The 142,944-nt window shown below is 34.9% G+C and overlaps 15 protein-coding genes and 3 pseudogenes across 31 annotated transcripts; 11 read left to right on the plus strand and 7 right to left on the minus strand.

Annotated features, from left to right (window-relative positions):
- Nucleotides 1-3,943: 3,943 nt before the first annotated feature.
- Nucleotides 3,944-15,958, minus strand: AUG7 (nuclear matrix protein). Its single transcript, XM_086423087.1, has 9 exons — nucleotides 15,667-15,958; nucleotides 15,498-15,583; nucleotides 15,353-15,414; nucleotides 9,049-9,140; nucleotides 8,722-8,847; nucleotides 7,077-7,167; nucleotides 5,590-5,697; nucleotides 4,815-4,913; nucleotides 3,944-4,595 (listed from the first exon to the last, which is right to left on the minus strand). Exons 1-9 carry the CDS (start codon nucleotides 15,798-15,800, stop codon nucleotides 4,398-4,400), a joined length of 996 nt encoding a protein of 331 aa, XP_086279213.1. The 5' UTR covers nucleotides 15,801-15,958; the 3' UTR covers nucleotides 3,944-4,397.
- On the plus strand, nucleotides 10,410-12,104 carry LOC147385282 (uncharacterized). The gene is made up of 2 exons (XM_086422197.1): nucleotides 10,410-11,568; nucleotides 11,925-12,104. Exons 1-2 carry the CDS (start codon nucleotides 10,410-10,412, stop codon nucleotides 11,957-11,959), a joined length of 1,194 nt encoding a protein of 397 aa, XP_086278323.1. The 3' UTR covers nucleotides 11,960-12,104.
- Nucleotides 15,959-30,685: 14,727 nt separating the features above from the next.
- Nucleotides 30,686-35,008, plus strand: LOC147385283 (putative auxin efflux carrier component 1b). Its single transcript, XM_086423696.1, has 6 exons — nucleotides 30,686-32,463; nucleotides 32,737-33,013; nucleotides 33,103-33,188; nucleotides 33,538-33,695; nucleotides 33,833-33,909; nucleotides 34,705-35,008. The coding sequence occupies exons 1-6, from the start codon at nucleotides 31,290-31,292 to the stop codon at nucleotides 34,769-34,771; spliced, it is 1,839 nt and encodes a 612-aa protein (XP_086279822.1). The 5' UTR covers nucleotides 30,686-31,289; the 3' UTR covers nucleotides 34,772-35,008.
- A 2,612-nt stretch (nucleotides 35,009-37,620) lies between these two features.
- On the plus strand, nucleotides 37,621-42,436 carry LOC147385284 (rac-like GTP-binding protein ARAC7; annotated as a pseudogene). The gene is made up of 8 exons (XR_015172062.1): nucleotides 37,621-37,931; nucleotides 38,411-38,498; nucleotides 38,598-38,707; nucleotides 38,970-39,033; nucleotides 39,197-39,261; nucleotides 39,346-39,411; nucleotides 39,502-39,607; nucleotides 42,193-42,436. The product of XR_015172062.1 is annotated as a rac-like GTP-binding protein ARAC7 (transcript).
- Nucleotides 42,437-47,194: 4,758 nt separating this feature from the next.
- Nucleotides 47,195-59,458, plus strand: LOC147385285 (CDPK-related kinase 1-like). The gene is made up of 11 exons (XM_086423661.1): nucleotides 47,195-48,189; nucleotides 52,486-52,616; nucleotides 53,045-53,086; nucleotides 53,169-53,277; nucleotides 53,980-54,058; nucleotides 54,143-54,439; nucleotides 54,530-54,642; nucleotides 57,958-58,065; nucleotides 58,151-58,213; nucleotides 58,324-58,491; nucleotides 58,977-59,458. Exons 1-11 carry the CDS (start codon nucleotides 47,701-47,703, stop codon nucleotides 59,112-59,114), a joined length of 1,737 nt encoding a protein of 578 aa, XP_086279787.1. The 5' UTR covers nucleotides 47,195-47,700; the 3' UTR covers nucleotides 59,115-59,458.
- A 3,531-nt stretch (nucleotides 59,459-62,989) lies between these two features.
- LOC147385286 (uncharacterized) lies at nucleotides 62,990-68,435 on the plus strand. The gene is made up of 6 exons (XM_086423747.1): nucleotides 62,990-63,437; nucleotides 64,056-64,148; nucleotides 64,264-64,497; nucleotides 64,872-64,974; nucleotides 67,065-67,294; nucleotides 67,829-68,435. Exons 1-6 carry the CDS (start codon nucleotides 63,136-63,138, stop codon nucleotides 68,049-68,051), a joined length of 1,185 nt encoding a protein of 394 aa, XP_086279873.1. The 5' UTR covers nucleotides 62,990-63,135; the 3' UTR covers nucleotides 68,052-68,435.
- Nucleotides 68,436-73,435: 5,000 nt separating this feature from the next.
- LOC147385287 (protein TUB21) lies at nucleotides 73,436-74,361 on the plus strand. The gene has a single exon (XM_086422958.1). The coding sequence runs from the start codon at nucleotides 73,786-73,788 to the stop codon at nucleotides 74,101-74,103; it is 318 nt and encodes a 105-aa protein (XP_086279084.1). The 5' UTR covers nucleotides 73,436-73,785; the 3' UTR covers nucleotides 74,104-74,361.
- A 445-nt stretch (nucleotides 74,362-74,806) lies between these two features.
- LOC147385288 (tubulin beta chain pseudogene) lies at nucleotides 74,807-76,621 on the minus strand (annotated as a pseudogene).
- Nucleotides 76,622-82,758: 6,137 nt separating this feature from the next.
- LOC147385289 (aspartic proteinase CDR1-like) lies at nucleotides 82,759-84,104 on the minus strand. Its single transcript, XM_086423135.1, has 2 exons — nucleotides 83,475-84,104; nucleotides 82,759-83,433 (listed from the first exon to the last, which is right to left on the minus strand). Exons 1-2 carry the CDS (start codon nucleotides 84,102-84,104, stop codon nucleotides 82,759-82,761), a joined length of 1,305 nt encoding a protein of 434 aa, XP_086279261.1.
- Nucleotides 84,105-89,392: 5,288 nt separating this feature from the next.
- LOC147385290 (aspartic proteinase CDR1 pseudogene) lies at nucleotides 89,393-91,069 on the minus strand (annotated as a pseudogene).
- Nucleotides 91,070-100,846: 9,777 nt separating this feature from the next.
- On the minus strand, nucleotides 100,847-102,217 carry LOC147385291 (aspartic proteinase CDR1-like). Its single transcript, XM_086423945.1, has one exon. The coding sequence runs from the start codon at nucleotides 102,214-102,216 to the stop codon at nucleotides 100,858-100,860; it is 1,359 nt and encodes a 452-aa protein (XP_086280071.1). The 5' UTR covers nucleotide 102,217; the 3' UTR covers nucleotides 100,847-100,857.
- Nucleotides 102,218-103,082: 865 nt separating this feature from the next.
- Nucleotides 103,083-104,559, plus strand: LOC147385292 (aspartic proteinase CDR1-like). The gene has a single exon (XM_086423136.1). The coding sequence runs from the start codon at nucleotides 103,083-103,085 to the stop codon at nucleotides 104,442-104,444; it is 1,362 nt and encodes a 453-aa protein (XP_086279262.1). The 3' UTR covers nucleotides 104,445-104,559.
- A 3,348-nt stretch (nucleotides 104,560-107,907) lies between these two features.
- LOC147385293 (kinesin-like protein KIN-14F) lies at nucleotides 107,908-115,075 on the plus strand. 14 transcript variants are annotated; one of them, XM_086424116.1, is made up of 13 exons: nucleotides 107,922-108,290; nucleotides 109,719-109,819; nucleotides 110,062-110,187; nucleotides 111,101-111,166; nucleotides 112,690-112,781; nucleotides 112,999-113,066; nucleotides 113,136-113,237; nucleotides 113,335-113,437; nucleotides 113,993-114,124; nucleotides 114,213-114,293; nucleotides 114,388-114,483; nucleotides 114,585-114,764; nucleotides 114,858-115,075. In XM_086424116.1, exons 10-13 carry the CDS (start codon nucleotides 114,248-114,250, stop codon nucleotides 115,067-115,069), a joined length of 534 nt encoding a protein of 177 aa, XP_086280242.1. In that variant the 5' UTR covers nucleotides 107,922-108,290; nucleotides 109,719-109,819; nucleotides 110,062-110,187; nucleotides 111,101-111,166; nucleotides 112,690-112,781; nucleotides 112,999-113,066; nucleotides 113,136-113,237; nucleotides 113,335-113,437; nucleotides 113,993-114,124; nucleotides 114,213-114,247; the 3' UTR covers nucleotides 115,070-115,075. The 14 variants fall into 14 exon arrangements, with proteins under 14 accessions (XP_086280244.1, XP_086280242.1, XP_086280241.1 ...); XM_086424115.1 differs by having other exon boundaries at nucleotides 112,999-113,058; XM_086424114.1 differs by having other exon boundaries at nucleotides 112,690-113,066.
- Nucleotides 115,076-116,712: 1,637 nt separating this feature from the next.
- On the plus strand, nucleotides 116,713-117,231 carry LOC147385294 (aspartic proteinase CDR1-like). The gene has a single exon (XM_086423141.1). The coding sequence runs from the start codon at nucleotides 116,713-116,715 to the stop codon at nucleotides 117,229-117,231; it is 519 nt and encodes a 172-aa protein (XP_086279267.1).
- Nucleotides 117,232-120,028: 2,797 nt separating this feature from the next.
- LOC147385295 (aspartic proteinase CDR1-like) lies at nucleotides 120,029-121,522 on the plus strand. Its single transcript, XM_086423573.1, has one exon. The coding sequence runs from the start codon at nucleotides 120,057-120,059 to the stop codon at nucleotides 121,416-121,418; it is 1,362 nt and encodes a 453-aa protein (XP_086279699.1). The 5' UTR covers nucleotides 120,029-120,056; the 3' UTR covers nucleotides 121,419-121,522.
- Nucleotides 121,523-125,634: 4,112 nt separating this feature from the next.
- On the plus strand, nucleotides 125,635-127,108 carry LOC147385296 (aspartic proteinase CDR1-like). Its single transcript, XM_086423748.1, has one exon. It carries the CDS (start codon nucleotides 125,663-125,665, stop codon nucleotides 127,025-127,027), a length of 1,365 nt encoding a protein of 454 aa, XP_086279874.1. The 5' UTR covers nucleotides 125,635-125,662; the 3' UTR covers nucleotides 127,028-127,108.
- Nucleotides 127,109-129,492: 2,384 nt separating this feature from the next.
- On the minus strand, nucleotides 129,493-137,405 carry LOC147385297 (uncharacterized). Of its 3 annotated transcripts, none has more exons than XM_086423800.1 (10): nucleotides 137,190-137,405; nucleotides 136,510-136,608; nucleotides 136,242-136,385; nucleotides 134,191-135,141; nucleotides 132,618-133,704; nucleotides 132,159-132,463; nucleotides 131,293-131,399; nucleotides 130,461-130,614; nucleotides 130,211-130,363; nucleotides 129,493-129,653 (listed from the first exon to the last, which is right to left on the minus strand). In XM_086423800.1, exons 1-10 carry the CDS (start codon nucleotides 137,226-137,228, stop codon nucleotides 129,519-129,521), a joined length of 3,174 nt encoding a protein of 1,057 aa, XP_086279926.1. In that variant the 5' UTR covers nucleotides 137,229-137,405; the 3' UTR covers nucleotides 129,493-129,518. The 3 variants fall into 3 exon arrangements, with proteins under 3 accessions (XP_086279926.1, XP_086279928.1, XP_086279927.1); XM_086423802.1 differs by having other exon boundaries at nucleotides 136,497-136,608; XM_086423801.1 differs by having other exon boundaries at nucleotides 130,461-130,611; nucleotides 137,190-137,403.
- A 1,229-nt stretch (nucleotides 137,406-138,634) lies between these two features.
- Nucleotides 138,635-142,418, minus strand: LOC147385298 (transferring glycosyl group transferase). The gene is made up of 3 exons (XM_086424090.1): nucleotides 141,592-142,418; nucleotides 139,972-140,135; nucleotides 138,635-139,851 (listed from the first exon to the last, which is right to left on the minus strand). The coding sequence occupies exons 1-3, from the start codon at nucleotides 142,244-142,246 to the stop codon at nucleotides 138,760-138,762; spliced, it is 1,911 nt and encodes a 636-aa protein (XP_086280216.1). The 5' UTR covers nucleotides 142,247-142,418; the 3' UTR covers nucleotides 138,635-138,759.
- Nucleotides 142,419-142,944: the final 526 nt, after the last annotated feature.

Here is a 142,944-nt window from a genome sequence, read left to right on the forward strand (position 1 = left end):
GGAAAATCATTAATCTTTCTAGATAAATGTTAAACTTAATTTACCTTTATGCCCTCTTCACATTTCATATAAATAAACTATTTTATTTCAAGTTGAAATAAGATCACAATCCTAAATATAGTTATGACATTTTCATAATTTTGTGAAAAATTATGGGCTTGTTATTTGAGGGTTCACAAGAAAGTTTAAAATAGCAAATGGGGCTGCCCAATGGTATATGACTTATGAAAAATATTTTAAAGCGTGACTTGGGCCATGATTTTGGCCTTGATTACCCTTTTAACCCAGAGTAAATATTTCTCTTTTTTTCTCTTCTTTTTTTGAGTTTATAAACCTTTCCCCATACTCAAAAGTGGCTCTAAAAATCAGGATCTAATTACATCTGTCTCCGCACCAAATTTAATTTGAAACAATGCAGCAAACCCAATGCAATTTGACTCTCACCCTCATTGACCAAAACCCATTTGATTCGCACTTGAAATATCCAACAAATAATGCAACTACCTCACACACGTACACAAAGAAACCAAAACATAATAATCCCTTTTTTTTTTTTCTCGCTAAGGATTCCCAGCTTCAACTACACGTTTCACTTTGAGACTTTTATCAGACACCCTTTTAAGGAAGATCAGAACAGAAAGGTGTTACTTCTTTCTTTCTTATTATCTGAGTTTTTAAGCTAAGAAGATCACATGCCATGATTTAGGGTATCAGTAGGAGACAAATGGGTATAACCAAGAGGATTATCAGCCTGTTTCTTCTTCTTCTTCTTCTTCTTCTGTTGATGTTGTTGCATATGGAGACTACATATTTTGAAGATGGGTTTGGAAGATTTGGAAGTTTTAGAGATGGGTCTGGTTCTGATCTAACTCCTGTTGAGTCTAAAGGTGGTTTTGGAGGAAATGGAGATGAAGATGTTGATGATGTCTTTGATGTTGAGAAGAGAAAAATCCATACAGGTCCCAATCCTCTACACAATAGATAGATAGATAGGTAGAGTGATCAAGCTTGATTTGTTTCCTCTCTCTCTCTCTCTCTAGCTATCTTTTTTTTTTCTTGTTAGATTTGATGCTTGAGACGTTGCTGGATTGATGTCAGAGTTTCACAGATGTTTCAAATTTCAGTCAACCAATTCTGGAAATGTATATGAAAGTTAGTTTAAGATCTGATGAGGAGTTACTTGGTTAAATATAGCAAGAGAATTTTCATATCATGTGTTAGCAAGAGTGGTGTTGATGGGCTTACTTTCTTCTTTTGTGTTACTTGATGGTTTCTAAATTTAGAAGGCTTAGATAACGATTAAAAGAAAGATAAAGTATTAGGTTGATTTCTATAGGTGAAATTTGTTCAGTAAAGCCAAATTTACAACCAAGATAGAAGAACCATTAATTTAATTTAAAACAAGGGAACACCTAAGTGCCTTATTTTGTTTTAATTAATACTATTTTCTATAAAAATAAAAAACTATTCAACATTTTAATAGACAAAATTAATTATATTACTTTACCATGCATCAAATTTAAATGGGATTAGGACAAGGATCTTAATTTTATATGTAAAACTAAAACTGGACAAATAAAGCAATATAAAATGTGCTCATGCACCATCCATGAGTTGGCCAACCTATTAAATCACCTCAACTAGTTATGATGGAAAAGCAACCTTGTGATGATGATCATTTTTAAAGCCCACCAAACGCTCTTATGAGATCTATACAATGATGTACATTTATTTTAATTGATAGTTTCTAAATAATAAAAGATTGGACATTGTCCTTAGATTTTTTGTTTCATCACTAATATGAGTCGTGCTGGAGTGACCTCGAGATTGTACCTCATATCGCACATCATGAAGTGAAAGTGTGTAGGAACCATAGATGGTTCTTGACTTGTATTTCGATAAAAAGCACCTATTGTTCTTACACACTTTCACGTCAGGATGTGTGATGTGAGATATAATCTTGAGGTCATTTCAGCATTATTCAACAAATATTACTCTATCTACCCATTTACTTCGTTTTAGCAATTCTAATATGTTCGTCCGAAGACATTTTCTTTATTTATAACACTTTAATAATTTAAAAAAAAAAAATTAGAAAAATTAATACTATAGTTTAGACATCATGTGCATGGCACTGCATTCTCCTAGTATCCAATGTTTAAAATCTTTTGTGAGTGCATTGTTTTCGTTGAAGGAAAAATCGAAACAAATTGGTGCATTACAAGACAATTTAAAGAAGTCCTAAAATATTAAATATTTTGGAATCATTATTTTTTTTTGGTCTCTCTCGAACCCAGAATGCATCATTGAAATATTTCGAACTGGCACAAAACTATGAACCGTGCTAACGTACATAAAAGCGATAAAACTTCATTCAAATGTTTTCTTACAGTAAACACCCCACGAACCCTTGAAAAATTAATAGTATTTCAAAGACGAGTCCAACTTCGAAGCAGCCAAGCCACTTCAAAATTTTGGAGGAACCCCTCTCAAAGCATGACATTCCCTTACTTTCTCACTAATATTTGATATACCTCCTTGGAGCCACCATGTGGAATATAAGAGAGAGGCTTCTACCAAAATTGTGAAACACTACCGACTATTCAAAGTTTTTTCCTTCAAAGACAAGGGGACCAATCTATCACGCATTAATAAACCACAAACCCTAATCATAAGCTCAGCACAAAATACACCACTTACACAACTCATAGTCACAAAGTCAGAGTACGAGTTTAAACCGCAAGAGAAAACTTTAGAACAAACATGAAAAACGGAAAGAAAAAAAACGATGAAAATAAAAGATAAAACAAATATAATAAAAGTTATGAAAAATGTATATATCTAATAATACAAAAGAAAATTATTCTAATTTATTCTATGTTTTTAATATAACATGTTCTCGAACATATTTATTATAGTATGATGACAAAAACGAAAAAAGTTAACTCATCAACATATCTTTTGTTTAAATTAATACACTACTGAAAAAAAAAAATTGAAAATACATAAAATCAAGATATTATATCATCTAATCCCATATTTTTACATTTATGAATCACCAAATTCTATTATGTATGAAAACCTCCATTAAAAAAAGTGTTTGATTTTTATTTTTTTTAGAAAAAAAAAATATATTTTTTAATTATATTTTAAAAAATCAAGTTTTTTATCATTTTAATCGTCAGAGGTACAAGACCTGTTTTGACGTTTTTCGTTACTATGGCACAACTTAACAAGGCCAAGATGAACCTCATGCAAGGTGAGAATTCCCAAACCTTAGTGATCCCCACAACCCCCACAAGGCCAGTCCTCAAAACTTCAAAATTAAGACCAAAAATATTGTACACAGGACTCATTTAGACATACAAAACCCAAGAAAACCACATAAAAAACGTCATAGACTGTGTCACATGAATACTCCCTCACTAACCATCCCTCAAAACCATAAAAGCCGACATTGCCCTTAATGCAATTAAAAGCAGGCCTTAAATGCACCACTTTTTAAAGTCCTCTCTCTGTCTTTGTGCAGCTGCATTACCACCCTTCTCCCTCCGACCAACAACCAACCTAAAAGCATCTTTTCTTTCTTTTATTTAGATCTCAGAAATCTGACTATTATTAGTTTAACTGAATAAAATGCCATGTCACCCACTTTTTTAGGCCCATTGGCCTACCTCCTCCTTATGGACTTACACATCAATTTATTAGTTTCATCTGTGATTAAATTTGACTATATTTCATAAGTGATTTTTATTTTATTTTATTTTTTCTGGTCGTGTGTGTGAGTTCACCAATCAATCTAATCAAGAGGTGGACCAAAAGTACATGGATCAGTGTGGCCCAAAAGTGGGAGATATAGCATTTTAGGAGGATGGCAACGGTTTTTGAATGGGTTACCATTTAAGTCTCAAACTCCAAAGACAAAAAAGAAAAAAAAGAAGACTTGGGAAATCATCAATACATGTCCAAATATATGATCTATACGGTGAAATATTAGAGGTCTTTGTTCATCAACTAAGCACTATCTTGCAAAGAAATACCCATAAGATACATCAGTATGAAAGATAGTTGAAACATCAACACAATCCATTGACCTTTTTTCGGGTGATTGAATGGCCACAATCATTCAATAAATGGTAAGTTTTGCTCTAGAAGATCTGGGTAGGACCCATTGTGTAGGAATACAGATCAATTTCTTAGTACAATACATTTTGTAGATTTCAAGCCAATTCAAAGGCAGCAACCCATTCTTTCATACCAAGGTGCCTTGGAACCAAAATCACTTCAACATCTAAAACAACATGCAGTACTAACATTTGCTTTCTTTCACTGGCAAATAAATCAGAGGGTAATCATCTTGGACATGTATAGTCTCTCTGCAACCCTTGGAAGAATGTTTATCGTGATGGGACCTCACCGCGTTCCCGTGCAACAGAAGCTGAAAGGATCCCTAGATCACGATTCAAATATGTTAATGCAGACTCACATTCGGAAATTATTCTTGTTATGGAAGAGGGCTCGTCAGCTTGTGATTCAGATGATCCAGCAGCTACTGCTGCATGCGAGTCTCGAAGATTCCTCAAGTTCCACAGAAACTGTAATTAATGAAGAAAAGTTTTATTCCAGAGAATTTACACTAACATCTCAAAATCACTTGAAGAGAAACCCAGGTGAAAATTTCATATAATTAAATACATTCTTGCACTTGTAAAAAACTTGATAGATCTGAGCCATTTGGTAATTCCAGAAAACAAACCAGTGTCCTTTTAGATGTTAAAAAAACAAAAACAAAAGGTTGAGCACCACCAAGGTACCTTTAAAAGCATATTATAAGCTTCCAACAGCCGATTTGCAGCTGGCCCAAACCCATGCAACTGAGGTACCTCCATCATGTGTGTCCAGGGCCGAATTTCCTATATAAGCACAAAATTAAATGAAGATGAATTATAAGACAGCATTAGATGGAATTTCAATGTAAAATAACAAATCCTTATAGGAAATGTTTGGCAGGCAGAGTTGGGGTAGCTGGGGAGTTGCTTAATCAGACTGCTATTCCTGACAAGGAATAGAATAATGTCTGACCTTCCCCCCAAGGGAGCAAGAGAAGCGATGGGGGGTAAAACTACCACAGCTCAACTCCACTTCCTCCCTTGGATCGAGAACTCAGAGTCTTCCAACTCCTGAGGACAACTGAAAATTGGATTTCATTTCAGGAGTTACCGACAACTCTCAACACTCCAACCCTCACAACTCTGCCATTGAAACAGGTCCTTTTTTCTTTTTTCATTTTTCTTTTTTTGGTTTTTTTGTTAGTATGGATTATCAAATCTAAGAAACTACCCCACCCCTCCTCCTCAAGTCAAACTTTTACAAAATAAATAAAGGTTACACACCATTGTTCTATAAACCCATCCCAACTTGGTTCCCTGTCAAATAAAATGTTATAAATCCATTTGACTTGATGATGTGTCTGTTTGGGTTTTTAAATCAATCGTGGAAAACTTGAACCTGAACCATATAAAAGCAACAGTTATATCCGACAATGAAAAGTATAGCAGTCGCTTAATAAATATGTGAGCATGCTACCACCTTGTTGTAAATCAAATTGAACGATCTTGCAGTTTCTAGAAAAGATTCCAGATGAGCTCGAAGCTGTGATTCCACATCCACATACTCCTCGTCCGGGTTGTAAGCATACTGTAGACAAAGGCACGAACAAGTGACCATGAAACAAAAAAGAAACACAGCTACCCCAGAGGATAGAAATACCAAAAATAAAAGAAAACCAGTCTTTCCAGGATTTACAAAGAAATTGATGCACTAGACCACTTGCAATCATCCCATGGCATATCTCCATGCAATATGTCAGAATCAATTTGGGTTGTAAAATCAAGGAGTAGACTCGAATTGCGATTCAAACATCCGATTGTAAGATTGATCTTTTTTTTCTTTGTAGGTGACTCATGATGATCTTTGAGTTAAAAGTATAACATAATATAATAAATATTAAAATGTATATAATATGACTAAGTATTCCATACCTCATCATAAAATAATAGGTTTTATTTAGTAAAAATAAAAATAAAAATAAAAATAATAATAATAATAATAATAAGTTTTGTACAAAACAGTTGCAAAAGATTACATGACAATATGCATTGCAAATTGCGATCCCAGTGCAATATGGAGACATTGTCCTAAATTAATAGTTGCATAAACAGAAGATCCTTTTTCAATGAAAAAAAAGGTGTCAAAATCATGTAATATCTCACTAAAGCAATCTAAGAAGAAAAACAAATAATTGAGACCAATTGGTGATATAGGCTGCATTGCTTTATAATCCAAAAAAAAATCTCCCATCAACATCTCAATTCTCTTTGAAATTGCAGGATGGGCATGCATTTCTTGCATTCATGTTAAGTGAGGTTACATAATTAGTCAAAACACCTCTAATTTTTTCCTTTGCGGTGTTTAAGGTTTACAAATAACACAAAATATAAACATGGCAGTTTTTTTCACTTGAAATTTCCGTGTTTTTGTTCAAATTGCAAAAGATGGCAGAATAGTAAGATTCAAAATGTGAATTCTGCTCTAACCATAAGATTTATGAAATAATGGTAGTGTTTAACTGGAAAATGAACGCTTGACTGAATTGGTCCTATTTAAAGAAACCCTGGGTATATCTAAAGGGCTTTAGAAATAAAAAATTTAGGGCTGTGATATTATCACACCCGTGTAATACGAATTTACACCATAAGTGAAAAGATGCTACAGGGAAAAAATCTCATTTTATATGGTGTGATTTTTTATGATAAAATAACTTATGATGCGAGTTCATATTATAATGGTGTGGTAAGATCATAGACCTAAAATTTAAAACGTTTGGGTAACGATTTGATCAAATCATTAGGGTCCAAATTGTAAATCATAGGATTTTAAATTCCATTGATGATTAGACTTAGGACCACCAAATTTTCATAACTACAAACTAAAACCATCCAAAAAAAGAATAAGGGGAAAAATAGGTCAATCCATCTGTTCGTAAAAGACAAGAAGGCTATGAGCTTGGAGCAAACCTTGGATGCCAAATCATCAACCATCTGTTGTAGGCTTGACAGCTTCTTCGTATGGTCAGAAAGCTTTAATTCCAGTTCAGAAACATCTGGTCTGCAAATAAACTTTGATTAAGGAAAGAAGGAGTTACCACCTCAATTGTGAATAATCAAGGTTGTTAAAAGCACTAGATGGGGCCTAGACAGTGGACAACTTTAGGGCCTGGGGGGGGGGGGGGCTTAAGGGGAAAAAATAATTATTGTTCTAATTTTTTACATGTAGTAAGTTCATGTAAACAAAGAGCAAACAAATAACATAAATATGCCATTACCAAGATAATACAAACTACCAAACAAGTTGATATGTCAACACAACTATAGTGAACAGGATAGGTGGGAATGGACGAGGGCAAAGGATTCAAGATTCTCTGTTAAGTCCTTTTTTGAGTGCCTCAACCCCGTTGTTGAACGATCCCTCTCAGCATCCACCATTTGGTCCAAGCATGTTCCCTCTAAAATCTCCTTTTTGTTTGGTTGGCCTCTCTCGGTAAGATTCTCACGATGGATAATTTGATAATCTGGGATTGGATCACTTACAATTGTTGTCCTCTTTGTTTGAGGGATGAGGAATCTGTGGATCATCTCTTAATTCACTGCCCATTTTCTCATCTTATTTGGTCAACTTTCCTTGGTCTATTCCGTATCAGTTGAATCTTTCCTCGTAAGTTTTCCTCACTATTAGCAAAGTGGGTTAGTAATACTTTCCATTCCAGAAAAAGACTCATGTGGGCTATGCTACCCTCGGCTATTGCTTGGGGGGTCTGGAACGAGAGAAATAATAGGGTGTTCAGTAATAAGGATAGAAGCTCTCATGCAGGTCTCTTGGAGATTTTGGGCTCTCTGTACCTTTGGTCAAAACAATACAGAGAATTTGCGGGGTTTACTTTTGATAACTTTGTTTTTAGATGAAACCTTTTATGTATTCATTGATGTTTTAGTTTTCTTTTATTTTGTTTTGTATTACTGCCCTTTGTGAGGCTCCCTCGGCCTCCTTGTAATTTGTTGCCGCCTTTTTTTCAATATATTATACTTATAAAAATAAAAACCATGTAACCATCAATATTCAAGCAGTTTAATGCTTCCCATCAAATGCCTTTTAATTTTAGACATGCTCTCCAAGTCTGGATGAAGATTTTGAAAAACTTTGTATGTTCTAGAATTGATTAAATAACCCTTAGACCACAATTTCTACAAAAATATGACTACTTGTAGTATAAGGATCAAACTAAGAAGGCTCCATCATGTCTCTTTCTCCACTCTCCTCACAATGTTTAATGGGTCTCAATCTATAGATATTTACGTTCAGATATTCACAACTTTTTCATCACATCTAGATTTAGATTAGGGGCCCGAAAGAAAGGAGGAAAAAATCTAGAGAGTTTAAGCTTCATTGCAATAAAAGAAATTGCTGCTGACACAACTCAACAAACTAAATATGACATACCAATATAGTAACAACAATAGTCAAAGAACAGGTAAGTGACCAAAAACTTAGGCACTTGCAAGTTGGGGAAATCAGGATTCAATCTTCCAAGTTTTGATGTTATACATCCATAATGTAACATGCATCTTATATTCATGACGTATATAAATCTGAAGAAGTACTTACAATGGAAATATGGATTGAATCTGCACATCTGCAGGGAACAACTTGCACTCCTCGGAGAAAATTTGAGCTTGTTTCTCAGCAATGGCATCCACCAGTTGTATGTCCTTTGCTACTTGCTCATCGATACTAAAGGGAAAATAAAAATTAAAAAGAATATCAGGTAAATGGTACTTCTTTTCTTTGAAACAAGAAAGTTAATCCATGGAGAACTCCAATACAACAAGTAGTGAAATCATCTTTTGCTCAATCTATTAGGATGAATTATTAGTTATCAAGCAAGAATAATAATCGACCAAACCAAATGTGAACTAATTAAATTATCTCAACCTCCACTCTGGATTATCAGCATAGCAACTGGCCTCCACAAGATCTACAATTAGGCGAAGCATTTCAGCACGATCTTCATAGCTGCCCCTTCCCTGTAATTAGGAGGCATAAGAATTTCAAATCTTGATGGAATTAATTGCAACATTGCCTTTCTACAACTCAGGTAGGACAACCAGATTCATGAGCTTAATTACATACAGGATGTGTGATGCAAATAGATAGAGAAAGAAACCATGTTAATTTGCATATCCATATGAAATAAGAGTAAAAGAATTTTTTTCTTAAGTATAGTTTACACAAGCAACACCCCCCTATATATATATATATATTTGAAGGAGTTCAAGATCTAGTAAATAACATTCAATTATTCAATTGCATTAAAAAAGTTCCAATCATTTTACATATATTCCCCAACAGTACCAGAAAATCGTATTTTTCAACTAAAAACTATGTAACAACGACACGAACACATATGTTAGTGACCGACATGGGTACGAGATTGGCACCTTTGATAAGCACAAAACAAATATTATGATATAATATTTAACTGAAAAGATTTTTAAAATAAAAAAGAAAACATTGTTATTCACCATAACATAATAAAAATAGAATTGCAATAGCAAACAATAATTGCGACAAACAACTTAACAAATTAGTATGCGGAGGACGGACAACAACAATTCTCGACTTTGCCTCAAGTCAATATTTTAAACGTTGCTCATAATCTTATTTAATAATATGTAGGACGTATATACATGCATTTTTCACAAATTTGTGCACGTCTATATGTTTAGCATCTTTAATGATTTTTCTAGTGTTTTTCCAGAATTGTTTAGGGAGCTTTAGAATTGTTTTTAATCATTTCACCTAGGGAAGCCAATTCCAAGAAGTTAAATCAAGCCTACAACAGACTTATCGGTAGCTCTGTTGCGGCCCATATAAACCATAGTTTCATCCCTTCTAAACACAGTTTCAATCACTAATCACAACCCCAAACCAGTAGTTTATTTAGTCTCTGTCTAAACCAGCTCTAAAAACTGATTAACCTTATAAAAGCCTAGTATGAACTTTTAGATTGAACAAGTAATTTCCAAGAGTTCTTAGATAGAGTTGGTTAAGTTAGTTTGATCAGTTTTGATTAGTTGTCAAAGTGGTTAGAAAGTTAGTTTTAACTGATTCAGTTTATACAGTTGGTTAAGTTGGTTTGATTAGTTGTCACAGTTGTAAGAAAGTTAGTTTTAACTAATTTAGTTTATACAGCTGGTTAGATGTTTATATATAGATCAATGTAAACCTTTTGTAAGATACACACAATTTTCATAATACAATTTTTAATTCATCTTCTTCCTTTTACTTCTGTTATGGTATCAGAGCACATTTTTAAAGCAAATTCTCAGTTTTCTTCAAGAATGGGTGAAATTCCTCATCCTTCCTTTCCGCATTCATTTTCTTCTGAAACTCCATATCTTAATGGAGATCAATCCAGTCCTTACTATCTTCATAATGGTGATAGTCCTGGTTCCATCCTTGTTTCTCAACTGCTGGATGGTGAAAATTACCACACATGGAGTAAATCTATGATGATGGCTCTGACTGCGAAGAACAAACTTCATTTTGTTGATGGAACATTAAGCATGCCAGTCAATGATGTAGCATCAAAAATGGCGTGGAATCGATGCAACACAATGGTATCTTCTTGGATCCTCAACTCTGTTACAAAGGATATAGCAGCCAGCATTATTTGTATCACATCTGCAGCAGATGTTTGGATGGATCTCAAAGAACGTTTCTCTCAGAGTAATGGCCCTAGGATTTTTCAAATCCAGAAGTCAATCTCTTCTCTTACTCAAGAGAACCTCTCTGTAAGTGTATATTACACTAAACTCAAAGCTCTTTGGGATGAGCTTCATACATACAAGCCTGTTCAATCTGTTCCTAGTTGTTCTTGTAATCTAACAAGGCAACAAGAATATGTCATGCAATTTTTGATGGGCTTGAATGATACTTTTTCACACATAAGAGGCCAGATATTATTGTATGATCCTATGCCTCCTATAAACAAAGTATTCTCCCTTGTTCTTCAAGAAGAACGTCAACGTGAAGTTTCTTCTTCAGTTGGATATTTCAATCACAATACCACTGCATTGCTGAGCCAAGCATCTCTAGCATCTTCAGCACCTCAACGATTCAGCAAATCCTTTAACAAGAAGGAGAATCGTTCTCTTTGCAGTCACTGTGGCATTCTTGGCCATAATGTTGAAAAGTGCTATAAGCTTCATGGCTATCCACCAGGGTATAAATTTACCAAGAATAGGTCTGCTCCTCCAGTTGCAAATCACATTGAATCTGCAAATCAGACTTTCAATGTTCCTCAATTGTCTCTAACTCCTGAGCAGCTTCAACAAATCATGGCAATAATCCACCTTCAACCATCTGCAAATTCACATGCTCCTCATGCATCTGTGCATCAAGTAGGCAATTTACACACTCCTGAAGATCATCTTATTTCCAAGATGTCAGGTATATCTTCCTTGAATATTAAACATTCTGTTTTTTATTCTTCCAATTGCTTCAATGCTGCAATCTCACTCAATCATAATCTCTCATGGATTATTGATACCGGGGCTACAGACCATATGGTTTGTTCTGTTTCTTTATTTACAACCATAACTGCTGCCATTTCTACTCATGTTAAACTTCCCAATGGTCAGCTTGCATTAGTCACACATATTGGTACTATTCGTATATCAGATTCTCTCATTCTCACTGATGTATTGTGTGTACCCTCTTTTTCATTCAACCTCATTTCTGCCAGCAAACTCATTAAGTCTCTTCATTGTTGTTTCATATTCCTTGATACTTTTTGTTTTTTGCAGACTCTAATTCCTTGGAGAACGATTGGAGTGGGTAAAGAAAGGAATGGGCTATACTATCTACTGCAACAACCATCTCAATTTTCTTCTTTATCTCTTCCTGTTTCTAGTCCTAAGATTTCTGTACATTCTGTTAAAAATGTTTTGGATGATCTATGGCATTATAGGTTAGGTCATATATCATCTTCCAGATTACACTTGTTGTCTTCTTTCATTCCTGAAATTTCTGTTAAACAAAATAATGTTTGTACAATATGCCCTCTTGCTAAACAACGTAGGCTTCCATATCCTGTTAGTGTTTCTAAATCAAATAAAATCTTTGATATGGTGCATTGTGATATTTGGGGACCATTTGCAGTTAAATCCCTTACTGGTTGTCAATATTTCTTAACAATTGTTGATGATTACTCAAGATTCACTTGGGTACATCTTATGCATACCAAAGCTCAAGCTCGACCACTTGTCCAATCTTTCTTTCAAATGGTTAAAACTCAATTTGATTCTAATATCAAAGTTTTTCGTACTGATAATGGTCTAGAGTTTTGTATGGATGATTTTTTTAGTTCCAAAGGCACCATCCATCAATTAAGTTGTGTTGAATGCCCTCAACAAAATGCTGTAGTTGAGAGGAAACATCAGCATTTATTGAATGTGTCTAGATCATTAAGATTCCAAGCTCATTTACCTTTACATTTTTGGGCTGATTGTCTCCTTACAGCAACTCATATCATCAACAGACTTCCCACACCTCTCTTATCTAACCAATCTCCTTTTCAGCTTCTATTTTCAAGAGTACCAAATTACTCTCATCTTAGAGTCTTTGGTAGTCTTTACTATGCTTCTACTCTTGACAGGTCTAGAAGTAAATTTACTACTCGTGCAATTCCATGCATCTTCATTGGTTATCCTTCAGGAACCAAGGGTTATAAATTGTTTAATCTCTCAACTAAGTCAACCATCATTTCCAGAAATGTGGTTTTCTATGAGCACATTTTTCCTTATGCTTCTAATCTGTTAACATCTAATTCAGATGGTTGCTTTGTTTTTCCCACTGCTGTTCCTGATTTAGAAACAGAAAATTTTGAACATTATGCTATACCTCATTCATCAGTACCTCCTGTTGTTTCATCACCATCTAATGTTCCCACTCGACAGTCTTCTAGAATTAGAAAAATTCCAGGTTACTTGCAGAACTTTCATCATAATGTATCTATTCCATCTACATCACTCTCATCTGTTCTTCAAGACAAATCAGATTCTACATCAGGTATTAAGTTTCCTCTTTCTCAAGTTCTTAATTACTCAAAACTTTCATCCAAACAACAATTTTTTAGCATGTCAATTTCTGCCAATGTTGAACCACAATCCTTTAAACAAGCTGTTCAGTATGCAGAATGGCGTGAGGCAATGAAAAATGAGATTGATGCACTTGAGAAAAATAAAACCTGGATTCTTATGGATCTTCCTCCTGGAAAAATTCCCATTGGATGTAAATGGGTTTATAAGATTAAACATAATTCAGATGGTTCCATTGAAAGATATAAGGCTCGTTTAGTTGCTAAAGGTTACAATCAATGTGATGGAATTGACTACATTGAAACCTTTTCTCCTGTGGCTAAACTCACTACTGTGAGAACTATGTTGGCCCTAGTTGCTTCTAAGAAATGGCACATTCGACAGCTAGATGTGAATAATGCTTTCTTACATGGAGATTTACCTGAGGAAGTATACATGGAACTACCTCCAGGTTTTGATTCCAAAGATAAAGGTCGTGTATGCAAGCTCACAAAATCATTATATGATTTAAAGCAGGCATCAAGGCAATGGTTTTCTAAATTTTCAAATGTCCTTTTAGAGCATGGATTTCAACAGTCCATGGCTGATTCCTCTCTGTTTACTCGATTACAAGGAAATTCTTATATTGCGCTTCTTGTGTATGTTGATGACATTCTGATAGCTGGTAATAGTTTAAATGCTATCAATGTTCTTACTACATTTCTAAATTCCAAATTCAAGCTTAAGGATTTAGGACATGTCAAATACTTCCTTGGTTTGGAAGTTGCTCGCAATTCACAGGGGATTTCTCTTTGTCAAAGAAACTATACTCTTGAAATTCTTCAAGACTGTGGTTTATTAGCAGCCAAGCCTGCCTCTTCTCCAATGGACTCCAATTTGAAACTCTCTCGTGAAGATGGTGATCTTATTTCTGATCCCACTGTATATCGAAGATTAATTGGCAGGTTGATTTACTTGACAATCACAAGGCCTGACATTTCATTTGCAGTCCAAATTTTAAGTCAATATATGGACAGTCCAAGACAACCACATCTTGATGCAGCTCACAGGGTCCTTCGATATCTAAAAACAGCTCCAGGACAAGGAATTTTTTTCCCTGCTACTTCTAGTTTTCAGCTGAAGGCCTTTTGTGACAGTGATTGGGCCGGCTGTATTGATTCTCGAAGATCAACTTCTGGTTTTTGCTTGTTTCTTGGAGATTCTTTAATTTCTTGGAAATCTAAAAAGCAAGCTACTGTCTCCAGGTCCTCTGCTGAGGCAGAATATCGCTCCATGGCATCAACAACATGTGAAATTACTTGGATTTTCTCCCTTCTTAAGGATTTTCGAATTCATCATCCTCAACCAGCCTTACTGTTTTGTGACAGCAAAGCAGCTCTTTCAATTGCTGCAAATCCAGTTTTTCACGAACGCACAAAACATATAGAAATAGATTGTCACATTGTTCGTGACAAGATACTACAAGGTTCCATTCGCACAATGCATGTATCATCTAACAACCAACTGGCAGATTTGTTCACCAAAGCCCTTGGAGTTGCTCCATTTCTCTTCTTACTTTCCAAGATGAATGTCTTAAATGTTTTCTCTCGACCTTCATCTTGAGAGGGGCTCTTAGATAGAGTTGGTTAAGTTAGTTTGATCAGTTTTGATTAGTTGTCAAAGTGGTTAGAAAGTTAGTTTTAACTGATTCAGTTTATACAGTTGGTTAAGTTGGTTTGATTAGTTATCACAGTTGTAAGAAAGTTAGTTTTAACTAATTTAGTTTATACAGCTGGTTAGATGTTTATATATAGATCAATGTAAACCTTTTGTAAGATACACACAATTTTCATAATACAATTTTTAATTCATCTTCTTCCTTTTACTTCTGTTAAGAGTAGTTGAACTCAAATATGGTTATCCAACATCACAAGACAATGAGCCCCTATGTTTTTGTCATCCGAAAATAGTTGATTACCGAGGATCAATCAATTCGCAGATTTTGGTCTTTGAAATTTTCAATTTTTCGTTGATTGAATTAGAACTTGAAGAACGTATTTAAATATAAATATTATGCAAGCCTACAGAATTTTACAATTGAGTTGCAAATTCAGTTAACTACAGACACAAATACTATTAGGATTGAAACAACTCACTTGGATGGCTTCTGTATCTATGGTAGTTGTAATACCTAGAAACTTTGCAATCTCCGCCAAATCTACAGGACAATTATCAAATTAACATAAATAATTGGAATTTAAGATATGTGTAAATTAATTGAAATTGGGAGAATATTCTTACGTTGGATCCGAGCTGTCTCTTCATCTCGATCCATCCCATCGCCAACCGAATTTTGCTGAGAGAAAGGCGATTTATCGCCCAAAAGCCTGCATTATAAAACACCATAAAAATTAGAACAACATATTTCAAAGCCCTAATGTGTGTGAATGTGTGAAAGAAAGAAAGAAACCTGAAGAAAAGCCATTCAAGTAGGGCGTATCGCTCCATGCCAGCAAAGAGGAGAGACTGAGCAGGAGCATTTGCTCTTGGATAATTCAACAACCCTAATTTCCTTTGAATCTCTTCCATTTGCTTTGCCGCCATTTTTTTTTTTTTTCTCCTGAAAAAATCAGAAAGAATAAACGAAGCTATCCCTTGTTCTTGATTGGTGTGTAATGGTGTACTGGTTTAGGTGCTGTTTGGGGGAAAAAATCATATTTTTGGGGCATAAGTCCACTTCTCCTTTTCTCATAGTCTGATCTAGAAATGTTTTAAAATCTAAACCGATAGGTAAACAGAAATTTTGCTGAAATGGTCGGACCGGGGTCGACCAGGGTTCAAATCGGTTCGGTTTGACCGATTTGTATATATTAAAAAAAAAATTTAATATATAAAAATAAGAAATCAAATAAAAGAAAATAACTTAAAATTTTATGGATTCTTCCTGCAATGGAAATAAAATAAAAAAAATTGATATCATTGGATTTTCTTCAGAGTTTTTCAACTTCTTTTCTTTAAAAGTCCTAATAAAAATGAATTTTAGTTATAATAATTTTTTTTAATTTTAAACAACCTATATATAAGATCTGACGGTTTGTATGGTTGATCTGTTGGTTTTTACAGAACTGACCGTTCTTTATAAAGTACAATGTTCAGAGTCAATTGGACCGACATTTTTTATAAGAATAATGATTTTCTGACGCCCCCATCATAAAATCTCAAATCATTTGGCTCAGGATACGTAGAACCATAAATCTTTTTCTTGTGTATCCCAAGGTGAATGATCTACGGTTCTGTGATGGAGGTGTGTATCACAGGGGGAGGTAGATTATCAGGACTCTTTTTATAAAACTGGTTGGACGATCTGTCCGATGTGGTTTTAGGACGATCGGGGCCAAAGCTTGATCTTATTTATTGGCATGGATTGGCAGGGGGAGGGGGGATCAGACCATGGTTTTTAAACTCGGTATTGCGCCTCGTCTCATTCAACTTCGATACCGAGTCATCTCAAACGAGTTTTCTGATACGTTTGAGACGTCTCGTGAGATAACTCAAAAAATATAACGCGAGACATAAAATTCGGTCAAAAAAATCACTTTGTAGGTTGGTCTCGTTCAGCTCTGATACCAAGTTAACTTGGGCGATACGTCTCAGTCTCAAACGAGTTTAAAAACCATGGGTCAGACTCGTTTTATAAAAGTGGTCGAACGAACGTCCGATGTGGTTTTAGGACGGGTTGTTGGGCCCAAAGCTTGATCGTATTTATTGGCACGGATGGGTTCAAAGCTTAGGACAAGTTTAGCCTAATCTAGAAACAAATGGACTGTCCCATTAAAGCTATTATTAGATTGGGCTTTGTTTCATGGCCATTTTGATTTCGATAAAGCTCAAACCTTCCTCGTAACGCTTCATTAACAACCTTAGCCTGCAACTTGTACCATAGGGTTTCTTCATAGATTTACCATCATTGATCTTAATTGCTGTTTAACCCAAATGGTCTCATTAATGTACTTTTTTTTTTTTCCTCTCATTTTTCTCTAGTCATAAAAATGAACCCATTAGACTTAAAATAGATCACAATAACTCCGTTGTAATTGCATCTATTAGTGTACAATCTACATCTCTGAATTTGGATAGAATATCATTTTCACAGTTTAAGTACAATAGAAATTGAACACATTTTCAAATCTGATGCTTCTGCATTGTTGTTTTTGGTATTACTCATTTGTTAAACAAAGCGTGCTGATATGGTTCTCACAAGTAGCGCTCGTGGTTTGTTTCTCTTGGTTATTGTCATCGTTGTGTCCATCTTTACTCGTCAACGACTCTAGGCCTTCTTCCTCAGAGTTGCCAAATATATAAGATGGAGTAATTAGAGAGTGATGAGTTAGATAAGATTTTCGTCACATACTTTGATTAGTTGAAATAGGGTAGATCAGATTTCTACCTACGCTACGCCCATGGTCATTGGTTCTCATGTGTTACCACTAGGAAGACTTGAAAGGAGGTTTAGTTTGAGGGATGAAAGCAAAACGAGTCCGACTTTGAAGCAGATAGGCTGCTTCAAAATTTTAAAGGAACCCTCCTAGTTACAAGACACGTGACATTTTGAATTTATTTTACACCCTTACCTTCCCACCAAAATTTGGAAATACCACTTGTAATCTAATGGAAAGGTTCGTTCAAAATTTTGAAGTGGCCTGCCCGCTTCAAAAAAAAATCCAAGCAAAACCCACTTTCACCTACAAATCACTAACCACTAACCTACTTGCATGTCGAAAATAGAAGAAAAGAAGGTTAGTATCAAAAATAGCACTGAATATTGTTGGGTTTAATTCCCTTGATATCATCTTCTATTATCATTTTTCATCAAATTAATGAGTTTATTATTAATTGGATAGATCTATGTGACCTGGTTCATTAGTTCACTTGATATGAATTTTGGATTCATGGTTTGCCCCTCTAAAAAACTCGATTCATGGTAGTAGGCAGAGCTGAGGTTGAATGTTCTAATAATTTGCATCAAGTAGATGATGGTGATGATGAAGTGAATATGGAAAATGAATGATTGGGATGATCCTAGAAAATGGACTTTTGACCTAAAGCGATACCCCCAAATACATCAAAGCTTACAAGGCCATCACAATTGTTTGTACGGGATCTTCTCAATCCTCTATTGCCTTTATTTTTGTGTGTGTGTGTGTGTGTGTTATAAGTAAGAGTTTGTGTGTTAATAGAAATTATCTTTATTTAAGATGGTATAAATACGTAATAAGTAAATTCCGAGATACGAGTAAATGCATCTAGATGTCCCCGTGTGTCCCCCCGCTAAGGTCACTCCAGCACAACTCGTAAGTAAATTCAAGGTGGAGGGGGACCAGAAGCAAAGTAATTATGTTTGATAACATCAAGTGTGGGCCCGGGGTTGTTGTGGTGATCGCAAATACGGAATTTCAGTAAAATGAGTGTTTTACACGCTGATCATTAATGATTAGAAGTAGCATTATACAAACATGAGCCCTTGTTCCATGGGATCTTGCTGACTTGCTGTGATTCTCTTCCTTAATTCCTCTTTTTGGAGAGGCAAACCAGGGTCCCACTCTTCCCCAAAATTCCACTTTTATGCTCTTTTAATCGATTTTGGAGAATCAGGATTGGGTGGTTGGGATCAAATTACATATATTTACAAAGCGAGATCATTTACTAAAATCAGAGTGGGGATATTTGTTGATTGGGATGTCTGCATCAAAGATGCCACGTCAAACTTTTGTGGTCCATCAACTACATGGATGTTTGGTTGGCCTTGATGGATTTGTACACTATGAGCAACTCCAAATGGATTTTCCATAGTCACTAGGCATAATCATTAGTCATTTTGAAAATTCAAGGGAATATGCTCTTGAATCGCACTATCCAAAATGGTTATCTATAGACATACACCCAATTATCATCTTCTTTTGTCTATCCAAAAAGTTTATCTTCATCAAAATATTGAGAGATGGATGACCAAATGCAAAGTGTGTTAGAGTCCTTTCAAAACCCTCTGATTCTTCAAAACGACAATTGGGAGGGGATGTCAAGCCCAAATTCAAATACGAAAAATAAATAAATAAATAAATAAATAAAAATGCTCAAGGAATTTGGGATTCACCAATTACATGGGTCCATGTGTATTGAATGGCATAACCAGGCGCACACATGTGAGAACTCAAGGTATGCCCGTAGATGGCCTTTATGTGGCCATGAATGTGACAATAAATTTTGTGAACAAAAAATCACTCCACTAAAATTCAATTCTATATTTTCATCTAAAGGCTTTGAATATTTTCATTGGCAAGTCAGCGACGCTAGGGATAAAAATCACCAATCATATTTTTTTAGCAGTTGGTCAACTAGATGATAGATTAAATATTTGTCGATCACATGAGTGCATCAATAACATAAAATATAGAAAACACCATCTATTAAACGAATATTGACTTAAATGGCACTATTAAAACCCACTCCATGATGGATTAGATTGGAAATTTTGATCCATTGATTGTTCCGGGACCAATGTTTTAAATTCAGATTGATGGTTGACCCATACGACTAACTGAGTCAATCCTAATTGGTATAACAGATGGGTCAAACCGAATAGACCCAAAAATGAAATATTAAGTATTTTTCTTTTCTTTTTCCAAATCAGATTATTTCAACTTCAAAAACATGCTCTGATGCCAATAGATTTAAAAGATAAAATTTCACCATTAGATTTGAATTTGAAATTTAAAAGATAATTGTTCATCATTGACTTTGAATTTAAAATTTAAGAGTTTAATGCTCGGTCATTTTTAAAACATAAATAAATAAATAAATAAAAATTAAATTTGAGATAATAATTTGAGCCAAACTTTTGCAATGTTAAATAGTGTATTTTAATCTTGAATTGGGGTGTGATAAATAATTTAAGAAATTGAGGTGTAATAATTAAACATGTTAATTTTTTTATAGTAATTTGAAATATTTTTTTCTCATTCAGTCATTAAGAATCGGAATTAATGGGTACCGGTGTTCTTTGGTTGTTCGAATTCTAGTTCTATATATTGTGAAATCGAACCCGGAACTAAAACAAGTATATAATGGTTATGGTTATAAGTTCCTTAGGAATTGAATCAAAATCGAACCATTGATGGGACCAAACAGGGGTGGAGCTAGGATTTTCTTGTAATGAGGGCAGACTATGGTTAGTTGTATAGTTGAAGAACTTGAAGATGAGTGATTTTAGGGAGAAATTCAAAGATTTTTAGTTAGAATTTGAAGAAAATGATATTTAATTCATTTCCAGTTAGTATATAAGAAGGCCCAATCAAGAGACAATGTCATCAACAAAAAATTGAAGGCGCGAGGGTGGGCGAGGGGCAAAAATTGGAATGAGGTGAGAGTGTGAAGGCAAATAGGGAGAGAGGTGAGAGAGTGGGGACAAATGAGACATGTAATTAGTTGAAAATATAGGAGTGTCTCAAAGTTCTATGGGGACAATTGCCTTCGCCCACTCCGCCCCTGGGACCAGAGATTTGTAAGTTGTAGAGATTGACTTCTTGAAACAAAATCTAACACCTCAAACTTGTATGGATGTAGATCAAATTAATAAAATAATAATAATAATGACAAAAAAAAGACATTATTTTAGAGTTTGAATAAGATTTTAAAAATGACTATCGATAACTTTTGATATTTTAAGGATTTTGCTAGTGTATGCCCTTAGGGCATTCGTTATAGTGCAATAAAGACACCTTACAAATAAAATTTTGTATCGAAATACCCTTAAAATTATTTTTTACTAAGAAACTAATCTAATATACCAATTTTTAAAGTGTATTTATTGTACTTTAACGTGTGCCCTCAGGACACATGCTAGCAAGGCTCATATTTTAAAGGGGATATTGTGGAAATGTGTCAAATTTGGCTATAAGAAACGGCTACAACACGTTCTGGAAAGTAATCCCTCCCCTAATTTGATAGTCCTGCTATTTAGCAACTTACGGTGCTGGTTATGTGGCATTTTTTTGTTCGACAATAAAAAATCGGATTGCGTGCAATATAGAAAACGACTTGATTATAAGTCTGATGCATTTTAAACTTCAACCGAAACGTGACAAGAAGACACCGTTACTATTGTATGTGAGCGGAACACCATTCTGGATCTCGATACCAGTTAGGTGGCGCCACGTTTTAAGCACGCGGTGGGTCCCACTAAAAGTGAATAAATGCAAGAGGAGTACATATTGGTGGCGTGCCAAATTCCTGCAAAATCCTCCTTTTCAAGCATTAAATGAAAGCGACGTTGAATATAAAGTGAGTCGGCTGTTGGTCGGCTCAGCTTTAAATTGGTTTTTAGTTGTTCGAAAAATATATTATAAAAATGTCAGAAATCCACTGTCTCAGACTCAGACAGCATTCAGTTCCTATGGCGCCGGACAATATTCTCAGACGTCACCTTCAATGCTGTGGGAATATAAGAAGTTGTCTAACATTTATATACCCCTTATTTTTATACTTATTTGTAATCATACCCCCCCCTTCTTTTTTTTTCTATGATATAATTGTTCAAAAAGTTCAACAACATAGATTTACGTGATTCAAGAACAATACTTACATTCACAAGTAGATCCAATCTTTTCCACTAAAAAATCAAATAAAATTATAATAATAAATAATCACTCAAAATTTTAATTTCAAACCCTATCCTTGAAACTCTTAATACATCTTTTTCCGAACTCTTTCAAAATTTAGAAGAAGAAAACCCTAATCCCAATCATTGAATTAAAACTTAATCTAATATAAAAGACAGATAAATATAATATATTACATTCTCCGTATTTTTTTTATTTTTTATTTTTAAGTTGAAACTTAGGGTTATTTCCTTCTTCATCAACATCGAAAAAAATAATAATCCATTTAATCGCTTTGTTTTTATATATTTTTTATTCTTTGTATTCTTACAGTAATTGCATTCCATGGTACTTAAGCATCGATGAGATACTAAAAGAGAAGCTTGTGATTGAGATATTCACAACCTATAAAGTTAAATAAAGAAACTTCAAATACAAAAAATGTATTTTTTCTTGGTCGGACTATAATTGATTACTTGATTTGTAAATAGTTTAAGAAGAAATTGAAAATTTCACTAAAAATAGATACACCAAATGCTTTGAAACTCATGGAGTCAAGTTCCGACTTGATCGAGTAAGACTTGACTTTACTAAATTTTTAGGGAATTAGGTCTTTTGATTTGATCAAGTCAATTAAATGCATGAAATCAAGTAGGGAAACGTGGACAAGTTCTAGTTAACTAGATGTATTTACTGTTTTATTTTTTAAAAATTAAAACATTTTTTTTAATTTAAAATATTAAAAATATAATTTTAATAATTAATAAATATAGAGCATAACGACATATAGAATATTGGGTTATCAAGAGACCATGTATTATGGGAAGTCTTTGCACAATAGGCATTATGAGAAATGAGCATGCACGCCACATTAGACATTGCATCGATTTATTTTTATGATAATGTAAATAACTTAAATGCCATCACTTCTAAACTCTTCAACCTCTATGTATGTATATTTTTTTTAATTTATCGAACCTTATCTTAAATCCACCATTTTCAATCTAACCGTAGTCCTCTGTAGAAAATCTTGGATTTTTCTTTTTAGAACTTCATAATTTTTTACTTTTTTCTAAGAATCACGTTTAATTTTTCTTTCAAAAAATCAATCATCTTTCAAACTATTCAAACTCCATGGTATATAATTTTTAAGAATGGTGATAATCTGACTACCCCACTTGGCACACTCAATCAACTATCCTGATGTGAAAAGTTTCGAGAATCGTAGATCCATGTTCCTTAGGATACACAGTTACACTTTCCCATATTAAAAAAATAATGTATCCCGAAGGAATTGTTTAGACCAAGGAGCACAGATCTACGATTCCTGAACTTGTTACGTCAGGTAGTCGATTGAGTGTGCCACGCGGGCTAGTTAGATTATCATGACTTTATTTTTAATCTATTCAATTTTGTCTTTTGTCTATAGTTTAAATTTGTCTACATTTTGTAGAAAACCTTTGATTGCTACTCAAATTTCATCCAACATAAATTTGAAGTAGTTGGTCTGCTTCCCCTATGGTATAGTGGCAACACTTCGGGGTCAAGCCGTCTGCTCTTCCTGACTCCCACTGATTGCTAATATTAGTGACCACGGACCGCAGGGTCAAAAGCCTTGTTTAGCAAGTATTATTCGGGGAGGAGGGAATATTTGGTGCATGCAAGCTCGATCATATACCCTTCTTTACAAAAATAAAATAAATAAATAAATTTGAAGCATATAAAACCTTAATGTTGAAGATTAGTGACTTTAAAGATAAAAAATCAATATTTAATATCAATATTGTTTTTGTCGATAAAACTTTTATTACCACACCATTTTTAGCTAAAGTGCATTAATTACTCCAGGGAAATTGAATTCTGTAATGAAAATGCCTCCAAAAAATAATTTCTTTTATCAAAATACCCCCACATGCTTATTCCCAAAGTGTATTTATTTCACTTTAATGTGTGTTCTAAGGCTACATGTAACAAAACCCAAAAATACACTCAATGCTTATTTCCAAGGTGTGTTTAATGGATCTTAATATGTGTCCTTATGGCACTTGTTCAACAAGGAGTCCAAGAAACGTGGCATTTTGTATTAATTTTATGAAAAATGTTGGAATGACACAAACGGATACACAAAGGTGACACAAATGATGTGGTGGCACGTACATAACCTTAGATTCTTTTTACTCATATCTCGTGGAAAAATATCTACGCTAATGTGCACGACACCACGTCATTGTGTCACCTTTGTATCTCCTTTATGTCACCCCAACATGACTATAATTTTACTCCTCTACATTTTGTTAATATTTATAATACCTCATTTGAAATACCACGTGTAATTCAAAGGAGAGGGTTCCCTCAAAATTTTGAAACAGATACCAACTTCAAAGCTTTTTCTATTAACAAGAGTACAAGACCTTTTAAATTGTATCTCGAAGAAATGAATCTATGATTATTTATATAATCCGACGCCAGGAAAGTGTTGAACGCAGTGTCCAACAAAGGAAGTGTAGCACGATCCAACTCCACTCTGTTCCAATTAGTGTTATTTTAGTAATAGATTAGCGAGGGCAACCATGATAAAGCAACGTAGTTTAAAGTGTCTTTTAAACACATATATTGATTGTTTATATTAGTTGTCATGTAAAAGGTTTTGTTTTGGTTTTGGTCATCTTTTTTAATGGTAAAAAAGAAATTATTCTTTTTTCTTTTTGCAGCTACAAATGATGCGTTTCTGATTTGCTTTTTGAAAAAAAAAAGAAGTGAATTGAGTTTAAAGGCGTTTTCTGTTCAGAAATTCTGTAGTGGGTTCGGCTACTATTGAAAACAATTTATAAATAAAATAAAATATATTTGTGAGAAAAACTAGGGCATGCGTGAGCCATAGATTCTTCGACAGTTGCCTCAATTTTGGGTCAAAATATTTCCTTATTTTAGGGTTCAATGCATCTTCAAGTTCCAAACACATGGACCCAATTTCTTATTTTTCATTCGATCGCACACGTGTGAGAGGTGCATTGCTATTTTTTATTTCTAATAATTAATTAATTAATTAAATATTGTCTGTCTAGTTTTTCAATTTTTATAGATTATGAATCTACTATTAAACTGATTTGATTGTAGTTTATTCTGCCAACTTTCTTTCTATAAAGGTTCTACTTATGTTCTTGATCAGATTATTCTACTCTGTGATATTCTAGGGAATTATGCATCAATTATGTTCTTCTTTCACATGGCGTGAAAATTTAAATTTTACTATTCTTTCTTGATCAAGGGAAGATGCTACAATCCAACATAAGAAGCAAATTGATGAATCGGAATGGATTATAAGTTTATTACTTCGGGCCCTCGTTATCCAACTCTCAAGGTCTTTGGTGTATGTGGTTCTCGCTATCTTTCTTATTAAATTAAATGTGTTAATCTTGATAAGGCATGGGATGGTCAGTGATGAGAGCGCATTTTCTACTCTAAATATGTAATTCTTTAAGAGTAATAAAAATTGAGTTGAACGGTGGATGAATAGATACTAGAAAATACTTGACTGCCTGCATTAGACACAGTGCATAGAGAACTGCTGATTTTTCTAACTTGTATCTCGATAAAATAACTCCATGATTATCTATGCATTACCAAATCAACTAAGTGTTGAACCTAGTGATGCAATCACTGTAGCACGACTCATATAATACAAGTAAAATGTTGAAGTTACATTGTTTCACGCATTGCTTACGTAGATGTGTGTACAGAACTATAAATGTTTTTCATTGAGATAAGAGGGGAAAGCATCAATTGTTTTGTAGGCATCTCCACGTTAGTAATATGTGAAATGATGTAAATTTGAAGGATAATGTTGAAGTAACATTGTAGGGGGACATTTCTGATGTGGAAGTGTGTAAGAATCGTAGATGCTTTTCATCTATATCTCACTTGTATCTCAGTGAAAAGCATCTATAGTTTTTACACACTTCCACATTAGAAATATCCCTCACAATGTTACACCAACACGACTCATAATACAAAGGTAGTTTAGTGTTCAATTCCTTTAATTTGACTTTAAAAAAATAACACTTTACGCCCATAACTAAAAATTTTAGTAAAAATATGTTACTTCCCCACGATTACTCCTCATTATTGACCAAAATTGATTCTTTGATTTTATTAATGTCCTCAAAGGGAAGGGAAGGGAAGGTCTTGGACGGTTGAATATTGCTTTTCAAATATTAAAATTTACTTTGTTAAGTTAAAATGGAATATATCTTGTGTTCGTAGAGAAAAAAATAATTTTATGATGATTTAATACTTTATTTATAGCATTTTTTTTTTCTATAAATACATTATTTATAGAATATTTTAATTGATATATTCTAAATATCAATAAATATTCTATAATATTTTGTTCACAATCTTCCATTTATGACGAGATATTCTAACAATGATATAGTGTATCTCATGCACCTTAATACGATGCATCTTATTCTTTAGCACAAAAAAATACATTTACGCCATCTCAAAAAGTCATTGATTTCTTACGTATTCTTATGTTTAGATATCACAATACTTATCGTAGAAAAAAAAATATTAAATTTAATACAAATTCATTTACATATATACATCATTACACACGGTTTGAATTCAATACAAATTCCTTCTTATTTGAGATTCACAAGGGTATAAAAGTAACATAACCAAAAAAGAAAAAAAGTGTTGCAATGGGTACCTTTTCCGTAAGATCAAGATCAATGCTGGTACAATTCAGAATGATGGGTCCAATTGTATGAAATGTCGTAATGGGGGACACCATGAACATTATAACCACTGCGAAGTGGGCCATTTCCAGAGATCTCCAAAGATGTATGTAGTTACCCACGTTCCTATACTATTTTGATGGGCATGAGTAGCACGGGATCGTTATGTAGTTGACATGATGATCATCGTTCTTTGTCCAATAATTACGCGTGCCTTATATATATCACATCAATGATGAATCATTTGACCATATAATATTTTTTAAACATTTTCAATTAGTATTGTTTTGTTGACCATTCAAATCGAAAGTAGGCAGGCAGGCAGGCAATAGAATCAGATCCTTGTCGACTGGGGAACCAAAGAGATGCCTGATCAAACAGAGGAACGACAAAGATGTACACTACATGATGGGACCCACTTGTTACACCAAGACTTTGACTGCTTGCGTTGCACAGTAACAAAGAGAACCGTCTCAAACTCTCCCATTGGTCTCTTTTCACGAATATCCCCAGGTAGTAGGAGCTAGTTCGACCGTCGAAACTCGAAAGAATGTAAGGCTTAAGAAATTGATCTTGAGCCTAAAAAGATACAAATTTTTTTTAAAATTTAATTGATATGGAATTTTGAATTTTTCTTTTTAAATTATTATGAAAATAAATTAATTTAATATTTTAATAAAATTCAAAAATGACTTTATGAAAAGATCGAGTTTTATGTCTAATTGATTTCTGTCAAATGAAAAGTTTAAAATTATTATAAAGTGTTGCATAAATGTCTTATATTCTGTTGCGTTACACAAGATTGCGAGAGTGTAGGGGGTAGCACCACCATCTCCGATTTTTTTAAAAGATGTGGAAAGGTCAATCTTGTAATATTTTCTTAAAAATTTTATATTTTTTTGATAATTTTACATGTTTTGATAATTCTTAATTTTATAAATAGAGATCTCTAGTGTGTAAAATTTATGAGAAAATATTAATTGTTCTTATTACGTTCTGTTTATGTAAGTACACTGATAAATCACGTAAATCCTCGTGATTTGTGGAATTGTATTATTTTTATTATTTCATTTTTCTTTTCACATAAAGTACAATTGATCGTTTTAGGACTCACTCATCCAAACTGGATCTAAACCCGTCCATTGACAACCCTTAATTTGATCTGATCAGATCCAAATAATCAATGTTTTTTTGGATTAGTCCCAAAACAATTCGATTTGATTTTATGCCTTATCAAAACCTAATATACATCAAATATATCTAAATGAAATATATAATACATAATATAAATATAATCCATTATATAGTTTCAAATGCAAAAGATTTGGGTGTCTGTTGAATCGGGATAAGGTTGATCCAAAACAAATCTAGAAAAACTATTAAATTGGATCCATTAACAACATTACTCTAAATGCAGCATTGCAACTTAAGGGCATTTTGGTAAAAAGGCAATAAACTGCCACAAAACTGAAAAATAAAAAAGTCGAGTGAAACAAGGAACTCAAATGCTGGAATGATTGCGGCATCCGCGGACTCCGAAATGCTTTAGCCTCATGCGTGTCACTGTTACGTGTCACGCACCAATGTAATCATTTCGAGACAGAGGAAACAAAGCCTGTCAAATCCACTGTTACAACATTATAATACACTTTAAAATAACACACATAATACCATAAAACGTTATCGAAAAAATACCGCTGGTTCTCCCCGGTTCATGAATTTCGACAGATATGATACGATATTTGTTTTTTATCCTTCAGATGTAACGTTACACTTGTAATAGGATTAGAGTGATTCTATTCCCTCACCAACTTTTACCATCAACCCAACAATATATGCAAATGGCTAAATTATCTTTTCGTTCGCTTAATATGTCAAAAAGAGTTGAGTTCATTTTAATTCTCAAACACATGCCCGTACTTGTAGACAAATTCATGAGTTCTATACTGCATGCATGTTTTTTGAATTAAAATGAATAGTGTACCAAAACTTGAATTTGGACAAAAGTTGCGACGTATTGAGAAAAAATCCTATGCAAATCATAAAAAAAACTAACATATATTTTGAGGTGATGATAACAAAAGTTGGTGTGACAATAGAAACTCTCTTCAATTAAGATGGATGGGGAGATAGAGGTAGCCCAAAGATCATCTTGAACAAATTTATAAAGAAGAAGAGTCCTAATAAATCGATGTGGCAAAACATACGCGACACATAACTATAGATATTTTTCTTTAGAACACAAGGAAAAGGTTCAATGGTTTTGTGCCTTTGACATGTCAGCCACATATATTTTGCAGCGTCAATTTATCATTGGTCAAAGATGAGAGATTACGTAGTAGAATAAACCTTTTGTTGTCAAATTCGAGTACCCTAAACTTGATATTGGAGGTGAAAGAAAATATAATTGAACAATTGGTCTTAATCATGATGTGTGACATTCGTAATTCTCCCTCAAGATAATTTTGGCACATAAGTTTACTTCTTTCAAGGTGATGCATGATTTCAAAACTTTTATGACATCTCGTCTCATCCATGAATGAGACTGAGTTGTCTTAGACGAGTTTTGCGATTCGTTTGAGTCATCTTGTTCAACAATGAGAAAAATAAATCATTATTTTAAATCTTGCCCGGTACGTTTGACTTGTCTATTCGTTTCGTTGGTGGACGATACTGAGAAGTATTAGGCGAGTTGTCTCGGTCTCGAACAAGATTTATAAATCATGATGTGATGAAGGATCCAATGTATCACATTAATCATAGTTAGCGACGTTGACACTATGGGAAGAAAACAACATATTTTTATAACAAGAAGCTGCCCAAGTTTGCAAGGGAGCTCAACCATAGCTCTATTAATTGGTGTATAGGTTCATAATAGTTACAAGAAATTGATTTATTACTTATTTCCTAGAAAAAAAATAAATAATAATTATCCCTCCAAGTTCATGTACATCTATATTCAAAATATGATTTTCAAAGTGATGACATACCCCTTGACCGAGGTCTTTTGTGAGAGACTAATAAAAAATAGAGGTAATCTCGTCCTTGATCTATTGTCCACGCCTTGATACATCCCTTTGCACCCCTACCTCTCGATCCCCCCAAAGAAACTTTGATTATTCATTGAAGAATCCATCATCTTCTACTTCTAGGTCGAAGAAGGGGTGGCTCCTTTAATTTTCCTTCATTGTTGAGATAAAAAGGATTATATATCAAGGACTACTAAATAAATTAACGAGAAAAATTAATAAATTATCCTATAATAATGGGTGGGAGTGGATGTATGAGGAAAAACAATCAAGAGTTATTAAATAAATCAAAGATCTTAGCTTAGAAATTAAAGACAATGAGTTTTCGGGGAAAATTTGATGGTTTTAGCATCCAATTGAATACGAGGGTATTTTGAATATTTTTCTTGATACTACGTTGAGGGACATGCCATCAGCTAGAACATCAACGGGTTAAATAAAAAATTACCCCTCCTCTTATCCCATAATTTCAAAAATCATCGAGAGGAGACTCATGCCATGGCCTAAATGGCTAAATCTTCACACTTATTCATGTTTTGATTCTTTATTTTCTTTGGTGATTTTTATGATTTTTCTTTCCTATAGCTTAGCTAGGGAAAAAATTAATGTCTCATTCAGGATAATCGAGATAACTTATCAAATCATCTTAGTATTATTCTTGCATGAAATGATACGGAAAAAAAAATTGAGATTGAAAACCATGCCCCCATCCCCAAAAATGATCAAAAGAAAAATACAGGACAAGTGCAGTTATTTCTTCCATTACTGTTATTTCAGAATATTAATGCACCATTGATCCAGAGAACGTTATAAATCGAATGCATATGGGCAGATTCATGATTTCTTGGAATGTCAATTTTTGCTAACACCACCCCAATTCATATGTAAGTCACCAAAGAATTAGCATACATCTTCGGTACTGTTAGCTAAAGTTGGTGTGGTAATAGAGACTCTGAAAAAAAAATCCGGGATTGGAGAAAATGTTATTTAAAAATCATAATTAAAATATAGTCTGCTGAGAATCTTGAAAAGTTCTGTTGTAATTGAAAGCACTCGGTTCTTTCTTTTCTTTTGATACTGTTGAAGGTTGGGTCTTTTTCTGAGAGATTGCTTTTCATTCCTCTCTGTCTCTCTCTCTCTGTAATCTCTTTAAAGCTTTTCAAAAGAACGCTCTGCTGTTATTTCTTGACATTGAAATTACACTTCCCCTTCATCTCTCTCTTTCGCTCTCACCCACACACGCTAGTTGAACTTTTGATAATGGGTTAATGCGTGTTTCCTTCACTGGTTCTTTGGTTCACCCTCACTTGGGGTGTAACTTCTCCAGAGGAAACTCTGTTCTTTCTATACTGGTTTGTAAGAACCGAGAACTAACAACTACGAACAGAGTTTTATTTCTCTGGGATGATAAGCTGTTCTCTGCTCAAGAATACCACCATTTACACCATCTTTGAAACAAATACCATCTGGGTTCTTCTTCCTCATTTCGTTTCCATTACTGGGTCATATCTAGTTTCGATACAAAACAGCGATTTTTCTATATTTTACAGCTAAATCTCCACCAATAAACATAAAAAATCGGGTAACAACTTTGGGTTCTTCGATTCAGCTTATTTCATACTCTGGGTCTTCCACCAAAACTACTAAATCTAATCCAAAAACACAGAAAAAATGATAACTGGATCCGACTTCTACCACGTTCTTTCTTCTGTTGTCCCTCTCTATGTTGCCATGATCCTCGCTTACGGTTCTGTAAAATGGTGGAAGATCTTCAGCCCAGATCAATGTTCTGGTATCAATCGATTTGTCGCTCTCTTCGCTGTTCCCTTACTTTCTTTCCATTTTATCTCAACCAACGACCCGTACACCATGAACATCAGATTCATCGCTGCTGATTCTCTTCAAAAGATTATCATCTTAGCTATCCTTGCAATCTGGTCTAGAATCAGCTCACGAGGTTCTCTTGAGTGGTCTATCACACTCTTCTCTCTCTCAACTCTCCCCAACACTCTTGTTATGGGAATCCCACTTTTAAAGGGTATGTACGGGGATTCCTCAGGAAGTTTAATGGTTCAAATTGTTGTTCTCCAATGCATCATTTGGTACACTTTGATGCTCTTCTTGTTTGAATACAGAGGAGCTAAGCTTCTCATTGGAGAACAGTTTCCAGATACAGCTGGTTCGATTATTTCCTTCAGAGTAGACTCTGATATTATCTCTTTAGATGGAAAAGAGCCTCTCCAGACCGAAGCCGAGGTCGGGGAAGATGGGAAGCTTCATGTAACTGTAAGGAAATCAACGAGCTCTCGATCGGAAATCTTCTCTCGAAGATCACATGGGCATAATTCAACAGTTTCATTGACTCCACGACCATCGAATTTGACAAATGCAGAAATTTACTCCCTTCAATCGTCGAGGAATCCAACTCCAAGGGGTTCAAGTTTTAATCATACAGATTTTTATTCAATGGTGAATGGGAAGAATATGAGCAATGTGAGTCCAAGGCAATCGAATTTCGGGAACTTGGGTTTTGATGAAGAGAGTGGAATTGGAGGGTTTTCGAATCCGTCCAGGACTACGAATGGGATTTATTCACAGAGTAATGTGGTTCAAGGAAACGGGTATCCGGCGCCGCCAAGTGCTGGGATGTTTTCTCCTGCAGCGGGTCCGGGGGTGAAGAAGACGGCCAATGGGGCTGATGGGGGTAAGGATTTACATATGTTTGTTTGGAGCTCGAGCGCTTCACCAGTCTCTCAAGGAGGAATTCCTGTTTATAGAGGAGAGCTTGGGAATGATCACTATGGGGTTGCAGCAGGAGCTCATCCTACTGATAATCATCCAAAAGGTTTGAATATTTTGTGTCTGACTTGATTTTCTATTTGTTAGATTAGATTGTTTTTTAAATAGTATCTTTGATGTTTGTGAATATTTGGGATTTTATGCGTGTTTGATTAGATTGTTTTTGTTATTGATTTGTGAGATTTATGAGGTTTTGATTTGTTGCTTGTTCTAGTTCTTAACTGATTTATTTGCAAGTTTTGTTTGATTAGTTGAGATTTATTGTTATTCTATGGAAATTTTGTTGATCTTGTGTGTTTTATTTCTCTATAATCTTTAGAATACGAAGAGTTTGGTCGAGATGAATTCAGCTTCGGAAACAGGGCAGCTCCTAATGGGGTAGACCGAGATGGCCCGAGCCTATCAAAGCTTGGTTCGAGCTCTACGACGGAGCTCCATCCCAAGAATATTACTCATGGTGACTCCAAGCCCACTTCGATGCCTCCAGCTAGTGTGATGACCAGGCTCATTCTGATCATGGTCTGGAGAAAGCTCATCAGGAATCCAAACACGTACTCGAGTCTCATTGGTCTCGTCTGGTCTCTAGTGTCTTTCAGGTCTGTGGACTAATTGACTGACCTCTTGAGAGTATCTAATTTTTGTGATAAAAGAAATTATATCCTTTTTTATTTGCTTGTTTTTACAGGTGGGACGTCAAGATGCCTATCATCGTAGCACGATCGATAGCAATTCTATCAGATGCTGGTCTTGGGATGGCCATGTTCAGTCTTGGTATGGTTCTGATCTTAAACTTGAGAGTATCGTTTGGTTCTACTTCGTATCTGCTTGTATTTATTTTTTCAAGATCAACGGTTAAACTTAAAACACTAGAACAAATCGAAGGGAATAAGAATAAAATTGAAAACTTACATGTACCATTACAAGATTTATGTGGCTCGTCGGTGCTTACTGCCACAGATGAGATGATGGTGATCCCTAAAATGAATTGCACTTTAAATATAAACCAGAAATACAAAAAGTACATGTGACCCCCAATTTGGGTACAAGTGTACAACTCAAAGTCGAGTGGTGATCTTTCTTGACTTGCACTAGCTAATAAGCATGTTGTCGTGTTCTGCAGGTTTGTTTATGGCACTGCAACCTCGAATTATTGCGTGTGGAAACTCAGTTGCTGCCTTTTCGATGGCTGTCAGATTCCTCACAGGTCCTGCTGTCATGGCTGCAGCCTCTATTGTAGTTGGATTGCGCGGTGTACTTCTACACATTGCAATTGTACAGGTAACAAACTGCGAAAATTGTGGATTAACTTTCTTTCTTTGTCTCTTTGTTTTAATTTGGTCTCTTTTGAGTGACATGTTATCTCTATTATCTATTATCTAATCTGTGTGAGATATTTCTTGACTTCCAATATACAGGCAGCTCTTCCACAAGGGATTGTCCCCTTCGTCTTTGCCAAAGAATACAATGTTCATCCTGATATACTGAGCACTGGGTATGTATTTTTCATCCCATGTTTTTTGTTTTTGTGTTTTTTTTTTGATAAGTTTAATTTTATTTAGTAAAAGAGAGGATACCAAGAAAGCAAAGGCGGTCGAGTTGACCAGCCACAAAGCAAACAAGCACCACCCTTTACACCAAAAGAACATGAGACCTAAGATGTTTGGAACGAGCTGCTGAGTTGGTTTACTTCCCATATAACTGCATCTACACACGAGTTTTAGTCAAATCTATAACTTATTTTTTTTAAAATAATTTTTCCAAACTTCTAGTGATGGAGCCCATTTACAGTCATGGTGGCCATCCAACTGTAGAATGAGTTGACCACCCTCACCAAGAAATCAAGCCAATCCCACATAACCCACGAGTTTCAAAATCGCTCAATTTTTGGTGATGGACTGATGGTCAACATGGGGGACAACTCCTATGTGGAGTGATGGATGGATTGCTTTGCCTGATTGGGATGTATTTTATACTTGTATCATGTATGTAGTTGCAAGTTTCTCTGTTATTAGATTCTCATGTCCTGTTTGTTACGTATATTCAACGTGGGTCTTTATATTATAAGACCCGTCTTATTTACCTGGTCATCGTCTTCATAAACACATTGCATAACAAGTTTTAGGCATGATGTTTATGTGATACACAACCCTACCAAAGTCAGGTATTTATGTATGCATGACATCTTGACATGTTTACGTAAACGTCACGTGTACCCTCTAATCATAAGACGGTCGAGTGATGTTTCTCTTATAGAAGTTTGGGTTTGAAAAATTGTTTTGTTTTGCAGGGTTATCTTTGGGATGTTAATAGCTCTTCCAATCACACTAGTGTACTACATTGTTCTTGGACTTTGAAGCTGCTTAAGGAGAAGGAACTTTTCTGAGCAAGTTTATATTATTATACTGTAACTGGGTTAGATCAGATTTTCTTGAGCTACTTTGAAGAGAAAGAGAGGAATGGTGAGAAAAATGGGAAAGATATTACTGTTGGGGTTGCTTTTACTTTTACTTTTTTTTGAATCTGATCTATCCTTTTTTGGCAAATTTTTTTTTGAAGAAGTGAAGGTTGTTTTTGTAGCCTTAAAAAAGGTATCTGGAAACAAGGAAAACTAGTTATTTTCAATGGGTTGCCATGTGCAATGGAAAAATGCATTTTGGTAATTGGGACATTTAATTTGGAATTTTTTCGCATAGGAAAATCAATCTGAGATTTTATAGAATTCAAATTGATTAGTCATATGGGTTGCTCTCAATACGCACAGTATCTTGTGATTAGTCAATCAGGATTTTATAAAATCTCAGATTGAATTTTTATTTGACTAATCAAACAGATGTATGGGTTTCAATTGGAATGTGCTTGATTCCCTGGAAAACTTTGGGTAAAATAAATTCTTGGGAAAAAGTATGGCAAACGCTTGGATTTTCAGTTCAAAATCTTAATCTAATTATAAGAGCAGTAACAAGTACAATTCTACCATTTTTTTCTCTCCAAACTTAATCCCAAACAAGATGGGAAGAAACTGGATGATGTCTTCTCTCTTTCTTTCCTTTCTTTTACTGAGTTTCTATTGTCTCATTCCAAACAAAGCGTAAATGATCAGACGATGGGATGGGGGTGTCAACTACAAATAGTATTCTACTTTTCAAAGCATGTATATACTTTACAATTTAAAGTTAAATAATGGAAAATAATAAATTAGGCATGATAACCTTCATTTCAATAATAATAATAATAATAATAATAATAATAATTAGGACTGCAACCTAGGCGGGCTGCGATAGTTTGGTGAGCCTGGTCAAGTTATGTAGAAAATGAGTTGAGCCTAAATTAGAATATTTCAATTCAATTTTAATTGGGTTGGGCTCAGGTTAAGGAAATGAGCAACCTGACTCAACCCAAACCGCATGTTATCTATTGATATATAAACATTTTTATTTACCTTTTTTATTTCAACTTATTATTATGACTTGTGGACAATTAGTTATATTAATGTGAACTTTGGTTTGATATGGTTTGTCTAAATATTCTCTCAATGATAGATTTGAAGGTTGTATCTAATTTTATTTTCTCGTAGTTTTGTTTTTTATTTTGTTTATCTTTTTTAAAAATGTTAAATTTATTTGTTAATCAAAGTGAAATTATGATTTTTCAACGAACCCAATCTAATCACTCAAAATTATCTAAACTTAGTTTAATGGAACCCAACCCAATTTTATAATCTCAAGCACGGGTTGAATTTGGGCTAGTGAGCTTAGGCCTGATGGTTGGATTGAATTGAACTTGGGTTGAAGGTTCCACTACTTGAGTTGAGTCTGGATTTATCTTCCAACCCGTCCAGATTACAATCATAATAATAATGATGATGATGTTGTTGTTGTTGTTGTTGTTGATGGGCCATTTTAAATAATAAAATCCCATGGGGTGAGTGATTTTTTGCTCACAAAATTTCTTGTCAATGTGTCCTTAGACTCTCTAACGTGTGCCATGTCAAGCCTAATAAGGCTAATTTTGTAAATTGGGGATTCCATTCAATACACACGCTCTCATGTGATTGGTGAATCTCACTCACGGTGCTATTTTCTAAAACCTGGGCAACCCCTAACGATCTACGAATTAGATTTTCCATTTTAAGAACCTGGTAAATCTTTTATATACTCTTCAGATTTTTTAGAAAGAATGGCCGAATTGGTACATCAATCTGATTCAATCATCTTAATTTTATATGTCATAAATTTCAGATCCATCAAAGATTGGAATAGGGTATTTCACTTTCTTCAGTTTGAATTCCTCATTGTCCATCTAAAATCAAATTGTAAGGTTCCAATTGAGTGAAACAGACCATATTTTGAATATATTTTATCTTCTAGACAAGCAAGATTGGTGGTCAATAATGAGGTTACCAAGTAGGAATACATGTTTAAAATGGCAACGGAAAATTTTCGAAAAAAATGGAAAAAAAATGATAATAATGAAAAAAACAATAAATATAAAAATAAAAAATCAAAATCAAAATTATGAAAAAATTATAATGTATTGGACATTTTTTCTAAGTTTTCAATATATTTTTAATACTATTGAATATCTACGTATGATAGTATTTTTTCACGTATAATTATACATTTTATGAAGTTAAAAAGTTTAATCTTCACCTTATCTTTTGAGAAGAATAAAACACTTGAAAAAATTTAAAAATCATAACATCAAAATATTATCCTCAAATCTCACATTAAAAATAACTACAAGACAATAAAAATTAATCATATATAAACATATATGTTTTTATTTTATTAAAAAACGTGTTTAAATTGAAAAAAAAAATGTGTTTTAAATGTAAAAATACAATTTTTTTTGAAGATGAAGTTTTTTCTTGTTTCAATTGTTAGAGTTACGGAACACGTTCCAAACAATACATTTTCGCAAAAAAAAAGATTTTTATTTCCAACATGAATATGATCCATCAAACCATGATGATCAGATATATATCTTGTGATGAATCAATGAGTGATCAAGGCAAGGGTGCCATGTGGCACGTTGTGGAGAATGGGACTAAGCTTGCAATCCTTCTCCGGGTAATACAATACAAGATCTAAAGCATGGAATCCAGTGAGAGATACAGCAATTTAAGGATTCGGGTCCCACTCCCACAGGCCACAAGCTCAGATGTGTCACGAAATTTATTGAGAGGTACAAAAATTGCAGTGTGACCGTTTGGCCTTGACTACCTAACACCATAACTCTTCTACTCTATTTTATTTGTTTTTATAATCTTTTTCTTGAAACAAACAACAAATAACCTCTCTATATTGTCAAGTACTGATCTTTGCATTTTTGGATGGTTTTCTCTTCTTCTTCTTCTCTCTGATTCTACTGTTTCTAGAGAGCTATTAGTGTAGAAATCCTTCTACAGTAGAGAGTATGAATGCTTCAAAGTTCATTAAATGTGTGACAGTTGGAGATGGTGCAGTTGGGAAGACATGTATGCTCATTTGTTACACCAGTAACAAGTTTCCCACTGTAAGTTTTTCTTTATATTTTCTTCCTCCTAATGGGTTTTCTAGGAAAACAGTTATTGGGGTTAGTTTTACTCTTATTTCCATTTTTATTAGCCTTTTATGCTCAAACATTCAGAATTTTGTTTTATAAATTTTATTGAGATTATTCTTAGCTTGTGGCTTCAGTTATGTGCATTTCTTTGTTAAATGGCATACTATTTTCATCAAATTTTTTTCCATTATTATTATTATTTTTTTCAATTTTATCTGCAAGAGACCAAGAATTTTCACACATTTTTTAGTCAGTTCTACATGTTTTAAACTGGATAATGTAGTAGTCATAACACATTTGTTCCTCATATTTTACCCTTTTTTTTTCATGAAAAGAAACAAGTTCTTGGTTTTCCTTTTTCATTTGTTTTTTAGATTAATAAATCATTAGTGAGTTGCCAGTATGTCTAAAGAATTTCTCTCTCTCTCTCTCTCATATATTTTTGGCAGGATTATATTCCCACTGTCTTTGATAACTTCAGTGCTAATGTGGCTGTGGATGGGAGCATTATCAACTTGGGACTATGGGATACTGCAGGTATTTTCCTATTCCTAGGTTGCAGTTTTCTGCTTTATGTTTGGGATTTTTTGTCTTTTTAAAATAACTAATATTTGGTCTCTTTTTTTGAATTTTCAGGGCAAGAAGATTATAGCAGGTTGAGGCCACTGAGTTATAGAGGTGCTGATGTATTTGTTTTAGCTTTCTCTCTACTCAGCAGGGCAAGCTATGAAAATGTCCTTAAAAAGGTAGTAATTTACTGTTAATGCCTAGAAAATTTTTCTCCCTCTTTGCTTTATTTTATTTCTTTGTTTGAATGAAGTTTATAAAAAATGGGTAATCATTTCCTCTTCCAGCACCCCACCCCTTTTCTCTCTCTCTCTCTCTCTCTCTCTCTCTCATTCACTTTTTTGTTGTGATTTTATAAGCTCGATTGAGTAACTTCCAATAACCTCAAGTCCTTGATTTCTTTTGTTTTAATAATATTTGATTCTCTATTTTTTTAAACAGTGGATGCCAGAACTCCGTCGATTTGCGCCCAATGTTCCAATTGTTCTTGTTGGAACAAAGTTGGGTAAGTGACAAGCTAATATATTTCCAATTCACATTCCATGTCTATTTCCTTGTATAGATATGCATTTGCAGTTATATGGGCATTATGATTTCATTTCTATAATTACAGTCTTTCTGTTATTGTGTTCACTTCATTTCTTTTAACTTTATTTTTATATATTCAGATCTTCGTGATGGCAAAGGTCATCTTACTGATCATATGGGCTCTGGTTCTATAACAACTGCCCAAGTATGTAAAGGTTATATATTCATTGTATATGTTATTTTAAAGGATTAAAGAAAAGCTGAATTCGTTCGGTACTTTGATATTTAGGGAGAGGAGCTGAGGAAACAAATTGGTGCGGCTGCTTATATTGAGTGCAGCTCTAAAACTCAGCAGGTATCTATCTTGGAATTACTTGAGAATGGTTTGGATTGTTATTCGTATTTTTTTTTTGGCTTTTAAGGTTTTATTCCTTTTGATTTGTAGAATGTCAAAGCTGTTTTTGATACTGCAATCAAGGTTGTCTTCAACCTCCTAGGAGGAAAGAGATGGCAAAGAACAAAAGGCGGAGAAGGTCTGGTTACTCAATTATGTAAGTGCTTAACTAAATCTATGTTATGTAGCTCTGTTGAAATTAGAATAGTAATTTTGATTGAATTTTTTGGAACACACTTCACTTATTATGCAAATACTTCTAAATCTTTTCATGAATCGGTGATTGGTAGTTACTTTTGATAAATTTGGGCGTCCAACTCAAAAACAATTTCAAAATCCTATGATTTACGATTTGATTCCTATTATTTGAATCCAATCTGCAATATTAGCCCAAACAATTTGAATATTATGTATGGATCCCATTAGATGAAGATTCTATGATTACTTTGTGAATGTTTTGATTTAAGTGTCATTCATCAACATTCCATCTAATATTTTGATTTGAATAGAAAGCATAAGAAACACTTTTTAGGTGAGAACATTGACTTCTATATTTGTGTTCTTTTAGGAGAAACTAGTGTGCATTTAATATTTACCTAACCTCACCCTAATACAGATACCAAGAAATACATGTCCATTCACACTGTTTAAAAAATTGAGAATTAATACTCTTGGTGGGATATGGATGTTTGTTTAATTTGACTAATGCAGCTTTGGATGATGAAATTTGGTTTTCTTCTTATGTCGTATATTGCATAGTGATGGTCTAGCAGTCTATCTACTTCTGGTGTGATATTTTATCAAAAATCTAAATATAGTATGTAAATTATAGCGCCTTTTAATGTTCGATTGAAAGTGGTGCTAATTATGTCACTCCATGAAACAGTAATAAAACTATCACTTTAAACCATAGTTACCAAAGTCGCTGACTTTTTTCAAAAAATCATGTTTAAATTGCGATTTTAAAGACTGGCGATTAATCACGACTTTTTGAAAAAGTTGCGATTTAAACAAAAAAAAATGTTTTTTTTTTTTCCTACTGAGCAAGCTATTTTAAAAGGGTTTTTTCAAAGACCATTTATTCTTAAGTTTAAAATAAGATTTGATGATATAAATGATTATCTCGATTTTTTCCCAATTTTTTTGTTTTTTTCGACTTTTTACCTTGCCGACTTATTCCCAAACCCCAACTTGGTGACTATGCTTTAAACTAGGTGAACGAGTAAGGACTATGAAGAGCATGGTTGTCTGTTTTTTCCTTAGGAAGCTTACCATGCATTGTTACACCACCTAAGAATGTAATTAGTCCAATTCTATCGTCTTCTGTGACCACCATTACTGACACTTCCAAATGTGGTTACTAATGTTGACCATTCATTGTTACTAACACCATGTCTATTACCAAGTGAAATTCTCTAAGGACGAGCATTAATTTCAATCACGTCAGGATCCTACAGTTTCCTAGAATTTGAGTCCGAACAGACTCATATTCAAAAGGGAGCTTAGATATTAAGAATGTCTAAGAAGTATCTCCAATGCTCTAATATCTTGTAGCTTGGATTTTATACAAAAGGAAGAGATGTATTAAAGAAGCGAAAAACCAGTTGAGGAAGATAAGAAATGGGAGAACAAATAAGTAGCGGAGGAGGATGCATGTGTCACACTTGTTGCCACGGCCCCTCGCACAGGTTAATTTAAGTCAGTGGAGAGTTATTTTATGAAATAGGGTAAGCGATAAGCCAAAATTAACATGCCATATGTGTTTTTAAAATACTTAGTTTATAGGATATGTTTTCTACTTGGTAATAGATTTTTTTTTACCAAATAGGATGCCTGCAGTACTCACATTTACTTAAATTTGCTTTTAATCATTTTTCAAATAAATGCCCATAAATCATATGTACGAAAACTCTCTCATACAACCCATAACTCTTGCCTATCCTGATGGAATTGTTGAATCTCCTTTGAAGTTAGCTGATTGTCTTTCTTTCCATGTTTGTTTTCTATTCCAACAAGAAGACCCTAGGTTGAAGTTGTATATTTATACTTTGACCTGATTACATAAATACCCTAGGTCTAACAAGAACCCAATGCGCAATCTGAATACAAGACATCTATTCAACAACCACATCTTCCGTCATTGAAAGATCAGGATTCATGTTAGGTGGCAGATCTTGTATACCAGCTGCCAACTTAATGCACGTCCCACCTTTGAATCAAACGGAGTTAGCAACTCAAACTCCATGAAATTCTCAAAACATAACATAAGCTGCGACCAACCTCTCAAGATAGATGTTGGCTGTAAATCAAATTGTAGCAAATCTATCAAGATATAAAGTGAGCTACTACAACATCTCAAGATAGTAAAAATTCAAAATTGTCAGATGTGGTAAATCTTTCAACATAGGAACTGATTTGTAATTGAAAGATCCTACAATCGTACACCAAAACTATTATATAGTGAAACAATCTTTGCCTTTACACAACTCAATGATCTTAATGCCGATTTGATTTGAATCTTATTCTTTACAATTACAATTTTATGGTCCCATTAAATTCTTACTCTCAGAAGAACCAAATTAATTTATAATCTGTTTGGATCAATTTTTTTTTTACCATAATAACGACCCGTTAAGTTAGTAATTTATTACTAAAATACATTTATTTCTCCTAGTTCATAATTTAGCTTACAATTGTATTTTTCCACTGTCCTATAATTTGAATGAACATTTCCTTCTGCAGGAGCATCATGTGTGGTGGCTGTGTTAATTAGGACACATATGCTGGTGTGACTTGTTGTAGACACCTACTCTTGGCATGCGATTTTGAGTTTCTGATTAGCCAATATGTTCCTGTCAGAGATGTTTCACTTATCTATGTATGTTTGTATGTGTGTACGCAACTATGTGTGATAGCAGCGGCAACATTGACTTAATGTTGGTTTGTAGTTTACAGAGAAGGGCTGAGGAAAATTTTAATTCTCTCATGCTGTTGTACTGTGGTAACATCTTTAGATTTGTTATTACTGTTTTTCTGTAAAATTATGACTTATCATTACCTATTGTATTTAAATCTAATCAGGTCCTCATTAAAAAACTTTCCATTTTCCAGTTTAGCACTTGCTTGCTAGTGGAAATTTCTTTTCAGTGTTACATTCGCAGTTTGGAGAAGTCCTCCATTTTTCACATTAACAATAACTAATGGCTGTTTCGTCGGTGGTGTCTGCTATCGGGGGTTGATTTTTGTGATGTTACTTAACAGTGTTTCTTGGGCATTTCATGGCTTATTCTTTTAGGGGATTGAGAATTAGTATTGTTGTTGAGCATTTCTTGTTTGTCATCGTTTTGTTTCTGTTTCATTTTTGTTGTGAGATGTCTAGTATTCTTATTGGATTTTTTCTTTTTTCAACTTCTATAAGTCTCGAGTTCTTTTAGAGTTAATTTAGTGGGTGTTGGAGAAGAAAATGAGTCATAAATGAATTATTAGATATTATTAGAAAGTTTTAATTGGTGTGATAGCACATGAAAAGAGGACAATCGAGTTCTAGATACAATTGGTTTACATCAAGGAATGGTTTTGAGTTCATATTTATTGGTCCTAGTTAAACATGAGGTAATTGCTCATTTTTAATGACATTAGACATGAGTATATATATGTTTGTTCTTAGATAAAATAATTGTTAATTATTGAGATCATTTTTAATAACATAATGTTGTGGAGCTTGATGGTACTGGTCAACGAGGTATTGTAAATCAAGTTATATTTTCATGTTGGTTGAGCTTGTTAGGGGGTTCGGGGCAAAGCCCTAGAAAGAAAAAAATTTCAAGGGTATTTTCATAACTTCATTATTATTATGTAAAATCTTAGTTAGATTTTTTAAGTATTTATATTTCTCGTTTTTGGTGAAAGGGTATAATTTGTAACTGCGAGTTTTCTCTTTATAATGGAATCTGTGTGATCTGTGGATGTACCTCAATCTTGAGAGAATTACGTAAAATTTGTTTTTTTGTGATTGATTTGAGTTTTGTTTTGATTCGTTTTTTGATTTGATTGATTCTGTTTTTTTCTCAACACATAAGATATGAGTTCATATTTGTTTGTTCTAGTACTTATAGATAAAGTGATTACCTATTCTCGAAGATAATTTTAATAAAATGAGACATGGTTTTGGACGGTATCATGGCTTTAAATCTCGTTTGAGATTGAGACGACTCGTCCAAGTTGTCTCGGTATTGTCCACCAACGAGACGAGTGGACAAATCATCTCAAAGATATGGTTTGTTCTAATTCTAAGGCCTTTTTTTTATAAAATCTCCTCCAAGACAACTCAATCTTGTTCATGGACGAGATGAGACGTCGAAATGAATTTTAAGACCATGAACAATATTGAATGGAAGAAGAAGATTCGATTACCCAATCTTAAGCCAAAAGTGTTGGTCTCATTGAAAGGGATAAAAGTATACAAACATTTGCCTTTTTTTTTTGGCTTTCTTTCAAAGGGATAAAAGCATCCACATTTCTGGCCTACCATATCCCAACCCAATAGTTTATTAGTAGGCCCCTAATCAAAACGTAGAACAATCACAACTAATAACAATGTGGAAACTTCAAGGACAAGTTTTGTTTAATTTAAGAGAAATTTTGTTTTATTTATAATTGAACTAATCTTAATCTTAGATTATATATACATCTATATTGAGCTTCTCTTCGTATATCTTACACAGATGATCCGATCTTTAAATATTATAATTGGGAAATTGTTTGATTATCTTTAACATGATCGAATTGAACTCAGGACAACTAATCTAAATCTCAGTGAAACATTGAATTTGTAATCACTATTTTGCTTTTTGTGAGAAAAAAAAAACCCAATTGAAATGGAGTTTCTCTTCAAACAAGAACCCAAGTCAACTATTCAATCAAATGATATTTAACGTGTTTCTCATATCTTCTCGAGAAACAAATGTGGTGTTTCTTTGCAAAAATCATGTTCAGGTGGCAAATATGCGACCGCAATCTAAAATTAATTCTAATCTAACTTTGACTTGTGTTAACAGTCTATATCACTAGTCCATTTTTTTTTTTCTTTCAAATTAATGTTAATTTTTAATGTACAACGTCTAGAGAGCATTAATGGTTTCTTGCACTAAACGTGGGAACAACTCTAGCCCCATGTTCTTGCATGTTCAAATACAATAATTTAATACAACCCACCCTTATTTACTTCTTTTTAATCCACCCACTCTATGTGAAGAACATATTCAAAGTTGGTACCCTCCTCTTATGCTCTCAACCTTTTTTATCCCCTTTATTCCATTAAAATTTAAAAAAGAGAGGAAAAGATAGATGGAGTGGGGGACGACAGAATAAAAGAATTTTGTCTTACATCATGAACCAATCTTCCAAAAAGAGGAATAATTTTATCCCATTTGATTTACTTTCCCTAAGTTGGGACCATGTAAGGCTTATTTATGATTTGGAAACTTTCATTTGGATCAATTTGAAATGTTTTGGAGGGCCAGTAAATAGTGTTTTATATGTGTTTGTCTCTTAGTAAATTGACCAATTTTGTTATAGTGGGTATCAGAGCAAGGGAGACTTTCAAACACTAGCTGTAAATTTGGTCCAAAATATTTGCACACCAATCACAATCTCTCAACATAATCAGCCTCCCACATAATTGATGCATTATCACATTTTTTATTTAAAAATCAAACTTATACTAAATAAACATTATTATTCTTTTAATATCATCCCGAGCCAATAAAAAAGTGTTTAATAATCATTCAAGGAACGCCCTATGAACTAAATGAAATGCATATCATACTTCACATTACAACGTGATCAATCATCATCATCATCATTATTATTAATTAATTAATTTATTTTATTTTATTATTTTTTTTGGGGGGTAGGTGGGGGGGATGGACTGTGATTGGGGCTTGAGACCAATCAAATGAGACTAGGCCCTAAAATCATGGCACCAGTATATACTGGTGTCATATCCGCTCCTATAAATTTGTTTAACTAAGATAAGATTAGTAAGAGTCGTGCTGGGTGACACAGGGGTGACACAATGACGTCGTGCACATTACCGTTGATGCTTTTCTGCGAGATACGAGTAAAAAACATCTACTATTATGTGTGCGCCACCACATCATTTGTGTCACCCTTGTGGTTCTGTTTGTGTCATTCCAGTATTTTTCGATTCGTAATTAAGAGAATAGTTGGTGATGTTGCTGGTCATTATCATCTTATATTGTTGAATGAATCTCGTTCCAATCTCTAGATCATTGGATGATCGTAATAAATAGGTCTGATCGATATCAAATCAAGTTTGAGTTGATACGTCATTGTTTATTACAAGTGTGAACATAATATTGGCTCTCTTGTCTATTAATTTAGACATAAATTACTGAAAATGATCTATCATTTATTATATAGGGAAAATGTTACAAGCTTGCGGAGAACTGAGAAAGCTACATTAGAAAGGCCCAAAACAAATCAAGCTTTATAAACATAGTCAACAAATATCATCATCATAGTGGTCCACGCATCATCCCAACCATTTTGGGGTCGGTTAAATGAATTATGTTTCTCGATCGAAATTTGTCAAATACAAGTGAATTAAAATTTAACAAAGCCTAATGAAGTCTGATCATAGTTTTCAAATCAATTTAATAGTCTTGAGCTATTTTGTCAAAGTGATTTGGTACTCCCCTAACTCAGCCTAACTTGATTCCTTCTAAAAATTATGTAATAATTTTCTAACACCCCCGTCTGACACACACACCCATCACAAAATCATAGATCATTTGTCTCGGGATATGCATTATCATAAAAAAAATTCTTATGTATCCTGAGGCAAATGATCTACAGTTCTGTGATAGGGGTGTCATATTATCATGACTCTTGAAATTTAGATCAGTTATTTTTTTTTTTTTTAAACTCAATGAAGTCACTAATTTGATTCGATCTAAATGTTTTTGTTTGTTTAATCATAATGTTTCAGTGATTTGAAATATTTATTGATATAAAATAAGATTTTATGCCAATCATTTTGTAATATAAATATTATGGTTTTAAAAACCATACTGATGGTCTGAATAGGTTCGACCCAATTGGTTCGGCTCTCAGTATTTTAAAATTAGATCTATAACTTGAACATGTTCGGTCAAATCTTTTAATAAAATTGGTTCAGCCAATGAACCCCCGGTTTAGTGAGTATTATTCTTTTATGACCTTAAATGAAAGGTATTTTGTAGGATATGGATGCATTAATAAACAATTCAACTGAATTGAACCGGGTTTCAATTGTGGTTTTATATATAATAGGTTATTTTGTAGGAAGAATATTTTTTAATGATTTTAAAGTATTTTTTTTCATTCAATTATTAAGAATCAGAATCGAGGGATACTCGTGATTTTTTACGATTTCAATTACATTTATTTTAAAATCGAATCTGAAATCATAAGAATCGTAACCAAAAAAATATAATTATTATGATTCTAACTTTGTTAGGAGCCGAACCTGATCTGACTCATTGAGCTATATGTTCAATTTTACAAATATTTCGGTTGCTTTGGTCGGTTCAAAGGTCAACCCGAAATCAGCGGTTTTTACCCATCCATTTCCCAAACCCGGTTCGATTCTTAGATCTCTGTTTGGGATAAAGGAGCAAGCCAGGCTGTCAGAATTCACCCTCAAATGCCCGAAAGAGCTTTAAAAAGCAGAAAAAAAAAAAAAAAAAAAAAAAAAAGCAAAAGGGGTAGTTCGGTTCTTTCTTTTTCATTTCTTGCAGACTCTGTCAAGCATCTTTTCTCATCTTTGAGGCTTCTTTTTCTTTCTTTGATCTTGTATTTTTTTAATGGTTGTCTTGAATTAGGGTTCCAAACTTCCAATCCATCCTATTTAGACTTCTCTTTCTCTTGAATCTGTTTCTTATATCTGTAATTTTTATGGGCTTTTGATCTTTGGCCTTTTCGTTTGAAGAGTAAAGTTGATATTTTTTTTCCCTTTCTGCTAGTTTAATTTTATTTTTCGGCGTCAAGTTCTTCTTTTTTACTGTAAAATTGGAATTAAAGTAGATTTTTAATTTCTTGGTATTTTCTCCTCTTCATCTTCTGTTCTCAGTTTGAAAGATTGGGAAGTTGTTCTGTTCTTAGATTTGTTTAGATTTCAGAACTTCAGCTTATTGATTTGTTTTTCTAATAAAAATTCTGAGTTTTCTTGATTGGGTTTTTGATTCCATGGGTATCTGTCATGGAAAGCAAATCGAGAACCCTAAAACTCAATCAGAAAACCCTATAATTCCGGGTGATGTTGAACCCACGGAGAATTCGGAAACCACTAAAGCTTCAAAATTCCCCTTTTACAGCCCCAGCCCCAGTCCACTTCCAAGCGGTTTCAAGAACTCTCCCGCGAACTCGAGTGTGAGTTCGACCCCTCTTCGCATCTTCAAACGAGTGTTCCCGCCTCCTTCGCCTGCGAAGCACATCAAGGCATTTCTTGCTCGCAGGCATGGCCTGGTGAAGCCAAATGAAGCTTCAATTCCTGAAGGAAATGAGTATGAAGGGGGGTTAGATAAGAATTTCGGGTATTCGAAGCAGTTGGAAGTCAAGTATGAGCTTGGCGAAGAGGTGGGGAGGGGGCATTTTGGGTATACTTGTTCGGCAAAAGTGAAGAAAGGGGACTTGAAGGGGCAGGAGGTGGCGGTCAAGGTTATTCCGAAATCAAAGGTTCAATTTTTCTTTCTCTATATTATTGGTCGTTTGGTCTTCCATTTGTTATCCTAACTAATGTAGTGTTTCAGGAAGTAATTTGTTTAAATTCTCATTAAAATCACTTTGATTGGTATTTTTTTTAATTGTTTTTTGTTCTAGATGTTTTTTTTTATCCATGTATTTGATTAAATTCTGATTAGGAAGTTATGTTCTAAATTTTTAGTGGAGCTGCTTTTATGTGTATTATTTACTTCAATTAAGTGCATTCTATTAAAAGTTAAAACTGCTGTTTCTTTGCAACTATTGTTTCTTGTTCTCGTCACTTTGATCTGGAATTTTGTTCTTTATATTTTGTATAAGAAATATTTGCATGTGACGCTTTTGCACTTATGTGTGTGCATAATTCAGGAAATATTGCCTTCCATAAGATTGGCGAGGCTCTCTTTGTTAATATTTTTTGTTTGCAGGGCCAGAGAGATGGGTCTCAAGACCTTAAAAGGGTGTGGAGTCTCACACTATGTGAGACTGGGAAAGTGGATTATTGGATTAGGCATTGAATATTTTAAACAATTAATATGTGTATTCTATATTTGGGTTGATGAAGAGATCGTATTGCTGACCTAATGATAAGTGCATTCTGCATATAATTGTAAGCGTACACAAATAGTTATTGAATATTTGTTTCCCAAAACATTCTTTTCTGCCATGGTGAATCAGTAATTTTATATTAGGATTTCCATGCACAAACTGATAGATGGATTGAAGAAATGGTTTTGTTCTTTCTACTTAATTCAATATTTTATTTTTTTGGTGATTTTATAAAAATCCACGGGCATTTATTTAAATTTGAAAAGAAAACGTAAATTTAAAAAGGTGCAAGTACAACAAGTACCGACCGATAAAAAAAGTACAACAAGTATCCATCAATTGAAAAAAGGTACAACCTCTTGGTGAAGACTTCATTTAGTATACAGGGTGTATCCCTCATTTGAATTCAAGTATTGTTGATAGAGGAGAGACATTTGTAAAGGAAAGCTGATTGATCCTAAAATTTTCCTTTTATTGAACCTATTGAGTCAAAAACACTTGACAACTTTAACGATCATTTTGCTGGGTCTTATTTAAAATTACAGGAATGTAGTTGTGACTGTTATGAATGTTAACCAACTCTTTCAAGTACTTCTTTTATATTTAGTATAATCTAACAAATTTTGAGTGTCGATCCTCTACTCGAGGAGTTAGGTTACCCCTACTCTACGTCTCCTTTTCTGCAAGTTGAATCACTCCTTTAGGCTCACTGGTTCGTTAATGTTTGGCCTACCCTTTGGTGGACCTATCCACAAAACCAGCTTGATTTGATACCATTGGTTCTGATAATATCTTTATGCATGAGCTTTATGAACAGATCAGTGGTTGGGCACAAGCTTGTGATGCAAAATTCTTGAATCTAATGGGTAGAATTTACCAATCAAGCTGATTTTTGTTATTTAGGTGCACAAAAGGAAGCTAGATGTTCATGGGCTAGTAGGCATGAGAGAGTGTTCCACATGGAAAAAAGATTTGGAGTTGGCTAATGTCACTCAACTCCTGATTGTAGTGGATCCATACTCCAAAATTTAGTAATTCATATTTTAAATATTTTTGCTTGGTGGTCTGTTCATTGTAATTTCTGGGTAGAGCTTATTATGGGGACATTAGAGCTCATGGGCTTAACCTATTTGGGCCATATTTTAGTTTTTGAGTTTTATTTTATTTTAGTTATTGGGCCTTAATCATGGGCCTATTTGATTTTTTGAGCTTTATTTGTTTTAGAAGTTTATTATTAAGAATTTTTAATTAGTAGGAAAGTTTTTTTTTTTTTGAATTAGGAATTTTTCTACTTTGTGTAGTTTTTCTTTCGAGAAAATAACTATTTCGGGAAAGTTTCTATTTTAGAATGTTTCTATATAGAAAACTTAATTATTTTGGGTTGGTACGAACTGAACCATATGGTGGAATAAAGAGTCCTAGTTTGGTTAGGAAGTTTCTTTTTAGTTGGTTTCTATTTTAAGAGTTTGAGTTTTATAGAAACTAGGTTTTCTTTATATAGAGATTGTATTAAATGTGCTGTGGCTTAACTTGACTAAACCGCACTTCTTGTGGAAAAAATGTAAGTGTGGGCTAAGGCTACCTTTATAGTAAGTACTCTTGACTAAGCTCCTCTTGTTGCTACCACTGGCTTTGCACGTTTTCCTTTCATAGAGTCTGGTGAATAAAGAATTAATTTCTTGCAATGACGTTTCTTGGTGTGATTTGTCCATTATTCTTGGTATGATTCCAAGGTTCTAACCTTTTGTCCCTTCTTTTTCTCTTCTAATCTTATTTCTCTTTTCTTGATTTTCTTTTATTTTCTCTTCCTCGGTTCTTGAAACCCCTTTCTCTCAATCCTTACCCATTTTCTTAATCCTTAATCCTTAACCTACAAACCTCAACCTTTAACCCTTTCTTATACCCTATAAACTTAGATCGCTAACCATAATTGCAAAAATTTGTATTTAATCATTCAACATATAGCCAATTGGGATTTTGGGAACCATTTAAAAAAAAATCAATAAATTTTCTCTGACCTTTATCACTATCTAATTCACCTTTCCATCATCTTTTCCAAAGTGGAACAAACTTAGAATTGAACAAATCTAGGTTGTGTTGCATCAGCTTAGAGGATGCTAATATATTGAATTTCGATTTTGGCTAGCCGGGAAATGGAAACATTTGTGGAAATTAATACAATTTTCATGGAAATGCTGAAAATATTGAGAATTTTTTTTTGAATCTTTAGGAAAAATAGACAAACATTAAAAAGCATTTATGAGTGATAAAAATACAATAGACAAGCATATTAAGTGTGACAATGAAGATCAACAACATTGCATTACACATACATGAAAGTGTTAGAGAGCCAAGAGTTAACAATAACATATTCTACATGAAAATCATTATGTCATATTAGCTACATACACCTTAATATGTAAAACACTCGCTTAATGAATACACTATTAAATACCGGATTTACACATTATTATATTTTTATTCTTTTTACATGTAAAGGGTTGGGATCTGTAAACTCATGAAAAATGACTCAAATAAAAAAAAAAAAAAAATGCAATTTCGGCCATTAGAACAGAAAATTCAACAATCGAGACATTCCAGGTACTAATGGGATATTCCATGTAGAATTTATCTGCTTGTTGGATTTTGAGTTTGAATGGTCGGGATTGTGTGATTTTATATGAATCATTTTTTCATGAGTCCACGTATCTTTACCCTAGATAAGTTACTGGCATATCGAACTAATTAGAGCATGGATGATTGTATTTGAGTGGTTATATGAATGTATTAATATGCTTATAATACACCAAAATAACATGCTATTGATATCTTCTTCCTCTCGCGGTTTGTTGGATCATTTGGAAGGAAAGGAAGAGTCGCGTATTTGATGACAAGGAGAGAGGTTCAAGATATTGTGCTGCAGATCTTAGTGTTGCTGTTTTTTTGGTGTAAATAGGAATTTAGAGGAGGTGAACTCTTAGGTTTAATAGGTTGTCTTGGTTTCCTTTGTATTTTTGGTTGGTCATCTCGACCTCCGTTTTTCAATGAAATTATCTTTACATATCAAAAAAATTAATTCTGGTTTTAGCTGGTAATATTTCAATTATTAGCATTAATGCATGTAATTTACAAGAAATTTGTAAGTTAGTTATTGTTATAAATTTTATCAATATCTTTAGAATATTTTGGTTGTAGTTTACTGTTGTTCGAAATATTTCTCCTGAAATCTTGTGGTCTTATACCTAAAATTTGATTATTTCAGTTGGAATTCGCCATTCGCCAATATGTTTCATGAAATGAATTGTGATTTCTACCAAAATATATACAAAAAGAAATTATCTATTTAATTTCATGTCGGATCTAGTGAAAATGGAAATACTTAGGTATATTTAGTGGAAAATTTTCAAAACTTAACACTATGGTGGATACTGTTAATTTCCTTGGACACTCCTAACATGTCACAATTGTTCAAGTTCCTTCTTTTGTAAGTTAGAGTATGGTGATCCCGTTTTTAAGTTCTTAGGCTGGAAAATTAAAACATCTAGAGTGCAGGGAGTTCCATTTGCTGAAAATCAGTTTCTCATACCTCATAACTAGCAACCTTAAATATGTAATAGCAAGAATGGTTAACATACTTGCAAATGTATTAATTGTTTTTCGGGGGAGTAACCCATGCCAAACAGTCTTTGATTTGTTCTCATAAAATAGATAATATTTTGACAGATGACCACAACCATAGCTATCGAGGATGTAAGAAGAGAAGTGAACATATTGCGTGCTCTACCTGGGCATAAGAACCTAGTGCAGTTCTACGATGCCTACGAAGATGATGAAAATGTGTATATAGTTATGGAGTAAGTTTAGATTGCTCCAACTCTTTTTCTTTTGATGCTAATTATGTTTCATTTGATGATGGGATTGACACAAATTGATGCCAACTTGGCACTGATTTGGCAAAGTCAAAGCAAATACTTTATGAAATTGTGTTGGAACACTGGGGAAGTGGATGCTAAGATAATTCAACTGATTTACAACCAACTTTCCCAAATTTTCCCCAAAGACGTATACCCCTTTCGTTGGATCCCACCCAGGGAACCTTTTATGGCTCAATTGGCTCATTTAGATGGTCATAATCATTTTATATATATTTTGAATTCCCGTAGTACATTTCTTGTCTTCCAAAGAATTGTGAGGGTTCCAATAATATATAGCCATGAAGTCAGGAGCTTTTTAAAAAAACTTGGTTTCGGAGCTTACTGGTTATAATTCTTGTTCTCTTCAGGTTATGCAAAGGAGGTGAACTTTTAGATAGGATACTCTCAAGGTACTTTGCTTTAGTACATGTTTGACAAGCTGGCGATTTCTATACCCATATGGACAGGTGATAACATATTTTCATGATTTAGGGGAGGAAAATATTCAGAAGAAGATGCCAAGGCCGTCATGGTCCAAATTCTGAGGGTTGTCGCCATCTGTCATCTCCAAGGTGTGGTTCACCGTGATCTCAAGCCAGAGGTGCCTAACTAAAACTTAATTCCCCAAACCAAAATTCGGTGTTCTTTAGGTGGATGCTTAAAAACAAATAATCTTCCTTTTTGGTGAGAACCCGCACATTCTTTGAATTCATTAATGGTATGGATTGTTAATGGTACCTTAGAAGATTTCCTTTCCTCCTGTAGGTTTCTAGTGAACTTTGTTGAGTCTAAACTATTCTCATCATCGTTGCACAAATTATGATATATTTGGTAACTGACAAATTATGATATATTGTTTCAATAGTATTGTTTGTACGGCATGCCACTGCCACTAGTGGAGCCCCCCATCTTACTTATCAACTGTGTACATTAGGTTTATGTTGCTCTTATTTATGGAGAAACTAGAGTTCTAACAGGCCTAAAAGAGTATTAGAAACTTCTGAACATGAGATCCCTATTGTTAATCTTTCTTGAACATGACAGAACTCCGAAATAGCACCTGCTTAAAGTTATGACTAAGCTTTCTTCTTATGTATGTTTTTTCATCTTTTGGATCCCTTTCTTCCATTTGTCTGATTGTGAAACATTTTTACGTGGCTTGATAAAAAATGGACTATTTGATCTCTCTTTAGTGGGTTGACATACTTGGATGATGATGCCCCTACTCTACCAAACTGTACCTCATTTTTAACTTTGATTTTTGTCATTGTTTTTTGTTTTGATGGATTGTTTTCTGCTTCAGAATTTCCTTTTTAGTTCTAAGGATGAGGAGTCTCCGTTGAAAGCCATTGATTTTGGATTGTCTGATTTTGTAAAGCCAGGTTAGATCTAACACTTGACTACTTGAGCTTTATTCTTTTTTACAAACTTGTGAGTTAACATCTTGTCTCTTGGGAGACTTGCAGATGCTCGGTTAAATGATATTGTAGGAAGTGCATATTATGTTGCTCCAGAAGTTCTGCATAGGTCGTATGGCACCGAGGCTGATATGTGGAGTATAGGTGTGATTGCATATATTCTTCTGTGTGGAAGCCGCCCCTTTTGGGCACGGACAGAATCGGGCATTTTCCGAGCTGTCTTGAAGGCGGACCCCAATTTCGAAGAAGACCCTTGGCCTTCTTTGTCATCTGATGCAAGACATTTCGTCAAGGGTTTATTGAACAAGGATTACCGTAAGAGACTGACCGCTGCTCAGGCTCTCAGTAAGTTATTTTAACTCTGTATATGGCCTGCTAAGTACCCATCTCGAGATTCAAAAGTCCTAATGTTTATAGCCTGATTTCTGTGTTCAGCTCATCCTTGGCTGTCCAATCATAAAGATACAAAGATTCCTTTGGATATTGCGGTATACAAGTTTGTAAAAGCTTATATATGCTCATCTTCTTTACGGAAGTCAGCTTTGCAGGTATGTCAATATGCCTTCAAAACAAATTCTTTATGTTTACTCTTTGGTTACTAGAGGTATTCTAGAGTAATGAAAACTTTATACAATATGCAAAATATGGTGCACTGATTAAATTAAGAGGCCTGAGAGTAAAATATTTTGAAAAAGGATAGAATAAGTTTTTCGCTTTGGCAACACGTATTGTCACAAAAATGCATCTCACATCAAGACACATCCTTACACACATGGGAATGACATCCTATAATTTAATTATTTAAAAATAATAATTTCTATGTTAAAAGCTGTTGTGTTTATTAAAGTTTTAAACACCATGATAGTTATTTGATAGTCTCTCATATTAAAATTTACATATATTTATCATGTTATTCTATAGTCCTGTCCTGTGGTGGGTTCACATGTGTTCTTTTACTTTTCATATATTTCTTTCTCATTTTATTTAAAAAAAAAATGATTTAGATGACTCATTACTTTTGACTTATACCAACTATTTGGAGTTGGCATCAAGTCGAATTCATTGATCAACTTTATTTGGAGGTGTACTTTCTATTGAAACATGTACATTTGCTATCACTAAAATAGTGTAGATTAAATAGCCCAAGTGTAGGGTTATAGCGAAGTAATAAAATCTCGGGAGTCCGAGGTCAATCCACAAGGATTGTGTATAAAATTAAAACAAAACATGTGTGAGTTGAAAGAAGATGCATTTAAACTATGAAAACATATGATTTTATCACCCTTTTGTATAGAACAAAAATTAAAAGATCTAAAAATAGAAATTAAATAGCGCTAAGGCATTGGGGATCCATTTGAAAATTAAAATTTTATTTTTTAATTAACTTTTTTTTTTCTCTCAGTTAGTTTCAAAAAATGATTCTCCCTATTCGGAATATAAATCAATTAAACTAAGAAATTTATTTGCTAAATTATTTTGAAAAATCCAAGATTGCCATGTGTAGCACATTCATATGCTACAAGGATTCTGTAAGCAATCAATGTAACATTTATCCATAATGAATCAAGGAAAATTTTCAAGTATTCAATGTGATGGTAATAAAAAAAAATCAAAAGAATTTATAGATATGGAATCAAACCAAAATTTTTAACTCAGCTTAGATCAATCTGAAAATATGAAATTAATCCACCATTATTGATTTAAAATAAAATTACAATTTTCAAGTTTCACCTTTAGCCCTAGTTAGAATTTTAGCCAACAATTTCCATAGACGAATTCATTAAAATTATTGAATAAAAAACCTAGAAAAATAAATTAAAAGAAATTTAGTGAGAAAACTAGAGGAAGATTGGAGAGAAAGAAGAAGAACAATGAGATGTCTAGAGAAAATAAATAATGGTGGGAGAACAGACAAAATAAAAACTAATGATAAACTAGAATGAAGGGGGTGTAGGGAAGGTGAGAGAATTTAACATGTAAAGGAAAGTGAGAGAAATAGAAATTAATAAAGATATGGGAAAGATGTACGTGATCTTTTAAAATAAGAAAAAATAGAAAGGGAGACGCTTTGTGTGGTACGAAAGATCATGTGTGGAGATTTTCACTTTTTGGAATTTAAAAAAAAAAATTTCTTTAGCCTTTCCTTTAACTTGTCCATAATTGCTCCTCCACCCCTTTGCATGTTTTTTTTTACCAAAAATCCACCTGTAGCCCTTTTCTCCCATTTTCAACCTCCAACACCTACAAAATTAAAAATTCAATTAATTAGGTCATATTAACCAAATTAACATTAATTAATCACCATAAATTGAGGGTAATTAATAGTAATTTATGCATTTATCAGCTTTCATATAATTTTTTACATCTCAATATACTTTATTTTTAGCCTTCTCTTACCCTTTTAAAGCCCTCAAAACTTGGACCGAGGTACTCTTTGTAGTTGTTGTCATTTGTCTTTGTCGTGCATGCTTAAATAAACCCAACTCAATTGACTTTACTTCATTTTATCTCCCTGGATGTATTACCTAGTCTTTCCACTTAAACACCTCAATGTCCTCATCTTTGCTGCACTCATTCTATGAACATGTGTTGGAGTGTCCGTGTTTCAGCTTACTATGAAGAAGGTTGTGATAAGAAACACTCAATTTTACTTGCTATGGTTATATGATTCTCTTTGTATAATTCGCCCAACCCAAGAATATCTATAATGCCCTGAAGTTCTTTGTTACGTTGTGAAGATTGCTTAGACCTTTTTGAAGCAGGATCTGTTACAAACATGTTTACTTCCATTGTGGGTAATGTATTTGGTTTCAGAGTAAAATGACTTTTTTCTCAAGTCATGGATTGTTTAACAGATTAATTACTAGTGTCCTTCGAATTGTTGAATTTAAATTGGATAAATCTTCTGAAACCTTCTGATTTATTTTGTTAGATTAAATGTAACACAATGAAACTAGACAGAGATATGAATTGAGTTGAAACCCTATTTGTTTGATTCTTTTCATATCAATAGCAGTATGTTACATGAGTGAAAATACTGGTGGAACATACTGCATATTTGACCATACATTCCGTACCTCGCTAAAAAAGTGATCCTTGTTTATCTACAACACATTGTTGAACCAAAAAGGCACTATCTCATACACCTATATCTGTTTCAGACATTCATATCGGGCATCGTAACATAAGTTTATTTCCACTTCTTTTTTTTTTGTAGATTCCCTAACTTCAACAATATCTCAGATTTTCCCCAAATTTTCTAGGTGCACTATTGAATAAAATTAATTGCGCACTATCAATTAAAAACTGCTGCTTTTTAAAAAAATAAAAAAATAAATATTTTTTGCTGTTATACTTCTATAATCCTTAAATATTTGTCATCTAAACAGGATTCTTAGGCTTTCTCTAGATACTGGTCATCTGTATTCTTGATTTAAGGATCCATTCGATGACCTGCGAGACATGTTTGGCCATGTGGAACTTAGTTTAGGCAACTTGTTCTTTTTTTTTCTTCCTCTCCTCTTACATGACTTAAGACAGATCCACCTAAATAGAAAGGAGAAAAATCATAGGGGACAAGAGTTGCGAATTTTACTATAAATAATCCAAGAATTCAAGTGGTGTATTTTTCTTTAATTATAATCAGTTTAGTTTTATATATATTTTCACTGAAAATGCCTCATGATTCCTCCAACATGCACCATTGAACATTTCTACTGACTTGTTCAAGTTCTTTTAACATCGTCAACAATTCTGCATCATATCATCATGCACATAGAATCCCTGATTTCTTTAAATAAATAGCAATCTTCAAATTTTCCTGAAATCAATAAAAATGTGGAGAAGTTCATTTGCTATGACAGGCTCTTGCAAAGACGTTGACAGTGGCTCAGCTAGCTTATTTCCATGAGCAATTTACATTATTAGGGCCAAACAAAAGTGGATTTATTTCTATGCAGAATTTTAAGACGGTAAGTCCCCACCACCCCGTCCTTTTTTTTTTTTTTTTTTTACTCTTTATGTTTTTCAAATTCTAAATGATACTGAAATTGGCAGGCACTGGTGAAGAATTCTACAGATGCGATGAAGGATTCATTGGTTCTTGATTACGTTACCATGGTACTGGACTACTGATCCCAGTAACCTCTTCTTTGTTTAATTTGTTTTTCTTTTGGGCTTGAAAATTGTAATAAAGAAAGAAGAAGCTTAATGTTACATATAATTTGCAGGTGAGTTCTCTTCAATATAGAAAATTAAATTTTGAAGAATTTTGTGCTGCTGCCATATGCGTGTATCAGCTGGAAGGATTGGAGAGTTGGGAGCAGCACGCACGCCATGCATATGAGCTCTTTGACAAGGATGGGAATAGGCCAATCATGATAGAGGAACTTGCGTCGGTATGTGCCATGTTCCCTTCATTTTATGAACGTATAGCAATTTCAATAAAATCATCAAGAGTCCCAAATATTTGGGTCTTATATTTTTCTTGTTTTCTTAGGGTCTGCATAATCACTCTTGAAAATCAGCAGGGAAATGCGATTTTGCAGGTGTATATTGCCCTTTTTGGTGGGTAAATCATTTTCTTTGAGAAAGTGGTTTCCCATTTTTGTGGGAAAATATTCTAGGACCCAACTGCTTGAAAATGATTTTCTCATCAGGGCAGGAAAACCCAAATGTTTTTATCTCGCAGTTACCCAGGCTCCCCACAACTAAGATCCAACTCCTTTTTAGGTGCAATCGAACACCAACATTTTTTTTTGGAAATCCATTTGTTTGGAATCATTTTACCTGGAAATTGATTTTCCAAAAACATTTTATTAGCAATCATATACACTTCATATCTTTCTTAATGCTGATGTTTGTTATAATTTGGTTTTATCAGGAACTTGGGCTTAGCCCATCAGTACCTGTTCATGTAGTTCTCCAAGACTGGATACGGCACTCAGATGGCAAGCTTAGTTTCTTGGGATTTGTCAGACTTCTACATGGAGTGTCTTCGCGCTCACTGCAGAAGGCTTGAGATAAAACTGTAGGTCAATACAGTGATTCTTCATTCTGTCCTCATCACTTCATCCGACTGAAGTCTGAAGGAAACACCACCATGTATGCTCAATTCAGGGGAGGCTAACCAGAACCAAGATGGTCCAATATAAGGCTTGGCAAGTGAAAGAAGCAAGTCAAGACTAGAATTGATGCAAGTAAGCCAGACCATAATCCATGTGCGGCATGTCGCCTGGGGTATGCATTTCTATTTTTTTTTTGTATCCCATGTTTTGTGCACTGAAGTTGGTTAGAGGATTGTACAGATGAGACTATAGATTTTTAAGTTATAAAGATAATAAATCACAACTTCCCCCCCTCAAATTATGTGTTTCTATAATTGTATTTATGTTCTTATTATGTTTTGCTAGTTTACCATGAGTCCATGTACTTTCAAGTTTCAGAATGAATCGGTAGTTGGTGAACATGTTGACACATTGAAGCACAGTTATTAAGCACAAATGGAGAAGATTGATTTTGGGTTAGTCGAGTGAAATATCATCAAGTACCCGAAGGAGACACCTCTACATCACTTGGCAGGAGTGCTGCAAGAACTAGATGGTCTTGTCTCACTAGTTTTAAGAAAATTAATCAACTACAACAAGCCCGAATCTTGAAGATTTGAGATTGGCTAAATGAATCATGATCACCTTAAGTACTATTTGGAACCGTAATCAATGCCCAGTGGGCATGACCAAATCATCTTCGTCGACTTTCTCTTTCGTTTATTACCTATTGGAGATACTCCTACATGTTTAGAATGCCTTGGAAATGATTTGGATGATGACACCTTTATTTAGTTCGGTTATGATTAGAGTGTCCTCCACAATGCTCTCAAAATTATTAAATGAATGATCAAAATATCTCACATAATTATTAAGAATAATACTGACGTCAACTCAAGACTGGACCTCACATCGCACACCTTGAAGTGAAATTGTATGGGAGGTCACTCCAGCAACATTCAATTATTAATTTGTTCAAACAAGTTGTTTCTCATATCGCACACCCTGAAGTGAAGGTGTGTATGGACCATAAATGTTTTTTGTTTTGAGTTGTATCTCGATGAAAAGATAATGGTTCCTACACAATTTCACATCACATCAGGATGTGCAATGTGAGGTACAATCTTGAGGTCACTTTTAAGCATTCTTCTTATTTAAAACACCTCTTATGAAACGACCATTTTTCAACACTTGTATAATTTTTAGAAGCAAAAGCCCAAATGTACCCTATGTATATTCTCCAGTTTTTTTTTTTTTTTTTAAGTGAGATAAGAATGACTGCTGCATGATGAGACTCATGCATGAGCATTATATTCCCCGACAAAAAGGACATAAGTGTCAATGAAGGAAAGAAAAAGATATCATGGATATCTTAGGTAAGAAGTTAGTTAGAATTCAATAATAATTAAAATGTGTTTCACTTAATAACTATAATTAACATCCATAATAATATTTAGAGAGAAGAAGAAGAAGAAAGAAATGGGGCCTACTAAAATCATTATTCAAATAAATGAAAACACCACCTATTCTCTATCCATCATATCAGATTATCAGAAGTTGGCAAAATTCCCATTCCAACATCATGATTTTTTGAAAAAAAGAAACAACTTTTAGAGTACAAATGTCTCCACAATTGGAAAGTTACGACATAACCCTTGGTGAGGAGGAGAAAAATAAAGATAAAATGGTGAACTTTTGAAAAAAAGAAAAAAAAAATGGTGGAACGGATCCTCTGTAGCTCCATATTCCTATCGTGCCCTGTAACTCTTCTTCTACAATCCACAAACCATCACTTTTTAAGGAAATAATAATTTGTATCTCACATACTGATAAAAGTCTTTTTTATATAGTATTAACATGATCCATGCCTTTTGCGAATGGATGGTCATTGACCCTCCAATTTTCACACTTTTCAACTGTGTAATGTAAGTTTGTGGTTGACATGGGACTCTCTTAATCGTCTAAGAGCGCTACAGGGCACGACAAGAAAATGAAGCTCGAACAGATCCGCTCCCTAAATGAAACCACAAAGCCAAACGGTTAATGGCCAATTTAGCCCCTACTTTTTCTCATCAATCATAGTCGACCCCTACCTTCCCCACACCCACTTTTGTGTTTGTTTGCGCATGTGCATCCATAAGCCTTGGTCAGTGAGGAAATATTAGATGAGAAGTACTGCGATGCTCACTTTTGAGACCAAAAGAAAGTATACGAATATTAAATAATTATTGTGGGATAAAATTGATGAGGAATAAGTAGTAAGGTAAGTATAAGTATACGAGTTGATAACACGACATAGAACCCCAACCTTCTAGAGGAATCTATGTAGTTGGTGTCATTTCAAATGTGATTTTCTTTTCACACTATCGAAATGCGAGTTTCAAAGAGCCCACATTTCGATTAGAAAGAGCCCTTGGTCTTATTATCGAAAAGGAAAGTGATTTGAAAATGTCCCTTTTGAATAAACCAAAGGTATAAGACTAGTACTTATAGTATAGTAATAAGTAAGAAATTCCTTGTCTGTCGGTCGAAGAAGGCCACAAGTGGAAGCAACCGATGCTTTGGTCATTCAGTGGACTCCTTAGCTGCCAGTCCGTGCTTGCTGTCATGCTGGCAAAAGCAGGGGTTTCGGCCGGTTTTACCTACTATTGGATTTGAACCAATGACTCTCGCCGTATGAAAGCGAGACTCTAACCGCTGAGTCAAGTAGGTCAAGCTGAGTAAAGTCAGAGAAAATAGACCTATAAGAGAAAGCCGTGGTACCCCCCGAACCCCCCAAAGCCTTTTGACTATACTATATCGTCTGCCTCCGGCGGTTCTTCCCTTTTGGCTCGGCGGAGCTGAGCTGGGTTCCACTCTGTAGGAAATGCATAGGAAGTCCACGCAGCAAACCGAGGCCCTGCGTGCGCCGGACCGCCGACGAATAATAGGTACCCCCGCCCCAGGCAGAGTTAGTGAGCCGTGTAATAGGCGACCATTTCGCGCGGTTCGGGGGGCACTTGAGTCAGCCGCCGGCGCCCGGCTGCGTCTTGACCCCTATCCAATTTTTGGGCCAATTCCCCCTTCGTACTACCCAAAAATGAGATTCTTGCCGAATCCGAGTTTGCTGCTCCAACCATTACCAAACTGATTGTCAAAAAGTGTGATGAAATATATAGATTGTGAAAAAATAAATATCAAAGAATTAATTTCACTTCAAGTCTTGGAGATTGAGCATATAAACTATCTTCTTTGACAATCCAACGAAGATAAATTTTAAACAAGAAAATTAAAGAGTTGAAAAGTTTTATATCAACAAAGTGTAAATATAAGATGTTTGCGAAAAATTCTTCTCATGTTCAAGGTTCAAACCTCCACCCAAACAACTTTTTGTCTCCAGAGATATTCGTTTATAAAAAAAAATAATAAAAATAAAAATTGTAAATATAAGACATAATGGATATTAGAATAAGAATATGTTTGACTGAGTTATTAGAATAATGCTGAAGTGACTTCAAGATTGGACCTCACATTGGACACTCTGATGTGAAAGTGTAAAAGAATCATATATGCTTCTCCCATCCACTTTTATGTTAAGATGTGCATATATGGTCCAATCTTGGAGTCACTGTAGCGTGACTCGAAAAAATAACATTACAAACAACAACACGAGGAGTCATAATGACTTATACGAGCAATCCTGATCATTAAACCCAAAATCCAAAAATTAAGAAGTATCCTAGGGATACAGAGTGTATTCTCGAGATGGGCACATGATATTTGATGACAACCGAATGTGGTTTAGACCCATTGAGTGAGATTCTGGGCCCATGAGTTTCGGTGTTGATTCTTGATATAATTATAGAATTAAAACATACAAAATACTGTTCGAATTAGATATACGATTCTTGCTCTTAAGATCATTGCAACTGTTGATTGCTTGCTGTGCTGTAAACATTTATTCACCTTCAGACTTCAGTCGCTAGCTCACACACACACACACACACACACACTTTAATGGCGATTCACAGAACCCTTAAGAACAAACAGAGATCCAGATCCCCAATTCTCTTACTAGCCATCTCCATCGCCGCCATTACATTTTTCTGCATAATCTCCTCTTCGATTTCTAGACGTGGACTCTCTTTTTCCTCTATTAATTCTAAGAATCAAAAGCAAGATCATATCTTTGAGAAGAAGTACTTGTATTGGGGGAACAGGATCGATTGCCCTGGAAAGCATTGTGATTCTTGCGAGGGTTTGGGTCATCAGGAATCTAGCCTGAGATGTGGTCTTGAAGAAGCCATGTTTCTTCAGAGGTATTCTCATTTTAGGGTTCCTCCTCCTAATAATTCTTCTTTAAAATTGGGCTTTATATCGTTTTAGTTTGGCACTATGGCTGGAACCGATTAACGAGAAATTGCGATTCTTTTCTCCAGTTTTAGTTTTTATTTGGTTTCCATAATTTTGGGTATCTGAGATTTTGTTTGTTTGTTTCCTTTTGTTTTTGGAATGGGTGGGATAAGATTTGGACTTGAGAGATAAAAATTTCTGTTTTTGTAAAGAACAAGCTCGTTTCTAAATTCTGAAGTGTAGTGTTCATGAGAATTTTGAGAAAACATTTTTTATTTGTTAAATGATGTACATTGTGCATTTGCAGACATTCTTTGATCGCTTTTATATTTTTCTGGGAGTTTTTGGTTTTAGTAGTTGTTAGTTTGATCTGAAGAAAATTGCGATGGGAGCCAATAAAAATTCCCATTATGTATTCTTTAATATATGTTTCATTTGGGCTTGTTTCTTGATAAATTTATATTTTAGAAGTTGTGAATTATGTAATTTTAAATACCTTCTGTTATTTGATCTACACCAGGGATTGTTTGATCTTAATTGTTTTTTTTTTTTGTTGTTGTTATATCTCTTTCACTTCTTTGTAGAACATTTGTGATGCCTTCGAGGATGTGCATTAATCCAATACACAATAAGAAAGGGATCCTCCATAAATCTAGTAATGCTAGCTCAGAGGAAAGGTGGGTTCTCTTTATATTGCTTCATAAATCATTTCTTGTTTTATCATCTTCATTCATTGTTTCTTTCAATTGAAACATTTTCCCCAATCTAAAGCCGTCTTGTTTTATCTGATAGATGGGCAGCGGGCTCCTGCACAATGGACTCTTTGTATGATTTGGACTTCATGTCCGAAACTGTGCCTGTAATCCTTGACAATTCCAAGATTTGGTACCAGGTGCTATCGACAAGCATGAAGTTGGGAGCTAGGGGGGTTGTCCATGTGGAAGGAACTACTCGGTTTGATCTCAAGGAAAACAGTCACTACTCTAACCTCTTGCTCATAAACCGCACTGCGAGCCCTCTTTCATGGTAAACTCACTTTCTATATTCACTTGGATTCATTTTACCTCAAGATGTAAAGAAAGGTATAGGGAGGTCAACTGGGCCAGCCCTAAACTAGGAATTTGGCCGAGTGTTGAGAATAATTTCACTCAAATAATCTTGGATTGCATTTTTATCCAAAAAAGGAAAAACAAGAAAAGAAGAACAGAGAAAACTTGATGGGAAAATGTTTGACTTGGTCAATGCATGTCTGTTTTGGCCTTTTCAAGACATTGAAGTTCAGCTGATTCACAACTCACATATATTATACGTATCAGTTCCTTCTGAAACTGTATGGGACTTGGCCATAATTGTAAAACTTTCTAGTTCTTCCATATATCTTGATCAGCATAATCATCCAGGTTTATGGAGTGCAAGGATCGAAACAATCGCAGTGCCATAGCACTTCCATATTCATTTCTCCCTTCTATGGCAGCCAGGAAACTAAGAGATGCAGCAGAGAAGGTGCGTCATCTGTAAGTTAACTTGCTATTTTTTTTTTTTCGATGATTGGGGGTGTCTTATTGCTGAACAAAACTAGATTCAACATGTAGTTTCTCTTTATATGTTTTGTGCCATTTGTGAGATCCATTTGGTGCATTGTAACTACTTTGTATATTTCTTTTTCATTTATGAAAACTGAGACTTTATTGATATTTACATGTTGTGATGAAGGTGATGAGATGGATGGGTTGGCAAGGCTAGGAAAGACAATCAGAAATGATCATGTTCATGGAAATTTAGGAGTGTTCCCACATATGATAAGATAAAGGAAGTTTGATTGAGATGGTTTGGCATTTTCTACCTGTTAAAATTCAACACCAGCCCAATTGGAAAAAGCCCAAACTTATTAGTCAAGCCCAATTTCTAGAATTTTCGTAGAGAAAACTCTAGATATTTTTAGAGCTCAATTTCTAGAATCTTCCTACAGAAAACTCTAGATGTTTTTAGATAAAAGGAAAGTAACAAATTCTAGAATAGTAAATATTTTGGTGGAAAGATCTAGATGACAAATTGTAACCACTAGATTAAAAATGTGTTGGCACAATCGTAGCCATTGGTTAATGAGATGTTTCTAGTATAAATAGGGGTGAGTTGTCTCATTTTGTAACAAGTTATGAAAAACAAGTTGTGAGAAAAATCAAGTAGTAGTAAAACGATAAGTACGAGGTCTTGAGAGGTTGTAGAAAATGTGAGTGTTTGTAAAAGTTGTGTTTTTTCTTAATAGAGTGTTATTTTCTTCTTCAACTTGTGAGTGGTATTTTTATTGAGAATAGAGTACAAGTAATTTGTTTACTTGTTTATATCCAATATTTGTGCATTTAGAGTTGAGTACTCTAAATTTTTCTCAACACTAATGGCTGCACCAATAAGTGCTTTCTTGTAAGGTTATGGCGATAAATGGAGAGAGGAAGGCCAAAAATGATTTGGATTGTAGTTGTACAAAAAGATCTAGAGACAAATGTCTTGACAAAACATTGGCCCTTGAAGGAGTTTAAAGGTGGAATAAGATATATGAGATTAGGCATAGATGATGATGAAATGTTTGCCAGAACCTGATGGATTTTTGTGGTATTGACAAAAAGGTTGCATATATTCCTCTAAAAAGGTGATGGGGACATCAAAGCTTGAAGAGTAGAGTTTTTTAGGTTTTTATTTATCTGGTTTATTTCCAGCCAGACCTTATTGTTAGAATATTGCTACCCTGGGTTTATTCACAATTATAAAAATTATAGGCGGCTATCAATGTGCTTAACTGCCTAACCACTATGGTGACGTGTATTACATTATCTTTATCCTTTATTTCTCCTGAAGTTTTAATTTTTTAATTTTTTTAAATCTTGGATAATCACAAGTTTGCATCGTTCTTTTTTTTTTTTTTTTTCATATTTGACATTTTCTTTCGTTTGTAGGACATTTTGTACCAAATTAGGGTGTTCTATGGGATCCCTTTACCAAATTTTAACTAAATGGGAGTCTTCTGTTTAATTGTGTATCTTTGATGTGTACTTTGAACATTCCTCCGAAATTGCACACTGATCTCATGTGTCATCTGTGACCTTGTATGCCATCTCTTTTGCACCTTGGACCTTGTGTGACACATGCCACGTATTGTGCAGTGGTTAGTGACATGTAGCAGAATGAACAAGACACATTTTGGTACTCACAATCCTTGATTTAGATTCTTGAACCTTGTTTAGTATGTACACACTTGAGTATACACGGTTTTAGACACGATTGAATGGGGGGAACAAGACTAGTTCAGCCTATTCCAAATTTAAGGCTTTGGTGGTGATGAATATTGTTTTATTTCTATTGAGATAAATAAAATAAATTATCGCATGGACTTCACTGTTTTCTTTGACGAGGCATCACTGCTTGGGGGAGCTCATTGTAATTTGCAGTTCTTTTCAGTGATAATGCACTCATGCTATTGTCATGCTGTTACTCTTTGCTTGTCTCTCCACATATTTGGTGATTGTAGGGGCTTCACATTCTTAACAAATACATTTGTGCATAGAATTCTGATCTCTTAAGCTATTTTAGCTCCACAGATTAAGGCACGTCTTGGTGATTATGATGCTATTCATGTTCGTCGAGGTGACAAGATAAAGACCAGAAAGGACAGATTTGGAGTTTTAAGGAGTCTTCATCCTCATCTTGACCGGGATACCCGTGCAGAATTCATTCTACATAGAATTACAAAATGGGTTCCAACAGGGCGAACTCTTTTTATTGCATCGAATGAGAGGACACCAGGATTCTTTTCACCCCTCTCTGCCAGGTAAACCTTTGCAAATGCAACTTCTTGGTTCTTCTGTGAGAAAACCTCTGAGAATATGTTTTAGCAAGAATGTAGATCCACTCATTTCCTAGTGTTAACTCAAGAAGGCACTTGCCCCATGAGGGTAGTATTTTGTCATGGTATTGGATTCCTTCTTTGTTATTGGAGTCAACCTCAAAGCCATAATGTCTCAAAATGAGGCCATAGACAGAGAGAAACTCTTTTTTGTTCATTTATCTCAAACTTTGTGAAGAACTCCATTTTCTGTCTACCTCTTCACGAACAAAAAAACTGGGCTCATCAATTTCTTTCCAACTGTGCCATGGATAACAGGTCGAGGAGCACACTAATTTTCTGTCCTTCAAGATTAAAACTTATGTACGCCCACACGTCTTTAGGTTAATAATTCTTCATGGCATCTTATGACATCCATTGGTGTTGCACACCAAGCTGAACATGTATCAGGAAGAGTTGTTGTCGAACTTTAGACCATAGTCTCCCAAGCTGATCTCTAGTTCAAACCTATGTCTGCAGGTACAGGTTGTCATATTCGTCGAACTACAGCAGTATCTTGGATCCAGTTATTGAGAATAATTACCAGTTGTTCATGGTAGAGAGGTTAATCATGATGGGTGCGAAAACCTTCATTAGAACATTCAAGGAAGATGATACAGATCTCAGTTTAACAGATGATCCTAAAAAGAACACAAAGATATGGCAAAGACCCGTTTATATGATGGACGAAGAGGGGAGATGAGTTTGTTCTATTCTGCACAAATTCTCATAAGGTCTCTCCTTTCTTCTGTTGCTATTCTTTGGCTTCTGTGGCCTCTCACCCAGCATAACTATAATACACATGTAGATACACTACAATATCTACAAATTATCTACGGCGTTGGTGTGAAAAGGAAGTAATACGGGTGAGAATTAAAAGTCAATTGATTTCCTGATGTTGTAAATGTAATTCGGCTGCTTGCGTGTGAGTTTTCTTTTCGAAGCCCTTGAAGCAATCAATTTTCAGGCGTGTAATGTTTTATTTATTTATTTGGGGCCTCCTCAATTTGAAACCGTTGGGAATCAGTTGGGAGTTGGCTCATTGTAAGGTAAGGTAATAGAAGCAGTTGATTTCTTTTTCAAAGAATGAGCATTAGCCTCGTGCAATTTATGTAACATTTCTTAAACTTTGTCAGTATATTTATAAAGTGTCACGTTCAATGGCAAACTTTTTAGCAAACTTTTTGGCAAAACATTTTTCAAAACATGAGTTAGAAGTTTTGGAATGGCTGATTTTTGGTGAGGATCTACGCATCCTCACCAAAAATCAGCCCATTCCAAAACTTCTAACTCCATCAAAAACAGTTTACAAAAAATGGACGGTCCACGATTTTTCAACTTGTAAACATGTGTTAGAAGTTTTGGATTGGGCTGATTTTTGGTGAGGATGATCTCCTCACCGTAGAGATCATCCTCACAAAAAATCAGCCCATTCCAAAACTTTTAACCCCATCAAAAACAGTTTACAAAAAATGGACGGTCCACGATTTTTCAACTTGTAAACATGGGTTTGAAGTTTTGGAATGGGCTGATTTTTGGTGAGGATAATCTCCTCACCGTAGAGATCATCCTCACCAAAAATCAGCCCATTCCAAAACTTCTAACTCATGTTTTGAAAAATGTTTTGCCAAAAAGTTAGCCATTGAACGCTACCCATTAAGAAATTGTGCTCTTGATACTGTTAGTTTGCTACCCAAACCCCATAATTTTTTTTTCTTCTATAACAGTAGGAATCCTTGTTTTATAAAGGTCTGGATTTATGTGTATCTATCAGATAAATCCCAACTGTTGGATTTTTTTGTACATTGATGAGAACCAGACTCATTATGATTATATTCGAAATTGCAAATGATTGTTAGGAGGTGCTGAAAAAAAACAAGTTTTATTGGGCACACCCAAATCAGAGTACTATTTTTACATCATGATTTCAAAACTTGGTTTGACGTCTCGGCTCCAGTAAATTAGGTTTAGATTGATTGATTTACATATATTTGAATTAAAATAATTATAATTTTATAATAAAATAAGATAAATTCGGAAATGTTTAGTCATGTTTTATTTATATAATAAATATTTAAAATCTAAAAAAATAATAATTAATTATTTTAATCAAAATGTACAAAATCCCAAATGACTTGGCCGAGACTTTCAAACTATTCTGGAGACATCTCCGTGTACATCCAAATCATTGCTAAATGAGACTGAGATCTGTATATACAAGATTTAAAACCATGATTTACATTCCTTAAAGTTGAAATCAACTCCCTCCAAACCTTATCATTTCAAATGAGTTGTAAAGAGATGATATTTTTTAAATGACCATATCTCGAAAGGGCAAAACAGTAATTATGAAAAGTTGATGACAGTTTTATTATTTTAGTTTTATCTGATAAATTGATGGCAGTTTGATAATTAATTTAATAGACAAGATTAACCTTGCAATTTAATCAAATCAGCTAGATAATACTGAACTTAATTCAAATTTGATTTTATACAATTAATTAAAAAATTGTATACAGATATACATATACATAAGTAAGATTGTTGTATATAACTTAAAAGTTTCTCTCTCTTGCCTACCAAGAACTTTGATTCTTGGCGGATTAGAGTCTTCCATGTGGCTTCAACGAATCATGCCAAAGAGGTTAATATTTGGAACACAAGAATAGCCATGATGTTCTCAAGTCTTAGTTCATCAACCAATTTAACAATATAATCTGCTAATCAAGATCGGATCAAGTAAAAAATTAATATGATTAGTATCAGTACAAAGTAAGAGTCGAACAAGAAGTACACGATGAACCACCAAGTATTGAGTGATAAAACAAACATTTCTATGAAAATGACAATGAAGATGAACCACCATTATTCATCAATATATTAGTCTTTTGATTTTCAATTTCCTCAAATATCTCACTATTACTTGAAATTCTCTAATAGAGTATTTATTTTAAATTCTATAATAAAGTATTTAAAATAAAATAATAAGTATTTAAAATAAATTTTGACCTTGAATATTTATAAGAAAAAAAAATCATTCGAAAAATGTGGGTACATCGGTCATATTAAATGGATTCTTCTTCCACATGTTATATGCATGTAATTTAAAATATTTTTTTCTCTATTTTTTTTTTCTTTCGAAAATATTCTAAATTTCTTCACTCAAGTAGTGTGTGGTTCCCCTGTTTCATTAGATGTGCTAAGCCATACAATCTATCTGGTAGACTACCTTTTAAATTGGGGATTACGGCCATTGGATTTGAGCAATTTTTTTTTTTTTATAACATTAATCATATAAAAAGGATGGGGATCAGCTATAAATGAAGAAATCAGTAATTATAAGGACAAAGATAACAATCCTCCTTTTGCAACTTGTGCATGAAGAGTAGTAATCAAATTTATGTGCAATATCTTCATAGATAAAGATAAAGTATAATTGATAATTATAATGTTCAATTGTATTTAATATAAAAATGTCTAATGCTGTAAAGATTATATCATCTATTTAATAAAAATATAAAATCCTGATAAGTTCACTTACCCGTCCTGTTGCTCGTATTTTTTGGGTGGCGCTATTTGCACATGCCTAAGATGCTCAATTTACTCACTTACTCATTTCACTCACCTAAAAATTGGCGTTTTTCATTGTACCCATCTAATCGAAGTAATTTTACCTAATTCTCTCTACACCCAAACAAGAGGCTATTGAACCCTTCTTCTTCTTCTTCTTCCTCTCTCTCTCTCTTCTTTTTCTAGAAGATCTCTTTCTTCTCCACTTTCGATGCTCTCTCATTCTTTTTCTTTGCATCTAAAAAAGTTTCAACGAGAGATTTAATCTTTGATTGTACTTTTTTTAAAATCCTAACACCTCAAAAATTTAATCGAGTCAAAGCAATTTACATAAGAAATTTTGTGTGTGAATTTTTTTGTTCTATATGCCAATATTTAATTATTTTCTACAGATCCTATACATAGAGATTGAGTGTTGGCAAACTGAACACATAGCTTAACATGAGAAAACTTTGTTCGATAGATACCTACCGAATCTGTTTTATAATGTTTAGTAGATAACTACTAAATCAACTAAAACAAATTCGGTTGGAACCCCCCGAACATTATCTATCAAAAATCTTCGAGTTCTTCAATATATAACATCATTTTTGGAGGCTTTAATAATGATTTTTCCATCTTACTTAACAATTAAGTGCAAAAATATGAATATTACAAGAAAAAGAGAGAGAGAGAGAGAGAGAAGAAGAAGAAGATGTGAATTTTCAATCATTGGGTTTTAGATCCAAATGATTCAGTACGTTATGGTGGGTGTAAAGAGTACATTCACAAGGGTAAAATTATAATTTTCTTATACGTTTTTTATTAAGTGGATCCAATGACCTTTTTTTTTTTTTTCCACTATCAATGTTCTCAAAAAAATTACAATACAAAAGATATCACAAAAGATTTTTCTTTATTCAGTAATATATTTTTAAATGGTTAAACAAACCTTTGACTCTGTTTTTCGATCTGAGGCATCCCTCATGAAATTGTTGAGTTATGTCTTCTATTCCTGATTAGTGACTTTAGTCTATATTGCAGACAGACACGGAGGAGAGGGGGGGGGGGGGGGGGGGGGGGGGGGTGTGAAGGGATGAAATATAGTAGACAGTTTTTTATTATAGGCCTTGTTCTTCGATTGGTTAATATATAGTAAAACTATCGCTTTCGCCCATGGACGTAGGTCAATCCTGACTGAACCACATGTATCTTGTGTGATTGTTTTCCATGTTCTTGTTGATTTTATACTTCAATTTGTGGCTTTGCTCTAACAAACGTTCATCACAAAAAATGAATTTAGAAAAAACAGATAATCGAGAGAGAGAAGAGATGCTGTTTTGTTGACGATGATCTTTGAAAATTGTTGTGTATGTCCCCAGACTCATGAAGCCATTTCACTATGAAGAGAATATAATTGATTATCCCTCATGGCCACCTCCTCTCCTCTATTACATGGTTACATTCACAAAAGCCTAACCTTTACATGAGCCAAAAACCTTCCTAAAGAAATAAAAGAAATTGATGTGATCCAGGTGCCAAGAAGTTAAGTTCATGGAAGAGATAAATTGTCCGGCATGATTCCTTGTTGTTGGATTGATCTTATTGTGAGTTGCAGTGCCTGAGAGATAGGATAAAGAAAGCCTCTTATTAACTTAAAAATATAAAAAGTGTTCATGGATAAATGTTATTATCCATTAAAGGTGTTGTTCACTCCCACGGATTTTTGTGTGTGTTTGTGTAGAGTGAGAAAACATTATAAAAACCTAAAAGCTCAAGATTATTGAGTATGATCATCATATTCTAGTTACAAGTTTAATTTATGATAACCGAGTGAAGGCAAGTTTACTTCTTCGAATTTTTTTATTAGAATTGGGTGTTAAGAGGTTGGTGGATTTCATCAAGTGTGTGAGGTGAGGTAAGTATTGACCTCCATTCATGTAATATCTTTCTTGATGAGTAAATTTCAACTTGTCAGTAGTTTGGTAATGGAGGTAACCTCATTGTTTGACCACATATATCTTTTGTTGTGATTATCATCTTATTTCTTATCATTTCTTGCAATTGCTCTACACAATATTGGGGTTTAGGTTGTTAGAATAAGTTCTTTTTGGAGATTAATCTTGATAATCAATTCTTCATGCATTGAGGACGTTTAACCACAATATGAACTATTTCACTTCCTTGATTGGACGACACTGGAGTGCTCATCTTTACCTAGTAAATTGCAATCTGTTACCTCTACCTCTCCCAAATATATGTCTTAAAGAGTAAGTTGGCATTAAGTTAGACACATTGACGGCCAAGTTTTAAACAAAAAACAAAAAACAAAAAAAAAAAAAAATTCATCATCTACAATCATGAAAAATAGATGTGACTTGGGACAGTATGATTGATGTACAGGATTCATTAGTTTTGCCAATCAACCCATCTCAAGTGGGCTCAGACCATCTTACAAAACTAGATCTGCATCACTCAAATCAGCAGGAATCTAATGCTTGGAATAAAGAGAACATATAGAACACATCTCATGATCCCAAATGGGATCCTGGAACAAAGGATAAGTAGGAAGGAACAAAACAATTCCCATGTACTCAATTGAAACTAAAAAATTGCAAATCAAAGCATGATTTGATCAAATCAGTTTCTGGGTCTTGAAAAAGATGGTTGTACAACATACACAACAATCTAGAACTAGTAGCGAAGCAAATCAAGAATCCAAAGAGGTAAGGCAGATGACATAATAAGACATTCACCATCCATTTTCCCCTCCACTTTAATAACCAATTTCATTCCCTTCCTCATTGCCTTCCTCCTCATCCTCAAACTCATCCTCCTCATCAGCGGTGGCATCCTGGTACTGCTGGTACTCGGAGACAAGGTCGTTCATGTTGCTCTCTGCCTCTGTGAATTCCATCTCATCCATTCCTTCCCCAGTGTACCAATGCAAGAAAGCTTTCCTCCGGAACATGGCCGTGAATTGCTCACTCACTCTCCTGAACATTTCCTGGATGGAGGTTGAGTTTCCAATGAAGGTTGATGCCATCGAAAGTCCCCTGGGGGGAATGTCACAGACGCTCGACTTCACATTGTTTGGAATCCATTCCACAAAGTACGATGAGTTCTTGTTCTGCACATTGATCATTTGCTCGTCGACTTCCTTGGTGCTCATCTTGCCCCTGAACATAGCTGAAGCAGTGAGGTAACGGCCATGTCGTGGGTCTGCAGCACACATCATGTTCTTGGCATCCCACATCTGCTGGGTCAGCTCTGGGACTGTTAAGGCACGGTATTGCTGAGACCCACGTGAGGTCAGTGGGGCAAAACCCACCATGAAGAAGTGGAGCCGGGGGAATGGAATCAAGTTCACTGCAAGCTTCCGGAGGTCAGAGTTGAGCTGCCCAGGGAACCTCAGGCAGCAGGTAACACCACTCATGGTTGCAGAGATCAAGTGGTTCAGATCACCAACTGAAACAAATATTCATAATAAAAAAAGAGAATTGATCATCATAAATAAAGAACAAGAGAAACATCCATTTTGTGAAGCAAGAACGGACCATTAAGAAATAAAAATTGCAATATAACAATCATGAAGCAAGTAGCTAACATTTATAATTGCAGAGAGATCAAATAATTCAGTAGTGTTTATGGAATAGAGTATAGAGTATAGAGAATATAAACCATTTGTGAAACTAAGCCCTAGAAGCTTGAGACCTACCACATTCTCTAAACTTAAATGTAAATAACAGTAAATATAAAAACAACTAAATGGGATTGAAAATTTGAGTACCAGTCCAAAACCTTCTAGGTCCATTGTGTAAATATAGGGGACAGTAGGCAATCATATTTCACTATTCAATGGGTCTTGTATGTGTTGAATTCATAGTTGAGATGTTTGTGTGCTACCTACTAAGTGATTTGAATCTTTGGATCTAAATGCTGGCAGATTGTTAAATTATGCTTCCAAAGACTAAGCTGTGCCCTACAATTCAGTTTTCCATTCTCTGCAGAGTCCATGTGTATATTAGTACCTACATGTTCTCAGTGATGATCATAAAAGATCCATCACAGGTCTCTAACACATAGTTCAACAGATAATGTCTTCAGCTTTTGAAGTATAAAAACAAGGATTTAAAGGTGACAACACTCCAAACTTAAGTAAAATACAAGATTGCTAAAATATCAGTCCCTTGTCATGGATTTAAACAATATCAGATACAATACAGTGGCAGATACTCACAATTCAACAGTGATTTGGATCCACAGTTAACCTATTAAATCAGTCACCATAAATGAATAGTTAACACTGGATAAGATTAGAGGAATTTTCATTTAAATGGAGGTACTATGTGCATTCACATTGGAAAATAACACCATGTCTCTTCACATCCCACCAATACCACCGTAATCGTCACAATAGTAAAACAAGAACTTGTGGCCCGTAGATATTCATCAACATTGATACTTCTAATTTCTTTTGATATTATATAGCTAGTACATTGCTTTCCTACTTTAACAAGTACAATATTTTTGAAAATCCTACTACATAACCGAAATATTGCAAATGACTGAATACCTAACATGGTACAAAACCATCAACAAAAAATCACACAAATTAAAACAATACAAATACAAATGCATATATGATAAAACACATGAGTAACCATACTTTACTTCATAGATCTGAATTGTCATAAGAAACATGGAGGAAATAAAAGTTCCAAATGAAATCCAGGACAAGCCACATGTATACAATACTTAAGACAAGATCTTGAAGAGTTGGAAAACTCACAACTAGGAGTAGTTAGCTTTAGAGTCCTGAAGCATATATCATACAAGGCCTCATTGTCCAATACCATGCACTCATCAGCATTTTCAACAAGCTGATGAACAGATAGTGTGGCATTGTATGGCTCAACAACTGTATCTGAAACCTTTGGTGAAGGAAATACGGAAAACGTAAGCATCATCCGGTCAGGGTATTCTTCCCTGATCTTCGAGATCAGTAAAGTCCCCATTCCAGAACCAGTTCCTCCACCTAGAGAGTGGCACACTTGAAAACCTGCACAAATAAAATAGTAAAATAGTTTCAAACATCAAAATCATGATAGAAATCTATACAACCAACGGTAATTATCACAATCTTGGATCTTCACTACAACATGTAATCTGTGATCATAAGCATTACATAAACAATGTAAATCAAGCAAGAAAATCTCTCACCTAAGAGAAAAATTAATTAAAAAAAAATATAAACCACTCAACCAAGGATTTATAGTCGGATCGAGACGAACAAACACAAAAATAAGTTTAAAACATTTTTATTTTACCTTGAAGACAGTCACAGTTCTCGGCCTCCTTCCGCACCACATCAAGAACAGAATCGATGAGTTCGGCTCCCTCAGTGTAATGTCCCTTGGCCCAATTATTTCCAGCGCCAGATTGACCGAAAACGAAGTTATCAGGACGGAAGATCTGGCCATACGGACCAGTTCTCACACTGTCCATGGTTCCTGGCTCCAGATCCATGAGCACTGCACGAGGAACGTACCTCCCACAAGAAGCCTCGTTGTAGTAGACATTAACGCGCTCGAGCTGCAGATCCGAGGTTCCAGTGTACCTTCCAGTAGGATCTATTCCGTGTTCATCGCAAACAACCTCCCAGAATTTCGATCCGATCTGGTTTCCGCACTGACCACCTTGAACATGAAGAATTTCTCTCATTTTTCCTGGAATCAGAGACAGATTTCCTAAATTAGCAGAGAAATTGAAACAATTCAAAGAAAATTCTGCAGATTTAACGAAATTGTACTTAAGACGAACAAAATAGAGATCAGATCTACGATTTCTAAGCAATGCGACTCAATGTTTGAGAATCTGAGACTAGTAACTGAGTTTTCAAGAAATTTAAGCAAAACAGATCAGAAACATACCGAGTGATGAAACTTGAGGTTTTCCTGTGATGTCAAAGAGAAATCTAAGCTTTTAAACGAAATTTAACGATCGCGCGGGAGAAATGTAGTGAGAATGTGAGATCTGCAGCAAGAATGGGAGAGAAAATGAACCCTAGAAATGTTTATATAGAGGGAGTGAAGTTAGTCCAGTGACATCCAACGGCTGGTATTCTTTCCCTCCTATTTGATGTAAGCCTCTGATTGCCGTCGGATGGTAAAATTTGGCGGTATAGATGCTTGTTTGGTGAGATTAAAAGCGACCGGTTTTGTTTTTAAAAGTCGAATTATTTAATGACAAATATACCCTTAGATAAATTTACGAAAAGAACCTTGATCGTATAATGGCATAGACTAATGTCCATTTTTTAATGGAACCCCCCCCTCCTTACCAAGTTAGTGAGGATCCTTGGACTTACCTCTTGGATCTTAAAAACATGAACGAAATTCTATGCATTTTGAATAAAAAAATAATTTTTTCACTGTTGAATTTCATTTTTAAGTTTGGGAATTATGCGAAAATTTGATAGTTGCTTTTTTTTTTTTTGAAACCTTGAATTTAGTTCAAAAGAAAATGATTTTTAAAATATTTTATTTTTTATTTTTTTAGTCCAAGTTTTTCGATGAAACATAGAGGGTTGTGGTAATCCATTTAAACAAAATGACCCTTAATAAACCTCAAAACCTTACAATGCAGTGAGGAAAAGGTTTCACATTCCAAATAACAAAAGGTGATTTTTTATCTTGTCTGAATGCCTAAAATTACTCTATCTTTTGTAGAATATATCAAAAGTGTCATCTTATTTTGCTCTGAGCTGACAAGTGACCATGTTAAGGTGAATTTGTTAAATTGGTCTAGCCATGGATCAAATTTGATTCAGTTAATTTGTATTTAGCATCTAAATTCAAAAAAAATTATATGATTTTGTCTTAAATGATCTTTCTTTGTGTTTTTATTATAAAAAAAAACATGGACAATCATTGCTTCCTATTCTAATATTATTCAATTAAAGAAAATTATATAGATAATGTTGAAGATCAAGAATTTTTTTTAAGGGTTGATAAAATATTTATGTTCTTAATGATAGATTAGAATAATAATAATATGAAAACCCCACTTTTCCAATTGGATCGAATCATTTTTTCTTCAATTCAAAGATAATCAAAATTGTTAGAAAGAATCTTTAGTTTCTGTGGGACCAATGGGTTGGATGTTGAAGGGTATTGAACCATCAATTTAATTTCATAATTGATTTAAAATACAAATTTTTGAAAAATTATCTTTTAATGATATTTTTTGTTGTTGTAAAAGATTGATTTTATGTAATGATAAAATATTAATCTCAACATAAAATCTAAAGTTTATTTGTTTCACAAGAAGTTAAATCACAAATAATTTAATTTGTTTCACTTGGATGAGATATGATGCTTTAAGTACTCAGTTGCCTCATATATATATATATTGGGGACGGTTCAAGGGACATATGTAAAAACAATGGCTTTTCAAAGTATAGGTTAGAGGTTTTGGATTGAGCTGATTTTTTGCGAGGATGGTCACTATGATGAGAAGATCATCGTCACAAAAAATCAGTTCAATCTGAAACTTCTAAATCCATCAAAAGTGAATTACAAATTATTTATAAAAATTGGTAAAAAATTGACGGTCCACATTCTAAATCACTTTTAATGGGGTTAGAAGTTTCAGATTTGACTGATTTTTTTTCCGATTGATCTTCCCATCATAGAGATCATCCTCACAAAAAATCAGCTCAACCCCAAAATTCTAACCCATATTTTGAAAATTTATTAATGTTACAATGTTTTTACATATATTTTTTCATGATGGGAAGATCAATCGGAAAAAAAATCAGTCAAATCTAAAACTTCTAACCCCATTAAAAGTGATTTAGAATGTGGACTTTCGATTTTTTGTCAATTTTTATCAATAATTTATAAATCACTTTTGATGGATTTAGAAGTTTCAGATTGAACTGATTTTTTGTGAGGATGATCTTCTCATCATAGTGACCATCATCACAAAAAATCAGCTCAATTCAAAATCTCTAACCCATATTTTGAAAAACCATTGTTTTTACATATAACCCATGAACCGTCCCCTATATATATATGTAGGGGGATTTATGGGACATAAGTAAAAACATATGCAAAACAATCATTTTTCAAATATATGGGTTATAAGTTTTGGATTGAGTTGATTTTGTGTGTGGATGATCTCTATGATGAGAAGATCACCCTTAGAAAAAATCAATCTAATCTGAAACTTCAAAATCCATCAAAAGTGAGTACTAATTATTGGTAAAAAATTGATGGTCCACATTCTAAATCATTTTTTTATGGGGTTAGAAGGTTCAGACCATGCTGATTTTTTGTGAGGATGATATTCTCATCATAGAGATCATCCTCACAAAAAATCAGCTCAATCCAAAACTTCTAACCCATATTTTGAAAAATCATTGTTTTTATATATGTCCCATGAACCGTCCCCTATATTTATATATATAGAAAGCAAAGACCTCCTCTTGATTCTTGAGATTTATTTCCATGCAATAGGAAAGTTCAATTACATCGATTCTCTACTTTTTTTTTCACAGATGAAAGACCTTCCTGCTAAAAAAGTGAAGCATCTCTGCTTCCTCCGCCTTATTCTTGAGATTTATTTCCATGCAATAGGAAAGTTCAATTACATCGATTCTCTACTTTGTTTTTCACAGATGAAAGACCTTCCTGCTAAAAAAGTGAAGCATCTCTGCTTCCTCCGCCTTTGGAACCAGGCAACTGTAGTATTATATTATAGAAGGAGCCCAAAAAGCATAAGATGATATTTTCAAGCTTATGTATGCATGTGTTAGAAAAAAAAATTACTATTATTATCTTTGTTCCAGGACATATTGGTCATTTCATCTTTAAACTGAGTTGTCATGTCACTTATTTAAGGATAGTTTAGTCAATTAAAAATAAATACATTCTTACACATCTATAGGACAGGGGGTTCAAGCTTTAGGTGCAGAGTCACATGACATTAGATTGCCATAGCTCCACTCCATGTGAGACCTGCCATCCTTTCTTTCTTTTTCACACAGCCACATCTTAATCGATTCCTACTTTGAAGCGGTCTGCCCTACTTCCCAATTTTGTAGAAACCCTCTCCTTTACACCCAACCATGGTCCCTTACATTTTTACAATAATGATACATCCCTCCATTATTGGTATGATGTAAAATTACTTAAATACCCTTTTCATGACTACCATCATCATCTTATCTAAGAGGTTGAAAACTGAAATTGAGTGGTTTTAAAAGTCGAGGATTTTTAAGTCATTTTTCAATAGTTTGTAAAAGAAGACCGAGGTCAAGGGTTATGTCATTTGTTTTAAAAAGTTGTGGGGTCTTCTTTGAGGTAGATGATGCCTTCAATAACTTTTACTCATCTTGTCATCTTTGCTTGTTTCGTAGGTTTAGAACATCAAAGTGGTAGATACTGTGTTTCTAAACCCATTTATTTAATGGGTCCCTTTCAGCAACAAACATTTTGGCAAACATTTTGGCAAAACATTTTTCAAAACATGGGTTAGAGGTTTTGGAATGGGCTGATTTTTGATAAGCATGATCTCTATGGTGAGGAGATCATCCTCATCAAAAATCAGCCCATTCCAAAACTTCTAACCCCATGTTTACAAGTTGGGAAATCGTGGACCGTCCATTTTTTGTAAGCCATTTTTGATGGGTAAGAGGTTTTGGAATGGGCTGATTTTTGGTGATGATGATCTCCTCACCGTAGAGATCATCCTCACCAAAAATCAGCCCATTCCAAAACCTCTAACCCATATTTTGAAAAATGTTTTGCCAAAATGTTTGTTGCTGAACATTTCCCTTATTTAATAGTGTGGCCTCTCTGTCTTACATGGACTGCACATGCCAATGGATCTGAAGTCAATTTCATGTAAACATGTGGACCGATAGTCATCATGATATGAATCTTATTAATAAATAATGATCAAGACTAAGAGTGATGATCTAGTATGAGGTGCTGGTTACACATGCATTTCACCTGCGTTGGTCAGACTACATGTGCAGTGCAATTATCCATGAATGAGTAGTCCGATTTATTTGAGTTGTCTCGTTCAACAATGAGGTAATGGAGTGACTTTTGAGAAATACATCAGGTTTGAGATGACTTGTTAACCCGTCTCGTTGATACTTAGATGAATCGAACGAATCATTTCGGTCTCGAACAAGATTTAAAAACACGGTACAATTAGGCCCCACTGACTCATGACCATGGTTTTAAATCTCGTCCAAGACTCAGATGATTTGTCTGAGTCATATTGTTGACCAATGAGCCAGATTACCTGGCATCTCAAAATTATAGGAAAAAAAAAAAAACTTTAAAAATTTTAGTTCTAACATAGAAAGCCAAATTTACTATTATTATTTTTTCAATTTTTCAATGTGCCCCTAAAAATATGAGGGCCGTCGAAGGTTCTTGGCGTGTCAATAAAATATATATATATAGATATACATGCACATACATGAATAAATAATCATAAATTGTGTTAAATGTGTTATCTTGTCTAAGATGAGTTGACTTGTCAAAGACAACTTGATCTCATCCATGGACGAGAAGTGACGTCAAACCGAGATTTGAAACCATGCTCGTCAATGTGTAGTCTACCTGAGGTACATTAATTATTTTTATGTGGTCATTTATTTAAAAAGTTCAGTACATTAGGCATGTTTAATTCCAGGGAATTTTGTTTTAAAAGAGTTGGAAAACGGTCATGGGAAAATCTAAAGCTTGGAAAAATGATTTCCACAGTTTGATCATTTTGGTCAAAGAAAAAAGAATTGGGGAGGTGTGTACCTATTTTAGTCCGGATTTCATTTTTTCATGAAATTGGGTGGGAAAATACAACTAATAAGAATGGTAAATCATTATCCATGAAAAATAAGAAATCTAACATTTTCCATAGAATTTGACTTCTCATCCATTTTTTATGCATGATAAAAAAAATCACCATGTCCAAACTCGCTTGCTTGCAAGATAACGACAAGATTTTCAAGATAGGAGTAGGGGTACTCAACATATAAAAAGAGGGATAATATAAAAGCCATTGTATTGCAATTCTCTCCTCATTGAACCCCCTCTATTAACATCTAACTTGGATGTCAGAGTGTTAGTAGGGCCCCCTACTTGCAAAAAGAGAGATAATCAAACATCCATCTATCAATAGGGAGGAATGATCAAAAGAATTTCATCCACTTGGTTTATCATCAATCATTAGGTCCAGGCCCCTTGTGAATCAACAAGTATTCTAGCGTAATTGTGATTCATTAAGAATACATCTTTTTTAATTAACCAATGAGTGTTGGACATAGTGGTTAGGCTTCCCTTAAAAAAATGAGAGGTCTTGAGTTCAAGCCCCCTCTAATTGGCCACACATAGGGATTTATCTCGACTTACTTGGCATGTGTGATTTGTGAGTATTGCATGTAGCCGGGGGATTTTGACTAGATATGTTGTCCTAATTAAGAAGCCAGTTGCCTCACCCCTGCTTGTAAGGCATTTGAGTTTGGACACCCACATTATCATTATATAAAAAAACAAGAGAGAGAGAAGAGTACACCTTATTATCATGATTCCAGTTTTAAGAAAATCTCAAGAGAAATTGCCTAAGATTTTGGGACCACTCATAAGTGAAAAATATTCTATTCTAATTAATCTTATTTGCAAGGTTTTGAAGTAGCCTAGACGATCTTCTAAATATGGAGAGTGATTTCACCAGTTTAAACAAGTGCATTTATTATGCTTGACAGCCGAATTTAGCCGAATTTGACTCAATTCAAGGGACCTTGGTGTTGAATTTACTCCCTTATTCACGTAGTGGTAATCCTAAGCTTTGGTCCGACATTCCCTGGATTCAAAAGAAACAATTTTCTTCTGCAAATCATACCCCACATTAAGATTCTGTTGTTGGAAATTCCCAAATATAGACAACCCTTCTGTTGGCAACATAGCCAGGCAATACATCCTTGTGCCCATATCCTCCCATGCTCTATCTGCATCCAACACCACATCCACTCCGGTGAAATGGAACGTTATATCAGGAGCTGTCAAAATGTCGCTAAATGCACCCTTGTAGCATAAACTAAACTCTTCAGTAGGGTCTTCTCCCTTTTTCAGAACCATCTTTTTCTCCATTGCATCGGTCAACATAGCAAACGCTTTGTTATTGAGAAATGTAACTGTTGTGCCCGAATCAATTATAAAGCCTCCTTCACCATTAGCGGACACATTGAAAGTCCCCGCTGGGATTGGAAGGGTTTCATTATCAACACTGATGCCTTCCAAGTTTAAGTAGTAGTAATTCCCAGAACCCACATTCAGTATGGGAGTTGTCCCTCCAGTGATCACAGCCGACGACCCGAAGTGCATAACACTGTCATCATCCACGTTATATGAAGGTACAAAGCAATAGGAAAAAGATTCCTCAGAGAGTTGTGATATGAATGATATGGGATTGCGGTTGAGACCAATTACTCCTGGTGCATTGTCGTCAGCATTTCCTGTTTCAAAATTTTTGTGACCACAACCAAAGATCATGTTAGGTAATGTAATGTTGGGGTCGGCTGGAAGATCATAACCAAAATGAGAGTTTCGATCGAGAGATACCCCTCCGAAGAAGAGGAATCATGATAGGCCAAGCCATAGAGACAATTTTTACGGTCATTGGCACATCTGGTAGTGGGTATCAACTTGCATTTGTCATCTTCACAAGTGATATTCTCAAAACTAGATGATTTGAAGGGGTCAAAGATGGGTGACTTTTGGTGGTAACATTTCTCACAAGGGAGACATTGGAGCCAGAGTAGGTCGCTAGCAGTATCAACAATGGCAAATGTCTCAGTTGGTGGGGTACCAATGTAATAGCTTAAGACATACTCATTATAGTGTGGCATGACTGGGGACTGGATCTCATGAGGTGATGCTCCTTTAGAATTGGTAATGGATTGGAGGTAGAGTTGGCGGGAAAATGAGTTGTGGATTGCCTTTTGAATTCGATCTGATTTTGTTAGGTTGGGGTTATAGAATGGTGATCGAATGGAGTTACGATGTATGAGGCGCCCTGAGAAGCCGATACCCCTGGTGTGGGATTCACGAAAGGATGAGAAGGAAGGAGAAGGAAAGAAGAGTGAGAAGAGGAGTGCAATGAGAGGCAGAGTAGAAGAGAAGTCCATTGTATGAAAGTGAGTTGAATCTTAAAACAATGCATTTGTAGTTTGGATTTAGGAGAGTGAGGGAGTAGAGAATCTTTGGAATAATGAGTTCAGAATATTACTTTATAGCTAAAATGGAAAGCACAACTACCAAATCACCGGAAAAACAATTAATTCAAACATTCGACACATGTTTTGGATCTCCGTCATATTTTGCATCAAATTTTCGCGTGATACATTCTTAATTAAGAGCCATTTGTAACACGACGACGAGGGAATTGAGAATCTCTATAGAATAATGATTATAGAATTTTTTTTTTTGTGGGTGAAGTTAAAATGGAAAGAATTGATGTCCATCAGACCAAAAAAATATCAATTTAGATATAGGGTATATTGTTTGGCTATACCCTGCCTACAAGCGGGATTCCATATTAAGAAAGGAAAAATGTAGGAATGATACAAAGGGAGACACAAAGGTGACAAAAATGATTTGGTGGCGTGTGCATAACTATAGATGCTTTTTACTCGTATCTCGAGGAAAGCATCTATGGTAATAAGCGTGACACCACATCATTTTGTCACCTTTGTGTCTCCATTTGTTTCACCCCAGCACGACTCATTAGGGAATCCCAAATAGTAGATATTGGGTTGATTCCTGCTGGTGTAACCTCTATTGACCTAAATTCACACTTTGCTAACGTGGAGGTGGGTACACAATTATAAATGATTGAATAATGCTGAAGTGACCTCAAGATTGGACCTCACATTGCACACGCTGACATGAAAGTGGATAGGAGCCATACGTCAAGATGTGCGATATGAGGTCACTCCAGTTAGACTCTATATGAATTTCACTCATATCTGGATGAAAAGCATCTATGGTTAAGTACACACCTCCACATTAGCAAAGTGTGAATTGGGGTCAGGGCACACTTAGATTATTTCACTTGTGATGGCAAACTAATAGTGTGAAGATATAAAGTGGGTTTAGAAGAAAAAAAAAAAGAGAAACTATGGTTTATTGGCTTCTTAAAACTCAGACTCTCATACAAAAGTAGGGGAGAAGACGAATTGAGTACAAACCCTAACCGTTAGTCTCATGTCATTTTGATCAAAATAACCTTTATTTTGAAAAAAAAAATCCAAATTATTGAGTAAAATTGATTTAACTCGATGAATTTTAAAACTACAATTTATTGAAGTGTATAACAAGATAGTGAAAGTATGGAAGAGTTTTTCTTTCCTAAGATTTATATTATATATAAAAGAGTACGTCTAGCCTTACTATGTTTTTGAGTTCATCTTGTGGCATCCTAAAACATGATCCAATGCCACAAGGGGTTGTAGAGGAAAAAAGGTGTTTTTTTCATAGTTCAATTTTAATTTTAAATTTAAGAGTTTAGTAGTTGTTCATTTTCAAAACCTTGCATCAAGTCCCAAAAAATAATTTTTTTGAAATTTTCTTTTTCAAAATTAATTGTTCATTTTTAAAACCTTGGATCAAGCCCCTAAAAATTATTTTTTTTAAATTTTCTTTTTCAAAACTAAGTTTCCTCTTGAAATCTAGAGGGATGTGGTGTTGGATTGCCAATTTAGTTATCCATTTGTTTTCAATGACCCTTAATAAGATTTTAAATCTTACCAAGTTAGTAAGGAAATCATTTTTTTATTAAAAAAATATTCTGTCGGGGACACATCACTGCCCACATGTAGCTCAACCCTCACATATGTAATAAGTTGTTTCATCTCAAGATTTTATATACAAAAATATTTGTGGGGGCCACACACACATCTATACTTAGTTCAGCGGCTTAAACCCTTGTTTGTAAAGTGGGTTATTTATGTAAAAAAGCAATTTTTGAAATATTTGTTGGGGTCATGGCCCCTCTTATCCCTATGTACTGCTGCCCTTATTGAGGTCACTCCAGCATTATTCTATGGGGTTTATATATTGTGTACTTGTCTAAGTTTATATATTGTATTAGATGAGTTATTTTCAAAAGAATAATGTTGAAGTTGTGAAAAATATGAAATAGCAAAGATAATACTAAATACAAGGATTTACATGATTCGACGTTGTGTCTACGTCCATGGATTAGATCAAGAATATTTATTATCTTCTCTTAAGTTTTATAGTTCTAGATATCTTTATTTATAAATCGAGAATTACAAAAACATGTAACTATCTACAAATAAGAATCTTTCAAAAAAATAGAAAATCCTTAAGAAAATATTACATGTTACCCCATGCACTCCCTGCAATATTGTGTAGTGCAACAAAATACAAAACATTTACACAATAGAAATTACCTCAAGATTGACCTCATGTTGCACTTTCCCAACGTGAAAGTGTATAGGAACCATAGATGCTTTTCATTGAGATATAAATGAAAAGCATCTATGGTTCTATGCACACCTCCACATCAAGAAAGTGCGATATGAGGTCAATTTTGAGGTCATTCCTGCACGACTCTCTTTAAAATGCAAATAGATTATTTTAGGCAAACTACCCTTTGATGTTTATTTGAATTTTTTGGTCAAGGATGCTGATAAAGGTTATTAGATAAAATCCCAAGTTTGGACTCTGATATAGTTTTAGATTGGAAAATGTTGAAGTGATTGTGTAGGAGTCTGTGTTACACATTGTGCTGATGTAGAAGTGCGCACATAGCCATAGAGGCTTTTCTTTGAGATACGAATGAAAAATCTTTGGTTATGTGAGCACCTCCACATAAGTACAATGTGTAACGCAATGTCTTGCCTAGTCACTCTAGCTAGACTCTTTTAGATTTCGATAATGATAGTATTTTCAAGTTTTTTATTTTTATTTTTATTTATTTATTTATATATTTTTATAGTAAATACAATTCTAACAACCCTAGATGTATTGTTGATCAAGCCACAGCTCCCAAAGGGAAATTTTGTATGTAGTGATGGTACATAGTATGTTAAGCTTGTAAAATGGAAAGAGTGTCTACCAAATATAGAAAAACAATTAATTAATTTGGGTATTTGACACATATTTCGGGTTTGGATCCAGGTCATATTGCATCAAAATGAATCGTGACACACATAGTTAGGGGATATGCCATATCGACACTATGAAAGAATAGAGAATCTTGAGACTAAAATGGAAAGAATGTAGTCTAGGAGTGTACAAAATGCCTCATAACGGGAGCAAAAACTGAATTGAAAATGGGACCAAACCCAAACGAAAAAAAATCGGTTCAAGTTCGGTTCTACCCCTCACATATCGAATCGAACTTAGACAAGACTGAAGTTGAACCCGAAACCACACCGCTAAAAATCCAAAAAAATTGAATATTTTCCCCCACCCCCTTCTATCTTAATAATAATACACTTGGAAAAAAAATATCTATTTTATAGTAGAAAATAGTTACCAATAAAACAAACTTCCTTATATATATATATGTATGAGGTTCAAGGGACATATGTAAAAACAATGGTTTTTCAAAATATGGGTTAGAGGTTTTGGATTGAGCTGATTTTTTCCGAGGCTAGTCACTATGACGAGAAGATCATCCTCACAAAAAATCAGTTCAATCTGTAACTTCAAAATGCATCAAAAGTGATTTACAAATTACTGATAAAAATTGGCAAAAAATCGATGATCCACATTCTAAATCACTTTTAATGGGGTTAGAAATTTCAGATTGGACTGATTTTTTTTTCCGGATGATCTTCCCATCATAGAGATCATCCTCACAAAAAATCAGCTCAATCTGAGACTTCTAACTCATAGTTTGAAAATTTATTAATGTTACATTGTGTTTACATATGTTTTTTCATATGTCCCTTGATCCTGACCTATATATATATATATATTTGTATAGTTGACAACAAAGTAACTAATTTACTGTAATAAATAACTAACAAATAGGAAAAAAAAGTTTTATCTTCATATTTTATACAAATAGACAATAATAATAAATAATTACCAATCAAGAAAAATGTTTCTATCTTTATGTTTTATACTGTATACAATAGGCAACACCAAAATAACTATTTTGCTTTATGTATATGTGATAACTAATAGGGGCAAAGCCAGGGTTTTACCCACATGGGGGCAACGTACCAGTGAATTTTATTGTTTTGCGACTACGAGTGTAATTTTGTTTGTGGGGGCAATGTAAGAGTAAAAAAGTTTTTCTTTGGGCAACTAAGAGTGTTATTATTATTATTATTATTATTTTTTTTTGGGGGGGGGGGGGGGGGGGGGTAATCTGTGCAATTGCCCACTAATCCTTAGGACATGTTTAATTACAGGGAATTTTGTTTTCAAAGGAGTTTGAAACCTTGGAAAAATGGTCAGGGAAAATCTAAAGTTTGGAAAACTGATATCAACAATTTGATCATTTAGGTCAAAGATAAAAAAGAAATGGGGAAGTTTGTACCTATTTATTCTAGATTTCATTTTTCCCATGGTATTGGGTGAGAAAATAAAATTCAACTAATAAGAATGGAAAAACATTTCTTGGAAAATAAGAAATCAAACAATTTTCCATAGAATTTCACTTCCCACCCATTTTCTATGCATTATTAAAAAAAATCACCGTGTTCAAACTCGCTTGCTTGCTTGCAAGACAACGACAAGACTTTTAAGATAGGAGGAAGGGTGCTCAACATATAAAATGAGGGACTATAGAGGAGTCATTGTATGCAATTCTCTCCTCATTGAATCCCTTCTATTATCATCTAACTTGGACGTCAGAGTGTTAATAGACCCCCCTATATACTAGCAAAAGCAGAGATAATCAAACATCCATCTATCAAGAGGGAGGAATGATTAAGATCGAAGTCCAAACCGAATTTTTGTACCCACATATCTAAACAGGAATTTCATCCACTTGATTTATCATTGACCACTCACTTGGACTAGGCCTCTTGTGAATCGACAATTATTCTAGGGTAATTGTGATTCATTAAGAATACACCTTTTTAAACCAACGAGTGTAGGACATAGTGGTCAGGGCCTCCTTAAAAATAATAGAGGCCTTGAGTTCAAACCCCCTCCAATTGGCTACCCACATGAACTATTTATCCCGATTTACTTGGTATGTGTGGTTTGTGAGGTATTGCATGTAGCCGTGGGATCTGGGGGGAGATATGGTGCTCTAAGAGGCCAATTGCTTCAATAGTCAATCTTATGAGTTTGGACACCCTCATTATTAAAAAAAAACAAATAACAAAAAACAAAAAATAAAAAACAAAAACAAAATGAGCACCTTTTTATTATGATTGTAGTTTCAAGAGAACTCAAGAGAAATTACCTAAGTTCTTTGGACCACTCATAGGTGGGAAATATTATAATAGATCTTATTGGCAATATTTTGAAGTAGCCTAGCGATCTTCTAAATATGGAGAGTGATTTCCCCAGTTTAAACAAATACATACATATATACGGTGTGAAAAAAGGGGTAAATTTTACGACAAGGTCCGTTGAATTTAGCAGAATTTGACTAAATTCAATGGATCTTGGTGTCAAATTTACCCTTTTTTCATGTAGGGGTAATCCTAAGCTTTGGTACAGTCCCTGGATTCGAAAGAAACAATTTTCTTCTGCAAATCATACCCCACATTAAGATTCTGTTGTTGGTGATTCCCAAATATAGACAACCCTTCTGTTGGCAACATAGCTAGGCAATACATCCTTGTGCCCATATCCTCCCATGCTCTATCTGCATCCAACACCACATCCACTCCAGTGAAATGGAACGTTATATCAGGAGCTGTCAAAATGTCACTAAATGCACCCTCGTAGCATAAACTAAACTCTTCGGTAGGGTCTTCTCCCTTTTCGAGAATCATCTTTTTCTCCACTGCATCGGTCAACATAGCAAACGCTTTGTTATTGAGAAATGTAACTGTTGTGCCTGAATCAATTATGAAGCCTCCTTCACCATTAGCCGACACATTGAAAGTCCCCGCTGGGATTGGAAGGGTATCATTATCAACACTGATGCCTTCCAAGTTTAAGTAGTAGTAATTCCCAGAACCCACATTCAGTATGGGAGTTGTCCCTCCAGTGATCACAGCCGACGATCCGAAGTGCATAAGACTGTCATCATCCACGTTATATGAAGGTACAAAGCAATAGGAAAAAGATTCCTCAAAGAGTTGTGATATGAACGATATGGGATTGCGGTTGAGACCGATTACTCCCGGCGTATTGTCGTCAGCATTTCCTGGTTCAAAATTTTTGTGGCCACAACCAAAGATCATGTTAGATAATGTAATGTTGGAGTCAGCTGGAAGATCATACCCAAAAATGAGAGTTTCGGTCGCGAGATCCCCCTCCGAAGAAGAGGAATCATGGTAGGCCACGCCATAGAAACAATTTTTACTGTCAGGGTCACATCTGGTGGTGGGTATCAAGCGGCAATTATCATCTTCACAAGTGATATTCTCAAAACTAATTGATTTAGAGGGGTCAAAGATGGGTGACTTTTGTGGGTAACATTTCTCACAAGGGAGACATTGGAGCCAGAGTAGGTCGCTAGCAGTATCAACAATGGCAAATGTCTCAGTTGGTGGGGTACCAATGTAATAGCTCAAGACATACTCATTATACTGTGGCATGACTGGGGACTGAATCTCATGAGGTGATGCTCCTTTAGAATTGGTAATGGATTGGAGGTAGCGTTGGCGGGAAAATGAGTTGTGGATTGCCTTTCTAATTCGATCTGATTTTGTTAGGTTGGGGTTATAGAATGGTGATCCAATGGAGTTACGATGTATGAGACGCCCCGAGAAGCCGATACCCCTAGTGTTGGTTTCACTAAGAGATGAGAAGGAAGGAGAAAGAAAGAAGAGTGCGAAGAGGAGTGCAATGAGAGGGAGAGTAGAAGAGAAGTCCATTGTATGAAATTGAGTTGAAACTTAAAACACTGTATTTGTAGTTTGGATTTAGGAGAGTGAGGGAGTAGAGAATCTTTGGAGTTATGAGTTCAGGATATTATTTTATAGCTAAAATGGAAAGAATGACCACCAAATCATCTGAAAACCAACTAATTCAAATATGTGACACGTGTTCTGGATCTGGATCATATTTTATGTAAAAGTTTTCGCATGATACATTCCTAATTCAGTGCCATTTGTGACATGATAAGGGAATGGAGAATCTCTACAAAGTAATATAGATTTTTTTCGTAAAAACTAAAATGGAAAGAACTAACGTCCATGAAACAAATAAAAAATATCAATTTGGATATTGGTTATATTGTTTGGCTATGTGCTGCCTACAAGCGGGATTTCCATATTAGGGAATCCCAAACGGTGGAACCTTAATAAGGAGTCGTGGTCGGAAGTGACCTCAACCTGGAACCTCATATTGCACTTCTTGACGTGAAAGTGTATATGAACCATAAATGCTTGCCGGAGTGAGTCTAGATTGACCTCAATTCACACTTTGTTGATGTGGAGGTGGGCACACGACCATAGATGATTTTCAATCATACCTAGATGAAAAACATCTATTGTTAACTACACACCTCCATGTTAGCAAAGTGTGAATTGGGGTCACTCAAGCATTACTCTATTGGGGTTTGAACTTTTATATGCCAAATCTTAGTATTTGTGTACTTGTTTAAGCTTGTATATTGTATTAGTTGGGTAATTCTCAAAAGAATATAATGCTGAAGTTGAGAAAAATATAAAACAACAAACATAACACAATTACACAAAACATAAGGATTTATGTGGTTTGGCAACGTGCCTGCGTCCATGGATCAAACTAAGAACAATCACCATTTTCTCTTAAATTTTACAGTTCTAGAGATCTCTATTTATAAATTGAGAGTTACCAAAACGTGTAAATGATCGATGTATAAACTTGATGTAGATTGCAGAGATAAAGATTAAAATATGGACTTTGGGTAAGTCAGATTCGTTCCTCAGAGACAGTTGGGATTCACTTATTCATTCGAATTGAGAATTAAAATATGGTTGAAAACAGATAGGTTTAAAAAACCAAAACAGATTTGTTGAATAAATAAGATGAAAATTAACTTGTAATTGAAATAAAAACAGAAAGTAGAGATTGAAGATCTAAGAAAGAGGGCTCAAATAAGTCAATTCAGCATTTCCAACCCATCCATAATGCATATTAATTCTAAGAATAACTCAATCCATGTAGCAAGTCATTGCTCATGGATCGGAAGGTGGAGCAGTTTAATCATCGAAGGTAACCAAAGGTTGTTCATGAAAATCCTAATTTGATTGAGATTGCTTAACTTATATTTAGATTCTTCACATAGCATAGCCGTTCTTGAATTTATCTAAGCAATGACTATCAAAGTTTGAATTAGAAATGTAAGTTAGATTATCTAATTATAGAAGAATTTCAGAATAATTAACTTGTAAAACAAGAATATAAAATTAAAATTACATTAGAGGGATGAACTTGCTCTGACATCCTTGATCTCTCTAAGGAGGATCTACCCACTCATTGCAAGATTCATAGTTGCAGCAATAACAAAAGGAATAAATTGATAGATGAAAAAGATGATGTAAAATGAAGTTGCACTTTTGATTCCTTCTTTAAATGATTCTCCAAAGAGTTACAATAAGAATATGAAGAAGAACTAATAGAGTACTCTTGATGCTCTCACTACAATCAAGAATCTCTCAAAAACTAAAGAAACTACAGAGAATTACAATAAGAGAAAACAGAGATGAGCCTCAAGAGAGACTCCTTCTTCTAGGGACAACCCCTCAATTTATACCATTCGTAATCGGGTTATTGGGTCGACTGTTTGGATGATTCAATTCGAAAGAATCATTTAGTTACAACGGCCGAACCTTCTAGAACATTCAACACAAATCTTGAAGCAAGATTCCTCGAGATCACAGCGGAGCACTAGGGTGCCACCGCCACACGGTGACATGGCGGCAGAATGCGGTCAAATTTTTTCGGTTGCTCTCTTTTTGCTTGCACATTGTAATGAAGCTTGTCACACGATTTGTTGACTTCCAAATGTGTCTTATTTACCTGCAATTAGTAAGAATTCTCATTAGCTTCATTAATTTGAAAAATTAATATAATTTGCTATTATTTATAGGAACTAACATTTAAACGTTGATAATCTTTGTGAATTTACGGTCCCAAAATCAAATTATTGGAACCTTATCAGTAAACTTTCTCAAATAAGTAACCCCCCAAAATAGAAAACCCTTAAAAGAACATTACATAATTGCCTTTTTTTATCCCTAAAAGAATTTGGTTGAGAGCGTTGACCCCTTCACCCTCGCAACTTTGAGTAACACAACAAAATACAAGATATTTACACTACAAAAGTGTCCGCATATCTCACTTTCCCTACATGGAAGTGTGTAGGAACCATAGGTGCTTTTCACTGAGACACAAGTGAAAAGCATCTATGATTCTGTACGCACCTCCACGTCATTAAAGTGCATATGATGTCAAGCTTGAGGTCACTCTAGCACGACTCATTTTCAAAATAATGCAAATAGATTATTCTAGGCAAACTACCCTTTATTAGAATTTTTTGATTGAACATGCTGACAAAGGTTATTAGATATAAGACCTTGAGTTTTTCACTCTAATAAAATTTTAGATTGGAAAATGCTGAAGTGATTGCGCGGGACACTGCATTTCACATTGTGTTAATGTGGAAGTACATACAGAACCATAAATGCTTTTCCTTGAGATACAAGTGAAAAAAATCTATGGTTCTGTGCACACCTCCATGTTAACACAGTGTCTTGCGCAGCCACTTCATCACGAATCTTTTAGATTTCGATAATGATTGTGTTTTCCATTTTTTTAAAATGTGGTTCTACATATGAACCCTAGATGTAAATCAAATTTGGCACATCAAATAATTGTGAGATTATCACTTTTACCCTAGATGTTAGTCTTTCTCAAGTACTCGAGACATGAGAATAAGATTTATATACTATTATCTATCCATCTTTTAGTCCTTAATTACTTAAAAAAATCTGTTAATCATGCTCGCAAGATTGCTATATAATGCATGATTTCTATTAAGTGTTGCATACAAAAGATTCCTTATATGTGATTCCCTTCCTGTATGGGTTCTCTCATATATTATATTCGGACATTGGTCCTTGGAGACTTGTTCTTCCATCACTAGAAGATAAGAGGCCTTTCTTGCAATACTAGACAGAAAGCTCAGCTAACTTCTTATCCATAAATGTTGCCCGTCTCAATACCTACATTTTATTTTGGGTCTTTAACGGTTATTCATCCCAAAACAAGTCATCATCAACTTCTTGGGTAAATTTTTTACCTTGGTCTTCAAATTTAAGGTTATTCTACTTCAGCTTTCAAAATGTTTTTAACTGTACTCTTCCGACATGAGATTCTATAATCCAAACCTCAAGAACAAGCTTAAAACTGCAATACATAATACCATTAATGATGTTAAGAAAAATGTCATTACTGACTCTTCATAATGTTTTTGCAAAGATTTTATTTGAGAAGTTATGATTTTTAATAGTGGTTTGTTGAGCGTTACAAAATTTAGCAATTCCATAGACGCTATTATTATAAAGAGTGTAGCATTTTATAAACACTATTATTTAAATGAAAATGCTATTGATTTTGTTCTATTAATAGATTGTTTTAAAAACGCTATAGTTTTTTAATTTTCAAAATTATTTTTAATTCCCAAAACCTGGATTTCCTAATAGTAAATTCAATATATCAAGACCAATTAGTTTAAGTACTAAAAATTTCTACTTCCATTATAATAATCCAAGCATCTCGTTATAAATTCAATATAGGAAGTTACTACAACTTCGACAAATACATAATTGTACAAAGAGATGTTTCTTTGTCTTCTTCAATTGTTCTTAATACAATAGGGCTGCAGGTCCACAAGCTTGAAACAATATTGTATGGGATACGACGTTGTCTTCATCTTGGTTTATACAATGTTTTGCTGTCTTCTTTGGATATACTCCGCTTGCTGCTCAGTTTTCACAGCTTGATTGTTTCTCTTGGCGATCTGTTGGTGCTCGCTTCTCTTCAGGCTTGTGCCTTGCTCCTGCTAGTTTGTTCACCAACTTACCATGGGCCTGTATAGAGAGGCACTGCAAGAAAAAAAAAATTGATTAAACTACTATACTAAGGAACCCTCACCCCCCCAATTGGAAGAAATGTTACATTTTACAACAATAGTAGCAGTAATTAGCCGGGTGCAAGAATAAATATGAGTAACTCTTTTAAGTGTGTAAAAATCTGACATTTCTTCTTCCACGGGATGGGTCTTATCTATTATAACAAGGCAATGAAGAGGTTCTCCAAAATCAACTGTGAGTAATTCTGTCATTGAACGTGCAACCAACACAAGTTGTGTCTTCATTGTAAGCTGCAAAAAGGTGCAAAAACACCATAGTTAAATTCTATTGCTTTCCTCGTCTCCAGTACTCCAAAAATCCAACAAAATAACACCGTGGTATTTAAAGAGAAGAGTGCTGATAATATGATGCGGTTTTGGTGCATGCCCTTGACGCGTTAACAGAGTACTAGTGTCAGAATAAGAGGACGACCGTGCCTCTTTCGAACACAAGTATGCAAGCAGAGACAATCATATTAATTGCCCCATAGGAAGTCTCACATTTTTAAGTTCAGATACAATGGATACTAATAATCAAAGTTGTTCTTAATGCATTTAGTGTAGTCTTAGTTTCTTCAAACACTAAAATAGATGCTGATGCTTTGGGACTCACAACCAAGTCACCCAATTCCAAAGGCAGGCCTCTTTTGGCCCATCAGTGCTTTGGATGTGGCTGGTAATGACCATTACTACTTGGGCTTGGAAGACATCAGTGTTGGTGATGAGACACTTCCAATCCCTCCGAGGACTTTCGATGTGAAACCAGATAAGAGCGGAGGTTTCATCATTGATTCAGGCACAACATTTACTATTCTCAACAGGACAGCATTTAAAATATTGATCAATGCATGTTGTGCTACGGCGGCAATTATGATGAATAGTACGAAAAGAGAAAAACAAGAAAGAAATAAAAACACACAGATTTAACGTGGCTCGGCAGTGTGCGTAGCCGTACAATAGTTAATAGAAAATTTTAATAATATCCCTGTACCGTACCGCGGGGGTGTTGCCCCTGCACCCCCAACCTATTAATCGTCCCTAGCAATAAAACAGTAAATTACATCCCAAAAGGCAAATGCCATCATTTCACTCCACTCAGAACGCTCAACTCCCCTCCCTCCACTCCAACATCAACCTACTTTCTCTATATATGTGTTCCACTCAATATGACCCACATACTATAACAATGCAATTGCTAAGAAGATGACTACCATCCAAAGGGCACAAGACCCCGTTAACGAGGTTGGATCAATGCTTCAAGAGTACGGTCAAAGGTCTAGAGTCTGCACCACATATAACATTCCATTTCGATGGGGTGAAGATCTTTTTGGGCGAATAGGAGACATGGGTGTTTATAGGTAACGGGTTGCATTGCCTTGCTATGCAATCTTCAAACTCGGTATCTATACTTGGAAGTTTTCAACAGCGGATGACTAATGTTGGGTTTGACTTGAGCAAGAAACAAGTTGTTTTTAAGAGTGGACTGCACTAAGGCTTAGGATTTATCTGTACCTGTTTAAGCTTTTTATATATACAAAACTATGATAATAAGTTATTAAAGAATATATGCTTGAACTGTTGAGCACCTCATGAACGAGAGATTGTTTGTTCATTGACTTTTTTCCTCAGATTTCACATGCTCTCCACTGCGTAACACGTTCGGCTACTTTTTTCCTCATAGTTTTCACAGGCTCTTTACTGCATAACACGTCTAGCCTAACAAGGTAAGTTCTAACCTTGTAAATTAGGGATGCATTCAATACATTTGATTGCTCAATCCTAGATCCTGTGAGATCTGTGACGAAAAAGCCTTTGAACAAAAAGTTTTTCCCACATCTTAGAGTAACATACCATTCATCATGAAATTAAATAGACGGGAAAATTATTATAAAAATAATTTATTTAAAAAATAGTGATTTTTAACTATTTTTAAAAAGAGTCATGATAGTATGACTTGCCAGGTGGCATACTCATACTCAATCGACTCTTTGATGTGACAAGTTTGAAAACCATAGATATGTAGGTCTTGGGATACACGATTGCACTTCCCCATAAAAAGTATATCCCGAAGCATACTAATTTATGGTTCCTGAACTTGTCCACGTTAGGGAGTTGATTGAATTTGCCACCTGACGAGTCATATTATCACAAATCTTTTAAAAAACATATTAACAAGGTCATTTGACCACCTAGTAACAAAAGAAGGTCATTTGACCATTTTGTTTGAGGAATAAAATCGTCAAATATCAAAATTACTCTTTTTTTGTACGTTACTTTCAAAAAAGGTCCGTTGATCACCTTGCTACGTACAAACTTTCAAAACAAGGTCCCTTATACTGCCTTGTTATGAAATAAGGTCATTTGACTACCTTTAAGAAATCTCTTCTAAGAGGCAGTTGTTTAACCGCAAAAGATGAAAACAATGACTGCTTTTGAAAATTTTATAATATAAAAAGAAAAACAGGGGTTTTAACAAGGGATTGTGGTGATTTTGAAAACAATGGATTGGAGATAAGGATTAATAGATTAAATAATTTAGAATAATGATAAACTGACTATATATATATATATATATATATATATATAAACAGATGTGGAATGTGCACAAAACCATAGATTTTTCTTGTGCATCTCGAGAAAAAAAATCTATGGCTCTATACACATGCCACATCAATTAGGTATGTTTTTTTAGTGAGTTTATCACGACTCAATAATTTATCATAATGGTTGATGTAGAGCTTGAAGATGATTGGTTTTAGAAAGAAATCTCAAGGGTTTCCGATTGTAGGTTGAAGACAATCACATTTAAGGTCATTTCTCATTAATTTATAAGAGAAGACCATGGTCAAGGAGAAAAAATTGCTAGTTCCTTTTTTTTTTTTTTGAAAATTTTTAATTCCCACTACAACAACTTATTGGGGTCCACTAATTTCTTAAAAAGATTGTCAAGATAATTGTCTTCTTCCTTAGAATAACCGTTAATCCAGAAGAAAAGTTAGAGCATAAAATCAAAAGAAACTTAAATTCAATTGATAATAGTGAAGTTGATGTAGGGTAGAACATACAAACCTAGAGTTTATGTTAAAAATCAGGTTGTAGGGTAAAATCCCAAGAACTAAGAGTAATGAAGAATCTTTATGTCAAGTAAAATATATTAAAATTTTCAATCGCAAACACTAAAAATTAATAATCAATATCGAATTCTTATGCTTAAAAAAAAAGAAAAAAAGGAAATAAGTCTTTTCTTTTTTTTATTTTTATTAATCAATCTTCAAAAAAATTAATTTTTTTTTTTTTTGATAAATAGTAATTCATTCATATAATAGAATCAGGTCAGTCGAGATGACCAACCTGACAAGACCTTACAAATCGACACTAAAAACCAATAGAGCAACAAATCCCATCCCAGTTATGCAAAAAATCCTCGAAGAATAGATCCCTAAACTCCTCATAGACTTTGGACCAACAAAAAATAAACTCCAAAGTGGAAATAATCATATATGAGCAATCTTTTTGTTTCCCTTCAAAGATGCGCCGATTTCTTTCAAACCACACCTCCCAGCAGATTGCGAATGGTGTGATACTCCACAACCTCCTTTTTGCACCACTAAAAGAGTACCCAATTGCCGACCAAGAATTAAAGAGATCCCTCACTGTTTTAGGTAAGCAAGTTAGTACCCCATATAGCTTTAAAAAATGAGTCCAAATAGCGTGAGTGAACCAGCAACGAAGAAAAAGGTGGTCTGATGATTCTCCATTGTCCATACATAACACACAACAACTCGTCCCGCACCATCCACGCTGCATCAAAAAGTCCACCGTTTGAATCCTTCCTAAGGTCGCCGTCCATGTGAAAAAAGAGACTTTACTTGGCACGTTTGGTCCCCAAATTGAGATATGAGGAAAAGATGAATCTCTATTATCGCATAAGGATTGGTAAAAAGAACGCATCGAGAACCTTCCATCTTTACTTGCCATCCATATTATCCCATCCTCCCTATCCAAGTATAGTTCAATACATGAAGCTTCATCTACTAACCTACCAATTTCTTCAAGATTCCAATCATTGGTATCTCTCCGAAAACCAAAGTCCCAAGCATGTTCCCCACCCACGGTACAATGAAAAGAAGTGATTGAAAGACCTTTTTTTTTAGGAAATGGAGTACAACGATGGAAATACCTTCATTAGAGGCTGATTGTCACACCAAAAATCTTCCCAAAATCTTATCCGGTTGCCTTGCCCCACTTTGAATTTGATTCTCATATTAAATAAGGGAGCGATCTTTAGGATACTTTTCCACATCCCGCACCCATAAGGATGCCTAGCTGGACCGCTTTCCCACCCCGTTTGTTTAGATCCTTACTTGCCTTTTATGACTTGCCTCCATATGCTATTCCCATCATTCCCAAACTTCCAAAGCCACTTCCCCCTCAAAGCCAAATTCATTACCCCGAACCTCCTAATGCCAAGACCACCATGCTTCCTATCTAAGCAAACTTGTTTCCAATTCACTAAATGATGCTTTCTATTCCCATCTCTGTCATGCCATAAAAAATTACAGAACAGCTTATCTAACCTTAATTCTACAGTTCGGGGCATTGAAAGAAGGGATAGAAAATAAACTAGGATGCTAGATAAGACACTTTTTATCAAAGTCAGTTTACCTCCCTTAGAAAGATAATTAGCTTGCCACATCGACAGTTTTCTTTCGATTCTTTCTACACTCGGGTCCTGTAAGGGGCCCCCAATGGCATCCCCAAGTAAGTTGAAGGCAGACTTCCCACTTGCCAACCCAATGAAGCCCCAAGGAGAGAGATGCACCTAACCATGCCGATCGGGAATATAAAAAAAATTAACAAAATTTGTCTATTGGAGCTCCTTATATAGATAACTCTTTCATAATAACTTAGAAACATTTTATAGTATTAAAAGGTAAATACCTAATCTCTCAATAACATATTACTAAAATGACTTATAATTATAATCTAAAGAATAAAATTAAATTTTAAACATAAAACAAATTAGAAACTAACTAGGAAAATAAATTTTCTAAAATTGAAATAGAAACTAAGTAGGATTACTTAAATAATTTAAAAAATAGAAACTCAATAAAAGAAAGAATCCTAAAAAAAGTTGGATTAGGTCTTGAAGATAGATCAAATATTTGATCGAGTTGACTCAATTGGTCAAATTGAATTGACTCGGTTTGACTAATTTGACTTAGTCAATATTGTTGATTTCTTTTTTTGACGTATCTCAACTTGATCATAGGCATTGCGATAAGTATCAACAAGCCTATCTACATCAGAAGCACATAATTATTACATGGTGTGACTAGATTTAATTTTTGCCTTCAGAAATCAAAGGGAAAGGTGTTGCTAGTTGTTAGGGGAAGGAATGTGTTTTGGCTAGAGTTCTCATGGGCCGTAACTTTGAAGAATATTGTGACTAGCTTTTGATCTGATCTGTGGATGTAGGCATACCGCCAAACCACATAAATTCTTTTGTTTGTGTGCAAATATATATATATATATATATTGCAATTAGATCCTTAATTAAGATGGGCGCCAAGCAAGCTATCCTTGAGAGAATTTCTAGGATATAGGTGAAAAAATATTTTTTAAATCATACTAGAAAGATTTAAAAAATTCTAAGCTATGTTACAGGCCCTCTCCTCGAAAGAAATAACATTCCTGCTAAGATCATAACCAATATTAAGATTCTGCTGTTGGAAATTCCCAAATATAGACATCTCTGCTGGCAACATAGCCAGGCAATATGACCCCTTGCCCGTATCAACCCACGTTCTCAATGCGTCCAACATCACTTTCACTCCTTTGAAATGGAAAAATATATTAGGCGACGCCTTGGAAATGTCGCTGAAAGTACCCTCGTAGCATAGCCTCAACTCTCTATAAGGGTCTTCAACCTTTTTGAGAACCGTTATCTTCTTCTCCAATGCTGCGATCAACAAAGGAAAGACGTCGTAATTGAGTAATGAAATTGTTGTGCCTGAATCAATCATGAAACCTCCCCCACCGTTTTTCGTTACGTTGAAACTCCCGGGAGGGATTGGAAGGGTTTCATTGGCAACACTGATACCTTCCAAGCTTAAGTAATAATACTCCCCATTACCAACATCCAGTATGGGAGTCGTCTCCGAAGTGATCACAGCTGACAAACCAAAGCTCATAACACCATCTTCATTGTCAGTTTTAGGTAAAAAGCAATAGGAAAAAGATTCATTATAGAGTTGCGAGTTAAACGATATGGGATGGCGGCTCAAACCAATTACTCCTGGTATTTGTTCGCCATCTTTTACTACGTCAACATTTTTGTGGCCACAACCAAAGAGCATGTTGAGTAATGTAATGTTGGGGTGACCTGGAAGATCATCCCCAAATATGAGAGTTTCAAGCGCTAGATCCCCATCCGAGGTAGAAGAATCACCATACTTGATTCCATAGTGACAATTTTTAGTGGCATTGTTGCATGTATTGGTGGATAGCAACTTACAGTTATCATCTTCACATGAGATATTCTGGAAACTCTGTGATTTAGAGGGGTCAAAGATGGGTGCTGATTTTTGTGGAAAACAATCTTCACAAGGGAGACACTGGAGCCAAAGTAGGTCGCTAGCAGTATCAATAATGGCATATGTCTGAATTGGTGGGGTACCAATGTAATAGGTGAGGACATACTCTTTACCTTGTGAACTCACTAGGGGCCTGATGAAATTAGGTGATGCTTCTTTAGAATTGATGATGGATTGGAGGTAGCGTTGGCGGGAAAATGAGCTATGGATTGCTTCTCTGATTCGATCAGATTGTGTTAGGTTTGGGTTATAGAATGGTGATCGAACAGAGTTGCGGTGTATGAGGCGTGCGGAGAAGCCGATACCATCCGTGCTGCTGGTTTCATGAGGGGATAATGAGAAGGAAGGAGAGGGAATGAAGATGAGTGAGATGATGACAACTGTAATGAAAGGGAGAGTAGAAGGGGCAGGCATTGTTGAAATTGAGATGAATCTTCAAACAATGTATTTGTAGCTAATTTATGTGTAGAGAATCTCTAGAGTAATGAGCTTAGATTTTTTTTATGTAGCTAAAATGGAAAGAATGTCCAGCAAATATAGAAAAATAATTCATTAATTAATTCGCGTATTTGACACATATTTTGGATTTGGATCCAGGTCATATTGCATCAAAATGACTCGTGACAGACATTCTTACTGGATAGACCATATGGACACTATGAGAGCATAGAGAATCTCTAGAGTAATGAGTTGATTTCTTTTGTAAAACTAAAATGGAAAGAATATCGTCTAGGAGTATGCATAACACTTGAAACCCGAACCGAAAATGGGACCAAACTCAAAGGGAAAAAAAATTGGTTCGAGTTTGGTTCTACCCTCGGAAATCTGATTGAACCTGGCCCAGGCCGAAGTTGAGCCTGAAAGCTTATATATTATACAATACGTGACATAATAATTATTTTTATAGTAATAAATAATTTCCTATCATTATATTTTAAAAGGAAATTATGAAATAAAATAAAAAATCAAATTTAATAACTATTTATCAAAAAGGTATTATTTTTTATGAATTTACAAAAAAAAAAAAAACAATCGAGGGACTTTAAGTGCCGTTTTTATAATTTAGAGAAATAAGAAGATATAATAATTTGATCAACTTGTTAAAAATAATATTAATTTCACGTGACTTGGTTGATATTCTTTCCATTTTGGATTTAGAAAAGAAAAATCTAAACTCATTAAAACTAAGCTCTTTCCTTGAATTCTCTTTCCATCCAATTTCAAATTACAAATATATATATTGCATAGGATTCATCTCAATTTTTATATTAATTTCAAGAATGGCTTCTTCTTCTACTCTTCCTCTAATTGCAGTTCTCATCATCTCACTTTTCTTCCCCTCTCCTTCCTTCTCATCATCCCCTCATGGAACCAATACCAATGGTGGTATCCGCTTCACCGCACATCTCATAAACCGTAACTCCATTAAATCACCATTCTATAATCCCAACCTAACTCAATCCGATCGAATTCAAGCCGCAATCCGTCGCTCTTCTTTGCGCCATCGTTACTTCCAATCACTAACTTCTAAAGGAGTGTCTCCGAATGCTATCCTGTCCCCAATCAAGTACCATGGTGGCGAGTACATCATGAGATTTTACATTGGTACCCCACCAACTGAAACCTTTGCCATTATGGATACGGCTAGTGAATTAATATGGATTCAATGTCTCCCTTGTGAAAATTGTTTCCCTCAGAAATCGCCCATCTTTGATCCCAAGAAATCACATAGTTTTGAGAAGATCACATGTGGTGATGACAGGTGCAAGTTGCTAGGAACTGCTGATGAATGCCACAAAGATGATGATACATGTCATTATGGAATTGAGTATGGAGATCACTCCAGTACAAATGGTGATCTCTCAATCGAATCTCTCATCTTTGGGGATCATGGTCCAAATAATAGACCAAAGAACATAACATTTATAAACATGATCTTTGGTTGTGGGCACAAAAATGTTGAAGTCGCAGAAGGAGACGACAATCCACCTGGAATAGTCGGTCTCAACCGCAAATCCTTATCGTTTCTTTCGCAGCTTGAGAGGGATCGTTTCTCATATTGCCTTGTACCTCCGGAAAATGTGGAGGCCGAGAGCCTTTTCCACTTAGGAGGGTCAGCTATAGTCGATGGGCCAAGTACTCCAATAGAGGATGTGGGCTATCAAGATTTTTACTACTTAGGCTTGAGGGGCATTAGTGTTGACAATGAGACACTTCCAATCCCTGAAAACAATTTCAATGTGACAGCGAATAATGACAGAGGATTCATCATTGATTCAGGCACAAGATTTACGTTTCTAGAGGTGAATGCATTAATGATGTTGGTCGATGTGCTTGCAAAGAAGATGGTTCTCCCAAGGGTACAAGACCCATTTGTCAAATTTGATCTTTGCTACAAAGCTGTCTTGAAAGATTTAGTTTCGGGACCTACAGTAAAATTTCATTTCATTGGCGTGGACCTGCAGTGGGGCACATTGAGTACATGGGTTGATATCGGGCATGGGATATATTGCCTGGCTATGAAGCCCACAAGTGGGATGTCAATATTAGGGAATCATCAGCAGCAGGACCTTAATATTGGGTTTGATTTGGCCAAGAAAACAGTTTCTTTTAAGGGCATGGATTGCGCCAAAAATAATTAGTATTTTGTACTTGCATGTTTAAGCTTATATATTATGTCACATGGGCTACTTTCAAAATGATGCTAATTAGATGTATACAGCCCGATTATCCTTTGGTGTTTATTAGATTTTTTAAAATCAAACTTGAAGATTACTAGATAATTAAGGTCCAAGCTTACTGCTAATACACTTTTAACTTTTGTTAATTCAAGATCATTACATACGGTTTAATGAAGCCTAGATTTTTTTTTCTAGGCAAGCAATGGGTTGGTGATCAGAAAGAGAAGTGAACGGGTTTTGAACCTATGTCATGGGATCAACACTCTATGTACCTTACCAATTTAGTTAGCTATTTAAGTTGGCACCTTATGTAAGAGATAGTCCCACATTGCCTGGGTATCATGACCTGTATATAAACCTGGGGCAATCCTCACCTTACAAGTTGATTTTATGAGGATGAGTTAGGCCCATAGGCTTTTATATGGTATCAGAGCATGTCTTTCTCTCATCCATGTCACCTAGTTCATATCTCCATGTGCTTTGGCCCAATTCGGCCCACACGTAAGGGGGCGTGTTGAGTTTAGTCCTACATCAGACACTCATTACCTTGTTTCTCTCTTTATAAGCTCTTGGGCCTCTCCACTCATTGCCAATTGGTTTTGAGTTGGATCCCAAAATTTATCATGGTATTGGAACGGGTAACCATAGGGATATAGGAGACACATTACACATGAGGGGGTGTGTAAGAGATAATCCCATATTGCCTAGGTATCATGACCTATAAATAAACCTGGGGCAATCTTCACCTTCCAAGCCGGTTTTGTGAGGATGAGTCTGGCCCATGAACTTTCTCTCTTCCACGTCATCCCGTTCATATCTCCACGTGCTTCGACCCCAATCTGGCCCACACATGAGGTGGGGTGTTAGTTTAGTCCCACATCAAACACTCATTGCCTTGTCTGTCTCCTTATAAGCTCTTGGGCTTCCCCCTCATTGCCAATTGATTTTGAGTTGGACCCCCAAATTTATCACCTTCATCCTAGATGTAGTATCGATCAAGACACAACTCTCAAAGGACAAATTTTTTTTTTTTTAAATTTATGTGATGGTAGTATCTTTAATCTTAATTCATTAGAGACTTAGAGATATTTTAAAAGGAAAATGCTGAACTGACTTCCTTCGACACTGCGCTCAAAACTGCATTGATGTGGCAGTGCATGGAACTGTTGACTCCTTTCCTTGTATCTTGAGAAAAAAAAAATCTATGGTTCACTGCACACTACAATCACGTTAGCGCAGTGTCAAAGGAAGTCAGTTTAGAATGACTCATTTTAAAACTTTTCCCAACTGGGTCGGATCAGATTTTATTGTTAAATCAAGAGTCACAATTGATGCGATAAATTGACTCGCTTGATGTGGCATGTGCATAGACCATATATATATTTCTTTGGGATACACAGGTAAAAGATCTATGGTTTGTGCCCATGCCGCACCAACCAAGTCAGTTTTTCATTAGTCTTAAAACAATTGAGCAATAAAATGTCATTTTTTATGAAAATTATCCTAGTAGCTGGAACTGGATACAAAGTAAAGTTTCTATTATCAAGAGTTGAGAATAATAATGATAGAGAGCTACTATTTGCACCCACTATTATACTCACTGTACGCTCTTAAAACACATTTTAGGGTGGGATGTATTGAGTAAAGTCGGTGCACTGGGAATAAACGGTGGGTGCATACAGCTTGAACCCAATATTTATTTATAAGTTATAATTACTAACAATGGCAAATTACCTGCAAGAGTAACTTGTTGAATATAATCTTTCAAATGATCGTTCCTGCCAATTGCAATCAAAACATATCTTATTTGTGTTAAATGCTCGTTAATATTTTTTCACACGACAATTTGGAGTAAATATCCAATGGTCCATCTAAAATATTAGTGAACCAAAGTTTGCTCGTGCAGTAGGCATCGGCCTCTTCTTTGGAATTAAAGGGATAAAAAGTAAAATATAGTAAAGTTAAAAGGGTATTATTGAAAAAGAGGGACAGGAGAGAAAATAAAATAAAAGAAGAGATTAGAAAAGACAATAAATTGGGGAGTCGATCTAAACTGATCACTCCTTGGTCATTGCGTTGACGTGGCAATGCACAAAGAAGCTTATGGTCGTCTACACACTGCCAGCACAAGACTGTTGCATGTAGTATCCAAGGAAGTCAGTTCAACATTTTCCTAAAGTGGAGTTTGTGGACCCGACTCCTTTGTCTCAAGAGGTATGCTAAACTGGATCAAAAAACTTCAATACTCAAACATACTCAACTGACATGAAGTGTACCAATAACCATGGAGACAAAGTCGGGGTTCAAGAATAATTCGGCAATAGAAAGCTTAAGAAAAAATTAGAAAAGATCAATAAAGTCGGGAAAACACTGGGTACATTTAAAAATAAAAATATTTTTTTACAATATAAAAAGTGTAAAAAAAAAATGTATTTCATATACTAAATGATAAAATAACATTTAAAAAATACTAAAAATAAAAATAGTTTGTGATTGTTTTGAATAAATTACAATTAATCGTGATTTTTTTTTAAAATCAAATATTTTTTTCAAAAAATTTCTGACATCTTAAAAAAATTCGTGATTTAATCGACAACATCTAAAATTGTGATTTAATCGTGATTATTTCAAAAAATCGCAGATTTTTGTCACTTTACACATAATCATAGATTTTTTCCTCAAGATTAATATTATTCTTGCCTCAATCGTACCTTACAAAAATTGTAGCTAACACTACAACATTTTTGATCTACAGCGGCATTTTATAGCAGCGGATATTTTATCCGCCTCTATAAGTAAATTTGTTGCAACGGAAAATTTTATCCGCCTCTATAGGTTCATTTTTTGCAGCGGATAATTGTATCCGCCGCTATAGGGACCTACACATACCCACGTAAACTCACCCTAGCTTATTTAGTACATATAGCAGCGGAAAATTATATCCGCCACTAAAAAAAAATCATTTTTTTAATGAAAAAATTCGGTTTAGAGATTTCTCTTTATAAATTTTATTTTTTAAATTAACTATAGCAGCGGATTAATATATCCGCCACTAAAATAAATAAATAAATAAATTTTTTTTCAATTTATTGAGTTCTTTTCATCAAATTTTTTTAAAATTGAATGTAGCAGCGGATTAATGTATCCGCCGCTAAAAAAATCCAAAATCTTTATATAAAAACTTCTATTTAATGAATTGTCTTTATCAATTTTTTTTTAAATTTAATATAGTAGCGATTTAACGTATCCGTCACTAAAAAAAATTTATATTTAATTTATAACGTCAGTTTATAGTGACGGATGTGTATTTCAGCTGCTGGATGATATATTTTTTACAGCAGAAAATTTTTTCCACCGTTATAAGACATGCATAACTCTTCACTTAATTTATCGAGAAATGGCAGCGGAAAAATAAATCTGCCACCAAAATATTACATGTATTTCACTCACGAAAGGGAGCCGCGAAATCCTTTTCCCTATTTAGAAATTGCAGCGGAAAAAAAAATCCGCCACTAAAATATTCTACATGAATTTGACTTGCCAAAGATAACCGCGAAAATCCTTTTCCCTCCCTCGTTTTTCCCCTGATTCCTTTTTCTCCGTCATTCTCTCCCGTTGTCTCTCATCTGTGAGTGATTGTGAGATTACTTCGACAAGCTGGATTGCAAGGTAAGCTCTCTCTCTCTCTCTCTCTCTCACACAGTATATATTGAACTCTTCGTATTTGACGGCTTCAAAGCATCGCTGAGTTCTTTCTTTGAAGCTCAAAACGAAGACCAACCACGCGATCGAAGAAGAGCATGTTAGGTACATTAGATGATTTGATGCAATTTTCAATTTTTTTCCTTTGAATCTCTTTCTGTGATTGTTTCTCTAGACGGATTCTTTCGATTAGCTTTGATTTTCAGCGAAATAGTGGATTTATTGGGTTTGATATTCACGATTGAGTTGTGTTATGGTTTTTTTACATTTTTTTTTAAATCTTTGTATAGTTGTGGAGCTTTTCTTGTTTTGAAAGGAGAAAAAAATCAATTTTTTTGTTAAAATTTCGGGTATTTTAGGGTTTGAAAGAATCAAATTAGATGCATTGGAAGTTTTATAATGGATTTGAAGCATTTTCTTAGGCTTCTTGTTGTTTTGTTTGTTGATTTTAATTTTTGGTTTAACAGAGGTGCTGGAACAAAGAATTTGAGTTTTTTAAAATAGGGGTTTTAACGCATTCATCTTCTTTATCTGCTTATTAGTAATTAGAGGTCAAAAAGAGAAATATTTGGACTCAAAGGAGGGGAATTTTGTTGAGGGAATGGGTGATCATCTGATTTTAAATGTGGATTGTCTCATAACACTTGAAACTTTACAATCCATCCAAAGGGATCCTTTTTGGACTCAAAGGAGGGGAATTTTATTGAAGGTATCCTTTTTTTTTTTGTTGTTGTAACCCCTTCTTCATTATGTGTATATGAACTTGTTTTTATTTTTAAATTTTCTTTACATGGAAGAACATGATTCATTTATATCTTTGGGATAAGGTTTTGTTGTTATTGTTGTAGAATTATTATGAGCCATCTTCCTACTATCCAGATTTGGAACACATCATTTTAGGTGTATGAAAAGAATTTATTCTGCACTTCCCACAAGCAGAGATGAAAATCAATCTACTTTCCATTTTAATGCTTTATTTTCATCTATGGTTTTATAGGACTGGAAAATATTTGGGTATTATAATCTATTAGATTTGATTTTGTGAATTTGATTTTATTAGCTATTGTTGATGGGTATCTGTTGATTTATGTCAATATCAACTAATGCTATAATTGAGAATTTAAGGAGTCATTAATGTTTTGTCTTTGTTTTTTAATTGGATGTAATTCGGTTGGTTGTTTTCTTTCTCAAATTTTCAATGTTTTCATAAGGTCTTTTTTTTTTAATAATTCGGTTGGTTGTTTTCTTGCATGTTTGGATTGGTTCTAACTTGTTTGGTATTTTTTTTGCTCTGCTCCTATGGCTTCTATTTACATCTTATTGGTGCTTGGTAGGTCTTCTTGACCTCCTTTGGTAAGCCTTTATTTGCTTACTGATAATTTCAATTACTCTTATCAATTGGAACCGAAGCAAACAAGGGCTTACAGAAGGAGGTCAAGAAGACCTACCAATTAAGCTTCTAACATGGCTACTGCAACCACTGTGGATGCAAACTATAGTTTACCTCCTAATGTTGTGTTGATCACTCTTCAGGTGATCTTTTCTCAAAGGATTATTAAGTGTAAAATGGTGTGGGTTTATAACACTTTGTCCAAGAACTGTATTAGTGATGAAGTGCTCACTTAGCTAAGTTGGTAAGAAGTGTGGCCTATTCTAAATTTCATTTTTCAGTTTGTTGTCATTGCTTTAGCAAGTGTTATTCTTTATGGTCTTCTTCTATTTGTTTAATAGAGTTTGAAGATTTTGCAGCTTTCTATTCTATATCACAACAGTTTCTCCATTATTTTGGAGAAATATGATTTTGTTTGACATTTAAATCTAGTTGCCTTCATTGCATTAAGTGTTCTTTTCTTTTTATGTTTCTCAATGTTTTCAGATCTCCATTGATGTTGTTGGACTGGTAGATGAATGGGCTGCTTGTTTTTTTTGACGAACTTGATTATGTTAACGAGGGTGAGAATGGACACTCTTTGCTGAAATGATGAGAAAAGATCTTCCCCAGGTTAGCTTGATCACCTTTTGACCATGTTACCATTTGTTGTGTCTTACAAGGTTTCAGATGCAGATGCATGTGATTTGTCAAGGTTGTATACATATATATATATATATATATATATATATATATATAGGGAGCGGTTCAACAGCCCCTTATGGTGCCACACATGGTGCCACACATTTTTTGTAAATTATTTTTGATGCGGTTACAAGTTTTGGAATAGGCTGATTTTTTGTGAGGATGATCTCTGTGGTGAAGAGATCATCATCACCAAAAATCAGCTCATTTTGAAACTTCTAACCCAAGTTTACAAGTTGAAGAATCGTGGACCATCCAATTTTTGTAAATCACTTTTGATGGAGTTAGAAGTTTTGGAATAGGCTGATTTTTGGTGAGGATGATCTCCTCATCATAAAGATCATCCTCACAAAAAATCAGCTTATTCCAAAGCTTGTAACCCATGTTTTGAAAAATGTGTGGCACCATAATGGGGCTGCTGAACCGCTCCCATATATATATATTTCCTGTTTAACCATGTCTAGAAACTAGATAGTAGAATCTAAAATGCTGGTTGGCAAGTTCCCTCTTCTCAAGATTAGTCTTATTCATAAGTGGCAACCATCAGGCATTGTTGCAACTCTTAGTTGGAAGTCAAAGCTATTAGCTAATTCAACTCACATTCTCCTACTCATTGTTAGCCCAAATTCTATTAGCATTTTAATTTTACCCCACAATACCTGTAACCAAGGACAATGGACTTTCTCAAGCTGCCCAAACAGGTTTTAGTTTCTTGATAGCCATTTTTCCTGTCTAAAGAAGTATATGAAACAATTTCAGTACACTATAATTTTTCTACTTAAGTTCTACCCTTTATGAGGTTGGTTAACTGCTTCATAACCCTTTTATTCATTTGGAATAGGTTGTTGAGATAATGAAAGGAAGTAAGGTCAAATATGAGCTTGACAAGAAGACAGGGCTGATAAAGGTACATGAATTAAATCCTTGTAAAAGGATTTTCTTAGTTTGATTGTTAATATATTTTCCTTGCCAATTTCTCCATCTTTATGTATAATTGGGCCTAGATAACTGAGATGGTTTCTTTTGGGTATTATTCATCCGTCAATTTTAACTACTAGTTCATCTCTAAATGTGTCCTAACCTAAGTTACTTGGTATGTTGGTTCAAATTTGGATTCGGGTACTCGGTTTGCCACTCTAGAACGAACTCGGTTGGTAGGGGTAGGCAAAGATAATTTGTTTCTTGGTTCGCTAAGGTTCATTAGCTCGATTTGTTTGCGCATATGTATAATTCAAGCATGCAAGTTACAAATGTGAATGATGGTTTACTCCAACCCATTGTAATTTTGAATCCAACCCATTTCAAAATTTGGTTTCAAGGTCAGTTTTTGTGGTAATTATGAGATACCCAGATCTAAAAAATTACAGAATCTGTAGTAGGGGAACTCGGTTTTACGTAGAAATGGATAGCAAGAACAAGAACAAGAACAAGAAGCAAAGATTCAACATGATTGAAAAATATTAGGAAATAATAGATGGAATAGGAATTTGATTTGAAAGAGTGGTGATACAAGTTTAAAATTCTTGGATGATGGAAGCTTGGAGTTTAAACAGTTTTGTTGAAGTATGTAGGCTTGCCTGTTCAGTTGCTAGAAAGAGATGGAACTTTAACAACATAGATTATTAAGATTGATTCTTTCTTTCTTTTTTATCTTTTTAGTTTTTGCAAAAGGATAAGGTCAGGTAATTATAGTATTTTTCTCTCTTTTCAATTTTTTTTTTTTTTCCTTTTTGCTTTGTTTTTGGAGGGAGGGGGGAGAGGGGGAAAGGGGTATTTTAGTCTTTTTGGTAGCTTGTGATATGGGGAAGTATATGGAGGTAAGATAGTGAGTTGGGTACTGCTGAAAGGAGGACAAAAGTAGGGGAGCCCCACTTGCACCAAGCAGACAAAACTCAAGAATGGGCCTCTCTAGAGCTCTACTTGGTTAAGGCTTTGGATTGGTTTCTCCCTTCTCTCTACGATTGTTTGTGTTTTTAACTTTTTAGTTTGTGTGTTTCTTTTTCTCTCCATTTTCTGATCAGTTTGACCAACAAAAGAGCAAATGAATTTCAACCAATTGGGTATAAAACCATTAGTTCAGTGAAGGAGCACTAAGCAGTATAAGACATACATCCCGTACCATAAACTTGCCTCTCTCTTTAGTTTGTGTGCCATGCATGGTCAATGATAATAAAAAAAAAACAATCACATTTGTGTATCTTATTAAAATACATATGTGAAATGTATATATGGAAGTACATATGTATGTATTTATGTATGCATGAAGAAAAGTTCTCCAACCCTCTGATTCACATAGACATGATTATACAAAAATCACTTTGGATAATTTCTACTTCTCTTATTTACTATGATGACACTTACATGTTCTCTCCTTGATGACAAACTATTTACTTGTTTTCTTCATTGCCCATCTGGTCTACTCTTGCCTAGGTCATTAGATGGAAAAGGTAGAAGCTGAAAATTTGCTGCACAAAGCGTTTAGTGTTTTTCTATTCAACTCCAAATGCGAGCTGCTTCTTCAGGTATGTTAGTACTTATATATCTTGAAAATGGGAAGTGTACTAGATGTCTTATTTTTTACGTATAATAGAATACCATATTGTTATTTTCAACTTAGTCCATTTGATGTTATTTTCCCATCTTTTGGGGCTTAGTGACTCTTAAGGTAAGATACAAATTTCTTAATTTTGACTCATGGTAAGGTGTTACTAGATTATATAATACTCATTATCATCGTAGATACAAGATTTTCATATTGCAGAAAGGGAAGAAGATATTGGATCTATGCTGGTTTTGTGGGTGAGCAGGTGTTAACGATGGTATCTCATTTGAGTACTTCATAATACAAAGCTTATAATGCGTTTAATGTATTGTAGGAGCTTCATATATGTTTGGAAGAGCTTTAACTTCTGTTCTTTGGGGAGTTATAGCTGATCGATATGGTTGCAACCTGTTATAGTGTTGGGCACAATTTCAGTGTTAGTATTGCTTGACATTATTCCCTATATAATTAAACTTGAATTGTTGTCTCAAAACTATTTATGTCATTTACTCTGTTTTAATAATACATATCAGGGTCATATTCAACACTCTCTTTGGCCTCAGTACAAGCTTTTGGATGGCACTTATTACAAGGTTTCTTCTTGGATTTATGGATGGTCTAGTTGGTACAATAAAGGTGTGTGTATGTGTGTGCGTGAGACTATATATTGTTGAGTGTATATTTTCTTCCACTCTTGGGTGTGTCATACGAATCATATCCCAATTAAGCACCATGACCCTCTTATTTCATAATTCACCCTCTCTCCAACATATCCATCTTTTGGAGTAGTTGGTTGGTTAGTATATATGAGTTTGAATAGGCATTAATCGGGGTTATAGTTGATTGATTCTTTCCACCCTTGTGGGTGAGGGGGAGTGTTGAGTGTATATATTTCTCCACTCACAAGTGTGTCATACCCTAGTTAAGCCCCGTGACACCCTCTTATATTCATAGTTCTACCCCTCTTCGACAGATTGGTCTTTTGGAATGGTTGGTTGGTTAGGATGTATGAGTTTCAATAGGTGTTAATTGGGGTTATATGCCAGATGAAGGTTCTAAAAGATTGAGAGTAAGACCAAAAGAATGTTGATTGAGCTTTTAAAAATTGAGTCATTTTTAGCATACAAGCCTTTGATGCTTATAACCCATACTTTGGATCTTGAATGTAATTATGCGCTATCTTACGTGAAGATGGAAGAAAAAAATGCTACACAGATCAAGAAACTGGAATACTTCCATGAGAATGCTATCTATGACGAGGAAACAAATAGGCAGTTGTTGAAGCAGCAAGCGCTCTTTGACCAACAAAAGAGAGATATTCAGGTGTTAATTTTTGGCGATATACTTCTCTTTATAATTTCTTAAGTTGCTGGATGAATTAATTGGAGTTGATAATTCTGAATTTTTGTAGGATCTGAGACATACTCTCGCACTACAAGAGTAGGTATGCAGTTTATGCAAATGAGGTGCCGTGAGGAGTTTGGCATACTTGGTAAGATTTTGAAGAATTTATCTAGTTTTCCTGTTTGAGATTCCTTACCAGCCACAACTTTTCACACATTCTGAGATTATTCTTTTGTTAATAGGTAAGCACCTTCATGGTCTGGCTCACGCGGCTTCTGGGTACCAAAAAGTTTTCGAGGAGAACCGGAAGCTATACAATCAAGTGCAAGACCTTAAAGGTAGCATAATAACTGTGTTACCATCAAGAACTTTTCACAATAATCTAATGACATTACTCAAAAGAGTGTTTAACATAAATTTTGTTTCAATATCAAATTAGGAAGTATTAGGGTCTACTGTCAAGTAAGACCATTTTTGCCTGGACAACCAAACCGATCTACTAGCACTATGGATTATATAGATGAAGGAAATATTACTATCGTCACCCCTTCAAAATATGGAAAAGAAGGATGCAGATCTTTCAACTTTAATAAAGTGTTTGGTCCATCGACAACTCAAGGTTGGGAAGCTGTCCCCATTTAGGTCCTTTTTTCCTCATACTATCTTCTTATAATGTTCTAATTTGCAACAATTGCTTTCTTTTCTATTGCAGAGGAGGTCTTTGCGGATACACAGCCTTTAATCCGTTCTGTTCTTGATGGTTATAATGTTTGTAAATTTGCATATGGCCAAACAAGATCCGGAAAAACTTACACTATGGTAAGACATTCCAACAATTACTCCGGAATTGTATTATTTATTTTAAAGTTTTCAATCTGTACAGGTTGGAGGACACAGGTTAAATGTATATATATATATATATAGATATATATATATGAAAAAAAAAATTACAGCACTGGATACAAATTCTGTCTTTATATATTGTTTTTGAAGGATATATAATAATTTTTAAAAAAAAAAAAAAAACCGTATAGCGGCAGATATTAAGATTCGCCGCTATATATGCTATATATATATATTTTTTTCAATTGACCTATTGCAGCGGATCTTAATATCCGCCGCTATATGTGATATATTTTTTTTAAAAAAAATTGACCTATTGCAGCGGATATTAATATCCGCCGCTATATGTGTTATATTTTTTTTTAAAAAATTTACCTATTGCAACGGATATTAATATCCGCTGCAATATGTATTATATTCTATTTGTTAAAAATTCGACCTATTGCAGCGGATATTAGTATCCGCCGCTAAAGGTATTGCCTGCGACAGCGGAATACATTATCCGCTGCTATAGTTAGCGACGGAGGAAACAACGACGGATCTTTGGTTCCGCTGCTCATCGCCGCAAGAGCTTTTACCGGCGGAAAAATTACCTTTTAGCGGCGGAAAAATCCGCCGCTGTAGATCAAAAATGTTGTAGTGTAAGTGGAATCCACCATTGTGCTTTATTATATAGATATCCATGTAAATTGAAATCTTTTCTTTTTTTATAGCTCAATTATAATAGAACAATGCTAGAGTGACTGTGCAAGACACTGCCTTCGACACTGAGCTGATGTCGTGGTATATATAGAATCATGGATGCTTTCCACTCGTATCTTGAGGAAAAGAATCCATGGTTCTGTTCACACCTGCACATCAGCACAGTGTTAGAAAGTCACTTTTGCAATATTATGCAATATGATAACACCTTAAATTTAGAAATAAGAAGAGATAGCCTTGATTCTATGCATATGCATTGATCAACTTATTAAAAATAATATTAATTTCACGTGATTTCGCTGATATTCTTGCCATTTTAGACTTTACAAAACAAATCTAAGGAATAACTCTCTCTCCCCAATTCCAAAGTCCAAACTACAAATACATTGTTAGGATTCATCTCAATTTCAATTTTAATTTCAACAATGGATTCCTCTTATGTTCTCCCTCTCATTGCACTCCTCATCATCTATCTCACCTTCCCCTCTCATGCCTTCTCATTATCCCCTCATAAAACCAACACCAACGGTGGTATATGCTTCATCGCACGCCTCATAAACCGCAACTCCATTAAATCACCATTCTATAATCCCAAACTAAAAAAATCCGATTGAATTCAAGCCACAATCACCACGTGAAAATTGGAAATTTTGACAGAAAATTTTGACGGGCCAAGGCCCATGAATTTTAGAAACTGAATTTTGACGGTCTAGAACCGTCGAAATTCTTGATGTTCCCAGATTTGACAGCTTAGAACTGTCGAATTTCTTCCATCCTTCATTAATTTGACAATTTCGACCCGTTGAAAAAAAAAATTTGACAATGAAAAATTCGACACCAATTCGACCCTTTGATCCATCAAATTTTATGAAATTTGATGGCCTAAGGTTGTCAAATTTGGGCTTTTTTTCACATTGTGAATCTCTTCTTTGCACTATCATTACTTTCAAACACTAAATTCAAAAGGAGTGTCCCCAAATGATATCCCGTCCCCAATCAAGTACCATAGTATCGAGTACGTCATGAGATTTTACATTGGCACCCCACCAAGTGAAACGTTTGCCATTATGGATACGGCCAGTGATCTAATATGGATTCAATGTCTCCCTTGTGAAGAATGTTTCCCTCAGAAATCACCCATCTTTGACCCCAAGAAATCACATAGTTATGAGAAGATCACATGTGATGATGATAGGTGCAAGTTGATACGCACTGTCCTCCAATGCTGCAAATATGATGATACATGTCATTATGGAGTTGTCTATGATGATAATGCCATTACAAATGGAGATCTCTCACTCGAAACTCTCACTTTTGGGGATCATGGTCCCAATAATAGACCAGAGAACATCACATTACTCAACATGGTCTTTGGTTGTGGGCACAAAAATGTTGAAGTCCTAGAAGACGACGACAATCCACCAGGAATAGTCGGTCTCAACCGCAAATCCTTACCGTTACCTTCACAGCTTTTGATTGCCTTGTACCTCCGAAAAATGTGGAGGGCGATAACCTTTTACACATCAGAGGGTCGGCTATAGTCACTAGGCCAAGCACTCCTATAGCGGATGTAGGTTACCCAGATTTTTACTACTTAAACTTGATGGGAATCAGTGTTGACAATGAAACAATTCCAATCCCTGTAGACACTTTCAATGTGACCACGAATAATGACAGAGGCTTCATCATTGATACAGGCACACCATTTACAATTCTAGAGGCTTCATCAATGATGTTGGTTGATGTGCTTGCAAAGAAGATGGTTCTCCCAAGGGTGCAAGACCCACATGTCAACTTTGATCTTTGCGACAAAGCTGTCTTGAAAGATTTAGGGTCTATTATTTACAGAAACCAACTTCAGCTCTAGAAACTGGCTTCTGAAAGGGATAAAAGTCCAGAGCCTGAAAAGTCACATCTAGCAGAAACTTGTTCGTAACAGAAGCACATAAGCCCAAAATTGATGTTCGTTTAACAACTTTTTATTGTTGGATTCTGATAAAATGATCAGAATACCCTTAATGTTGATAATGCACTTAGAATGCACAAAAAATGAGTAGAATACCTTAATAAATATATAATTTCACTAAATATATATAAATTTAATAAATTTATATTAAAAAATTATAAAAATAATTATTTTTAATTTAAATAAATTTATAAATTTTATAATTCTATTGAAATTTTCAATAGCAACTCCTCTTAAAAATGAACATATGATAATAAAAAAAATACCTACATAATACACAATCCAACATCCACATAAAAATGAAGGATGTTTTGATAATAAAATAGTAATGATGAATTACTTTTGATCTTGGTAGTAACGATGAAAGGTATTTTGATAATTTCTTTTATTTTTTAAGTTAAGTTTGGTTGAAAATTTGATTAAAGATGAAGTGTATTTTTGTAAAAATGAAGGGTATTTTGATAAAATTGAAGGGTATCTTGGTAATTCCTTTTTATTTTTTAAGGTTAAGTTTGATTGAAAATTTGATTAAAGATGAAAGGTATTTTAATAATTCCCTTTTATTTTTTACGGTTAAGTTAGGTTGAAAATTTGATTAAAGATGAAGGGTATTTTGGTAATTATACTTGAGTCATTTTATGTTTTTAACTTTTCGCAAAAGCTATTTGAAAAAGTCCCTCTTGGGCTACTTCTTTTAAGAGCCACCTCTGGGCTTCAATTGAAATTCGCGGGAGCTCAAAAAGCCCAAACGAACATAATTTATCTGATTTTTTTTGCTTAAAAACAAAAAAAACAAAAAAACTGACTTTTGAAACCCAAAAGAACAAAACCTTAACTTCGGGGCCTAGAGTAAAATTTCTTTTCATTGGTCTCAACGTGATGTTAGGCACATTGGGTACATGGATTGATATCGGGGATGGGATATATTGCCTGGCTATGCAGCTCGCAAGTGGGATGTCAATGTTAAGGAATCATCTATAGTAGAGCATTAATATTGGATTTGATTTGGCCAAGAAAACTGTTTCGTTTTAGTCCATGGATTGTGCCAAATCTAATTAGTATTTTGTACTTGGAAGGTTTAAGCTTATATTGTATATCACATGGTCTATTTTCAAAATGATGCTAATGGATGGTTATAGCCCAATTATCCTTCCATGTTTCATTTATAATTTTTTGATTGAGCACACCAATTACTAGATAATTAGGGCCCTAAGTTTGCTGCTAGTACGCTTTTAATTTTCGTTAATTCAATATCAGTATATACAGTTCTACAAAGCCTAGATTTTTTTTTTCTAGGCAAGCAATGAGTTAGTGAAGGTAACGAGTTTTGAACCTATGTCGTGGGATCAACACTCCACATGACTTACAAAGTTAGCTAATTAAGATTGCTAGATGTATTATATATTGACCAAGCCACAACTCCCAAAGGGAATTTTTGTATTTTTGTGATGGTATTATGTTAACTCTAATTCTTTAGGGGTATTTTATTTTAAGAACTTGATCATACCACTAGGTAATCAGAAAGAAGAAACGAAATATTTGAAAGAGGAAAAATTACATGAAAAATATAGATTCTTTCATAAATATCTCAATGTATTACAAAATTTCCATATTTTCTGTTTCTTGTACAAGAAAACTTTCTCTTGTAACAACTGTAACAAAATTCTATATAATACAATACACATACAACCTCATTTCTCACAGTTGTGAGAGAGTTTTTAAAATCTGTCTTAACTTCTTTATGGTATCAGAGCAATCCATAATTGAGTAGTAATATTTTTTTTAAGAGAAAAAATAGTAAAATTGGAGGAATATTATTGAAAAGAGAGAATAGAAAAGATAATAAGAAGTTGAAGTCGAATATACCCTCATAACTATAGTTGGAAAGGGACCCACCAATCATTATATAGACTAGAGTGGGGTTAGAGAAGTGTAATTAAGAAAGAGGAGAATAGGAAAGAAAGTAAAGTTGGGTGGATAATATTTGAAAAGGAGTATTAATAAGAGAGTGGGAAGAAAATGAAAGATAATAAATTTGAAATGGGTGGGGGTAACGTAAGACCCCACTTCAATATAACTGAATTAGACCTTTATGCCCCTGCATTTAAAGACTACAGAGCTATCCTGGTCCTGGCCATTTAACGACTGCAGAGCTTCCATTATAATAAAACCACTCAAAATATAGAAATAAGAAGAGATAAAAAAGTTCGAACAACTTCTTAAAAGCAATATTAATTTCACCTGACTTGGTAGATATTATTTCCATTTTAGAGTTTAGAAAAAAACAAATCTAAGCTCATTAAAGCAAAGCCCTCTTCCTTAAATTCACTTCAATCCTTACAATTTCAAACTACAAATCTATTGCATAGGATTCATCTCAATTTTTATTTTTATTTCAAAATGGCTCCTTGTTCTACTCTCCGTTTAATTGCATTTCTCATCATCTCACTCTTCTTCCCCTCTCCTTCCTTCTCATCATCCCCTCATGGACCCAATACCAATGGTAGTATCGGCTTCACCGCACGTCTCATAAACCGCTACTCCATTAAATCACCATTCTATGTTCCCAACCTAACTCAATCCGATCGAATTCAAGCTGCAATCCGTCGCTCTTCTTTGCGCTATCATTACATCCAATCACTAAATTCTAAAGGAGTGTCTGCGAATGCTATCCGATCACCAATCAAGTTCCATGGTGGTGAATACATCATGAGGTATTACATTGGTACCCCACCAACTGAAACCTTTGCCATTATGGATACGGGTAGTGAATTAATATGGCTTCAATGTCTCCCTTGTGAAGAATGTTTCCCTCAGAAATTGCCCATCTTTGATCCCAAGAAATCACATAGTTTTAAGAAGATCACATGTGGTGATCACAAGTGCTCGATGCTAGGCACCGACCAAGATTGCTATGATTATGATGAGGCATGTCAATATAAAATTGAGTATGCGGATCACTCCACTACAAAAGGTGATCTCTCAACTGAATCTCTCATATTTGGGGATTATGGTCAAGATAATAGTCCAAAGAATGTAACATTTATCAACATGATCTTTGGTTGTGGGCACAAAAATGTTGAAGTCATAGAAGGAGACGACAAGGCACCAGGAATAATCGGTCTCAGCCGCAAATCCTTATCGTTACTTTCGCAGCTTAACGGGGATCGTTTCTCATATTGCCTTGCACCTGCTGAAAATGTGGAGGCCGAAAGCTTCTTCCACTTAGGAGAGTGGGCTATAGTTGATGGGCCTAGTACTCCAATAGCGGATGTAGGTTATGAAGATTTTTACTACTTAAACTTGACTGGCATCAGTGTTGACAATGAGACACTTCCAATCCCTAAAAACACTTTCAATGTGACCAAAAATAATGAAGGAGGCTTCGTCATTGATACAGGCACACAAATTACGACTCTAGAGGTGAATGCATTAATGATGTTGGTCGACGTGCTTGCAAAGAAGATGGTTCTCCCAAGGGTACAAAACCCACATATCAAATTTGATCTTTGCTACAAAACTGTCTTGACAGATTTAGCTTCAGGACCTCAAGTAAAATTTCATTTTATTGGCGTGGACCTGACGTGGGGCACATTGAGTACGTGGGTTGATATCGGGGATGGGATATATTGCCTGGCTATGCGGCCCACAAGTGGGGTGTCAATATTAGGGAATCATCATCAGCGGAACCTTTTTATTGGGTTTGATTTGGGCAAGAAAACAATTTCTTTTAAGAGCATGGACTGCTCCATGTATAGGTAGTATGTTGTACTTGCATGTTTAAGCTTATATTATATTATCTCAGATGGGATATTTTCAAAATTATGCTAATTAGATGGATACAGCCCTGATTATCTATTGGTGTTTATTATATTGTTTTTAATCGAGCATGATGAATAGCACTAGATAATTAAGGCTCCAAGTTTGATGCTAATACACTTTTAAATTTCGTTAATTCAAGATCATTACATACGGTTCTACGAAGCCTAGATTTTTTTTCTTTTAAGGTAAGCAATGGGTTGGTGGTCATAAAGTAAGTGAACGAGTTTTGAACCTAGCTAATTAAGTTGGCATCTTCATCTAGATGTATTATTGATCAAGCCACAATTCTCAAAGGGTGATTTTATATTTTGGGGTAGTATGTTAAACACTAATTCGTTAGGGTTATTTTAAAAAGTTGACCCAACTGGGTTCGATCAGATTTTATAATTTAATTCTATTTGAGAAATAAACTGTCATTTGTTGTGAAAATTATCCTACTAGCTTGAAGACCAAACACTCCTTAGAGAAAAATACAATATTAAGTAGAATAATGATAACCAGACAACCCCCCACCCCTGCCCTTGACGTGTCATGTTTTAGAATCATAGATTATTTTTTTCTCAGGATACACAACTGCACATATTTATGAGGATGTATAATTGTGTATCCCAAGGAAAAATCTATGGTTTTGGCTCATAAAACGTCAGGGGTGTATGTCAGATGGGGTTAATGATCATTCCTGCAGATGGTTTCAAAACTCCTCAGACACATATCGCCTAGGAACAAGACAGATAGACAAGTCTATGTATCGCACGAGATTTAAAACCACGTTCATTTTTTCTCATTGTTGAGTGAGACATCTCAAACATATTGGAAAACTCCTCAAAGATGACTTGACCTCATTCACAAACGAGACGAGAGTCAAAACGAGTTTTGAAACCATGTTCCTGCAAGGTGCAAATAGGCGATCTCAAATTTCTCAAGAATATTATTTTAACTCTGAAAATATTTACAAATGCGGTCTACCCATGTAAAATTGCTGATTATCCTTTGGTGTTTATTAGATTTTTTTTAAATCAAGCTTGACGATTACTAGATAATTAAGGCTCCAAATTTACTGCTAGTACACTTTTAAATTTCGTTAATTCAAGATCATTACATACGGTTCAATGAAGCCTAGATTTTTTTTTTTCTAGGCAAGCAATGGGTTGGTGATCAGAAAGAAAGTGAACGGGTTTTGAACCTATGTCGTGGGATCGACAATCCACACACCTTGCCAACTTAGCTAGCCAGTTAAGTTGGCACCTTCATCCTAGATGTGTATAATTGATCCAAGCCACAACTCTCAAAGGGCAATTTTTTTTTCTCTAATTCGTTAGACTTAGAAGTATTTTAAAAGGAAAATGTTGAACTGACTTCCATGGGCACTGCGCTCAGAACTGCACTGACGTGGAAGTGCGTGTAATCATTGACTGCTTTCCTTGTACCTTAAGAAAACATATGTAAAAACAATGCAACATTAATAAATTTTCAAAATATAGATTAGAAGTTTCGGATTGAGCTGATTTTTTGTGAGGATAATCTCTATGATGGGAAGATCGTCCGGAAAAAAAAATCAGTCCAATCTGAAACTTCTAACCCCATTAAAAGTGATTTAGAATGTGGACCGTCGATTTTTTTATCAATTTTTATTAATAATTTGTAAATCACTTTTGATGGATTTAGAAGTTTCTGATTGACCTGATTTTTTGTGAGGATGATCTTCTCATCATAGTGACCATCCTCGCAAAAAATCAGCTCAATTCAAAACCTCTAACCCATATTTTGAAAAACCATTGTTTTTTCATATGTTTTTACATATTTCATAAAGATCTCACAGTGTATTAGAAATTTTTCGTATTTTCTGTTTCTTGTAATATAGGAAACTTTCCCTTGTAACAACTATAACAAAACTCTATATAATGCAATACACATACAACGAGGGGCGGAGCCTGGATTTTCTTGTAGTGAGGGCAAACTATGGTTAGTTGTATAATGAACATGAATGATTTTAGGGAGAAATTAAGAGGTTTTTAGTTAGTAGTTGAAGAAAATGATATTTAGGTCATTTCCAATAAATAATTGAGAAGTCCCGACCAAGAGGCAATATCATCGACAAAAAATTAAAGAAGTGAGGGAGTGGGGACAAATGGGCATGTAATTAGTTGAAAATATAGGGGTGTCTCAAAGTTCTGTGGGGGCAAAAATTGGAGGGAGGTGAGGGTGTGAGGGCAAATGGGGAGAGAGGTGAGGGAATGTGAACAAATGGGGCATGTAATTAGTTGAAAATATAAGGGTGTCTCAAACTTCTATGAGGGCAAAAATTAGAGGGAGGTGAGGGTGTGGGGGCAAATGGGGAGAGAGGTAAGGAGTGGGGACAAATGGGGCATGTAGTTAATTGAAAATATAGGGGTTTCTCAAAGTTCTGTGGGGGCAATTGCCCCTACCAGCTCCTTACTGGCTTCGCCCCTGCATACAACCTCATTTCTCATAGTTGTGAGAGAGAGCTTTTAAAATTGTCTTGACTTTTTTATGGTATCATAGCAATCCATATTAAGTGGTGATTTTTTTTCTCTCCAATGCCATCGTCTTCAACAAAGAGAAAAAATAGTAAAATTGGAGGGATATTATTGAAGAGGGAGGATAGAAAAGATAATAAAATGGATAGGGTGAAGAAGGAAAGCAATAAAGTGTGGCAGTGTGGACCCACTCCACTAAAGTTGGAGTTGAATATACACTCATAACTATAATTGAAGGAGGACTCACTAATCATTATATAGACTAGAGTTAGGAGTGTCGATGGATAGTTGAAAATTCGAATTTGGAAATTTTGGATATCAAATTCGAATTCGGATAGTTTTATAAATTCGAATCTTTATCGAATACGGATTCAGATATTAACATTTCGAATCCGATAATATCCGATTCTAAATAATAGATATTATTTTATTTGATTTATTTTTTTATATAAATAATATAATATATATTATTTTATTTGATATATTTATTATATACGTATTTATCAAAAAATTATTATTATATACATAAAATAATATATAATAAAAAATTTTAATAATGAAAAATCAATTAGATAAGAAAAAGTTGTATTTTTTTTAATATACAAATTATTCAAATTCTAATTGGATAATATCCGATATCCGACAGGATAATCGGATTTGAATTTGGATATAATTTTAGAACATCTATCGAATTCAAATTCGGATATGAGATAAAAAATGTGGATTCGAATTTGGATATTACTATATCCAAGCCAATAAGTATCCATTGACAGCCCTAACTAGGGTGGGATTAGGTGTAAAAGAGAAAAAATAATAAGGTTAGAGTGAGTGTAATTAAGAAAAGGAAAGAAAGTAAAATTGGATGGGTAATATTTGACAAAATGTATTATTAAGACAATGAGAAGGAAAGGAAAGACAATAAATTTGAAAGGGGTAAAAAAGGAAAGAAAATAAAGCGAAGGAAAGACAATAAATTTGAATGAGGTAAAAAGGAAAGAAAATAAAGTAAGATAATGTAGGACCCCACTCCAATATAATTGGATGAGACCTTTATGCCCTTTCAATGCTATAATTGGAGCGAGACCAATTGTTGTGTTTTTATAATACAGATATCCATTGACACATGATAGTAAATGGAAATCTTCTCCTTTTTTTGATAGCTCAATTATAGTAGAACAATGCTCGAGTGATTAAGCAAGACACTGCCTTTGATACTGAGCTGATGCCGTGGTATACACAAAACCATAGATGCTTTTCACTCGTATCTCAAGGGAAAGCATCCATTGTTTTGTTCACACCTCCACATCAGCGCAGTGTTACAGGAAGTCACTTTAGCATAATTCATTATAATAACACATTAAAGTTGGAACTTGAATGCTAAGATTTTCTGATTTCATTTTTAATACAGAGGTGTCCTGGTCCTGGCCATTTAATGACTGGAGAGCTACCATTATGATAAAACCACTCAAAATATAGATATAAGAAGAGAGAATAATTTGGTAACTTATTAAAAGTTATATTAATTTCATGTGACTTGGTTGATATTTCTTTCCATTTTAGACTAGAAAAAAAAAATCTAAGCTCATTAAAACAAAGCCCTCATCCTCAAATTCACTTCTATCCTTACAATTTCAAACTACAAATATATTATATAGGATTCATCTCAATTTTTATTTTTATTTCAAAATGGCTTCTTCTTCTTCAACTCTCCGTTTAATTGCATTTCTCATCATCTCACTTTTCTTCCCCTCTCCTTCTTTCTCATTATCCCCTCATGGAACCAATACCAATGTTAGTATCGGCTTCACCGCACGTCTCCTAAACCGCAACTCCATTAAATCACCATTCTATGTTCCCAACCTAACTCAGTCCGATCGAATTCAAGCTGCAATCCATCGCTCTTCTTTGCGCTATCGTTACTTCCAATCACTAAATTCTAAAGGAGTGTCCCCGAATGCTTTCCGATCACCAATCAAGTACCATACTGGCGAGTACATCATGAAGTTTTACATTGGTACCCCACTAACTGAAACCTTTGCCATTATGGATACGGCCAGTGAATTAATATGGCTTCAATGTCTCCCTTGTGAAGAATGTTTTCCTCAGAAATCCCCCATCTTTGATCCCAAGAAATCACATAGTTTTAAGACGATCACATGTGGTGATGACAAGTGCAATATGCTAGGCACCCGCAAAGATTGCTACAATTATGATGAGGTATGTCATTATGGGATTGAGTATGGGGCTATCTCCAGTACAAAAGGTGATCTCTCAACTGAATCTCTCACATTTGTGGATTATGATCAAAATAATAGTCCAAAGAACATAACAATTATGAACATGATCATTGGTTGTGGGCATAACAATGTTGTACTCATAGAAGAAGACGACAATGCACCAGGAATAATCGGTCTCAACCGCAAATCCTTATCATTACCTTCACAGCTTTACTGGGATCGTTTCTCCTATTGCCTTGCACCTCTTGAAAATGTGGAGGCCGAGAGCTTTTTCCGCTTAGGATGGTGGGCTATAGTCGATGGGCTAAGTACTCCAATAGCGGATGTAGGTTACGAAGATTTTTACTACTTAAACTTGATCGGTATCAGTGTTGACAATGAGACACTTCCAATCCCTAAAAACACTTTCAATGTGACCGCGAATAAAGACGGAGGATTCATCATTGATACAGGCTCACAATTTACATTTCTAGAGGTGAATGCATTAATGATGTTGGTCGACGTGCTTGCAAAGAAGATGGATCTCCCAAGGGTGCAAGGCCCACATGTCGAATTTGATCTTTGCTACAAAACTGTCTTGAAAGATTTAGCTTCGGGGCCTCAAGTAAAATTTCATTTCATTGGCGTGGACGTGACGTGGGGCACGTTGAATACTTGGGTTAATATCGGGGGTGGGATATATTGTCTGGCTATGCGGCCCACAAGTGGGATGTCAATATTAGGGAATTATCATCAGCAGGGCCTTAATATTGGGTTTGATTTGGCCAAGAAAACAGTTTCTTTTAAGGGCATGGATTGCTCCATAGATAAGTAGTATTTTTTACTTGCATGTTTAAACTTATATTATATTATATATTTCCAAAATGATGCTAATTGGGGCCCTGATTATCATTTGGTGTTTATTATATTTTTTTTAATCAAGCATGATGATTAGTACTAGGTAATTAAGATTCCAAGCTTGATGCTAATACACTTTTTAAATTTCATTAATTCAAAATCATGACATACGGTTCTACAGAACCAAGATAAGCAATGGGTTGGTGATCATAAAGAAAGTGAACAAGTTGTGAACCTAGCTAATTAAGTTGGCATCTTCATCTAGATGTATTATTGATCAAGCCACAACTCTCAAAGGGTGGTGATTTTATATTTTTGTGATGGTAGTATGTAAAACACTAATTCGTTAGGGGTATTTTAAAAACTTGACCCAACTGGGTTCGTCAGATTTTATAATGTAAATCTATTTGAGCAAATAAACTTTCATTTGTTGTGAAAATTGTCATACTAGCTGGAAGACTAAACATTCCTTAAGAGAAAAATACAATATTAAGTAGAATGGGTCCCGTCCCGTTCGCCACCCTACGCTTTACCAAACGTGTTTTGTCCTATATGAGTTAGAAGTTTGGAATAGGCTGATTTTTCGTGAGGAGCCATTCCAAAACTTCTAACCCCATAAAAAATGATTTACAAAAAATGGACAGTCCACGATTTTTCAACTTGTAAACATGGGACTAGAAATTTTGGAATTAACTGATTTTTGGTGAGAAGGATCTTCTAATCGTAGAGATCATCCTCACAAAAAATCAGCCCATTCCAAGACTTCTAACCCATGTAGGACAAAACACGTTTGGTAAAGCGTAGGGTGTTGAACATTTCCCAAGTAGAATAATGATAAAAACTGATCCCCACCACTACACACACCCATAATGATAAACTGATCCCTGACCTACACCCCCGACGTGGAATGTGTGAGAACCATGGATTTTTTCCTCGGGATAGACAACTGGACATATTTATGGAGATGTACAATTGTGGATCCAAAGGAAAAATATATGGTTCTGCCACATTCCACGTCAAGGGTGTATGTAAGAGGGAGGGGGGGGTAATGATCATTCCTACACATGGTTTCAAAACTCGTCTGAGACCAAGATGTATTGCCTCTTAGTATCACTCAACAACGAGATGGATGGACAAGTAAATGTATCGGTCAAGATTTAAAACCCACATTCCATTTTTTTTTCTCATTGTTGAACGAAACATGTCAAATGTATCTGAAAACTCGTCCGAGATGACTCAGCCTCGTTCACGAATGAGGCTGAGTCATTACTACACAAGGTTTCAAAACTCGTCCAAGACCGAGATGTATCGCCTCTCAGTATCACTTAGCAACGAGATGGATGGACAAGTAAATGTATCGGATGAGATTTAAAACCCACATTCTATTTTTTTTCTCATTATTGTTGAACGAGACATGTCAAATGTATCTAAAAACTCGTCCGAGACCGAAATGTATCGTCTCTCAGTATCACTCAGCAACGAGATGTATGGACAAGTAAATGTATCAACATTTTTTTCTTTTTTTTGGCTAAGAAAAATACTAATTAAATAAGAGTGACTTACAATCAGGGGCATACCCCCAACATACAGATTTACATTTGAACTTACATTCCACTCAAGGCATATAAGTAAATTCATCAAATTGTCTGGATAAGAAATTACAGATAACAGTTTTCAATTACGAAATTGGGTTTACAGAAGGTTGGTTTCATAAATATTAGGGGGGAAAATGATTGGTTCAGTACTCTTGACAAAATACATAACTGTTTCAATAATTTCTCCATATTTTCAAAAGAGAAGATAACATATCATTCCCCCCCCCCCCCCCATAAATAAATAAATAAATTTGAGAGAATTAAAGCACAACCCACCCAAAAAAATTGATTATATCATCCCAAATTGTATGATCTCCGACAGCACAGAAAAAATCTACAAATTACATCATATTGCACACACATGAGCACAAGATAACATTCTCTTTAAACCTTTAATCTTATGGGTCAATCCCACAATGCAGACATGGAGCATCTTGGGTTTGAGTCATTCTGACATTAACCATAGACGCATCCAAATATAAAATTTAAGACAAGTTTGAAGATAAACCTCAAATTTCAAAGACTGCTCTGATTTCAGGTCAAGTGATCTGAAGAAAAGAAAAAATAAAGGTCTTAGTAGTCTCAAAGCTTGATCTAAATATAATCATGTTAAGGATTACAGCTAATCATCAATTCACTTACCTCTTCTCTGTTCTTCAAATTAATGAAATAGAGCTGAATGGGGAAGAGTGAATGAGAAAGCTTTGTGCCTGAAATTTATACCAAATGCATATATTAAAACCCCTTAAAAGACAACACCTTGTTTCTTGCCTATTTGAAAGCAGAAAAGGTAATACAAGTATGACTATATGAAAGGATATTGAAATGCATACCATAAGCACCCACAAGCGGCTGTACAAAAGATGAATTATATCATATCTCTTCGCTCAACTCCATAGCCATGGGAAACTCGGGAATCTTAATTGTCGGTGATGGAAATCCGTGGTGGTTGTCCTCGAAAGGAAGCAGCTTTCCTGAATGCAAGCTGTTTATGATCCAGCTTACTGGCTGCATCAAGTTACCCGATTAGTATGATAAGGAATAAGAAATGGATAATATTTAGCATAGGCATGCAAGCCGAGGAAGGACCTGATAAGTAGACTATGGGAACTCCGATTATGACTGAGAAAGCAATCGTATCATGCGAAACACTTTCCTTACTTACATAGTAAGATTTTAAGCCTTACTAAGGGTCATTTTGCTCAAAGGGATTACCAGATCAACAAACCAATACCACAGCCCTCCAAATTTCATCGAAAAACTCAGATCCATTTAATAATTTCTTTTGAGCTTGATCCAAGGTTTTGAAAATGGACAGATGCCAAACTACCACATAACTCCCAAACTTTGAATTAAAATTCAATGGGGAGAAAAAAATAATTTTGATTTTTTTTTTTTTTTTCAAAGTTCATAGAATTTTATCCTCTACAATCCTGAAGCATCTGATCATGTTTTTGGGTGCCAGAAGGTGAGCCCAACGACCCTTAGTTAGGGTGAAATCCTTAGTTAGTAAGGCTAGTCGGACCCTTGTATCACTGTAAGGCATAATAATAAAAAACACTAACCAGCGTCGGTAGCTTTTGCTCAAAGGCACAGTGCTTCAAGTGACGTGATGCTCTGCTCTCATCCTCAGCGACTATAGCTCCCACAGAAATCTTTCCATTTTTCAAACTCTGGACCAACCACAGGAGCGTTTTGAAAACCTGACCACCTCCATGCTGGAAAACCGATTTAAAAAAAAAAAAGGATTAAATCAGCATGCAACCATAAAAATGGAAGTATGTGAGACCAACAAGCAGTGAACCTAGTGCTAACCTTAACAATCTTCGCAAATTTGGTGCAAAAACTGTGCTTCCCATGAAGCATGATCCCTAGTTTTTCAAACATATAGATATGGTTATCGCAGCGGACTGGCCGTCCAATTCTCCTGTACTTCATGTGGTCTTGATTTGATAGGATCACATATCTGCCAGAAAATAAAATTCCAGAAAATAATAAACCTTGCAGACCTACTGAAGCATATAAGTCGTGACAAGGGTAAAATTTGTTTGCAAATTATCTGAATAGTTTATGTTCTTTGAGGCATAGACAAGGATGTGCATCTGAGTCAAACAAGCGTCTGATGACGAAGTAACAAACACAAGAACTCTACAGAATCAACACACTGACACATCGACACAGCATCTCAACATCTATGCTCCAAGCATCTCACATCTGTTCGCGAAAAGCTCCAAGCGGATTCATCTCCACACCACACATCACAGCATCTCAACAATTAGCAGATATCTGCACTAAGACTGTGGTCCTTCCGCTCTTTGAGATATACTTGTCAAGCTAGGTATGATTAACATCTATGCTCCAGCATGGTGGACTATCGGATGATATTACTTGTTTTTGGACAACCATTAGTTGTAGTACTAGATAGTGGTTTTATATTTTTAGTAGAGAAGTAAGGGTATATTTAAAGTCCTTATGGGCATTCCTCAATATAAGAGCTAAAAGATCCCCTCTAAAAGCTTAAGGCTTCCTTCCACATTTTCTTTTCCTTCCTTTTCATTTCTTCTCTCAAGCCCCAAAACAAGTCTAAATTCAAGAAGCATCACAAGCAAACCAGTGTTAACACAAACGACAAAAAGCATGAACTTACTTCTCAGGTGGTAATGTCGAACCAGATACAATTGAATCAGTAAGCCAATTAACTTTAAGCAAGAAGCAATTAACTGCACATCCATACAAGAACTTTGTTGTTTGTAACTGCATCAAAAGTATATGAGTAGGAATCAGTCCCTCAACAAAAACCACACAGTGAAAAAGTGAACACTGAAAGGTAAGTGGACTTATAGTAATTTATATGGATTATAGTTTGGACATGAACAGGGATGGATGAGAAAGTTTAGAAAAGCATGGGTCATATGGCTCATCATCACTGAATGAAAAATGCACATGAAGTTGTCCGCTAGAAAAGAACCGTTTTAATTAATAGGCATCCGTGAGGGGGAAATAAGATAGAGCCAAATATAGAATTATCCAAAATGCTTAAAAGTAACTAAAATAAAGAATCATCTGAAGGGATATATTCTGAATTTTAGTGACTATAAGAAATTAAATCACTTCCTAATTGACAGAGAAAACCCAGTACTCATTTTGAGGCATGATTCAATAGGTATCAACCACATTAAGCTCATCAAACCCATTAAGCCCAAGGTCAATTTATCCATCCTCTATCAAACATGTTTTCAAGAACTTTGATACAACAAAGAGAATATTGCACGTGTTTAAATCAGATAGTTCCTATTAGAAACATGCTTCACAGAGCCATAGGAAAAAAATACCATCCATACTGTATATCCAATTTATTAAGGATTAAGCTTCGAAGATGATGATGAACTTCATTAACAAGATCAATCCAATCTAATTCAGGATGGCTCACTTTCTAAAGTGTAAGCAGATTCTAAACTTCTGAAACCCATAAATGAAGCCTCAGTCAGAAAAAGCACATATGAATAAACCAACCTTCTTTGGAGATAGCACGACAGGGAGTTGTTGTAGCTTACACCTGGATCTTCTGTTTCCTCTTAAATTTGGAGAAGGTGATGGGATATCTGAAAGAACAAAACCTCCATGTTTCCTGATCAGCATTTCAAGCTCCATTTTCTTCTGACTTAGAAATCCGGTAAGCAAGAATTCTAAGCCTTGAAATATCATTATCTTCCTATCCATAATGTGATAATTAGTCAGATTGGTAGTCATTTCTAGAGTTCCAAAGTTCAATTCTAGACTTGACTCTTTCAATCTTTTACGAGTTCTGGTGATTGAACCTACATAGATTTAAACAACAAGGTACCATGAGATTGACAGTTTCCAAAGGTGTGAAGAAATAAAAGGTTAAATGTGGATTCAAATCTGAGTCAATTTTTATCAGGAAAAATTGAGTATTTTCTTTTATTAAAGAAAAAAAATATTAAGTCTTACGCGCTCGGGATCCAGATTGTATCTTTTGGCCACTCGTGCTCGGCTGAAACTTGTCTATTTCAGCTTTGGAGAAACGAACTCTCTTTTTTGATGAACCTTGACCTTCACAGGGATTTGGATGTCGACTTGAATGCAGTGATGCAATCTTTCTTTGGTCCTCGGAACTAACCACATCTCTGGCTTTTTTCATTTCTGGTATTAAAGCACTTTTTAAGTTCATTTCTCCGATATCTTTGCTTAAAACAATTTTAGAAGCCTGAAGACGATGGCGGATCCCATTATTTAAAACAAGAGGTGAACACCTTTCCTCTTGGTGGTCCTGAAACTCAGCTTCATCATTTGCAGTCTCATCATTATGTTTATTTTGATTTGTTGATTCGGTAATTAGTTTCCCAACAGAAAATGCCTTCTGATCTTTCTCATAATCTTGAACAGCAGAACATTTAGATGTAGGTTTTGAAAACAGATGTCTGGTAGGGATCTTTTCACTGCATGATGTGAAGCAATCAATAGTTTTCTCAGAAGAAAGCAACCCCAAGATGCCTTGCACGGGGTCCTTAGAAGGCAATAGCATGCTATAAGCCTTGAGTGAGGTCAACTGCCTGCGACTTGTAACCCCAGAACCTTCACCATTGATCTTGGTCACAATATTTCCTTCCCCGTGAGTAAATTCAGTACACAGTGCTTTGGTTCGTTTATGCTTATTCTCCAACCCTTGTTCCAGTTCAGGATTCAAGTACTTGGCAGTTTCCTCTATGTTTTTCTGTTTGGTACCTAGGGTGACCTCGGCGGTATCTGAAGAAATACTGCATGGAACAACAGAACAAAGAGGATCGGCCAAGGACAAAATAGATGAGCTCACAATATCTTGAGAAAATGTTATCCCCTTGTTAGCTATGCTACATAATCCCTCATAATCTACGCTGGATAACGAAGCTATTTTGGACCCATCTTCTGGTTTCTGTACAGCCGAGTTCTCATCCAGGATGACATCTGGAGATTCCGACAAAAGGCTGGTCTCCCCAATGACAAACTTTGGCATGCATTTAGCAGTATTTAAGTCCACATGTACAGAAACTTCATCATCCTTTTGAAAAAAATTGAAATTCCAGTTAGAACATTTTGATAAATAAATAAATAAATAAAAAGTATTCAGAACTACAATAAAACAAAATTTTCAATATATCCATTTGAGATAGCACGGCAACAAGCATGGCTTCTAAAAATGGAAGGTGGAGTCCTGACACAGTGTAAGCCTCAAGGTTGTCCAAGGGAGAACCATTGAAAATTTTATTTTCAGAGAAATGGAGGTAAACATTTGAAAAATCAACAGAAATAAATTATGGAAACAATGGACAAGTATGGAAATAGATAGAACCTTTGAACGTACATCACCACAAATAAATTGCCTTAAAACTTCACTATTTGAACGTACTGCATGACCACTTAAAAAAAACATTAATCTAGAAAGAGAACTAAGCCTAGGGTTTTATCCCAGGGATATAAATAAATAAAATTCTGCCATTTAGAAAAGATGAATAACTAAAGAAAGAAATTTTCCATATTTCCTAACCTGGATTGCCCCTATCACTTTTGAATTTGTCTGAACCGATTGAATTGAATGTGGTTTCAAATGCCTTTCTGCACTCAAAGTGTTTAAAGCCGAATGTGAATCACCACAAAGCTTCTTTTGCCACACACAACCAGGTAATTCTAATTGTGAGTTCTTTAAATGTTCAAGCTTCCTTTTACTGTAAGTACCATTGAAATCAACTTCTTTAGCTCTATCATCTATGTTCTGAACTTCATCACATCCATTACGATTTTCAGAGACAGGTGTATCTAGAACACGAGAACAAGTTCTAGATAAGTTGCATCCCTGCTTCATAACTGAACTAGAACACCATAGATCATGAGTAGAGTCAACTTTCGCAATGGATAAACCTACATCATCAAATGCATTGTCCATAGTGTCTTCATCCAATTCCAAAAGTAGACCAGTCTCATCGACCTCATCAGTCACGCAATCAAAGACCTTTTCCAACTCGTCTGAGCACAAGTGATTCCGTGCTTGCTTCACAAGAAGTGCAACTTCAAGTACAGATGAAGCTGACAATAGCTCGGAAGAAGAGCCATTCTTTACTAGTTCAATTATGGCTAGTGCTTCCGACGCCGCAATAGAGAGCTCAACTGCATCTTGAAGATCAGCATTTTTAAGTTGCCTACAATCAAGTTTTTCTTGACGTTCAACCCCACTATCCTTCTTATCTTTGGAAAGAGATTGACTCCTGAAATTCAGGGACGCTCTAGACTTGGAAGGTAGCGGTGCATTTACCTGGCCATCCTTAACCTCAATTTTGTATTGGCAGCTCTTGTTATCCAGCAGAGTAGAAGTTTCAGGAAGCGATTGCATTGACATAATGTTGTTTGATCTATGCCTCTCTGTTTGAAGTATATTGCAAACTGAGCTTGGGGTTTGTTGTGTAATACCATCCGAAGAAAGATGTAGGTGAAGATTCATCAACTGTCCAAAGATGTACCCAAAAAAAGGAAGCCATGATAAATAAATAAATTAAATAAGAAGCAGAAAAATAAAGTGCAAAACATAAAAATTGGCACAAAGGTGGAGTAGTAGCTCCCAATGGTGCATAAAAACCATGAGAAACTCAAATTATTGAAACGTCATCATGGCTCACAGGGGTCTTTCAGAAGTATCATCATATTCACCAGAGACTCCAAAAGGGTTGGAGCTTAAACTTTAGTGAACCAATTATTAAGAGCACCAGTGAAACATCCTCACTTTGAGTAATGACCAAATATGACTAGTAAGAGTGGAATCATCACACGGAGCAGCATCTCATCATGGATGATTAGTTCTCACCTCTCAACATGGCTTCGTGTATGCTCTTATTGATCCAAATTATCCAGTCCAAAGAACACATATTGAGGGCCTTGACCAAGAAGTTGAATGAAGCTAGACGCTACAAAAGATCTGATTAAAGAACATTCTCCTCAAAACCTTGCATATTTTTTATTGATATCTAAAAGAGAGATCAATTGGACGGCACAATTGCCCACTGAATACACTTTATGGACAGCCCACCCAAGAGGTTATCCATCAATTGAACGGTCTGGATAGATGACAGCATGCACAAGCTACATAACCATGCAAGAAACTATGGTCCATGATGTTATGACAATCCTTGGCCTACGTAAATAGAGAAGTGAGTGAATTGAGTAATCTTGGTGACTGGGTATCTATCCAAGAATTTGGTAAAGGCCATATGGAACCCAAACTAATTTAAATAAGCAACATTTGAACATCAGTTGGAGACCATATAATTCCTTTTACACCATGTTAGTCATCAATCCCCATTAAACAATAGTGTCATCCACCTTGAGTTCAAAGGGGTGCTCTTTGAGTACTTTTTGGTATGTTGGGATAGCATTTGTAACATTTCAATTCTTTATTTTGTTGTTTTTCTTAGATGGGTCATCTCAACCTACCCAAAAAAAAAAAAAAATTTAACAAGTTCCATGCATAGAAGAAATTTTCCGAAGAACATGAATGTGACAATAAAGTAAAGCGATTATTGAGAATTTGACAAGAATGTAGGAACTTACATTTCCAGAGGAAGGAGTCATGCCAACCGGTGAACTCTCGTCTCCTGATAAGAATAAATGAAAGTTGTTGCATCTGGAATCTTCCCTTGTCAAAAGATCAACATCTTTCTTGTCACTAGTATTTCCTTGAAGGAACACCAAATCCTGCCCATTGTAGTGAGGAAAATCCATCATTATCGATATTGGATGGCAAAATCTTTACAAGGTTATAACAATAATATCTAAAATCTCCTCGTGTTTGGTGAGAACACTCACGACACACACGCACCTTGTATGCTTGTTGAGATGGGGTTTGAGCATCTTTTATGTGCTCATCAAGGAGAATGTCTTGATGTGGCTGAAGCCATGCTGGAAGCCAAGCTATATCCTGCATTTGGAAAATATTCAAACAATCAACAGAAATTTAAGCTTCAATTCCTCATGTTTGATGTCCATAATCAAAAACCTTACAGGCCATAACAACATCAGCAAGTACCATTGCTATAATAACAAAAACCAAAAACAGAAATTACAGTTCGGAAAGACCGACCATAGAGACCCTAAATTCGTGAAAAACTCACGAAATGCTACAAAGAAGTTTTAAATTCTACATAATAAAATACCCATTTGAGATTTCATTCAAAACCCATAATAATTCAATCAAAAAAAAAAAAAAACTATAGGACCAGACTTTCTGTACAAACTACAAAACGAATAACAACGGATACTTTGAATTATCAAAACAACATCAAATGACCCATTAGAGACTTTGCAAACTCAAATTAAAACATATGCCCATTTTCAAGAATTGGATCAAAAACCAAAAAATAATTCAAATATAGAGGCAACAACAAAATTATTTATTAAGAAATTGCATTAATAAGAACAGACCAAACAAGAAACAGAGGAGAAAAGGCAAAAGGTGGTTCATCTGTTATTGTTGTTGATGAGAGAAGGGTGAGAATATACCTCTGAAAATTGAGGTGGGCGAAGACCTAAGCTCGCCATTGATCCCGAATTGCGAGCTTTGTACCACAGTGAGGATACTAGAGTCGGAATCTTCACGTGATGGCGCGAAGGGGCATTTGGGATTTTATATACAGGACTTAGAAATAGCACCCTTATTCTAAAGAATTACGGTAAATACCATTCTGAAACTGACCGGGAAAGGAACGTTTGGCTGTAGGGAGAGCCCTATCCCTGGGATATGCAATTTGTGGTTTGTTTTAAAGGGAAACAGTATATGAGGACGGACAAATTCTCACCCCAAAAAAAATGTGAATTTTTGGCTGTTTTTAGTGGAAACGTGGTCCCTTAATGGCCTATTTTCTTGCCAAATAAGGTAAGGAAGCACTAAATCCAAGAAATCCGTCGCATTCCCTTGTTAGTTAATGGGACCGATCTCATGTTAAAAGCAATAGTACTAATGTCATTAGCATCATTGAAGTCTTATCCCAAAATTAGGGGTCAACTAAAAGAATCGTGTTAATTTTGTTGAGAAAGTAAGGAATTACCGTAGGCTCCAGAGCTTGACTCCAAACTTATGCTCTTCTTGGTTCGCAATGATAGTTAACGTTCCAAATAATTTTATGAACCTTGCATTTGTGGGTTGTATATGCACAAAATTGTAGATCAAAATAAATTACTAATGGGGCAGCCAAAACATCGATAAATAAGCACAAATTGAGCTCAATCCCATCTTTCCCTCTCTTGATCATCGTGCTCATTTGGTGAAGATATTTTCATTTTTGTATCATTTTTTATCTAGCTCGAAGCCACCAAACATAGTGCAAATATTGCAAAGAAAACGATTTACATTGCAAATGTCCTAAAAGTGTTGAACATTGGGAAATGTAAATCATTTATTTAATGCCAAGCAAGGCCTTTATAAGAACCAAAAATGCGATTCCCTGCCTTCACATTAGAAAAAAATTTATTACCTTGATTTATGTTGATAGCTTCTTGCTACTTTCCTTCTAAAATGACCCAAAATATAGTAAACAGAGTAAACCTTGGCAATAGTATCATAGAGATGAAAAGGCCAAGGCATTCGAACCATGGTTCTTGGTTCTTGGTAGAGATCAAACCCAACATAGAACAATAAATCCCAAACTAGCCTGAGAAGGCCAAATTTTTATAAGCCAGAACACAATGCAACGAAAGATGGTTTTCAGATTTATCACTAGCTAGACATGAGTAATCCATTTTGTAGCCAAATGTGCATGGTTCTTTAGTCGAAATGTAGTCTGAGTGAAAGAAAAACAATCGTTAAAGGGGCCTTATAACCAAAATTTGAGTGGGGAGAGTAGTGTAAGGATGAATTAAATTTGAGTGTATGTTACACAGCACGGTTAGGTTCCAACAGTGATGAAAGCAACAAAAAAATCAAGCAACCTTGAATAAAACTCACAAAATAGCGAGGAATTTGCTTCTTTGAACTCGTCACTAAAAGAATATGAAAATTATTCATACAGATAAAGTGAGTGAAAATTTGAAAAACAATGAACAAAAAAATTACAAATGCCAAAATAATCAGATTTTATGACTGATGGCAAACAACAGCCGTACATGAGAAGTCCCCGTCAATTAACCACACCCCCAAATCTTCAAGTCTCCTTTGAACTAAATCCAAGCTCATCTCAGAAGACCAACAAACCATCTTTCTATCCCCCAGAGCCGTCTGATTAGCTTGCTTTGTACCAATTTTCAAACCAAAGCTCAATTCGTCAACCCTTCTAATCCTCACACCCTTCTCTTCCAAAGATTTTGTCAGAAGAAGCCCAAAATGCCTCTTATCTCTAGGAATAGAATCTCCACCCATTAAAGAATTCACCATGGCAGCAACCTTGTCGATGAATTCATCAACCCAAATCTTTGCACTTGTTGATGATCCCCTGACAAACAAAAGTTCCAAGTCCTTTGCGGCGGAGAAATCATAGGAGGGATCACTCACATCAGAAAATACATCACTGCTGGTAGGAAGCATGTTTCCATCTATCACCCAAGAACTGTATTTAAAATCTAGACACTTTTTAATTACATAGGATTTAACCATAATCTCTTTGAAAAACTCTGTTTGGGATCCTTGAAACCCTTTTAACCTATAATCTTTAATACTGCCGAACAATTGCCCAGCGTCAATCACAGGATGTCCCCTCCTCGCTAGATCGAGTAGGAAGTCGGACTTAGGGCCCACAAGGATGTAATTCTTGATGTCCAGCCTCTCGAAGTGGCATAGCATGTTCTCTGTAACAGCCTGAGGTACAGTAAAAAGGCTCACAAGTAGAACAGTTTTATGTTTCTGCATAGAGTAAAGAACAGACCCGAGTTCATCAAAGCTCCTCACAACTCTCCCGGGAAGCACTTCTCTGAAACAGAAATCATACCATTTCAACTTACTCAGGGGCTGCATTTCTAAAAGGTTGAAATCAAGAGAACTTTCATCCATTAAATATGAATCGGGACCAGCTGTCTTTCCATAGTTAACACCAGCATCCCTGTGAGAAACACTGAGAGCTCTTTCATGCAGAAAGTTGGTGTAAATATTGAAGTAGCCACGGGAATGGATAAACTTGATGAACCAAGGAGTCCATATCCTCTCTCCCATCTTTTTATACCATCCTGTAGTCACCTGTGAGGTGTCAGTGTATGAAATGAGATCATCGCACACACGCAAAGAGATGTCCCAGTCTTGGGTGTTTATGCTGTTAATAGGACAAAATCAAAGAGAGTAATATTTATTTGGAATTACCATTCCTTGCAGAATTGGTTTGATGCCCTTTGCCTTATGTGTGTCATACCACAAACGGAACTCTCTCCAGGGTTTCGGGAAGAGTAGCTGACCCCAGGTGCCAACCAACTGGTACAAGAAAAGCCGAGTTCCATTGTCCAACTGCAGTTTGTTCCCATGTTTACCTATGGTTGGAAACATACCATATGGGGAATAAGTTGTACGCACAAATAAAAGAAAAAAGAAAAGAATCCATTAAAGTTATCTCTGAATTTTCACGAGTCCAAAAATGAAATACGATCAAGGCATTAAGCCGAGAAGGAAGCAGAAAAATTTGCTCACTTGCTCTCACTGTTTTATGGGAGTATATTCATTTGGAGGGATTATTGAAGGTAAGGTTTACAGAAAAGACGGTCTATTTGGAGGGAAAGAATGATCGTGCTTTTCAAAAAAAATATATAAATGAAGCTTCTTTGGAAAAGGAGGTGGCCCTAAGAATTAAGGCTCTATCATATAATTGATCTTCGATTTTGGGTACTTTACGAAGGAAGTAGATGTATCCTTTCCTTTGTGGTTTAGTAGCATACTCTCATACTAGCCTATCTCATTTGTATTTCTGCTGGGCCTCCTTCCTTTTTATTTATAAAATTCCTTAACATCCTCTGCTTCTTTTGCTTTATTTATTTTCTTGGTATTAATCGAATCTTTGCTCATCTTGTCTCATATACTCTCCAAAGCTTGTAGACCATAGTCTTTACATGGCAGCAAGTGTTGGGAACATAGTAAGTAGGCATTGTATTCGGGTTTATATATTCTAGATAGGTATCCTCAACCTCCTCCCTACATGTTTTCACTTTGCTCTAAAAAAATTAGACTTATCAAAAGAAAACCTCAATCCACATCATTTTTGGACTTTCTCCCGGTGGAAAAATCAAATTGATGACGACTTTACATTCAAGTTATGTTTGAGAAGATGGCATAACCATGACAGCAGACCATGGTTTTAAAACTCAGTTCCACGTCCCGTCTCGTTCATGTCAGATACTAAGTAGTCTCAGACGAGTTTTCCGATACATTTGAGACGTCTCATCCAAAAAATTTAAAAATGCACGTGGGGTATTAAATCTCATTTGAAAAATTGACTTGTCCATCCGTCTCGTTCATGCCTGATACCGAGACGACTCGGATGAGTTTTGAAACCATGCAGCAGACACATGAGTTAGAGAGAATATAATCTGATTTGTTAAATCAAAATAGTTAGACAGTTTTTCCAGTATCCCTCAATAACTACATTCCATCTTAAATGAGGATTGTAAATCCATTTAAAGGGTTTCTCTCAATAATTTGTCAATGAGCATAACCCGCCACTCTTGATTCTTCCATTAATAATGTCTTGTGGATTTGAATTTCAGCAATTACGTCTCCAACCAATGAGTTCATTATCATAATATAATTAAAATATCACCAACTATAAAGAAAATTCCCACATAATTGACAAAAAATTATGGACTAATCTCACTTATGTTTGAAAATCTAATTTGTCGAGATTTTTACCAATATAAAATCCTGGTTTCATCAAAGCCATATATTGTAACCCAAATGCAGAGAAAATAATTATTAAACTTTCCAAAAGAAAATTACCTGGCACAAATCTCGGTCGCTGCAAGGATGCCCCATAGATCAAAGGACTGAAATTTGAAGAATTATAGTAATAATTGACAATTAAACCCCTGAGAAACTTGTAATAGAATGGAGAAACCTCCAAGTCATCTTCCACAACAAATGCGAACTCATCATCCGAGCTTGGCCACCATGCCTCCAACCACTGCGCCTGCAATCCAACGTTCCCTGTACGATAATGCACGAACTTCTCCCCAAATTTCCACGAGAACCTATCAACAAAATCCACAATTCGATGCGATTCTTCGAGCTTTTTATCCAAAAGCCCAGACTCGTCTCCTGGATCGAATTCTTTAAAATGATCAATGAATACATGGAGATTCACCCTGTCGTTTCCATAATCAGCGTTCGCGAGAGAACGCAGACACCTAGAGAGGGAATCGAGACGATCGAAAGCAAGGACTTTAATGGTGAGGGTGAAATTCGGAGGAAATAAATTAGGGTCTTGAATTAGATTGGAGGGGTGGGAGAAATAGGAAGCAGGGGTGTCGTTAGAATTGAAGGTGTGAGAGTGAGAGGTGAAGAGATTGAAGGAGGTGTGGTAGTAGGCGTGAATGAACAGAGCAGAGAAAGAGAAAAGGAGGAAGAGACGGAGAAGACTCCTCTTAGGAGGCATTGAGAGTTAGGGCTTGAAGAATGATATTATTTGACTTTTCTCGATTTGAGGAAATTAGGACTTGGGAGTTGCAGATCTCACTCATACAGTCGACACTGGTCTCAGTACTTCGATTCGAGGTCGTTGTGAACTTTGTGATACGTTGTTGTTTTTATTTGTTTTTTCCTGTTAATTTGCAATTTGCACCGGGAAAAAAAGTGAGACGTACCGGAGTGACCTCAAGCTAGAATCTCATATGCACTTCTTTTGACGTGAAAGTAAATGGAAGTCCATCCACTTTCACGTCAAGAAGTGCGATATAAGATTATAGACTAATGTCAATTAAGCATTAATGAAAAGAAAAGCATGTTGGTAAGGATAATTATAAATGCACCTCACGAATTACTAAAGACCAACTCACATCATAGTTGAATTGTTTTGTGTTAAAATTTTTGGAATGAACTAATTTTTGGTGAGGATGATCTTAAGTCAAAAAATTCAGTTACGATGTGGGTTGCCCTTATTAATTTCTAAGGTGTTTTTATAATTACCCCTTTAGGTAATGCTATTTATGTTAACGTGCGCATTAAAAAAATGAATGAAAAATTCGAGCCTGGCCCTGGATATGTTTGACTTGACCCAATTTAAGGCTTTTGAACATTGCCATATGGAAGGAAAATTGACTATAGTCAATGTAGAGACTATTGAATAATTGGTTA

The sequence above is a fragment of the Akebia trifoliata genome, chromosome 14 (assembly GCF_017979445.1).
Source record: "Akebia trifoliata isolate Shusen 1 chromosome 14, ASM1797944v1, whole genome shotgun sequence".
In the NCBI taxonomy this organism is placed as follows: domain Eukaryota; kingdom Viridiplantae; phylum Streptophyta; class Magnoliopsida; order Ranunculales; family Lardizabalaceae; genus Akebia; species Akebia trifoliata.

Coding starts and splice junctions, on each gene's coding strand:
- LOC147385291 (XM_086423945.1), bottom strand. CDS start 102,216: ATGCCTGCCCCTTCTACTCTCCCTTTCATTACAGTTGTCATCATCTCA.
- LOC147385298 (XM_086424090.1), bottom strand. CDS start 142,246: ATGCCTCCTAAGAGGAGTCTTCTCCGTCTCTTCCTCCTTTTCTCTTTC. Junction 140,136..141,591: donor GCGACCGAGATTTGTGCCAG/GTAATTTTCTTT, acceptor TTCCAACCATAG/GTAAACATGGGAACAAACTG. Junction 139,852..139,971: donor AACCAATTCTGCAAGGAATG/GTAATTCCAAAT, acceptor GACACCTCACAG/GTGACTACAGGATGGTATAA.
- AUG7 (XM_086423087.1), bottom strand. CDS start 15,800: ATGGCGGCAAAGCAAATGGAAGAGATTCAAAGGAAATTAGGGTTGTTG. Junction 9,141..15,352: donor TAGATACAGAAGCCATCCAA/GTGAGTTGTTTC, acceptor TCCTAATTACAG/GGAAGGGGCAGCTATGAAGA. Junction 4,914..5,589: donor TCAATTTGATTTACAACAAG/GTGGTAGCATGC, acceptor GTGCTTATATAG/GAAATTCGGCCCTGGACACA.
- LOC147385289 (XM_086423135.1), bottom strand. CDS start 84,104: ATGGACTTCTCTTCTACTCTGCCTCTCATTGCACTCCTCTTCTCACTC. Junction 83,434..83,474: donor CGACCCCAACATTACATTAC/CTAACATGATCT, acceptor AATTTTGAAACA/GGAAATGCTGACGACAATGC.
- LOC147385286 (XM_086423747.1), top strand. CDS start 63,136: ATGGCGATTCACAGAACCCTTAAGAACAAACAGAGATCCAGATCCCCA. Junction 63,438..64,055: donor GAAGCCATGTTTCTTCAGAG/GTATTCTCATTT, acceptor ACTTCTTTGTAG/AACATTTGTGATGCCTTCGA. Junction 64,975..67,064: donor TAAGAGATGCAGCAGAGAAG/GTGCGTCATCTG, acceptor TTAGCTCCACAG/ATTAAGGCACGTCTTGGTGA.
- LOC147385285 (XM_086423661.1), top strand. CDS start 47,701: ATGGGTATCTGTCATGGAAAGCAAATCGAGAACCCTAAAACTCAATCA. Junction 53,278..53,979: donor ACCGTGATCTCAAGCCAGAG/GTGCCTAACTAA, acceptor TTTCTGCTTCAG/AATTTCCTTTTTAGTTCTAA. Junction 54,059..54,142: donor GTCTGATTTTGTAAAGCCAG/GTTAGATCTAAC, acceptor GGAGACTTGCAG/ATGCTCGGTTAAATGATATT.
- LOC147385287 (XM_086422958.1), top strand. CDS start 73,786: ATGTTGCTCTCTGCCTCTGTGAATTCCATCTCATCCATTCCTTCCCCA.
- LOC147385292 (XM_086423136.1), top strand. CDS start 103,083: ATGGCTTCTTCTTCTACTCTTCCTCTAATTGCAGTTCTCATCATCTCA.
- LOC147385283 (XM_086423696.1), top strand. CDS start 31,290: ATGATAACTGGATCCGACTTCTACCACGTTCTTTCTTCTGTTGTCCCT. Junction 33,696..33,832: donor TACACATTGCAATTGTACAG/GTAACAAACTGC, acceptor TCCAATATACAG/GCAGCTCTTCCACAAGGGAT. Junction 33,910..34,704: donor CCTGATATACTGAGCACTGG/GTATGTATTTTT, acceptor TTTGTTTTGCAG/GGTTATCTTTGGGATGTTAA.
- LOC147385295 (XM_086423573.1), top strand. CDS start 120,057: ATGGCTCCTTGTTCTACTCTCCGTTTAATTGCATTTCTCATCATCTCA.
- LOC147385297 (XM_086423800.1), bottom strand. CDS start 137,228: ATGGCGAGCTTAGGTCTTCGCCCACCTCAATTTTCAGAG. Junction 135,142..136,241: donor TGACTCCTTCCTCTGGAAAT/GTAAGTTCCTAC, acceptor ATCTTTGGACAG/TTGATGAATCTTCACCTACA. Junction 133,705..134,190: donor AAGTGATAGGGGCAATCCAG/GTTAGGAAATAT, acceptor TTTTTTCAAAAG/GATGATGAAGTTTCTGTACA.
- LOC147385296 (XM_086423748.1), top strand. CDS start 125,663: ATGGCTTCTTCTTCTTCAACTCTCCGTTTAATTGCATTTCTCATCATC.
- LOC147385293 (XM_086424117.1), top strand. CDS start 114,248: ATGCAGTTTATGCAAATGAGGTGCCGTGAGGAGTTTGGCATACTTG. Junction 114,484..114,584: donor TCAAGTGCAAGACCTTAAAG/GTAGCATAATAA, acceptor ATATCAAATTAG/GAAGTATTAGGGTCTACTGT. Junction 114,765..114,857: donor TGGTCCATCGACAACTCAAG/GTTGGGAAGCTG, acceptor TTTCTATTGCAG/AGGAGGTCTTTGCGGATACA.
- LOC147385294 (XM_086423141.1), top strand. CDS start 116,713: ATGAGATTTTACATTGGCACCCCACCAAGTGAAACGTTTGCCATTATG.
- LOC147385282 (XM_086422197.1), top strand. CDS start 10,410: ATGGTATCAGAGCACATTTTTAAAGCAAATTCTCAGTTTTCTTCAAGA. Junction 11,569..11,924: donor TCTTATTTCCAAGATGTCAG/GTATATCTTCCT, acceptor TGTTTTTTGCAG/ACTCTAATTCCTTGGAGAAC.